This window comes from Lepisma saccharinum, chromosome 20, assembly GCF_977018435.1.
Source record: "Lepisma saccharinum chromosome 20, izLepSacc3.1, whole genome shotgun sequence".
Classification (NCBI taxonomy): Eukaryota; Metazoa; Arthropoda; class Insecta; order Zygentoma; family Lepismatidae; genus Lepisma; species Lepisma saccharinum.
In genome coordinates, this window is record NC_139248.1 from 24,952,287 (window position 1) to 25,074,182 (window position 121,896).

General features: G+C 38.1%; 1 protein-coding gene across 1 annotated transcript; it reads left to right on the forward strand.

Annotated features, from left to right (window-relative positions):
* Positions 1–6,025: 6,025 nt before the first annotated feature.
* ndl (serine protease nudel) lies at positions 6,026–120,869 on the forward strand. The gene is made up of 23 exons (XM_083142257.1): positions 6,026–6,046; positions 37,026–37,150; positions 46,283–46,441; positions 52,512–54,371; positions 57,139–57,333; positions 62,163–62,326; positions 62,976–63,106; positions 64,902–65,276; positions 68,764–69,038; positions 70,124–70,268; positions 71,267–71,397; positions 73,161–74,667; positions 77,778–77,947; positions 79,316–79,429; positions 79,710–79,881; positions 83,690–84,010; positions 85,211–85,396; positions 87,083–87,230; positions 106,786–106,951; positions 110,200–110,382; positions 112,799–113,036; positions 118,016–118,123; positions 120,535–120,869. Exons 1-23 carry the CDS (start codon positions 6,042–6,044, stop codon positions 120,806–120,808), a joined length of 7,152 nt encoding a protein of 2,383 aa, XP_082998383.1. The 5' UTR covers positions 6,026–6,041; the 3' UTR covers positions 120,809–120,869.
* The last annotated feature ends 1,027 nt before the right edge of the window (positions 120,870–121,896 follow it).

Genomic DNA, 121,896 nt, shown 5'->3' on the forward strand with positions numbered 1-121,896 from the left:
GTTAGCCAATGGGGTTAGCCCATAAGACACCAGCCGTGCCCGTTTTCGCTTTGGCACAGCGAGGGAACTTTCGCAGTGTTGATACAGTTGCCATCTTCAGAGATAAGTCGCTAAATATGACGGATTTGTAAGACCCGTTGGGGAAGTAATTCTTGAAAAAGGTACTATCTACTTTTCTGCCAACTTTTGGAGAAACGAACCTAGTATTTTTCCAAAGTTAAATGAACATTTTGATAATAGATAGATGCTCCTAGAGGGCCATCCAGACTTTTTAAAAATATAAAAGTAAAAAATCGTATGGTGATGCGAGTTTTCTTTGGCATTTCGACAATTTCTTTTTACATCAAATGCCTAGAATATTTTCAACATCCAGTTGGAATACGTGTGCATGGAGGAGGAGAAGGTGAGAAGATTTGTTTTCTCTTTCTCTTGTAATTGTGTTTTTAGTGAAGTGTCCTGTAGTGTATAAAGATAGGTTAGTGAGTGAATCGTATTAGTGTCTTATCACTGTTTTGCACGTTACCAAACGAGGATAAACATTTTGGCCAGTGGGGCAACCTGAAGGAGGGAGCGGGGGCATTGGGATGTTTATTTTTCGATTTCTTAATCACGTTGGCACTACCCATCATACTTGCCGCCGGCCGCCACTGCTTTAATGCACACACGCGCGGGGGAGAGAGAGGGAAGAAATAATAATTTACACAACACCCAACTGCTACATAAGTACCAAGATCACTGCACGGTCCTGGGAACACTGACAAAACATGACATACAATAGTGCAACTATGAATGGTTTTAGTGGTATTTTCGCCTTTAAAGTTCTAATTGCTGTGAAATTGGAAAACAAGACTGCAGAAATCTTGCAATTTGTCTAATTTGCATTATTTCGCGTTTTCATAAACAACAAAAGGTAACAGGTTCGTATATCGGAGACACATTTCTTCATTTTTACAGAAGAAACTACTTACGGAAATGAGTTTCTCTAAGGTTTCCTACGTTCGTCGAGGTATTTTCTTTCATCGTGGAATGTATTTGACAGCGAAATCATGTATTTTTCAAGAGAAATGTCTCACCAACGCACAATTGCCATTGCTTTCATTTGCTTCCCCTACGTGAAACGGATGCTGCGTATGTTTGATGACGTAACCCCCTGTCAGTGTTTCCAACCCCCCTTTTTTTAACTATGCTTGCCAAACCTAACCTAACCTTATCGGAAATTGGTTCGTGGGGCTATCCGTCAGCTACCCGTGCATAATGTACAATTTGCACACGTGACGAACACGATAGTAGGTATTTTTCGGTGAAGAAGGTTGGAATCACTGCATACCCACAACGGTAGTTAAGTGGCTGCCATATTGTGTGTTATGGAAGCGAAAATAGGAATAAAAAAAATTACTCTCTATGTGAAAATTTGTGTTTGTTTTCGTGTAAAAAGCATAATGGTACCGCAATACAGAATTGGTAAGTACGAACCATGCGAAACACAAAATATCCGATTTTAATTTGTCTCCGGTGTATGAAACTGGTACCCAACAAAAAAGTAATTAGGATATATTGTTACACATATACGTATGAACACTTTTTTTTTGCAACAAATAAGTTTTTCGCTTTTATCTCGTTTTAAAAAAAAACTGTATGTCCATACATGTAAGTGTTTCCGATTATGCATATGAAAGTTTCCCAGTAGTGGTTCGGATCCAACGATGCCAACCCTAGCATAAAGATGCTAAACCTAGCACAATTTGAGCTTCGTTGACATCAGCGGCGTATACTCTGGGTCATCTAGGTAATCGGAGATGACCCGGCTATAATTTTTAATTATTTTTTTTTCTCCCTCGCAATATTTTTCCGAACCAATCTTTGATTCATACATTTCTTTGCTTCCAGCGCGCGAATGTTTTCAACCGTTTGTTGAATGTCCGAGAGCCTTTCTCCAGCTGGTGGAATCTTCTCCGCAGGGTAAGATTCCACCAGCTCCCTTTAAATCCCCTTGCGAGGAGGGACGGGAGAGGGGAAGGAGACACTGCTTCTCAGGCACGGTGATTCCGGGGTCAGGGTAACCTCCTTCTGGAGAGAGTCCACCGGTCGCACTCTCCACCCCAGAGTCTTTGCAGTTCCCTTGGCTGGCGCAGTGTTGCCAATCTCCGAATGCAGGATTTCCCTTTTACCAGTGTAAAATTTCCCTTTTTCGACCTAAATTTCCCTCGATTTTCAAAACACATCTGAAGCTGTATCTTTGTATTACTATAAATGTTAATCAGGACCGTATATAAGGGGGTTTAGTGGGTTCAAACCCCCATTGAATAAAATAGTAGAAACTGATCATAATTTCATAATATAATTATCCTAAAATAAACATTTGAATTTTAAAATAAAACACTAATGTATTGAAAAAATGCGCAAACCAAAAAAAAAAAATCGTCTGCGGCGCAATGATTGTCGGACTTTGAAACCCACCCATTGTCAAAGCTTAGCTAGGGGCCTGCTGTTAATATTTTTCTTTTCACGCCTGTTTTGCCTGAGGAACAAACTTTATTATTATTATTATTATTAAATATTTATGAAAATCATAAAAGTGTGAAGTAATGGGCAGCTACTCAATACGATTTTTTTTTCACATGTTTCCCAGATATCTTTTCCTCCGCAGATAAATCCCCACGACGTTTTCTAACCTTTTTGTGAGTTGCATGTAGCTTCCTATCAGTCACCTCTTCGTTCGTCACCATTCTCCTTGCAACAACACAGGACACACAAAGTCAGACACACAGCCACTAAGACACGTTCTGAAATGATGGATGGAACAAAAATAATGAAAATCGCGTCCCAAATTATTTCCAGGTGCAGCGTGGCTCGTGCCTTGAGGCCTTTCTAGGAAACGCGACAAATATAAGACTGGCCGGTCAAGGTCATCTATAACAGGGAGAAAGAAAGCTTACTGAAAAGTGTCACTGTTGCTAACTATTCATTTGGAAAAAGTATACGCTGAGAAAAAATATTTTCGAACTTTCTAAAAGAATGACACGAAAATTTGAGTTTAAATTTCCCTGTTTTTTTAGCTATTTTTCATTAAATTTCGCTTTTCCCTTTTCACCCTCAAATTTCCCTGTGCCGAGGGAAATTTCCCTGCTTTTGGCATCACTGGGCTGGCGCCCTCTTCTGCTATTCTTCCCCGATAGCCTTTGTGTCGTAGGATCTGTGTCGTTTGCAACAGGAAAATTTCTCAGGAACGGGAATTCTGGGTTCACAACTTAAGTACTGAAAAGGGACGTTGGGAAAATACATGTGAAAGTGCTCGAATAAGAGGGAAATCTGAACATTTGCGAACCGATTCTATGTTAATTCTCATTTTACATCTGCTTCTGTCTTCCTGAGCTCTTGCTATGTGAACAGAATTTGTCAAAGGTAAATAGCTTAAATATTGAAGATTAAGGTAATTAAATAAATTAAAATTTAAACTCCAGTGTTCGAATACCGGCCCGGGCACGGGTGTTCTTTGTAAATGTTCCTTCATCAATTTCATATCATCATTCGTCGTGATTAGCCAAAAGTGGCAGAAAAGCGACGTCAAATAACAATGTAATCAATTGATCAATGAAGTAATTAAACTATTTATATACTTACTGTTTCCAATTTTGTATTACAAAATGCGTGATTACTTTCTGTTTGTAGCCTTTAAAACCAGTGAGAGTACTTCTTTAACGCAAATGAATCATTTTTGAAAGGGAAATTTATCAGAAATAAATTAAATATATCATTTACGTTGCTTTCCCTCCCCCCCTCTTTAGATTAATAGTGATCATAAAGATGAAAGGTATGAATGTTAAATATACAACAAATGCAATGGCAATGATTCCAACTTATAGAACCTCGCGCATCGCAAGGAATTTAAAGCTGGGAAAGCGAAATTTTCAGCATCCATACGGAATTTCATTCTTGAGTCAAACAGGAACACAAAAGAAGAGGGACGGGAATTGAATGCATGTTGTAGGTGGCTTTGTGTTGGGTTTGGTGTTCCTGTTGGCGATTCGAAAAATGTCTATTTAATTAGGTGTTCGTGGTTTAGTATTCGTGCTAGTGCTGTGTTTAATGAAGTTAAAGGCAATGGATATAATAGAACATTTGCGTGTGAAAATATTTGGAACGAGATCTTTTTCGGAGAAATTGCAAATCCTTAATGCAGGTAGGCCAGTAGCATCTCTTGTTATCACAGGTCTTGAACTTATATTTCCGTACAAAAATCGGGAACGCACGAGCAACTGGGTACTGGACTGGGCTAACTTGAATTTTACACTTCAGTTAATCTTGAGGGTTTTTATTTTGAAAAGCACATAGTGGTCGCAACAATAAGGTAAAATTTTCCACACATATATTCATAAATCCTGTATGGATGTTGAGGTAAATTTGTAGGAAGACTTCAGGAATGGTGGATGAATCAAGGGTCGGAGATCACCCAATCGTTAAAACCAGCATACGCCACTAGTTGACACCCTGTGTTTATGTAATGGGAAAATCTAGCATAATTTGTAAACTTGCTTCTCTGGGAGGGAGAAATTCACCTGAAAAGACGATAATTTGAGACATTGAAAATAAAATTGTATCCAGATCTTATTTTCGGTCTACATGCTTTCCTAACCACGCCTTCTCTTCATCTTTTCTTTCTTTTCCCCAGTTTACCTCGTGACGAACATTTCATGGCAAGAAATCTGTAGAAAATGGTGGGGCACAAATAAAACAAATGTTCCGCTTTGTAGTCGACGAATCACCTCAAACTTTCTCTAGTTCAATGTTGAACTCATCTCGGAAAGTAGATGAATAACTGAAAATTGCAATCATACGAAAAATAATTGTAATTAATTATCAATAATAGTAACAATTCATTATTATTAGGGCCCGAAACTTTATGTTATAACATATTTTTCAATTGGCTTCGGATCTATTATTGGGGTGAGATCTTTACATATCTGATGAAAATCAGCCAAACTTGACAAAGCATATTTTGACATATTTCACCAATTTCGCGTTGTTGTAATAAGACCTATTTCTGTATAATTTCGTAATTCTCTCGCACATAATTGGTTATTTCATAAATTTTTTCTTCGTAGCTTTAGCACAACGGATAGTTCATATTGTCGATGGCAGGATATGGAAATTACGGAGGAAGAAAGGTGCCGTCTTTTCTTAGTACAGAACAATATAATACCCCACTTTTTTATCCCGCCGACAATTGATAGCCATGCAAACATTATTGAGGCAAAATGTTCTCTCTCATTGTTGCACGGGAAGTAAAGAAGTTTCGTTCTCATTTCTTTGTCTTTTTCGCTGTTGTGCATATTTTTGGCTTTACTGGGAATATTTCTGCATTTTTCTGACATATTTGTAATTTTTCGACATATTTTACAATTTATATGACATAATTACATACATATTTTACAGTTTTATAGGACATAAAATCCCAGGCCCTTATTATTATGTAGATCCTAGCACAATTTATCAGCATTTAACATAATTTCACAGATTAAACGTAACTTTTTTCTGATCGGGAGGTTGGCAACGCTGTTCGGATCCCACTTTAAACTGTAGGTCCAGCCCTGATTAGCCCTTCTGTGCATAAATTGGACTTAAAAAGGAACTCAAGCAAACTGCATATGAAAGCTTGCTCACGGACGCACGTGTCTTTAGTGGGGAGAAGGGGGTGGCATGGGGACGCATATGCATATCAAGGGGTGGGCGAAGTGGAGACCGCTCGGTGTCTCGCACCATGTTCTAGACGCTGTACTGCGAAGTCTGCGGTCAGCTAGTTACGCCATTGGTTTTCATGTCGAAATTCTTGCGGTGGAAAAGCTGTTTGGGCTGTGTGGAAGGGAATTGTACAATCGACTCGGAACGCAAACGCAGCAAATTATGGAGCGTTCGGTGATCGCTTGTGTACGGAAGTTATTCCGTCGAAGAATTCTGCTGAATCGAGCTTTCCGTCTGAGTAAACGTTGCTGCGCGAAGCAGACCACAGGGTGTAGTGGCTATTGGTATAGCAGCGTGGCAGCATGCGGTGAGTTCGTTTTCTTTTGCATAAGGTAGACAATTAAAAGTGGGGCTACTTCGTATAAGCAACGGGGGAAAGTATCTATTGTTACAGGCATGTTCTCAGATAAAGCGCCGAATTGTTGGTTCCAGCTAGAGTTCTGCATGCAGGGGTGGCATGTTTAAAACACCCTGTTTTAACCTTTTGAGTCCCAACTATCTCGATCGAGAAACCCTGTGTCAGGTCGTAGTTTATACGTTATAACTTTTCTATTTTTGGCTAGAATTTCGATTTTTTTTATATTGTTCCTAACACATGCATTTAACAGAAATGTTGCTATAGTCATTTCAAGGTACCGCTGCATTTTGAAGCTTGAATCAGTGGCGTGCCCACCATTCCTTTTGGTGGTACAACTCAAGTTACATTGGTCATACGACAATGATGCAAATATTTTTCTGTTTATTACATGCCAGCGATAATTTCTATGAGCATTTTGAACTTTTTATATCCTTTTTTTCGGGGGGCAGGGGGGCGAAACCCCATTTTTTTTAAAAAAAGGTATTTTCAGGGGATTTCCCCCCTTTCCCCCTCCATATATACGCAATGTGCATAAATTATATCTCGTCTGAATCTGTGATTCATTCTGCGTACAACGGTATATAGTTCATATCTCCAGGGCAAATAGTCTCTGAGCTAAAGTCATTTCAAGGTATACCGCTGCATTTTGAAGCTTGAATCAATGGCGTACCCACCATTCCTTTTGGAGGTACAACTAAAGTTACATTGGTCATACGACAATGATGCAAATATTTTTCTGTTTATTACATGCTAGCGATAATTTCTATGTGCATTTTGAACTTTTCATATCCTTTTTTTCGGGGGGGGCGAAGGGGGCGAAACCCCTTTTTTTTTAAAAAAAAAAGTATTTTCAGGGGATTTCCCCTTCCCCCTCCATATGTACGCCGAATGTGCATATATTATATATCGTCTGAATCTCTGGTTCATTCCACGTACAACGGTATATCACTCATCTCTCTAGGGCAATTAGTCTCCGATCTACACTCATTTAATTGAAACTCTGCATTTTGCTCAAAATCGGCTCGGGACCGAGAGGCTTACATGTGAAAATGGCCTTGGGACTCAAAAGGTTAAACAACTTGGCACAAAACATGAACCTCGAGTTCCAGAAGGTTTAAAAAATTACACATAACGTGTATATTTTTAAGAACCTGGAAAATTTTTGAGGAGCGAGTGCCCCCTTTGCCCCCTCCAAGTTACGCCTATGTGCGGGTTGTACAGCCAACGGCAAATATAATAGTAGGCAAAATGTCCATGACTATTGTCAGTATTTTTTTATTCCATATTCTGTGTTGTTTTAAGGAATGGAAGTCTATTGATGCCAAGCAGATGTTGTCCTCTCCATATTGACGTTTTTATTTCAATTCCTGATCACCACTCTGTTGAAATCAGACTGGAGGAAAATGGTGGTGGACAATTCGCCTACCCTTTATTTTGCCGTTGAGTGTAGTACCTTATACTTTTTATTGATTACCGTCAGTAGCGGCGATTGGGTTACAATACTGTGGGGATGGGGCAGGACACCTTACTTTTTTTGGTAGACAAGGCTTAGCTTTAAAAGTGTGGAGACAAAAGTGAGCAACTCTCCCCCTCCCCTAAACGCCACCACTGATTGCAACTATACATACCAAGAAAATAAGTAGCTGTTGTATATGAGTCCAATTACTAATCATCTCATGGGTCTCTCCGATGACATAGTGGGAACTCTGTCACATTGTAATCAAAGTATTCCGGGTTCGATACTCATGGGTGATCCAATATCTCGGTGCTACATCACGCAACTACTTGAAAGGAAGCGACCCCACCCCAAAACCAAAATGACATCTACAGAGCATTCCCTGACATTCGCTACGAGACTCGGAGGCAAGCTGCCCGGCATCAGCGCTTGTCTTTCCCGGTGAACGGGTCAGCGACAGTCGCTGGAGTCGGCTATTAAAATTACAGTTCTCATATTGTGTACTAACCTTGACTACAGAAGGTGTTGAAAATGATGTCCCTCTGCTGCAACACATTCATGGCATCTCCGAAGGAAATTGGCATTTACACGTGCAAGTTCGTCTACTGTAATTCTCCCGATTTTTCGTACAATACTATCTTTTAACTAACGGATGGTGTGCGGATTGTCTTTGCATACTTTATTTCCTCATTTTGGTAAAAATCTGATATTCCCCGGACACCTATAACTTCTTCGTTTTGTCCATTTTTGACATTTGTACTTACCTATCTGCTTCGCGGAACATTCTTTAAGGTGTATTCACGTTTTTCGTCCCTGAATCTGTGGGAAATTTAAACCAAAAAAATATTTTTGTTTGAAATTTTTGAGTCCAAATTTCCCACCGATTCCGGGCTCCGCCCCTGGGGTAATTGTCCTACCGCCCCCAACCGCTAATGTGGCCCCGCCTCCGCTCCACTCCGGCTCCCCGGCTTTATCTATAGAGTCCCTGTTAAGGGCATGTTAGAAATTGGCCGGAGTCACCTGCCCCCAAATGAGCCCCAAACTTTTAAATTTGAAGAAATCCGTTACATCACACAAAACACCTTCCAGATGTTAGACAACACTACAGGAACTTATTACCGTTAAGTAGTTTCTTCTGTAAAAATGAAAAAATCTGTCCGGGGAATATCAGATTAGTACCCTCATTTTTCTTTCCACTTTTATTCAGAACTGACCCTGTTACTCTAAACTTTTTTACGATGTTTAATATATGCGACTGTCGCGGACCCGTTCACCGGGAAAGACAAGCGCTGATGCCGGGCCGCTTGCCGCCGAGTCTCGTAGCGAATGTCAGGGAATGTTCTGTACAATTAGTGGATGACTGCTGAAAGAAGAAGTTTCCGACTACGCGAGAACCGCCAATGGGTGCTAGTAATTGTTATCTTGAAATCTAGTCCCATTTTAAAGCTTTATTCTGGAAACTTAACTACGCTATTTGTCATCTGGCAGATTGCACGTTAGGCATAGGCTGGGGTCGAAGCTTCACGCTGTTAAGCTCACCGTTGGTGCATGGCGTTCCTCGTTCCGTCCTCGTCAAGAAGTTCTTCTTGCTCGACTGCGTCTAACACAGAGGTTTTCAATAATTCACAGAGCAATTGGGACCAGTTTCATACATCAGAGACAAATTAAAATCGGATATTTTGTGTTTCGCATGGTTCGTACTTACCAATTCTGTATTGCGGAACATAGTTCAAGGTGCATTTTACACGAACACAAACACAATTTTTCACATAGAGAGTAATCCCCCCCCCCCTATTTTCGCTTGCGTAACGCACAATATGGCAGCCACAACTTGACTACTGTTGTGGGTATGCAGTATTTCCAACCTTCTTCACCGAACCGAAAAACCTACTATCGTGTTGGTCACGTGTGCAAATTGTACATTATGCACGGGTAGCTGACGGATAGCCCCACGAACCATTCACGGATAGCCCCACGAACCATTTCCGATAAGGTTAGGTTAGGCAAGCATAATTAAAAAAAGGGGGGTTGTAAACACTGACAGGGGGTTACGTCATCAAACATACGCAGCATATGTTTCACGCAGGGGAAGCAAATGAAAGCAATGGCAATTGTGCGTCGGTGAGATATTTCTCTTGAAAAATACATGACTTCGCGGTCAAGTACATTCCACGATGAAAGAAAATACCTCGACGAACGTTGGAAACCTTAGAGAAACTCATTTCCGTAAGTAGTTTCTTCTGTAAAAATGAAGAAATGTGTCTCCGATATACGAAACTGTTACCAGCAATTGAGCTACTTCGTACATTTGAAAATACATGACGAGCTACCAAGTAGGGATTGAATTTTTTACGATTCGTTGTTGGTTTATACAAAACGAAGATATATATATATATAATCACGTTTTTACCGTACTAAGACGCCAGGGTCCTCGGGTTCGAATCTCGGCATGAGCATAAATAACAAAAATTAAATCACATCAGATTATTTTTAATTTTTCTGCAATATACAGAGGCTGTCATTTCTTAAAAAGAGTTCAAATCATGTAGATACCTTTCTTACGAACACAGTAAAATTTAAAGACTTGCCCCTAATCAAAATATTGCCGCTCTCATCTACAGTCTATTCTAGCCAAACCTCTCGAGATACTGGTAATGACCGAGCTACCGATAGCTCGCGATCTACGGTTTGGCGATCCCTCGTCCAGCGCATGGTCACTTACTGCAACGGATGGATGCTTCAATGTGCCGCTTTTGCTTTCCTCGGGCAGATTTTTAATCTTCCCGACTGTTTGTCGTCCCGGAAATGGAAACAGTGTTTTATCACATGTTTTTAGCTTTTTTGCGAAGACTTGTCTCTTCCACTGCCTGTGAAGAAGTTTTTACCTTGTGCTTGTCTGTGCATGTCCCTTTTCAACCTTGCACTTTTAACTTTTCCCAAAGGGCTGTTTACACACTTTGTTTTAACATTTTCAGTAAGAATTTTAGATGGCGCATCTCCGTCAAAACCATGTCATGCGTTCCCCCAAATCATATCATGCGTCTCCCCCAAATAACATCATTCGCACCCTCAAACCGTATCGTAATTTCCACAAAGTATTTAATTACGACAGCGTGTCTATCGAAAGTATAACTTTTTTCTTAGCTTTACTGAACACTATACTTGATCTGCCCCTCCTCCCTAAACAGGGGTGCCCATCACTGAATACCGCCCCTAAAACCGTTCATCATAATCCCCCCCAATGCTAAAACTACACCACCCAATAGATGGCGCAGTGTCTCTGGTCCGATCCCAACGCAGTATTAGCAATAATTCATGTCAAAATGACATGTTTAATTGTCCATATTTTTTAATTCCTCGATTTTCTAAAAAACTTAAAGCTAGCGCATTGAGTGGTTAAATGTAGTAAATTAAATTATGTAAATGCATATAAATAGTGTTTGTGAGTGGGTTTATGAAACTCACAATTTGAATATTTAACACAAATCGTTACACAACTTAACATAAAGATAGAAAATTCAACTTGGGCAAACCAAATAACATGCTCCAGCCATATGACCGATTCAATTATTGTTTTACGAGCCATTACGGAACCCTGAGTAGGAATCCTTAAGCTCATGGAGATAATGTAATACGGTTCCTCTTTCAAGGAACTCCCCCGTTTTCTTGTGGTAAATATAATTATTTATTTTAGTAACCCATGACAATATTTACGTGGATTTTATCTTCAGTGGAAATTTAATTAGTTAAGTAAACTTTTTCTGTGACAAGAAGTTAGAAATGCGGATTCGATATATTCTTGTTCCAAATGATGCAATGCAACTGCTTTAAGTCCCATGATTTCTGCCGTAATATTGGTGAAGACAATGAATTTACGCTTTAGAGATCGTAAAGGTTATCCTGCCCTTTCCTAGATCGCATCACGAGAACACGTTAATTCAATAGTCCCCAAAAAACTCGACTTACTTGCATAGACGCGTTAGGAAAGACATATTAAACCTTAAAATAAATAATTAGGTGTAGCTTTTTATTGATTTCTTTGTGAGCATTCGCAGCAATAGTTTAATGTGACACAAGCGACAATTTTACATGAATTTATGTAAATGTAAAAACCAGTGGCGTAGTGCAGTTCTCTGGGGCCCCCCTGCAAGTAAAATATTGGGGAGGCCCAGAGTGGGACGGACACACAAGAGTTAGCAATCCCCACCCCCTAGTTATAAAATAGATTAATTTTAACCCTGCTTTCCCATTTTTTTGTCATCGACTTAGGCTGTACGTATATCAGTTTAGTAGTTTGTCGAAACTAAATCAGGGTGGTCTGAATCTCTGATAAATAACTGGATGAAGAAATTATAAATATTTCCTCTTACTTCAACGCGGTGGCAATGCCAGGATTCCTGTCTTAAGTAGGGTAACTATTTTGGGTCCTTTGTATATTTCTTTTGTTCTGATTTTTTTAAAAGATGTACGTTACATATAATACACACATATATATATAAAAATACTGTTCGGGAAAATTGTTTATAGGATAGTAAACACTCCTTCATTGGACTTAAAGGTGGATGTGCCTTCAGCCCAAAAAGCCATCTTCTGGCTATGCCAGGCCAAGATTTACAAAAGATCCGCTCACATTATGCTTCTAATACTAATAGTGAGTTATACACTCAAGAAAACTTATAATTTCAGTTATGGGAGTTGAACTGGACCTGGATTGTCGATGGTGGCCTGACATCAAAAGATCAATTGCAATCTGCTGCGAAGAAATAGCAGCGGACTCAAGTCTTGAGAGATAGAAAATTAAGCGACTAGACTTTATTCACTGAAAATTTGTCACTCAATGAAATGCCGATTGAAGGGATTGGAGCACTTCCAGCACTGTATACGTTGTATATCCTGCGTGGTGGAATTGGGTCTACTGGACCTAAGGGTAAAGGGATAATTGCCCCTGGGCTCCACATCCTGAGTTTTTGGGCCCCTTTGAAGTACAACGTAACAGGTGTGAACAATGTGGGAAATTTATCTCGGAACTTATTTCAATTTCATACTGAGGCTTGGGCAGGCCCGTAGCCAGGAATTCTTCGTAGGGGGGGGGGGGGCGAAGTCAATCCTAGAGGGGGCAATTTTTAATATACGGTATCGCATTGGCAGATATAGCAGGGTACACAAAGGCAGTTGCCCCCTCCTCCAAAAGAGAGAAGTAATAGAAAAGGGATGATATCTTGAAACTCCAACGAACAAAAAAAAACTTCGAGCAACATCAAATAGCAATATTTCGATAATAACTTTTCCAGATTGTCAAAGAATATAAAGTTTAACATAAATAGGCTGATAGGGACTGTATCTACTTGATATTTACAGGTCGATAATGTTAATGGACGATTAATATGTACCAACAGCTTTGGGCCTCTCTGCAGAACTGATTAAGGGAGCCCTTTATAAATCATGCTTCATAATGAATCGTGTGCAATGGCATGCAAACTTCTCTCCCTAGACATCACTTTGATCTCGATGCATTACCGATGTGCTAAATAAATTTTAAGTCATTTTTCTAACACCTCGAAAAGGAGCAAATTGGTACAAGAATTCAGTCATAACTTTTTACTGGTTAAAGATACGTCGAAAAAACCTTCACCATTGCATTTCTCGTGAAATTCTAGCTTGATTTGATATATCATATCACCACCTTCCCATTTAAAATCCTGAAGTTGAATTCAAGATGGCGGACATCAAGATGGCCGCCGACCGCGCGGGTGGCGTCAATGTGGTTCCCCCTTGGCCTGATAACGATTGATCATCACCATTTCCATGTTGCACGCTGCAGTGGCCTTGTACCGAGGGTGTTAAGTGACTTTTTGAGCCACCCTGTACATTACTATTATGAAAACTACGTAGCTATAAAGGTATGATATGAGAGAAGTTTCCTATCGATTGTCATCTGTGAGCAAGTAACTTAATTCTGAATTTCAGAGGAGACCCATAATGTCAAGTTGCCCGAGCCCCTCTCGCTGTGACAACACGCCACTGCTCATTATCGCAAAAGTCGTCATATGATATTTTACTGGGAACCAAATTTCGGTTTCGTAAATTCATTTTTTTTAATAAGGGACACTATCTGCTGAATTTCTGGGATTATATAAAATTTTAGGAGCACAGAGAGAGAACATAACGGGGCCCCTACAGCCGGTACGCCACTGGTAAAAACCCACTCTGCTAGCAAAAACTTGTTTTTGATGGAGCTCGCTTTTAAAATTTACACGTTGAGGTTCGTGAACGTAGGCAAATCTGCTTTTCATTACCGAACGAGTGACCGTACTGGCGATTGATCAAATTGTATCTTTATTGAATGTCACTTCCCTCAATACTGCGGATTCTCGTGTCGCGACTAACCTAACGGTGCTAGTGACGTTAATTAAATAAACCAACCATTCTGCCCCTGATCAGTGATTGAGTTATTTTATTCAGTAAGTTGTCAGATATTTTTATTTTGGACTCAAATAATTATAATTATTACGCTGAAACAAAGTTACAGATATTTTGGGTTGCTATTGAAGCTTTCTAATTCGCCCCTCCCAAGTGATGACTTCTTTTACAAACAGCAACGTTTCCCCCCCTGTTTCGCGATAAATACACAGGAATTAGCAGAGGGAGCCACTGCAACCGGCGCTGCTATTCTCTTGTTTCCACCTTCCAACAGATGTAGTGAGTCGCGTTGCTTGAACAACATGTAAGTAGAATTGTACTGCAATTGAAAAAACTGTTGAACATAAGTTAAACTTACTTTTGCCGGAAATTATATTACTTTAGTCAAACTGTGTTTGTTTAGAATGTGCTCAATATCTGTCACGATAATCGTATTATTCGCGTGCAACTTATAACAGTTCGAACTTTTAACTTCAACAGTGATGCAAAATGTAAACCAACTTGCTAGTTGGGACTATGTTATGAACTTTCCATTATTTCCTTAAGTAGAATATTTACGAATGGAATTCACTTGAAATATATAATTCATGTAAGATATCGATTACATATCTTCGAGACTTTTCTTCATGTTGGTAATTTGCCGATGAACTGTGGGGCAAGCTATTGCTACGGAAACCCTACATTTGACCATATAATCTGCGAGTGAACGGGACAATAAGTCAGTTGGGTCCGGTCTGCTTTGTTGGCACACATTTTACTCGGTGGCAGTAAAGCAGGAATGTTTTTCATTTATATATGTATGTTCGTGTGCGTGTGTTGGGGTACAAAATCCGATTTATATATACGTACTCGTGCTTTCCACTCTATTAATAGAAAATTTGCGTAAATATTATTTATTTTTAAAAATAATGGTATAATTTAACAATACAGGGAATTTATCCAATTTGTTTGAAATTTGGGATACTTACTAATTTGGGCCTCGTAATCACGAATCTGCACTTAAAATTTTGCGCTCACGTATAGAAATTCCTGAATTATGTGGAATTCACATCGGTATGATTGTCAATACACTACTGTGGTAGCCATATTTGATGTGGACAAGTGAGGTTCGGTATTCGTTGCATACTTGTTGCTGTGTCTACAGCGTTGCCGCATTGTTACTTTTTCATTTGTGGATCATTGATCGTGGAAGAATGGAGGAGGGAAGGAGTGAAAAGATCGTCAATGTGGTGCAATTATTGAAATGGAGTACGGAAGATGATGGATTAAGAAAGAAATTAATGGGTTTTGGTGTTCTTCCGAAAGAAGGGAGTTACAAGTGTGTAAGGGGCCACATTCTACAATTATACAGGGTGTACCAAAAGTCCCATTACCCCCCCCCCCCTTTTGAATTGTAGACAAACCTCCAAAATGTTATTTTAACAGCATGCGTGTGATGAGACGATGGTATAGCATTAAATCAGACAAAGTACCACCATTTACTCCAGAGAATCTGTGTGAACACCGCCATTTTCATTGCACAGTATTATTCGCCTCCAGGTGTGATGTGAAATCCTCCGTGACATGGCTGGTGTGAGGGAAGCAAATGCACTGCGAACAGCTTCTTGAAGTTCCTCAGTTGTCTGAAAACGATTATGAGCGACTTTCTGTTTGATGTGCCCCATAGCGCATTATCACAAGATGTCAGATCTGGACTTCGGGGTGGTCATTTTAATACCTCAATTTTGTGTTCAGAGACAAATTGATTGGACGAGAATCGCCAAATTTACCAGCACCTCTAAAATGACCACCCCGAAGTCCAGATCTGACATCTTGTGATAATGCGCTATGGGGCACATCAAACAGAAAGTCGCCCATAATCGTTTTCAGACAACTGAGGAACTTCAAGAAGCTGTTCGCAGTGCATTTTCTTCCCTCACGCCATCCATGTCACGGAGGATTTCACATCACACCTGGAGGCGAATAATACTGTGCCATGAAAATGGCGGTGTGCACACAGATCCTTTGGAGTAAATGGTGGTCATTGGTCTGATTTAATGGTATACCATTCTCTCATCATACGCATGCTGTTAAAATAACATTTTGCAGGTTTGTCTACAATTTGAAGGGGCGGGGGGGGGGGGTAATGGGACTTTTGGTACACCCTGTACAAAGACAATACCACAATTGATAATTATAATTGGAAGTGCATCACGAAGGTTATAAGCGCAGGAAGAAGAAATCCAAGCCGTGCAATTACTCTGTTTCGATACGAAAAGGAAGTTTTTCAAGTTGCAAATATACATTTTTGTAAGGCTATGGGTTGCAAATTGTGCCTTGAATATAATATGTGAGGAGGCAGAAATATGAGAAAACAGGTGTTGATTGGGCATCGTTCTGTAGGGAGGTGGTAGAGCATTACTTTTATAAGGAACGTCAAAAGATTGGAGGTGTGGGGAAGATTGTAGAAATTGATGAATCAAAGTTCGGAAGAAGAAAATACCATCGTGGACATTGAGTGGAAGGACAATGGGTATTCGGATGCGTGGAAAGAGGAAGTGGACGATGTTTTTTGCTGCCTGTAGGAAAAGAGAGACGCTGAAACTTTAATATCAGTTATTAAGGACTGGATTTTGCCCGGAAGAACCATAATTTCGGACTGCTGGAAAGCTTACGACCTACTATAGAATGAGGGTTACCAACACCTAAAGCATCAACTTCGTCGATGAAGCGACTGGAGCGCACACGAATACTATCGAGTCCACATGGAGGAAAGCGAAAGTAACATTGAATGCATTTGGAACAAAGAAATTTTTTTACGCTGGTTATCTTGCGAAATACATGTTTATGAAAAGTTGCCTTGAATTACGAACGGACCGGACTTTGGATTTTTTTAAACTTGCTGGAATTTTGTATAATCCAACAAGCTCGGAGGAGAATGGCGATAGTGACGATGACAGTGTGGAGGGAGAAGATGTTGTGGATTGCGGCTTCGAATAGAGGTAAGTTTGGCAACGTTGCGGTTCCTAGAGTGTTGTACGAATAGTTATACCAATTGCATGGAGCGTTCATTTGCATGTGAGAAAATGTCGTCTTCAATAGTGTGGATTACAGGTTTGTTCCACGATTCATTGACGGTAAGGATAGGTTACGTTAGTTACAATAACGGAAATATCTGCAATTTGTTTGAAATTCGGTGTACTTACTAATTTTGGTCGGGTAATCATGAATGTGCAGTTGAAATTTGGCGCTTATTTGGGGGCAGGTGAATCCGGTCAATTTCTAACATGCCTTTAACAGGGACTCTATAGAGAAAGCCGGGGAGCCGGAGCGGAGGCGGGGCCGCGGTAGCGGTAGGTCAATTACCCCAGGGGTGGAGCCCGGAATCGGTGGGAAATTCGGACTCAAAAATTTCAAACTGCAATATCTGACCTTCAGTCGGCTATAAATTGGTAAATAGTTCTTTCCGCGCTCCAGATGTATGTTCTTCACAATTAGCATCACATAATGTTCACCAAAACAAAACAAAACAAAAAAAAAAAAAAAAAAAGTCTGAAATCGAGGGTGTAGAAATAAGAACTTAATTTAGATTATTTTGCTATTTCCACGTGTGAGCGCCAAATTTTAACTGCAGATTCGTGATTAGGGGGCCAAAATTAGTGAGTATGCCGAATTTCAAACAAAATGGAGAAATTCCCGATATTGTAAAATCGCTCCAAAAAGGTTCTTTACGGTCCAGAACCCATTTACGCTTGCTGATTTTCTCTCCTGGACCGGAATTGAATTTAATTAAAATTCCTGGACCTTGAACAACACTGATACAAACCCCCTCCCCACATACATACATATAAATTATACGATATACATATTTGTACTGTTATTAAAAGTAAAAATAAAATAAATTAAAAATATATTACTCCCACTGTCCCATAATTGTAGTCCGGTATGCCAAAATGGTGACTTTTTGTTTGTTATTTTGGATACTTGATCGGCAAATTTGTACTGATCCTTGAGTAATAATGTTGTATGGTTTATTCCCGTGTTACCAATGTCACAGTTTGCCTATCGGACAATTATTATGGGACAACAAACAAAAGTGTACCGGACAATTATTATGGGACAGAGGGAGTATTAATTACCCCCAAATAAATAAATTTGTAGCTTTTAAATATATCAAATAATATTATAAAGTAGCAAACTACGTCCTTTACTAACTGGTTAAAGATGTTAATAAATTATGAAATAGTTGAAGGGATTTTATTATGTGTAAGTTTTTATTATGTTTTTGCTTTATGTTAATATAAATCAATTATATTTCATAGTTATTATTGTTTTGCATTCTTGTGCGTAATGATGTAGATTTGTTAATGATCTATTGAGAGAAAAAAAAGCATTGAACACTCACAACTATACTAATTGTGTATGTATTCGATATTATTCTTAGTACAGTATATTTGAAATTAAAAGTAATTGTTTATCTTTTGTTTGTTATAACAAAAAACTCTCTCCCCTAAAATTTTTGGTGGGGGGGATTTTTGAGGCCAAGATTGTTTGGGGGAAATCCCCCCCGTCCGCCCAGGATTTCGCACCCTGTCCCCCCTCTTCCAAACTGATTCTAAAGGCCGCCCCCATTGCCGCGATTAGCCACAGGTAGGTAGAGAAACTGTCGTAATAACCATACTAAAAATCAATAACAAGTCAATCAAATCAAACGATCCCCCATTTTTGTGTGAAAATATGTAGAAGTGGCAGCTAAACTATAAAATTTTGTCCCCCCTAAAAATTCCCATGACGCGCTGCGTCATGAATCCCCCCTGTGGGTACCCCTGCCACTACCAACGGAAATTGACAGTGTTCCAATTGAAGAAAATGAAGGGGGGGGACCTTCAGAGCTACTAATCAGTGGTGTGACTAGAGTTGTAGATGCCCTTCCCTTTTTTTGCCCTAACATTATGGCATCTTATTGATAAGCCTTGTTTACAAAGAAAAATGAAACTGTCCTTGCGCCCCTCAGTTTTGGCACCAAATCGTCGTTAACGATTTCAACGTATAAGTGATGTGTTGCAGCATGGTGTCCTTCCTACTTCCTGTAGCCTCATTTCAGTAAATTTTGGCGCAGTAAAATCGTCCCTGTATGTATAGTTGAAAATTAACAGAAAAAGGCTTTTTTGAGGATCATGGGAAACCGTTTATCCGTGGCTTTTTTTGTTGCTTGGGCTTCTTTCGACTTTTTCTTTTGCAAAATTTGGCATTACATCAGTGGCGTATGCTGGGTTTAAAACCTGGGCTATCGTTTTATCATAATGTTCAAATGGGAGGCTCTTTTTCGTTCAATTTCTTCGATTTTAAGGTGGTGTGACATTGTGATTACAATTTACTAATAATTATAAAAATAACACTGTTTCATTAATATAAAAACAATAAGGAAAACATTTCAAATATTTCATGGTTATTTATAAAATATAGAGGCCCATATTGTGAAATATTTATGCAGGCCTACGTGCGAGAATAAAATATACGCGTATCATAAACTTCTTACCATGAATATTTAATTTGGACAGGAACTCCATTTCTCTCTTGACAACCTCTGTGGTAAAATGTTTTTTTAGCACAGCGCACTACAACGCCAGGGGACCCGAGTTCAAATCCAGGCATGGACATGGGTATTCTTTGTGAATGACCCTTCATGAATTTCATCGTATCGTCACTCATTCTCATCGTCGCGATTAACTAAAGTGGCAGAAGAGCAACGCAAAATAACAAATCAAATTCATTCTTCTCTTCTTTGCGATGCCAGAGGCCTGCATATCTTCACGATTTGAAGTTTATCCTCATGCAAAAGCAGAGTAAATTGTTTCGGAAATAGTTCGTTAATTATGTCATTCATTTTCATTCACTACACGACGCAGCACAGATCATTCAAAACATATATACGTAATTCACGCACTCAATACACTTAAGAAAATCCACACATTAAGAAAACTAATTTTCTTAAACTTCCTTCAACACGATTTCCACTCGCAAAATGTCCTTTGTCATCTCCGGCCAGTCAGTCTACCCCAGCCAGTCATAAACAAAGCAGCAGAGGGGTTGAAAACATCGTAGAGCGTGGTTTGTTGGTTGAAGGTCAGCGGCCTGTGAGTTTTGCATGTGTTCGATGGGACAGTGCTGTTTTGGCCTAGAGGACAAATTCCCTATCACATGCCAGCCACTCTTTTCCCGTTCCTGTAATAGTAGTTTAGTTTCAAAATTTCCCTTACCTGGAAAAAATCCCATTCTGGTTAGCGCATTGGCATCGCTGTAAGGTTTTACCGCCGTTGTAAAACGAAGAGTTCCCTGTCTAAGAAGCCACTACAAATACGTCACCGACCGCCTCCAGGCGCTGGTCGGGGAAGAACTTAACCGCTGAAGTCTGGTGGTAGTTTTAAATTAAAAAAGGAGTCCATCCCCATGACTTATAGAGCGAGCACAAGGAAAACAAACCTTGGACGAAAAATCCCCGCGCACCCTTTTCTTCTGTTCAGCTCGGGCCATAAGGAAGCATGGTCCACTCTCCCCCTCCTCTCCTCGCGGGAGTACGGTGCACAGGAGTCGCAGGTTTTATACTATCATTTTTTCCCGTGGTCGTTGTTTGAGAGTGAAGCATCAGTCACATTTGATAGTCGATTATTTCCTGTATTTAATCTGGGCTTCGGCGATAGCCTATGTAGCCTAGAATATACGCGCCTGCATTACATATCTCAAAACTCACAACTGAAACTGTAGGTTAGCCGAAGTTGACAAAAAAGCCAAAATATTAATTTTTTAAAAACATTTTTTCAGAAAAAAAAACACATTCTAAAAGTTTTGCACCTCTTGACTTTAGAGCCATTCACAGCGATAAATGAAAATGCTCGTACCGTTTCATCCTTCGTTCAGTTTCATTCTTCAGTAACAGTCACGTTCATTTTTGAAACCTCTTTCACACTCAGTCGTTGATATTGGAAGTCTGTAGTTTGCAGAAAGTTCAGCAAAGCACCTAGAGCTCATCTTAATGTTTTTGCATTCGTTGCGAACTGAGCAGTCCCTTTATATTTTAACCTTACCACATAACAAAAACAAAGTGATTTCTTTGTTAACATACACGTCCTGTTTCATTTTCTGGTTACTTTCCGTGGTTCAAAACCATGCTGCTTTCAATATTCCATGATCTTCAAATCTGGAATTGATGTTTATCAGTAAGTCCCTGAAGGAAATGCTTCCGAAAATATGATTTTTTCCTCATCGGCTTCAGATATTTCAGTTAGTGGTACATTCATAAATGCTCTGTTTTGAAGAAAAAAAAAGAAGAAAAAACATCCTACATATTTTATACTTTGTCGGGGGTTCTCTTTCATTGAAGTTAGTGGTTTTATTGCCACAGCCCGTTCCTGCCATGCAGTAGTTACACTAGCACTTCTCTGTAGAAGCAATGAATGTTTGAGGAAATCTAATACAACATGGAGAAGACAAAGTTCTACTACAAATATCTACAGTCCAGCAGAATTAACTTGAGAGAAATGGCCGCTCGGTGAGTAATGCAACTGCGCTCGAATTGGCTAGAGCGGGGGACTTCCCGCTGTAACGGGCCAACGGAAACTCAACCCTACTCTAGTTTCCATTGGCCCGTTACAGCGGGAAGTCCCCCGCTCTAGCCAATTCGAGCGCAGTTGCATCACTCACTGAGCGGCCATTTCTCTCAAGTTAATTCTGCTGGACTGTAAGTTGGTACCGTCTTTAGCATTTCTTTGCACTTCTCTTTCTTTTCAACTGATAGCTGCGGTGAGCTCATGACTCAAATAAATGTACAAGGGCTGGATAATTATGTATTACTGCCGACATAGATTGATAACATGCCACCCAACACATGCCAAACATTTTGTTAATTTCTATCATTGTTGTTGCCACTGCTTGACCAGTCTCGAACAGATCCTTTGATTTTTGGTATTTTGACTGAACTTCAAATAAAGTGCATCATTCATAAAAGATTTAAAGTGAAATGACTATCTTTCTTTTCACAACAACGTGAACAGCAAGTTCGAATATATGACTCAAACAGTGTGACTGAAATGCCATCCCAAAAAATAAGAGTACACAATCAGAGGGGGTGGGGGGGGGGTTCTTTCCCTGGTTGGGAATGAAAATATAAATGTAGAGCCGGGGATGAAAAGCGTAGAAGGGGGACATTCCCTGGCTTCTCCCCTTCAATTGGCATTGTTCCTTTTATGCTACAAAAAAGCAATAAAGCCTCTTTCTTGTTGTGTTTCTTGTTAATAACTTAAATAGGGTTCAGTTAGTTCATATTTCAACAGAATAACCAGTGGCGGCGATTGGGTTCCAAAACAGTTTACTTTCCATTGGTAAGTAACATTTGGCATAGTTCTGGGGCAAAAGGGGGGGAGCAACCCCCTCCCCCTAATCGCCATCACTGAGAATAACCAAAGTAAAGCATGTGTTATATGAAAAAAAGAGTGTAACATGCAAGAACCAGGTTGTTTTTTTCATATTTTACCATTTAATCTGAAGAAAAACTGAAATGGTTCCACAGTTTTCAAAATTCGTGTGAAAGGTCACACACGTATACCTAACGACTAAATTTTCCCCAAACTTTCAAAGCTTTTTCTTGAATGATGCGTGTGTAAAAGTTAATAACAAAATAGAATTATAACACCATTAAGCCTTGTTTCCATGATTTATGAAAAACTAAATATGCTGACCAAGGCAGTAATTTATTTTATTAAAAACATAAACTAAACGTAACGTTTCAACCTTCTAGCAAGGTCTTCTTCAGACTCTGTATCAAGTACAAAAGTAACAAGATACAAAAACAGGGCATTATATATACACAAATATTACTCCCTCCAGACTATTTTAGAAAGTTGTTTGGAACTTTCTAGCAGGTGACTTTCACTTTCCAACTTTACTTTCACCTAAAAGGTTAAACACAATTACTTCAATATAGAATGTGGTTGGACTTTTAATCTCACGCTCTTTTCCCTTCATTTTTCTTCCTTCTCCTCTCCTCTTTCTCTCTTGTCCTTTCCACTCTTTCTAACATCATCTTCCATTCTTTGTTTAACTTCAATCCCTCATTCCAGTTCATTGTGTCTTCTTCACCTTTCTTCTCTATTTCCTTGGCTTCTTTCCATTTTCTCACTAGCATTCTCTTCTCCCTTCCTATCTGCTTAGCCTCATCCCACTCTATGTCATGTCCTGTTTCTCTCGTGTGTTTAAATATTGCATTTCTTTCTCTCTTAAGTCGTACATCATCCCTATGTTGTTTCAACCTGTCTTTCAGCCTCTTTTTCGTTTCTCCTATGTACACACTCTGACATTCTTTACATTTCACTTCGTAGATAATCCCTTCCTCTTCCTCTTCTCTGTTTTCCTTTTTCTTGTTTGCATTCCTCGCTATTCCTAAGATGCTTCTCCCTCCCTTCCTGTAAGTTTTAATTCCCGCTTTCTTAAGCACTTTGCATATCTTTTCTGTGGTCTTCCCCATACTCCTTATTCCAAACCTTCTCTTTTTCTTTCTCTTCCTCTTTTTCTTTCTCTTCCAATTCTTCCCTGCCCGTTTTCTTCCTTCTTCTGTTTATGTCCAGTCTATCCTGCTTCTCATAGCCATTCTTTTCCAGCTGTTTCCATAGGCTATTCATTTTGCCTTCTTTTTCACATTCTTTCATGCATATTTTCTTGATTCTGTCCTCCATATTCTTTATAAAATTTATTTTTGTCACCTCACTTACATCACTTCTTTTATGGCAGAATACCCCTGCTGCACACTTCTTCTGATGCCAAGCGGTTTCAATTCCTTGTCCTCTCTTCCTTTTCATCAATATATCTAGAAAGCTTAACTTGTCTTCTTCTTCTATTTCAAGTTCCAATAATATCCCTCTTTCTTCATCTTGTATTTCTTTGGCAAAAATATCAAGCTGCCTCTTCGTTCCCTTCCATATGCCAAAACAATCGTCTACATATCTGCAAAACAGAATTATTTTGTCACCTCCTTTTTCTATCACTTTCTTTTCCCATTAATTCATAACCAATTCAGCCAATGCTGGGCTTAGACTGGAACCTATATTTAGTCCTTCACTCATTAACATTATTTTATCTCCCATTATACTGTAACCGTTATTCCAAATGGTTTCCAGCGCCTTCACTACCCTTTCACTATCCCATTCTCCTATAATTTCTTGTCCCATTCTCTTTTTAATAATGTCCAAAACGTGTCCCCTCTTGATGCTCGGGAACATACTTTTCACGTCTAAGCTAAACATTGTCGTCTTCATCTCATTTAACTTAAGTCCTTTTATGAGGTCTACTACTTGTTCACTGTTCTTAACTGCTCTGCTTTCTTGCTGTGTTACTAACACGTCAATAACTTTCTTTAATTTCTTTTCTAAGGGTTCCAAAATATTGTTTCTGCAGTTCATTACTGGTCTTAACTTTATCTCCTCTTTGTGTATCTTTGGAAAGCCTTTCAAACTTGGTAGTCTTCCTGTCTCCTTTATGCATTTCTTGAATCCTCTCCTCCTACAGTCTTTTATGATTCTTTCTTTTATAGTTTGTTCTTCTCCTTTTCCACAAATCTCCTCATATCCATTTTCTTTTAGGTCTTCAAACTTCCTCTCGTACCATTCTCTTTCCATCACCACAATTGCTCCTCCTTTATCTGCCTGCTCTATCACCACATCATTTCTTTTCTTGATTTTCTTCATCCCTTCCCTTTCTTTTTGACTCAAATTATCTACTTTTCCTTGTTTTCCCACTTCTTTCTTCAGTATGGCTGCTGTTCTTCTTCTAATCTTGTCTCTTTCTGGTTCTTCTTTTATATGGAGCACTGCTTCTTCAATGTCATATATAACTTCCTCATAATCTACATTTCTTTCTTTAACTTTAAAACCTCTTCCTAGTTTTAAAAAAGCTTCCTCTTCTTTTGTTAGGTCTACATTCCCTATTACCACAACTCTTCTTCTTCCTCTTCTCCTCTTTCTTCTTTCCATCCTAGTCCCTCTCCTTTCTTCTTCAATTTTATTTTCATTTTCTCTCTAAATTTCTCCTGCCAGATTTTCATTTCATGAAATGTATATTCTCTCGTAAAAATGGTGAGACCATCTTCAATAGCTTTTTCAATTCTTGTCAGGTTCTCCTTTATTATCTTTATCTCCTTTCTTCTTGCCCTTATTTCATTCCATATCAGTTCTTTTTCCATTTTCTGAACCAATATCCTCCATCTTCTGGTGTTGCAAACCACTCCCTTCTTACTTATTTTTAATCCTTTAGGCGCTGTGCCTCTCTCCAAACATTTTCTCAGAAACTTCTCTTGTTCGTCTTTGTGTATTTCTTTCCTCTTCAAGTCCTTCCAGTTGTTAATTTTCCTCATCAGCCTTGGAAAATGTCCAATTATAACACCATTAAGCCTTGTTTCCATGATTTATGAAAAACTAAATATGCTGACCAAGGCAGTAATTTATTTTATTAAAAACATAAACTAAACGTAACGTTTATATATATGCATTTCAGTACTCTAACTGTATGAAATGTAAAAAAAAAAAGACAGTTGTGCTATTCACTCGCATGGTGGATTGAGTAATAGTCTCTCTCCAATGATGACATTCTTTACTACTACCAGTGGCGTGCGGTGATAAATCAGGCAGGAGAACAGGTCACCTGCACTTGCCCTCCCCCACCCCCACATGGGTGTCTTAATAATGCAGTAGATCAAGTAAAATTCAACCCTTAATGAAATGAACCAAATACATATACGATACATATACTATATTACAAATTGTCAGAAGTGACAAACATGAAGCACGTTAAAATTATGACAATAATAATTATAAAGCAAATGTGATATAAATAAAACATTAGAAATAAAATTGTTGATGCGCAACAAAGAAAAATTTGATAATATAAATTTATGCGTGATCAGAGGGGGAAAAATAATGTTTTGTCGGAACCTGTTTCATCTCTTTATTCGTAGATTAAGTTGATGTTTTTTCATAGAGTTGAGTATTCTTGTAATTCAAACGTCCTCAATGCAATAATGGCACACAGATGGCAGAGTTTTTTTCATGACATTCGCTAGATTGGTACAAGTTGTTAATGTGACAAAACCCGACCTGTTCCACACTCCCTTCTCAGGATCAAACAAGGACAACAATATTATTTGCTGGGGGTGTGCGGGATCCCTAAAAGTCGGGAAATACCGAATGGTCATTTTAAAAAGTCGTTAATTCTCGACGTTTTCTGCATTGTAAATTTCTGGAACTTACCGGAAATTTAGTTTTTATTCCAGAAATGCAAAAACAATCACTTAATGTGAAAATAACGTGTAGAATTCGAGATTTCCAAAGTTTCGGGAAATTTGGAACATTTTCCGTCCCGAAAGTTTCCCGACATTGTCGGGAAATTGCGAATTTTTCCCGTCCCGAATGTCTGGATTTAAAAAGATTCCCGTCCCGACCCAGAAAATTCTGTCCCGCTCACCCCTATTATTTGCCACTGGAAGAATATCCAGTTAATCATTTTACAGAGTTGTAGTAACTCGTTTGAAAATGCCTTGTGTACGATTTCGTTTTAGTTTCTAATTCAGTTAGGATGTGTGTTGGTTTGTTTGTATTTTCTGCAAAGTTCAATGAACTAAAGGCTTTCGCCCTCAGCCGATCGACCATACAGCACTCGCAACATTCGCTTTCTTGTCCTTGTTGGTGGAACAAGTGGATGTGAGCTGTTCCCTCAGAAGCTATTTCCCAGCGTTTAGCCAAGGCATTTAGCAGACGCTTAGTCTGTAGAACATTTTTCAATTCGTTATGAATGTCAGACGCAAGTTCTCAACGAGATTAGGAAGTTATAAGACTTTCGACACTCAAAAGTATCACTTATGACGCGATTAAACTTCAGCACATAGCAAAAACTGGAAGAAAAGCGAATCCGCAATACCTCTCTGAGGGGACAGCTAGTGTGTTCAGGTGCCGTGGGGATCGTTTACCTTCGTGCGTGGTCGGAAATACTCGGCGTCAGACAGTAGAGGGTGAGAACCATGATGCGTTGGAAGGTGAGGTGACTTAAACAAACGTCAAGCCACGGTGAAATATTTTCTTCAGCGTTACTTTTGGAAACGTTAATTTCGGGAGAAGTGTTCTTATGTTAATATAAATAATTTAAATAGCTCAAAAGCGTGATAAGTAGGAGGGAACAGCCTGTTCCCTCTGTTCCATGCAGGGACCGCCACTGACTACTACCACCACCATTATAATAATCATGATGGTTATTATCAATGTTGGATCTACAACAAGACCGTACTTGAAGCGAGCATTCTCCGAGTATGGTCTTCGAGTGCGGTCTTCAAGTCGTGGACTGGAAGTGTTGTCTTTCGAATTGCACTTGGACTGCAGCGCCAAATACGATCAGTAGATAAAACTGAGTACTCGTTGTTTTCCTCGCGTTTTAAACTTTTTTTTCATCATAGAAATCACATAGCAATTTAGCATTTTCAAATGTTCGTACACATACATTTCCACACATTCGAAGAACTATAACCAACAACATGCTGGCCATAACGTATATCTACCTGTGTCACTGGCTTTCTACTTCCGCGATTTTAAACAAATGAACAACGAGTGCGGAAACCACGTGACCTAGTCACCAATCATCTGTACTGCAAGCTGTGCATTTGCGTACTTCTGTTCTTGGCGCTTTCGAACTGTACTAGGTGACGTCACTTCCGCTAAGACCATACTTCAAGTCTGTACTTTGTACCTTTCGGACAGACCCTACGCCTTTAGGGGGCCCTTAGCCATTGACATAGTAGAGGGTTCGTATATGCGTATGTAAAAAATAAACGTAGTTACTCAGGGGTACAGATACAAATACAATATATACAGGTAAAGTTCTCTGTGCATATAACGGCGTGCCATGAAGGCGCATTTAGTGTATGTATATGGGGTTAGGGCCCCACATATTTTCGATGTCTGACATCTTGGAGGTGATGTGATCAGCACCAGGCTCTGGCCGCCTTTACCCCCCTTCCCACCGCGTACCATTTGATTTCAGGCTGGGTGGGCCCTGGAGCTGCTTTAAACGGGGACAAAGGTGGAACAATTCCGACCTTAGAATCTCCCACCCCGGTCTCCCAGGCTAGAATTTCACGAGAAATGCAGTGATGAAGGTTTCTTCAACTTATTAATCAGGAAAAGTTAGGATTGCCTGATTGTAACAAATGTATCATTTTCCAGTTGTGAGAAAATAAAACAGTGTCGCACATATACAGGGTGTTTCGTAAGTTCGTTTACAACGCTTGGAAGGTGATTGTACGAGTGAAAATAAGGTGGAAAGTTCATGTAACGAAATTCCGGAAACGGCTTTGTTGCCGAGTTATTGACGTTTGAAAACGTGGGAAAATGATTTTCCGAAGTGAATAATGACAAAACGGCTTTGTTGCCGTCGTCGGTGTTGGGCGGTCCACTAAGAAATTGGGTACGCTCTTGTCAAAAAATCACGCGCCAATGTTGTGCAATCCCTTATTCCCCAAAGGACGCGAACGAAGATGTTGACGGGAGTGGGGTGGGTGTGCGTTCTGCGTGACCTGGTATCGACGAAAATTGGCATATGTTGAATGGCACCAAAAAACAAAGAAAATTTCCTGAACGAAGGGCACCATGACGTAAAAACGAAAAAAATGAACTGTCATAGGTTGCATACCCTGAAGGGCACACAGTATGCTTAATGGAGATGTGAAGGGAACCTCATCACAGACGGTTTTCAAAGTGTCCACCATGTACTTCCAAGCAGAGGCGACAACGGCGAATCAAGGATTGTCTAGTGCGACCCAACAACCCCGGCGTTTCTGCTATCGATGCTGCAGCTACATTGATACGGGCAACAAGGTCCTCGGCTGACACGACAGGTGTTTCGTAAACGAGGCGTTTCATCTCTCCCCAGAGGAAGAAATCCAGTGGCGTAATATCAGGCGATCGAGGTGGCCATGGCACAGGCCCTCCTCTGCCAATGCACTGGTTGTGGAATACGGTATTGAGGAAATGGCGCACATTCCGATCGAAATGTGCGGGTGCACCGTCATGTTGAAACCACAGTCTTTGTCTCAGTGCCAAGGGCACGTCCTCTACTAGTTCAGGCAAAACCTCACTGAGAAATGCTTGATAAGTGGGTCCAGATAGGCGAACAGGGAGAATGTATGGTCCAATCAAATGGTCATGCAGTATCCCGCACCACACATTCACTGCAAATCTGTGCTGATGATGTGCTACTAGCAGTGCATGTGGATTTTCATGTTCCCACACATGACTGTTTTTACTATTGAACTCACCAGTTTTCGTGAAGATAGCCTCATCAGTCCATAGTACCGTATTCTGGAAATTGGGGATAGTTTCAATTTGATGAACAAACCATTGGCCAAAGTCCCGAGGTAAAAGGTCTTGCACTTTCTTCAATTTGTACGGGTGCATCCCCTCTTCTGCCAGGACTCGCCACACATTCACATGGGAGGTGTTTCGTTCGTGGGTTAGTGCGCGAGTACTGGTGCCTGGATGATCCATCACTGCAGTTAGCACATCTTCCACAAACCGTCGTGTTCGCACACTTCGCGGTCGTCCTACTTCTCGACGAGGTGGCAACACTGATCCTGTTTCCCGAAGTCGAGTGTCTACAGTTTGAAATAAGATGTGCGATGTAACACCCTATTTGGAAAACGTGCCCCATACAGACGCCTTGCAGCACGGCTATTACCTCCAGCCTCCCCATAAATCAGATGCATGTCCGCCAGCTCTTAGGACGTGTATGCAGCCATCCCTTACACCGGGCTACAAGTGTTTATGGCCGTTAACACTAGTACACTTCACAGAACACGATGGGTTGTGGCTAAGAATTAACACGTAACACAAATAGGTCAAATGTTTGCCCAACACTACTGTCCAAGGACCTCACGTCTTTCCATTCAACCGTGAATGTTTAACAACCTGCTGCTGGCACAGCACCTGAAGCACGAATGGCACAGACACGTGCGCTCCTTCATGAGGAAACCTACACTGCTGGCGCCCCTAGCGGGAAATGTGGTACACCCATCTGCCCTTCAGGGTATGCAACCTATGACAGTTCCATTTTTTTCGTTTTTACGTCATGGTACCCTTCGCTCAGGAAATGTTCTTTGTTTTTTGGTGCCATTCAACACATGCCAATTTTCGTCGATACCAGTTCACGCAGAACGCACACCCACCCCACTCACGTCAACATCTTCGTTCGCGTCCTTTGGGGAATCCCTTGCGCCGACATTGCACAACATTGCCGCGTGATTTTTTGACAAGAGCGTACCCAATTTCTTAGTGGACAGCCCAACACCGACGACGGCAACAAAGCAGTTTCCGGAATTTCGTTACATGAACTTTCCACCTTATTTTCACTTATACAATCACCTCCCAAGCGTTGTAAACGAACTTACAAAACACCCTGTATATTGCGTCACAACGGGCGAAACCGCAGGGGCCATGGGGGCCACGGCCCCTCCAGTTCTCGTTTGCCCCCTCCCTATATGGGGCAAGCAAGGTAATTTTTCCAGGGGGGCAAAGGAGGCATATTTTCCCCCATATAATAGTGATGCCCCTCAAAAAACACTATTTCTGTCTGAAATGATCATGTTTCTTCAATGAATTTATAATATCTAACATAAATTACTGTGACTGACATCCATGGACCCAATATATAACTTTCAACATATTATATAACTTTTGCACACAGATACATCGCACACAAGTGGGAAATTACGCAGGATGATTCTGCTCTGAAATGGGCAGAATCAATAATGTTGAACTATCACTTAGTCTGAGTGTGTTTCTTGTGCTTGTGCGTTTACTATTTCAGTATTTCCTTTTTCAAATCGACAATGAATTAAGGAAAACTGTTGGTAGATTATGAATGGTGTATTATGACTGGGTGGACAGTTGCGATGCCAAAAATCGACCTCGTCTGGATGAAAATTTTATCTTGGACCTTCCATTTTTTTTATTTATTATTATTTTTTTTTGTAAATATGTGTAACGAACGATATTAAACTCCTATGAAGGATGTAAGAATGAGTATTATAAACCGAATATGGTAACCAAATTCTCAGTAAAAAGTTAAATGTAAAGTATTAAGTTGTATAATTACATAATCACAGGAGTACATTGATTATTTTGTCCAGCTAATAAAGTTCGATGTACCCTGATATATATGTTTTGTTACAAAAGCTGGTTATTATAATTACAATTCCTCAGAGGTTAACTCAAGTGTATTACGTCCCAACAAAAATAAATATATAAATAAATAAATAAATAAAGCAACTTTGCCCCCTCCCCCCGCAAACATAATGAAATCAGTATTTATGCTTTACTTAGATTTGTCCCCCCATCTCTAAAGAAATCGGCGCCTATGCACATCACCAAGCACGTCCGGAAGGGGGAGGAGCCACGCCCCCACTCCCCGGAAAATGAATGTCCGCCTAAAAATTACATATTTCACACAATTTAATTTTGGTCACAGTAATTTATGTTAATTATTATAAGTACGTTGAAGGAGGATAATAATTTCAGACTTAAGCAGTGTTTTTTTTACAGGGGGCATAACTATTATGGGGGAAAATATGCTTCCTTGACCCTCCTGGAAAAAAATCCTGCGGACGTCCATGCACATCAACCCCATCCCATTTAAAAATTTTGAGTTCAATTCAATATGGCAGACGTTCATGACTAATTCTACCCAACCTAACTCATTTACTTTTTATAGGGGTGTTAAGGGACTTTTGATCACCCAGTAGGCCCTTGTTGTATATGACTTTGTCAACACGAGATTCAAGAATTACACACACACATGCATCATATAATATAATTTATGTGCATGGAGGTAGGTGGGCCTTTGGTAATATTTTCAGTGGTCAGAAGTAGCGAGCTACTTGTAGCGTCGCTACTGTAGCTAGCTAGAAAATTTGTAGCGGTAGCTGTAGCGATGCTACATTTTGAAAATTGTAGTTGTAGCGGTAGCGAAGCTACAAAATTCCTGTAGTTGTAGCGAAAATTTCGCTACAGCTACATTTTTTCTCAGCATTTTGAGGTGAATTTTGAATGTGGCAACAGCGTCAGAAAAAATCGACAGTAACCCTTAATTTTGCAGGAGGTTCATAAAGACAGTCTATTACATGGAGATACAGATTATCTAGATTGTAGATTTTAGATATCTGCGTAATTTATTTAATTGGTATCTGAATAATTCAGATATCCACATAACTAACCGACATATATGAATATGTTCCTGCTAACAGCTACGTTTTTTTAGCTGCATCGTTATTTTGGGGAGAAACATGCCTCGTTTGCTGCACCACTGGAAAAAAGTGCCTCGTTTGCGTCACCCCCGGAACAAACACTGTGGATATTCATGGTGTAAGAGACACCAAAATGTCATTAATTGCTGTGAAAGACACAACTTGCAGTGCAAGAACGAGCGATGGATTCTCCACTGCAATGACAAGGGAATAGTGCTAGCAATAAATGGCTCAGTACGTTAACAGCATCGATCATCGTCAGTATATAGGATCTCACCAGCAAGAAATTATTGTTACATGAATGATAGTCTCTGGAATTACAATTAATTTTGCGATAGTATTTGTTCACAAATTTTAAAATTACAATACGTTTAGAACACTCAGGTTTACACGACAGTTTCCTCAATAATTTTATCATATTGCAAAAAAGTATGTACGAGTTATTGACTTTCCTGCAGAAACGACAATTTTCTTTAGTTAATATACATAGTTTTCAAATTTATGAATTTCTCCTACTTTTGCGTCACTTTTCTGTAAATTTGCTAATCATGACATCATCATCATCCTTTGCCGTTTTCTGCCTCTGGCTGGGTCGGCATAGAAGTCAAACTTCTCCATTTTTTCTTGGTCTTTCACCACTCCTCTCTTTCCAAGGTGTTCCAATCTTGTCCTCTTCTCCTAACACTCTCCACTATCTGCTCTTTCCACCGACATCTTGGTATCCCCCTTGGCCTTATTCCCACTCCTTGTGCATTGTAAGCTCTTACTGGTAGTCTTTCTGCATCCATCCTCTTCATGTGTCCGAACCATCTCATCTGTGCCTGATCTATTCTGTCCTGAAGCTTCGCCACACCCATTGTCTGTCGGATCTCCTCATTCCTTATTCTATTCCTTCTAGTCTTCCTCAAAAGACTCCTTAAAAATTTAATCTCCACTGAATGCACCTTTTCTTTGTCTCTCTATGTCATTGTCCAAGTCTCTGCTCCATTCATAATTATTGGCTCATAGTATGTGTTATACAGATGGGGGACAAAATAATACGAACACCTGTGAAAAAGTATGCCACATTTCACACCACCTGGCACTGAAGTCTGCCACCTAGTGGCTGTGAAGGGGAAGGTATTAGTTTGCCAACAGCAGTCATTGGTGGTGCATTCGTCTATCATACGCTCTCAAGAGACACTGCAATGTCAGACCTGACAGAGTTCCAGAGCATGATTGTTGGAGCACGTTCAGCTGGAGCCACGGTGACTGAAACCTCGAAGCTTGTTGGGTGTGCAAGGAGCACAGTATCAGCTGTTATGACAGCGTACACAACACAAGGTAAGATGGCGTCTTCAAAGCACAACAGTGGACAAAAGACAAAGCTTGCTGCTCGGGATGGGAGGGTGTTGAAGCGCATAGTGGCCCGAAAGCACAAGCAATCGTTATCCGAGATAACATTTGAAATGAACAGGCATCTCCAGGATCCCATTTCAACCAAAACTGTCAAAAGGGAACTCCCATGCTGCAAACATTCATGGCCGAGTGGCAATTCGTAAGCCATTGGTGACATCACGTAATGCTGTCAAGCGACGCCAATGGTGCAGAGCTCACAGAAGTTGGTCCCCACAGCAGTGGCAACAAGTCATCTGGTCTGATGAATCAACATTCACGTTATTTCAGACCACGGGGCGCGTTTATGTGTGGAGAACGCCTCGAGATGCATTTCATCCTGACTGCCTCTTGCCGACTGTGAAGCATGGAGATGGGTCCATTATGGTATGGGGCGTGATATCTTGGCATGGTGTGGGACCACTTGTTTTTCTGCATGGGAAGATCAATGCCAGTCACTATCGCAGCATTCTGGGGGATCATCTCCATCCTTTTGCCAGACTTTATTTCCTGGGGACCGACCGCTTTTTCAAGACGACAACGCTCCTATCCACACTGCTGGGTCTGTCCAAACATGGTTTGAAGAACATGACGATGAAGTAGGACATCTTGAATGGCCCCCACAGTCTCCTGACCTGAACATTATAGAACATTTGTGGGGATATTTGGAGTCCAAACTTCGTGCTCGAAGTCCGCCTCCAGCCACACTTTTGGAATTGGAGACTGTTCAGGAGGAAGAATGGCTCCATATTCCCTTAAACATTGTGCATGACCTCTATGCGTCCATCCCACGTCGCATACAAGGTGTACTTCAGTCACAGGGGGGGTCCAACCCCCTATTAATAAAGATTTTCTCTACATTCACAGGTGTTCGTATTATTTTGTCCCCCATCATGTGTATTACCTTCTTGCATTTCATAGGTACATCCCTGTCCCATATTAATCTTCGAATGCTTTGATATAGTCCACCACCCATTTGTCCTCTTCTGTTTACCTCCTCATCTATTCTTCCACTTCTCTCAATCATGACAATGAGGATGAATGCTTTATTTAATTATTCTCTTATCTATAGTCGCTTTCTGCCACTTTCGGCTAATTGTGAGAACGAGGAAGAATGATGAGTGATGTACAGTGTGGGGAATGGAGGGGCAGGAGGATCCCATCCTCCCAACTTGGCATCTTTCCTAGTTTTTGTTTTGGGTCCATTTTATGCATAGATAAGCTGATCGAGACTGGATCCTAACCACTATGTGCCTCCGCTGGGTATCGAACCTGGGGCCCTTTTGTAGTTGAAGGGCTCCAGGTACTTTTCATTTAAAATGCTGACTTCATATCAGTCTATAAAAAATGAAATATTTATTCTCAAGAAAAATATGTTGATGTGAACATAAATATGTAATCCTACCAAATTTTATTTGTGTATAGTTGTAATAATTAATTTGGGTAACACCCTAATTGCAATATTCATATATGAAATTTGAATTGATATGGCACTTGCATAGGTATGTTATTCTCAAAAACTATAGTAAAAATAAGTAACTGAAGAAACACTGCTATCAAAATTATCGAATGACTGGAATCATGATAACAAATAACAGAATCTATTTACCAGTAGTAGGGGATTTTTTAATACCAATATGGTTGTTTTCATTTTTTTATGCAGAAGTAGCGCAAAAAGTAGCGAGTAGCGAACAGGAGTAGTGTAGCGAGCTACTTTTTGGTAAATGTAGCTGTAGCGAAGCTACATTTTGGAAGAGTAGCTGTAGCTGTAGCGAAGCTACTTTTAAAATGTAGCGTTCTGATCACTGAATATTTTGCAGCTTCAGCTGAATGAAAGAAAAACAAAGTTTCTTCAGAAGCTCTCGAAGCGTAGTTTGTTTGTAAGGGAAGTCTGATATTAGTTTTAGTTGTGTTAATAAATAATTCACAGACACTTGGTGCGCATCCTTTAGAAAAAAAATTGTAAATCTCTCTCCTAACAAAATTGCAAACAAACTCGTCCACTTTGATTTTTTTTCTTTTTATTACCGGGCTTCTTTGGTGTAACTCGGCCTCTTTGTGTATGATCTTTCTAATTTCAAAATATTAGCTGTCTCCGATATTGGTCCTCTTCCTGAATTATTCCTGGAGACATATTCGTGCATACAAATTCTTGAGCTTGCTTGTTCAGAATTTTCTTTCTTTTCCTCAGCACTCTGGAACTGCTGCTGCTAGTACTTGGCTGGGGGTCACTTTCGTCAGTTAAATTCTCCTGCGCAACAACGTTTGCTAAATCAACCTGGTTTGCAACCCACAGTCTCCACATGCTAATAACAAAACCAAAATCTAATATAAAAACTAAAAGCACACTATAACAAAGCAACAACACAGCACCATAACACAACAAAGAAATAACACAACACAACACAACTAGTTAAGAAAATCAACCCCGCACGTGGTTATGGTGCAAAAATAACGAGGCGCTCACGCACCTGCCTGCTCCGCCTTGCAACTACAAGAAATGTAAAGAAAATGTGGCAACAACGTCTGAGTGCACATGCTTATCGGGAGCATTTGGCTATTGTTTCCAGTGTTAAGTGTCATGAAAGGGTTGCCGATGGGGATATAATGAACGCGCGGACTTTACATGGTGATGTGTGGTCAGCTCGACAAACTCCCGGACTTTACATGGTGATGTGTGGTCAGCTCGACAAACTCCCAGTTGTTGTAGGTTTTCCATGAACAGGTTATGCTACTCATTTGTAGTTCTCCAATTTCCTCATGATGGTGGGAGGTCATCAGTCCCATACACTGGTCAAAATCTCCAGAGAAGAGTTGTTACTCTTCCTTCCCCCAGGAAACTCGAACCAAATGACAACCCGTATCCCGAGCACAAAGCCTGATGCCTTAATTTGCATAGCCATGATGTGGGATGCCAGTTTCAATAATAAATTTTTCCTGGATATTTTACCAAAATACTGGTATTTATAAACCTTAACGAAATTTTCTTATGGTTATCAAAATTTTATTATGGTAGTATTGTTAATGGTAAATAATTGTGCAAAATTGTCATGTGTGTCGAAGCACCCCAAAGTTTTAACCCATTCATTCGGAGCAACAATGTAAATGTAATACTATACAGTATTGTTGTAATAAAATACCAGTATTACTGTTATGTGTGCACCTTAAATTGGAAATATTTTTTTCTCAAAAGCTGAAGAAATAATTTAGGTGCATCTTATGTTTTATAGTGTCTTGAATTCAAAGAAATATGGTAGTTGCCGATTCTTTCTGTGTAAGAGATCAAGCATTGGTTTATTTTTAGTACTTTTACTTCCTCCCTACAGAATTAATGTTACATTTCTGCTAATTTTCTCTTTTGTTCTTTATAGTATGAATAGTGGTGTAACTGCAAAGCAAAAAGAGCAGTCAAGTCCCTCATGTAATGAAAATGAACAGGTGGAGACTTTGCACACTTTACCAAATTTGGAGCTAGAGCTGGATGAAAGTCCTTATGGTAAGTTTATGAAGATGAACTTGTTTAACCTGATCCTTGCATGATATCAGAACTTGTACGAGGGTCGTTCAAGTCAATCGGGGACTTTTTTTTTTTAAGAAATAGAAGAACAAATTTCAAAGTGTGGTAACTGCATTTATTTTTCCACATAACCTGCTGCTACAGTTATACACTTATCCCAGTGTTTAACTAACGCCTGGAATGCTTCAGCATAGAAAGATTTATCATTACGGCGGAACCATTGTAGGACAGCATTCTTCACTTCATCATCAGTGTTGAAATGTTTCCTCCAAGGAATTCCTTCAGGGGTCCAAACAGGTGAAAACCAATTAGCAATAAGTCAGGACTATAGGGGGGTGTGGTAATAACTCCCAGCCAATTTCCTGGATGTTTGGAATGTGCGTTGAGCGGTATGCGGTCGTGCATTGTCTTGCAAAAAGAGAACACCCTTTGTGATGAAACCCGGACGTTTCTTCCGTAAACACTTATGCACATCACACAGAACATGGCAGTAATACTCACTGTTGATAGTGACACCATGGGGTAAAAAATCAACGTGAATAATCCCCTGTTTATCCCAAAAGGCACATTCCACGCGTTGAATGTTCCCAGGAATGACTGCCGTGGGCCGTGATCCACCACGACCGGCATCGTCAGTAATAGAGATATGGCCATCTTTGAAGCGCTTACACCATTCAAATGTCTTACTGCGACAGAGTGTCTCATCACCGTACTGAGCCTGAAGTCTTCTGTAAATTTCTGCAGGTTTTCTGTCCTCGTTCACTAAAAACTTCATCACAACACGCTGTTCCACGTAGACGTTCACACTGTTGTCCGCCATCTTGAATAACGGTCTATGCAGAAGCGTGGGATATGAGCGCCACCTACCAGTAACAGCACACAGATGCCATTTACTACTGCATACAAAACCTCCAGCCTAGGCGTCTATTTAAACCTGGAAAAAAAAAAAAGTCCCCGATTTACTTGAACGCCCCTCGTATAATTTGTTTCTTGAATGTGTCAAGTCAGATCTTGTTTCATCTGATTCTTGAACATTATAAGAATTTGTTTTGAGAAATAATTTATGTAATAAATTATTTTAAAAACTACTGAACATGTTCAATATAGTTTGGGGGAAAACTGTTGTTAGCTATTCTCACCTGGTATTGAGTAGGGGAGTATGTATGAATTTAATAATAGTGATAATTGACTTCCCATTGTAGTATATAATATGTTGTCCCACATATTGTGGATATTGTTGATACAAAAAGAATAGTGAGTGCCAAAATGCCACAAGTGCGAATATGTGAACATTTTAACAACTTAGTTGTTCAGAATATATCTAAATGCTAATAATATAAGTATTTATTCCCTTGCAATTATACTTGAGCCTTGCTTTAAAAATGTATATTAGATTCATATAAATGATTATTCAGCATGTCATTTAATCTTGAAATCTAGTTTTGATACATGATGATGGTTATTGAAAATTACCATTCTACATAATTCCCCCAGATACTCAGGCTCTGGAAAGGTATTGGCTCATGTCAGTCATACTTTTTTAAACCAGTACCACTAGTATCAGTTGCTCCTACCTTCAAATTCTGCTACCTTGTATATGGTAATAAGCTAAGAATGATGTTGGGGTGAATTACCATTTACATGTTGTAAATAGTAACAGATGATGTATTTATAGATCTCTTACATGGTGTGGAGATTGATGATCAGGGAACGGATTTATATGTAAATACATATTTATGTATGAAGCTGAAATCAGTTATATTTTAGCTTATCTTTGCCCATCATGGCATGTAGACTTGAAAAATTTGGTTTTCATTTTCCATATTTGTACATATATTAGGGCTTGGCTCATATTTTACATATTATTTCCATATTTCAGAATATTTCTCAACATTCACACAATTCACACTTTAAATTCCCATTTATTTACAATTGTTGCCAACAATAGAGAATGAGGGCTCAAGCATCATCTCCTGGCTGTTACAAACTTTATTTTGGCAACATTAACTCCACACATTACTACATATAATAAACAATTCCATTGAACAGGGTATTTTCCCAGACAGGCTAAAGATAGCTGTTGTTAAACCATTACTGAAGAAAAATGACCCAAAGGATTTATCAAATTACAGGCCCATTTCGCAACTCTCAGTCTTCTCAAAAATTATTGAACATGCAATAATGATGAGAGTAGAAAATTTCTGTAGTAAACACTCAATCTTAAGCTTGTCGCAGCATGGTTTTAGGTCTGAACGAAGCACGAAAACAGCATTAGCAGACTTAGTAGAATGTGTCACACAATCGCTGAATAATTGTAATCACACGGTAGGAGTCTTTTGTGACCTATCAAAAGCTTTCGATTCTGTAAATCACGAGAGATTGCTGTGGAAACTTCAAAAACTTGGTATTCGTGGACTACCACAAAAGTGGTTTCAATCTTACCTTACCAATAGAAAGCAAATTATAGAAATCGCTCACACCACAGCAAAAGGATATGTAACACATCAGCACTCCACCATGAAAAGTGTAACATGTGGGGTGCCTCAGGGAAGTATTCTTGGCCCTCTTTTGTTCCTTATGTACATAAATGATTTACCAAATGTTATACCCGAGGCAAATGCAATATTATATGCTGATGATACAAATATTATTGTAACAGACACTTCCAAAGATGCTCTACAATCTAAGGCTAATAACGTATTAAACAAATTAGATGACTGGTTTTTAAATAATAATCTACTCCTCAACAGCAAAAAAACAAATTACATTACATTTTCTACAATCCAAACCAGAAACCAAATAAGCCTCAATCTAATATCTGGGAATACACAACTAGAGCCTAAAAAAAATTCAAAATTTCTGGGTATCATTCTGGATGAACACCTTAGCTATACAGAACACATAAACACGCTACAATCAAAATTAAGTAGTGTGTGCTATGCCCTTCGAGAAATGGTAGACATCTCAAGCACCCAAACTGTCAAGTGCCTTTATATGGCAAACTTTGATGCTTTACTAAGATACGGGATTATGGTTTGGGGTAACAAGGGCCACTCCAATGTCCTTTTTATGCTTCAAAAAAGAGCTATAAGAATCATAGCTGGAGTAAAGAAAACTTATTCATGTAGAACTCTTTTCCGTAAACTTAATGTGTTAACTCTTCCCTGCATATACATTTATGAATGCTTAATTTATGTAAAGCAAAATATTTCCAACTTTGCCACAAATGAGGAAATACATGGCCTAAACACAAGAAATAAAGACAAACTTCACATAAAACACTGCCGCCTTAACTTATGTAAGAAAGGTCCCTTAAACTCTTCCATAGAACTCTACAATAAACTACCACAAGATGTGAGGAAAGAACCAAAATTGATGATATTCAAGCACAAGATAAAATCAATGCTTCTGAAGCATGTTTTTTATTCTATAGCTGAATACATGGAAGCAACTTTTACATAAGACAAATGTACATAATGCAGTATAATCACATATTTTTCTTGTAAAATTAAATGTCAAATGAAAGTGGATAATTAGTATCTCCTAGAAGTAGGCTGCAATGTTCTATATCTTCTCATGTTATATTTTTTTTGTGATTTTTGACATAATACGAGAGTAAAACCTAATTTTTTACAATTTTTGGCTATATATTTTGTATTTGTAAAATCTATTAATGTAGTATTGTATTGTAATGTAAGTATTGACATGTCCTATATTACCATGTACTGTAATTTGTACACACCGGTAGTCCTTGGACGCAAATAAACTAAACTAAACTAATAGTAGACATTGCAAATTTGAAATACACTCCCATCACTTCTTGCGATATTGAACACAATTTAAGTCAATACAAATCCATCTTAAGAAACAATAGAAGGAAATTCACAGTTGAACTTACAACAACAACAAAATATTGTTTTGGAAACATAGAAAAAAACACATTTTGTGTTGGTTTACAATTAATGTCAATGTAAGTGTTTGCATTTTATGCATATCGTGTAGTGTCTTATATTATTAAAACGGTGAAAATAAATTAATATGTATCAGTGGCGTAGCGCAGTTCCCTGCCCCTCCCCCCCCCCCTGGCAAGTAAAATATTGGGACCCCTTTAATGAAAAAATAATTATCGAGAAATAATTAGCTAGTGCCACTCCCCCCCCCTCCCAAGTTGTAAAAGAAATTAACTTTTATCTGAAATACTTTTCCTTCCCATTTTTTGTTATCGTCTTTATATATATTGTAGCGTGACGTCGGGTAAGGTACGGGATCGAGTCACGCCGGGACGTAGCTCAGATAAATACAGTAGGTCTTAAGTTTGACTTGGCTAACCACCTCTACCCTTAAGGAGGCTGATGAAGGATTGTTGGGAGCCTGTGTTGTTGAACGCTACTCACCCCTTGCTGTTGGTCTGGCCCTCGGCTTCTGGCGTCGGCGACGGTGACAGGTGTCCGCTGGAGAGATCGAAGATGACGATAAGAGACGGCAGGCAATTCGGCGACTTGTTTTATTCTTGCAGATTCTTCGGTTGGCTTAATCCGGACTGCTATGGACTTCTCGCTTGTTGCCGCCTCGTACTGTCGCGATCTCTCAGCAGGCCGTCGTCCTCTCACTTCGCTCCAATATCACCACCAAACTGATCGACGAGAAGAGGACGACGGCCCTGCTGAGAGATCGCGACAGTACGAGGCGGCAACAAGCGAGAAGTCCATAGCAGTCCGGATTAAGCCAACCGAAGAATCTGCAAGAATAAAACAAGTCGCCGAATTGCCTGCCGTCTCTTATCGTCATCTTCGATCTCTCCAGCGGACACCTGTCACCGTCGCCGACGCCAGAAGCCGAGGGCCAGACCAACAGCAAGGGGTGAGTAGCGTTCAACAACACAGGCTCCCAACAATCCTTCATCAGCCTCCTTAAGGGTAGAGGTGGTTAGCCAAGTCAAACTTAAGACCTACTGTATTTATCTGAGCTACGTCCCGGCGTGACTCGATCCCGTACCTTACCCGACGTCACGCTACAATATAGACCTTCTTGAAACTAAATCAGGATGGTCTGAATCTCGAATAAATAAATGGAAGAAGAAATTAGAAATATTTTCTCTTCAATGCAGCGACACACAGGCAGGATTCTTTTTTTTTAAGGAGGGGGAGGCTTCCTTCACACTGCCAAATAATTTGTTCGTGATACTTTGTATTTTTTGCTTGAAACATTTTTTTTAAATTAGGTTACATGTAATGCACAGATAGTAAAAAAAAAAAAATACTCTTTGGGAGAAGTGTTTAATGGATAGTAAACACTCCTTTTTTGGACTCTGATGTGGATGCACCTTCAGCCCCAAAAACCATCGAAAGACTGCATCAGGCCAAGGTTCAATGTAAGAGCCGCTCATATTGGTCTCCTAATACTAATACTGAATCAAACTTAACCATTTCAGTTATGGGGGTTGAACTGAACCTGTAGAGTGTCTGCTACGACGAAATAGCAGCGAGGGATATATAATCAAGCGGCGATGGGACTCTATTCACAGAAAATTTGTCCCTCAATGAAATGCCGATTGGAAAGACTGGACTTCCCAAAAGGTTGTTACCACACGGGCATGGTGTTAGTGGACCTTAATATTATTATTCATAATTCATATTCTTAATTTTAGATAGACCACTGATATTTCTTAAAGACTTTTTCATGAAACAAGACCAGTTTCAGTGCTGGCAATGTATGAGTGAGGGGGGAAAAGGGACACAAGGGGATGGTATCCCCCCCCAAGCTAGGGTAATTTGCACAAACGTCTCCTCCACTTACTGCATTGTCTTGAAGTTGACCCATACAAGGATCCTTCCCAGTTCCTTCTATCACCAAACTCCAACAAGCAAATACACAGCTAGGAATTTTCACTTCGAGTACTGTAGATCACAAAATTCTGACACACTGGAAAAGAACTGGTTCGACAGAAATGTCACAGGAATTTCAATATGTAAGAAAAATGAACTTCACAAAATCCTCCAAAATAACGGTGACATTTAACTCAAACGCTGTATAACCTGCGTGGCAGGAGACGAGCTACTGGCTACTCCACCTCCTACTGAGTTTTTGGTCCCCTTTGAAGTAAAACATAATAGGTGTGGGCAATGTGGGAAATTTATCTCAGATCTAATTTCATATTGAGGCTTGGAGCCTTTTATAAATTCTTGGTGGAAAGTTACATTTTAAATATCACGTGTACAACTAATATTACTAGTAGAAGGTTGTGCATTATCAAGTTTGGTTGTTTATTGTGTAGCAATAAGGCATCGACTGGTTGAGCCTGGGCCCCTCTGACTGACAATATGCTACTGCTCATTATCGCAGACGTCGTCATATGGTATGTTATTGGGAACCAGATTTCTGTTTCATAAATTCATTTTTTTAAAATAAGCAACACTATCTGTTGAATTTCTGGGATTATGTGAAATTTCTGAATCAGAGAGATTGAACATTACGCGGCCCCTACACCTCGGGGCCCCCTGTATTGCAGAGTTTGCGGGGGCGGCCGCTATGTCACTGATATGTACAGGGGGGTCCAAAAAAATGTACTCACTGTTTGATAGTCCATATCTTCTGACAAAATTGACTTGTGGGTACAATTTTTGGCACTGAGAGAGAGTTATGTTAGATATTCAAAATGACCACCAGCAACTTGTAAACAACTCCGATGGCGCCGAACTGCAGACCGTACTACGGCCGTCATTGTATCTGGTATAATGGCAGCACATGATGCTATTATTTTTTCACGTAGCTCATTGAGTGTAGTTGGTTTTTGTCGATACACATCATCCTTGACGGTCCCCCACAGGTAGAAGTCCAGTGGTGTCAAATCAGGGGACCGAGGTGGGTACTCAATAGCACCGCGTCGACCTATCCACCGTCTGGGGAGAGTGTCATCCAGGTACGACCTGACATTGCGATTGTAGTGAGGCGGGGCTCCATCTTGCTGCAGGTAAAACATTTCATCGCCAAATAGGGTTCGGATGGCAGGCAAAATCCTTGACTGAAGCATTTCGAGATACACCTCACCGGTTACGGTACCCTCGAAAAAGAAGGGACCAATCAAACCACGCGATGACAGACCACACCGGACGTTAAGCCCCGGTAGATTCACCGCCTTCTCCACATAAACGTGAGGATTGACGGGCGACCAGTAGACACAATTGTGGCGGTTCACAGTACCGTTAAGTTTGAATTGCGCCTCGTCAGACCACACAACTGTCCCTGCAAATTCCCCATCTGCGCGAACCATGTGCTCAAACCATTCGCAGTATTCGACCCTACGATCCGGATCGTCCTCGTTGATCGCGTGTAGCAGTCTTGGAATGTACACTTTCCACTGTGCACCCTTCATAATGCATCTTACGCTAGACTGGCTCACCCCACTTTTGCGCACTCCCTGGTTCACTGATTTTTGCGGTGATCGGGTGAAATGTTGCAGCACTGGACTCTGGACTTGTAGCTGTTCGTGGTCGACCGGATCTTGCCTTGTGCACATCATGAACAGTTCTGTCGGATTCGAACTTATCATGAATACGGGCTATTGTTCGTCGTGTTGGAGGCCGTGTTCCAAACTCATTCTGCCACTGCCGTTGAACCTCTTGAATGTTCTCGTACTTCCAGAACCATTTCAATACAGTCTTGCGTTCCACAAATGATAACCATACTGCAGCCATTGTTGCTACTCGACTGTCTTCCGCTGTACTGGCGTGATCGCTCCAACACTCGCGCATGCACGGCGCAAATTGCCAGCGCCACCTACCCGCGACAAATTAAACAGTTACACCACACGTCCACATGAGATTAGTACGTGTAAGTCTGTTTGTTTCGAAATTATTGCATTACAAACAGTGAGTACATTTTTTTGGACCCCTCTATTTACTTGCTTAGCACATTTTTACTACCGTGCGTCCATTTCGATCTGCAGCCGAGAGATCGGGAGAACCGTGGCGGGCGGCGCTGACGGAGATGCCGACATTTGCGGCCTGAAATGCCCGCTTATTTTTATGGACATATGCAGACATTTATATAAATATTGCAAAACGAGCACTAACCTGTGTTATAAGAGTATGGTTTTAATTTTAGTAGCTTAGTGACTGTATGTGCCGATGATTTTGACACGCCCACCTCTTGTGAAACACGGCGTAGAGGTTTGTTTGGAGAACGTTCTAACGCTGCACCAATATCATCGAGTTTTGCTTCGGTTAGAATCCGTCGTTTTTGCTTAGGTGTTTTAAAATTTAACGATACAGTTTCTCGTAATTTAAGGACAAGATGTCTAACCGTATCTCTATGTGGAGTTGAAACGCCTGTGAATTTCTGTACAAATTGCCTACACACGTCTCGATACGAGTCTGTTTTCACGTAAGTGTCATACATAAGAATTCTTTGTTCTAACGTGAACCTTGCGGCTGGCATTCCAAAAAAAATCACTGACACAACACACATACACACTGCAATAACACAAACAAGTAACTGCAAGTAACCAAGAATAACACTCTTGCGCACAGTACGAAATTAACACACTCTTGGTTTACATTGCTCGCCACTATATTTACAACTCTGTCTTCATCTAGTCGCGAAGGAACAAAAAACTCTAGCTCGGATATTTCGGATTGCAAGGAAGCTCACGAAAACCATTCACTTTTATCGGTTTCGTCTGCAGTGTAATCTTGATACAGTGTTGCACATTCGAAACCTCCAAACGATTCCCATGGCCACAAAACTCTTTCAAGGATATATACTTAAACAGGACGTTACTGGTCAAAACTATGATTAAAATGCTTTATTATCTGTGGCTCTTAACATCGTTTCTATAGCGTATTTATTTGTGTATATAAGAGCAGAACTTGGATGAATTACAGAAGAACTTTTGCGTGTTATAACACAGGTTAGTGCTCGTTTTGCAATATTTATATAAATGTCTGCATATGTCTATAAAAATAAGCGGGCATTACAGGCCGCAAATGTCGGCATCTCCATCAGCGCCGCCCGCCACGCTTCTCCCGATCTCTCGGCTGCAGATCGAAATGGATGCACGGTACATATAAATCTATTTCCTGGTGATGGTCATCAGATGTGATATTGTTACAGGTGGAGGATGCAGTGAAGCATGTGACGAAATAGTTGGTTGCTGGCGTCAAATGAAGACTTGCATCCAGATTTACAGAAGGCCTATTATTCTTACTCTCATGTTGTTTTCGGGTGTTGCAATCCTTGCTGCTCTTACTGCAGCCATCGCCTCGAATTCCGGTAAGTCTGGTTTCACAAACTTTTATTTTTGTAGTATTTGAAGATAAGTGTTCAACTAGCATTATTTTATACACACATATTCTCAGATTAAGTGTGAATTGTGTTTTTAGTATGACTGAGCTGGTATCACCTTATCTGATGCCCATGCAGATGACGAAATTTTGATTGCAATGAATACCAATGCTTGAAAATTGTAAGAAAAGTTGTTCAAAATATTGATATAAGCATTCAACTCCAGTTATATGCATCAATTCACCTAGGATTATTCTTTAACATATTGAAGAATTACATCAGAATATTTCAAGGTGCATTGATTAAAATCAGGTTGATTTAAATCTCGATTTAATTCACTTTAAATAAATAATTTGCAGAATAATGTACACAAGGATTTTGTAGATATGAGAATCACTTTTGGTGAAAGTACATTAATTTCATAATCATTTAATAGTGTTTATTAGGCTCTAAAAAAAGAAAAGGGAGAAAATATATGTATTGATGAGGTGAAGCTCATACGAAAAGAAATGTAATATGTAAACTGTAAAAAACACTTAAATTCTCTTGATTTAAAATTCAATAATTTTTATAGGCAAAAATAGCAAACATTTTGTGTAGAATATTATACAAAATAATAATAATCATCTTAAACCATAAATAGTGTCATTGTCGTTTAACTGCAAACTATCATTAAAGCATTGCCAAAATTCAGCTACAAAGACTTAAAAAATATTTTAAGTTACGAGGGTGAATCAAACATAAACGGGAATGTATTTTTCATAATTTATTGAAACAAAATACAAATAACAAATGCATTACTTTTCTACATAGTTCCCTGCAACTGAAATACACTTTTGCAGTGGATAGGGAGTTTGGCAATCCCATTATCCCAGAAAGTTGACGGACGTGTGCGCAGCTATTTGAACACAAACTCCTCCACTCCTGCATCATGCTCAAAATGCTTAAACCCCAGTGCTTCTTTCAGTGACCCAAACAGATGGTAGTCACAGGAGGATAAGTCTGGACTCATCCCATTTTCTCTCATAACGAGCCAGGAACCTTTTGAAGATTTCAAGTCTAACATTTTTCTTTCCTCAGTGAGGAGGTGTGGAAGCCATCTTGAAGAGATTTTTCGGTAGCCCAAGTTGTCAAAAATGATCGCATGAGCACTGCCATAGCTTATGCCCACTGCAAAAGAAATTTCACTCACTCTCAAGCGACGGTCACCTTCAGTAAGGTCCTGAACAGCCTGAATGTTTTCCTGAGTGACGCTTGTCCTTGGCCACCATTGATGTCTTTCATTTTCCACAGTTTCTTGTCCTCCCAAAAAATGCTGTGCCATTTATAAGCACGGGTCTTTGAAAGGATGGACTCCCCAAACTGAGTTCGAAGTCTTCGATAAGTCTTATCAAAATTTCAGCCTCTTTTACCCCTTCTTTTGTAAGTAATGTGATAATGATGCGTTGCGCAACGGACGGGCGTATCTCTTGCTCAGTCGTCATGCTACTGACTGATGTGTAGAGTTGGCAAGACTCCAGGGAGGGAACACACGCTATACACCCCTGCCATCAGCACCTCAATGCCACAAGGCTGCACTACACTTTCCCTGGCCATGTGAAAGAAATTTGTTTATATTTGATTCACCCTCGTACAATTATAGAGTACATCCAGAATGTTTTATTTTCACTGGAAGAAAAGTTAGTGAAATTATGTATTATAGTGTCATAACACACTCAAGAAACATTTCCATAGTAGGTTCATATCAGTGGCATAGGGCATAGGGCAGGCCCTGCAATCACAATATTGGGGGCCGCCTTAGTTACAAAAAAATTGATGCCAGAGTGCGACGGACATACAATAGTTAGCTGGTCCCTCCTCCCTCCCCCGTTGTTGTACAATAAATTAACTTTTACCCAAAATACTCTACCTTCCCATTTTTTGTTATCGACTTATGTATCTGTGTAGTACCTTCTTGAAACTAAATCAGGGTGATCTGAATCTCTGATAAATAACTGAAAGAAGAATCTGAAAATATTTTCTCAATTCAGCACAGCGGCACAGCCAGGAATTTTTTTTTGTAAGAGAGGGAAGCTTCCCGCAGCCAAATATTTTGTTCATGATCTTTTATATTTTTTTGCTTGAAATATATTTTTCATGAGGTTACATGTAATACACAGATATTATAATACTCCTCTTTTGGACTTTGAAGTGCTCAAGCCATCGCCTGGCTCTGCCAGACCAAGCTTTAACGTAAGAGTCGCTCGCATTAGCCTTCTGTTACTAATAGTGAGCAATATACTCAAGCAACCCCCATACTCTTCAGTTAAGGGGGTTGAACAGGACCTCTAGATTGTCCATGGTGACCTAACATCACAAGGTCAATTGAATTCTGCTACGAAGAAATAGCTGAGGATTCTAGTCTTGAGAGAGATATAAAGCTGCAATGGGACTCTATTCACTGAAATTTTGTCAGTTAGTGAAATGGAAGGACTGAACCCTCCTCCTCCCTCCCCCCCCCCAAAAGTTAACACAGACACTGTGTTTAATTTTGGTGTTAATGGACCTCAATATTATTATTCATAATTCTAACGCTGCCACATCTTTTTGATAGACTATTGATCACATACTTCTTATAAAAACTATTTCATGAAACAAGAACCGTTTATTATTAATAGATCATCAATGCTTGAATGTGCATAAGCTTCCTCCTCCACCTGCTTCATAGTCTTCAAGTTGATCCACACAAGGATCCTTCATTTTATCCCCAATCTTGAACAAGAAAAGCCTGCCACATGGCAGAGTGGTAGCACATCACGCTGTGACACCAGGGTTCAATTCACGGACTGGGCATAGATGTTTGTGAGTGTCCAATAATCAATTTCATCATGTCATCACTCATCTCCATCTTCGCAAATTAGCCAAAAGTGGCACAAAAAGTGAAGTAAAATAAAGCAAATCAATCGAACAAGGAAATTCACAGCTAGGAATTTTCACTTCTAACACTGCAGATCACAAAATCATGACACATTGGGGGAAAAAACTAGTTCCACAGAAATGTCTACAAAATTTCAATATGTAAGAAAAATTAACTTTATAAAATGACACAAAATAATGATCACATTTAACTTGTACGCTGTATACACTGTGTGGCAGAGGTGGAGACAATGGCCCTTAAAGTGATAATTGCCCCTGGGCTCCACCTCCTACTGAGTTTTTGGGCCCCTTTGAAGTAAAACGTAACAGGTGTGGATAATGTGGGAAATTCATTTAACTTTTTTTTTGTTTTCAAAATGAAAAGACTTGGGACCCCCTTGAAGTTACATTTTAAATGTCACATGTTCATTGTGTAGCAATAAGGAATCGAATGGTTGAGCAACTGAATCTTTCTACTGGATTCATAACTGCAGACAATTAACACACTACACTACATTTACGACAAACTATGTAGCTATATAGGTATGAGATGTGGAATATTTTCCTATCGATGGCCATCTGTGGTAATTCTGAATTTCGGAGGAGACCCATATGACAAGTTACCTGGACCCCTCTGGCTGAGACAATACGTCACTGCTTATTATTGCAGACATCGTCATTTGTTGTTACTGGGAACCATGTTTCTCTATCGTAAATACTTTTTTTTTGTAAGTGACACTAGAATTTCTGCGATTATATAAAATTTCATAAGCACATTGCAGGGCCCTTGCACCTCTGCCCCCCCTCCCCCACATTGCAGGGGCGGCCTCTATGCCACAGGTTCATATACATATATAGTATCAGAGACAGAAAAATGTATATTTACATGTATTTCTTTATTTGCTTTAATCAAACTATTCAAATATTTTACAGAGCTGTTTACTCGAAAAAGCCCTTCTGTAAAAAAAAAAAAAAATAATTATATGTATGGTGCCAAAAACCATACCAGCAATTTTTAGCTTGTTTTTTTAAAAAAAAATCAAAAATATCGATTTGTTGCTTGTTGCTTTTTCCTGAGCATTGAGTCTTTTGTTATTTGCAACATGACTCTGCCATTTACTATTGTACTGATATTGTTCGAGGAGCTGGCCAGCAAAAATTCATCGCCATACACACAATTGGAAAAACTTGAAAACAGTTTGAGGGAAAATGTTTTTTTGTTTACTTGTCAGATTTAAGTGAAATTAAAGGGCAAAAATAAATAGGAAAGAAGTTAATGTACATTTATTAATTTGATTCACACTTTCTAAATTGTTCATATTAATTGTAACAATAACATCATCACTAAATAAGATTTTCACGAACTATTTGCAAAATTTTGTCCACAGGGTCACTCTTGGCATAACATGTATGGTATAGCATGATAGCGCGAGTTGCCTGTGAACCATGAGGCTCTCAAGATAAAGAAATGTATGAATCAAATACGCTTCAAGAGGCTCCAGCCTTAAAACTAGCATGTGTTAAGTACAACTCATATGGCAGTTAACGTGTTAAATCAATTCAAGAAGTATTGTTGCCATTTGCAAACAGTTTCTTAATCAATATATAACCATAATATATTTTCATCTCAAATAGTGAATAAACATTCAGTATGTGCTTAAAGGAACAAATGTTACCAAATAATCAAAATTTAATTCTTAAAAATGAAAGTTAATAAGCACACAGGGGGAAGAAGTGAATTGAATGGGTCACAAGGACAATGTTGTATCGAACAGAAACCAAATGCCGCAAAAACAGCAAAACAATCAGCCATGTTGCTTTCTCTATGAAATGTCATTGAAGCCAAAAACAATTTTTCTCCAACTTTACGTCTCTGTCATCAAAACTTTTGATTACAACGTTGTTCATGTGACTGATTCAATTGAGAAGAAAGGCTTGTTAGGGTACAAAATTAAGATAAAATAGTTCCCCCCCCCCAAAAAAACTTCATTTTCAGTTTTGTCAAAATATTTGCGAGAGTTTGCTTTAAGTCCTCAGGATTGAACTCAGTTAAAATGGGATTGAAACAATTGTGCAATGAACCTTCATTGGGAGGTGAAGTGTGGAACACCTTGATTACCCATAATCTACCATATCATATTTAAAAGCAATTAAAATAAAGCATTTTCTTGCTAAATTTAAATTTAGATTTAGTACCATACCTGATTTTTTTTCTTTTTGTGTTCTTTGAGGGATGCTAGAAATAAAATGATCAAAGCAACCTTTAGAAAAGATAACATGAGGGAAGATTCAGTGATATGTGCATCGTCGGTGATTTTAAGGCTTGGCGGGACCTTTGCCCAACACAAGAGCAGCTGTTTTTGAATTTCCCTCTCTTTTCGAAAAAAACACTATGATATTCTGAAGTGTGAAAAATTACATATCCTTAGTGTTCCTTCTAGAACATTCACGTGAATCTCTGTGTTTTACTTTCACTATTACCTAGATATTTTCAATAGTTTTGTGACTACATAAGTCTATTAAACTATTGATAATATCTAGACAAGAGTCAAAGCAAACCACACGAAGATTCACGTGAATGTACAAGAATAAATTCTAAGCATACGTAATTTTTCAGATTACGGAATATCATAGTGTTTTTTTTTAAAGGAGAGGGAAATTAAGAAACAACTGTCCAGCCATCAGCCAAAGGTCCAACTGAGCCTTAACTCATTTGTGTTTTAAAATGTACTTTCAGATTAATATTCCACCTAATAGAGAAAAATGGCATAATTATGTATTTACTATAGAATTGCATGAATTAATTTGTCAAAATTGATTGAATTATAACCTAAACAATATTTCAAATAAATGAGGTGAATTTTGTTTTGTATTATCAATAATTTTCTTTGATAAATATGGAAATGTAATGCGTATTCACTATTGAAGTAGTAGTTTGCTAATTGCGCATATCAGTCATCTCTTTGTGTACTTCTTTTTTCTTGCAAATAACTAAATCCTCAATTTTTCTCTCTTCATATCTGCAGTTCTGAAACTTCAATCACACTATCCAAATGCATTTTTTTAAAAGAACATTCCATTGACCATTACTTGAAAAATTTGTCTGCATTTAATTTTCCTTGCAGTCCATCTTGATTTTCACTAAAAAGGCATTTTATTTCAGGGGACCATACTTATAGCTGGAAAAAGTCAGACATTGAAATTGATGTTGTCACCACTGCTGAAACTCACAATGATTTGGAATCGCCAGTTGCATCACGAGTGGAACCTTTGTTTGAGAACATTGCCACATCTCCTGAAACCAAGCTTGAAATATTCCGCATTCCTGTCACCAAACCTCGCGACAAGCGACACATCATCAAAGCAAACTCCATAGGTGCATTGAGTAAATTTGAGAAGGTCCTTGGGTTTTATGACTCAAAGGGGAGACAGAGGATGTGCAGATCGTGTGGAGAAGACAGCGAAGGAAAGAAGAATTGCGTCGAAATAGCATGCAGCTTGCAACAACGGATGGAACGGATTGAGCAGAAGCTTGAGGATTTGAAGCAAGTTATTGTTTCAAGCTCAGAAGCTGGTGACTTTCCAAGGATGGAAAGTAAAGCTAATACGCCTTCCCCTTCGACAGCCAAATTGCTTTTGGAGGCTTTGTCGGGGGTAACAGCTCGTCCGAATCACACAAAATCTGAAGCACGTGCTGCTGATGATGTCAGTGTAAATAAAACGTCCACCTCACCTGCAACAAACAGCTCTGATAAAGTAGAAAAAATAGTTTCTGCTGATCCCGAACATAAGAATTCCACTAAAACTCCATTGGCTCATGATAAACCAAGTTCTCCTCCCAACGTAACACAGAAAAAAGTAAAAGATATGGGAATGTCTACATTTTTTAAGAAGCCAGAGGAAACAAATCGAAAAGGGAAAGAATCCGATGTACCAAAACCTGATGAGAAACCTACAAACCATTCTACAAACTCAAAAGATCTTTCCGTTCCAAGAAGTGAACAACTTCCACCTAATGCTGTAGTCATTACCGCCAAGGACCCTGGAAAAGTGTATGATCTACTGGGTGTATATCAGTATCAACCTGCTAAAGAAGTTGCCACGGCAACCACTGACCATGTACAGCAGGATGAAAAGCCAATCGTAAAGGATCAACTTCACATACCTGCTGCACCTTCATTTCAAGCATACGTTGAAGATCCTGTTGCAGAGGGTGATGAGTATCAAAAGACAGTTGTAGTACTAACCTTATCTCCTGAATCAGGAAGTGCAGTGAACTATCAGCAAATTCCAACTGCATATGACCCAACATTCCAGCAGTACCCTGTAGCTTACCTTTCACCTGTGAAAGAACAGACACATTTTGAGGAAGCTGTTATGCTTCCTGACGGCAACATAAAACTATTCCCAGAGGATCAGATTGCTTACGAGGATCATCCAGCAGTCGTTGTGATACAGCAGCCGCAGACACACGCTGAAAGCATTGGGACGACAGACGAGACGAAACCACATGGGGACAATCTACCATCACCGTGGCTTGTGTACCCAATCTGCTTCCTGAGCCCGGTCCCACCAGTACCGACACATGCTGGAAATGGTCCATTGCCTTCCGATGCTGCTTCAGGTATCCAGGCATTTCCTCAACTACTTCATCTTCTTTCGCAATTCTCCTTAGGGCAAGATCTGCAACAGAAAAGAGCATCGACAGACGAGCAACCCGTAGACTCGACAACAGATAAAAATCATCCTCTTGTAAAGAACTGCTTCTTTTATCCTTCACCAGTCCCATTCCAGCTTGACCCAGGGCAGCTGCCGTTAACTCTTCCTCCATTGTCGGCAACAGGAAAGTCAGCAAAGAGTTTACGTTTAGAAGCATTGACACAGTCTCCACTTGAAAAGTCACTTAACACCTCTCATGGTAAACACAGTGATCATAAACATGAAGAAAAGCCACACAATCACTTAACTGAAGGTCACCACGGAACTTCAGGGTCAAAAGCCAGATCTGATTCTTCAGGGCAAGGTAAGAATCACTGATAATCATCTATGAACATCAGCTGCTTAGTGACATATTTATTTATCCATAAACTTAACAATCATTTTACTGAAAATATTATTCTGTAACTTACTAACTACAAAATATACACGATTTTGTCATTTGAGTTTATTTTATGATTTAGAAATGTTAGATTTATATAATAATGACAATTACTGTGCATAAAATTTGTGTTTGTAAGGACAGTTCATGTATAAAATTGAAGAATTGTGTACAGTAGTTTACAAGCAATCCAGAACTTGCTTAATCTGATTCTTCAATGTTATCAGATCTTGTTTAATCTGATTCTTGAATGTTATCAGAGCTTGTTTAATCTGACTCTTGAATGTTATCAGAACTTGTTTAATCTGACTCTTGAATGTTATCAGAACTTGTTTAATCTGATTATTGAATATTATCAGATCTTGTTTAATCTGATTATTGAATGTTATCAGAATTTATTTAATGTGAATCTTGAATGTTATCAAAAACTTGTTTTATCTGATTATTGAACATTACCAGAACATGTTTGAGTTATAATTTATCTGTCTAAATTATTTTTAAAAACTACTGAATTTCATTTTCCAGTTTTGGAACATGTATTTTGCCTCCATAACAAAGAAATAAAAAAAATAGTAATCAATTCAACTTTTTATTATTTTTTCAATAACAGTCAACTTACAAAGGTATTTACTACCAGAAATTCTGAGATTGCCATGTGGAATACAAATATACACACTGTCAGATTAATCAAATTGCAAGTAAAATTAAGATTGAATTATTTGAAGCTTTAGCAACTAATAACCATGCTTCTCCTGACAATTCATACAATAGGTGTATCCAGTGGATGGAACAAAAAAAAGTGCATTTGTCTGTGGACATTGTCTAAAAAGTACTAAGTCAGGTGTCATTGAGTAAGCAGTACTTTATACAGAGAATGATGCTGGTAGAGCATCTACTGCAGGCAAAGATATAGGTGAATATATAGTATGCGTTACAAAATATGTTCTAAACCAGGAACACACAAATGTGCTAGTTTTTTAGGCTTATATTTTGATCTACAAAATTCAGTCTTTTTTCTCATGTTTCTGTTTTCTTTCACTACAATATTAATATATTCCACTTGTACATTTTTCTCCACATCATATTTCATAACAGTTCCATATGGCATGGTGAAATAAAACTATAAAAAAGACTAAAAAATACATGTGGATGGACAGTAATGATACTTTTAATGCAAGTTTATCAGCACATATCTACATTCACCCTTTTCCAAGATGTAAACATCAACTAAGATAAGCAAGCATTAGCATTGAATTAGCTACACTAAACATATATTCTGATTGGCCAAAAGTAAAATATTTTCTCCAATTAGCAATTAGATTTTTCTTTTCTAGTGATACCTGATATACAGCATGTAACGAAAGTCCGGGAACACTTTAAAAAAATAATTGTAGCCAAACGAGTAGCATTACAAAGTACATCATTTTAAAGAGTAAAGTTGTAAGTTTTTTCTCATTGCAGGTGTTACGTGTAGTTCCATATATCGTCGCTAGGTGATGTCATAATCAAGATGGCGCTTTCTGGAACTGAGAAGGCTTTCTGCGTGCTAGAATTTGTCAAAACAGAGTGTGCAACGGATGTCCAACGAAAATTTAGGATGAAGTATGGGAAAGCAGCACCAACCAGGAAGGCAATCTACAATTGGCATGTAAAGTTTGTTGAAACTGGGTGTTTGTGTGTCAAGAAGAGAAGTGGTCTGCTCTATAAGCAGAGCTTCACGAGAGTTGGAAATGTCAACAATGACTGTGTGGCGTTTTTTTGCATAAAAAAATTAAACATGAAACCATACAGACTACAGTTAGTGCAAAAGTTATATCCTCAAGACAAAGACCAGCTCCAGAAAGTGCCATCTTGATTATGACACCACCTAGTGACGATATATGGAACTACACGTATCACCTGCAATGAGAAAAAAACTTGCAACTTTACTCTTTGAAATGATGTACTTTTGTTACTTTGTAATGCTACTCGTTTGGCTACAATAAATTTTTTAAAGTGTTCCCGGACTTTTGTTGCATGCTGTATTTATATCAGAGATAGGAGAGAAAATGTTTGTTTTCTATTTGAAACTGGTTAATTCTGTTTGACATAATAGGTACAACTTTTCTTTTCTCATTTCATAACAAAATATGCATTGCTTTACATTATATCAACATGCACTGTTATTTTTAACATCATCATCATCATCATCCTTCACCATTTCCTGCCTCTGGCTGATTTGGCATAGAAGTCAAGCCTCTCCATTTTCTTCTGGTCTTCCACCACTCCTCTTTCCACAGTGTTCCAATCTTGTCCTCTTCTCCTAACACTCCCCACTTTCTGCTCTTTCCACCGACATCTTGGTCTCCCCTCCTTGTGCATTGTTAACTCCTACAGGCAGTCTCTCTGCACCCATCCATTTCATGTGCTCTGAACCATCTCATCTGTACCTGATCTATTCTGTCCTGAAGCTTCACTAAAGGTGTTATTTTAAACACCTTTCAAGAATTGGTTGTCACTTATACTTTTCATGCGCTTGTATCGCTGAGATTTCACTACAATTCAGTGAATACTCCTCAAGATCCCTGTATTTTGTTTATTTATAATAGCTATCGAAACATTGTACCAAAAAGTTTCTTCAGTAAACAAGAAATTGTGCTAATTGCAAACAAGACAACAAGTATACATTATATGGTTCTTCCGCCTACTTTAGCATGCCCTGTGGGACAGAAAGTTTGTGCAGATGGTTCATGGTGCTTGAAACATTCCCAATGGTGCAATGGTGAGGTTGACTGCCCAGACGTGAGTGACGAACACCACTGCACCTGTAAGGAGAGGGTGGAGAAAGGAAAGCTCTGTGACGGCTACTTCGATTGCCCTACTGGAGACGACGAGCTGGGTTGCTTTGGTAAGTTAATGCATTCACAAGAATATTGTTTTAGGGGAGAATATGTGGTGTAGTGGTACATTTTTACGTTTCCAAGCTAAATAAACGTATACAGTGGAACCCCTATTTTACATTCCCCATTGTTTTATATTTTCCCACATTATACATTCAACCTCCATGGTCCCAATATAGGAAATACTATAACATTTTCCTGCAATATAAATTTTCAACTTGATTCCCTGAAAAATGTAAAGTCAAGGTTTCAGTATAAAACTTCTCTAACAATAATAATGTAATGAATAAGGCTGATCCGATATTGATACCAATGTATTGGCTGATTGATTTGGTTTATTTTACTTCACTTTTCTGCCCCTTTTTGGCTAATTGTGAAGATGATGATGAGTGATGATATGATTAAATTGATGAAGAGAGACTCGCAAATGACACCCATGCTCAGGCTGGGATACGAAACCTGGGTTCCCTGGCATCTTTGCATGATGTGCTAACCACTTGACCATGGAGCTTGGCACCAATGTATTGGTATCGGAAAGTATTGGTAAGAATTAATCACTGATACTGACTGATTACTTTCCAAAAGCATTGTGGGGATAAATGGGTTTTGTGATTAAACAATGTGCGGTTGTGAATATTTTATAATTCCAATGGAAATATTACGCTAAACTAAATTTATAAATATTCTGAACTACTACGAATTGTTACAGTTTTCAAGTACTGATATCTGCACCAGTAGAAATTGTATGAGTATCGTCATCAGTACGTATAAAACAATAAATACATCAGATACCATCATTACTAGTGGTATCTGAAACTATGGGTTTTTCAAATCTACTTGTTGATACCTTCCGAAATCTGCTTTCATAAAATCAACTCTGATAATGAACCTGATCTACGGGGAGGCTGATGGCCATCACCCCTCCCAACTGCCAGTTTCTTTTTTTGGATATACAGGGTGTCCGGGCCTCAGATAAACAAAAAGAACATGCTATAACTTTCGAACGAATTGATAGAAATGTGCAAGCAAATACTCATTCAATAGGAAGTATCTTCAAGATTTTATAGCCAACATGGCAACACTGCAACTGCTACGCTGCATGATGGGAAATTGCAAAATCGTTAGGTATACAAATGAAAAGAGCAGAATTTCTTAAGCAGCCATGTTACAAGTTACAAATAATGAAAGGAAACTATGTATGAACTGTTCATAATCGTAGAAGAATAGCTGAAAGTGTTCATGTGTCAATAAATCTCAATATGAGCACCATTTGTAGCTGTACAGAAATCAAAATGATAATCTACCTCTTGCCACACATTGACAAGCATTTGGGGCATTATAAGCTGAACTGCATTATTGATAAGTTCTCTCAAATCTGCCACATTTCGAATTTTTGTTTGGTACATAATGTCCTTAATTAATCCCCAAGCAAAAAAGTCTAATGGCGTCAAATCTGGGGATCTTGGGGGCCAAGGAATCGGCCCACCTCATCCAATCCACTGTTCCCGAAATGTCCGATTGAGCAACGCTGTGACATCTCTGTGATAGTGAGGAGGGGCCCCATCCTGCTGGAAAAGAAAATCAGGAGGTGTCTGAGGAAGTACAAAGTTCTCAAACATGTCTAGGTAGACCTGTCCAGTCACTGTAGGCTTTATGAAAAAAGAAAAGGTCCTACCACGCCCTTCTTATGCAGTCCTAACCAGACATTAATTTTCAGTGTATCCCTTTCATATTCCATCAGCTGGTGAGGATTCTCACTACCCCACACACGACAATTATACCGATTTACCTTACCACAAACATGGAAGGTGGACTCACTAAAAAACACCAGGAAAATTTTCATCTTCTTCAATCCGGGTCAGCATTGACAGCGAAGTCTTTTCTCTTCTGTGGTTCATCTGGCTTAAGGTGTTGCAGCAGTTGCACTTTGTACGCATGCAAACGGAGACGTTTGTGGACAATATCGTCTACTGTTGAACGAGGAATCCCTAGTTACTTGCCTGTCTTACCGACTTCCGTGGACTCCTGCAGAATGAGTCCCGCACACGTTTGACTCTTCAGTTACGTGCTTCTTCGGATACTTCCCTGCACGAGACAGCAAACTGCCGGTTTCCTTTAGAGTCTTGTCCCACTCGTAAATGCTTTTGCATGTGGGAAGATCCACATTCCATTCCATTCTGACATGCCGCTGAACACTTGTAACGGATCATGAATAACAAAGTAAGCAAGCGCGCTCCGATACCTAACCATTTTGCAATTTCCCATATGCAGCATGCAGCGTGGCAGTTGCAGTGTTGCCATGTTGGCTATTAAATCTTGAAGATATTTCCTATCGAATGAGTATTTGCTTGCACATTTCTATCAATTCGTTCGAAAGTTATAGCATGTTCTTTTTGTTTACCTGAAGCCCGGACACCCTGTATTATTGTGCCTATTGTATATTTGAAGACTCAAATGTTCTGTCTTTTATCACCAAGTTTAATAGGTTCGAGAATATTTTTTAAAGTTTGATTTAAATCAACTTTATGCTCAGATAGGCTAATCAGAACTGGACCTACAGTTTAAATTTGCATCTGAACCTCTGTGCAGTGTACACTCACCTCAATTAGTACTTCGATAGTTTGTTTCTTTATACAGCATATTTTCAGAAAATACAATTCAATCTACAGGTGTATCAATATACGCTGTATAAAAACACAACTTATTACTAACTTTGTTCACCCTGTACCTTGAAAGGGGATCGAACCCGAGATTCCTTGAGACAATTGGTTGCCATGGCAATGAAGTAAGATAACAACATACAATAGTAACCATCTATTCCGGACCTGGACTCCTATTTTTGCAAAGAAACAATAATCTCTAGAACATGGAAGTCAACTTGGTTCCTTTTCACAGTGTGATATATTGTTTACATAAAACTGGGTTAGTGTAGGTTAGAAATGATTCTTGGTGAGGTGAGGAACCTGATTGAAATTCACCCCTTCCAACTGTAAGTTCTGGATCCGCCACTGCTCTGAGAAGGGAATGAAAGCTTGGACCTTTGTGTTTAGTCCAGTTTATTTTATTATTCTGGTACAGCTGAGTCCGATTTTAATATGTTTGTCCATCTTTACCTGTTATTTTGGTTATTTGCCCCTCTGTTCTGCCACTTTTGGCTAATCCTACCTAACAATAAGGTTGAGTATTAAAGATAACATGCAAAATACTAATCATGTTAAATCGTAAATAGTGTCATTATTGTTAAACTGTAAATAAACATGGCAGCTGATATTTTGCAAACTATTATTAAAAAATCGCCCAAATTAAGCTACAAAGAATATAAAAAATATTTTAAGTTACAATTATATAATACGTCCAGAATGTTTTATTTTCACTGGAATAAAATTTACTGAAATTATTATAGTTTCATTAACACACTCAACAAACATTTCCATAGTAGGTTCAGTATATAGTATCAGAAACAGAAAAACATATATTTTCATGTAATTTTTTATTTGCTTTAAGCAAACTGTTCAAATATTTTACCAGAAGAAGCTTTTCTATATAAAAACATATAACTATACGCATGGTGCAAAAAATCATACAAGCAATTCTAAGCATTTTTTTTAAAAAAAATAAAAAACTATTTAAATCAAAAAAATCTGATTTAAATATAAAATATAATAAAAAATGATTTCTTAAATAAAAATCATGGTTTTCATCCACCCTGGGATCAAGTCGCTTGATTAAAAACTGCCTCATGGCCGTCAGCTGTCTCATTTTAACAATGCACGTTACTACCCACAGCCTGCAGCCCTGGCCTTGCTCTGGATTATAGCTAAGAGAAATACCATATCAAAGAGATAGAAGCATGGGAGTTGATGAGATGAGCTGATGCTTGTAGTGCACATAATGTATTTTGCTTTGATGGAGGAGTTTACAGTCAAAGGGAAGGATTATCAATGGGAAACCCTCTGTCTTCAATTCTAGCCATCATATGTATTCACTACTAGCTGATTGCCCAGCGTTGCCCAAGTATTTATTTATCCCAATCTTCTATTAGACAGGAAAATAATGAATTCTAACTATAGTGGAAAATGTAACTAATTTTATTTCATCCTGAATGTCGCCAATTAGCTTAACGACTCTGAAAACTATGGATTCGACGCTAATATATGTCATTTCTGACATTTTATTTTTCACCCCCTCTCACCCCCCATGCCGATAGGTGATGAACTTGGAGTTGAACGGCATTCATAGTGTCACTATTCATCTTAGAGATCCCGAAAACTATGGATTCCACAATAATATCGGTCGTTTTAAATTATTTTTGCATGTCACCCCCTACCCACCCCCACCCCTAGGGGTGCCAGTGGTGTCTTACCCCCACAGTATTTCTTTCCAGATTCCAAGTGATATGTGTACCAAGTTTGGTTGAAATTGCTCCAGGCTTTCGAGAGTTATGCCATAACAAACATACATACATATACACATACATCCATTTTTATATATTAGATATTGAAAAGGCATAGATCTTGTATCTGTAATAATTAGGAACTGTGGTTATGCAAACATTTAAGAAATTACTTGAATGAGGTTGAGTGATGAAATTGATGAAGGGAGCTCACAAATAGCACCCATGCACATACTAGGATTCGAACATGGGAACTTTGGTGGTGAGCATGACTACATAAAAAGCCACTTCCCAAGCTTGAATTTTAGCTGCAAAAGGGTACAATATGTAAGAGTGTTGCAATATCAGGCACTAGGAAAGGGGGACAGTGCACATAAGTAAATTCATTTCCCTCTCATTCTTTACAGGAAGTTATAACTGTCTCTGTAAATATTGTTGTTGCAGGCTGCCAACCCAATGAATTCAGTTGCGATGACTTCACATTGAGGGATGTCACGCCTTCTTGCATGCCTCTGAATAAGCGTTGTGATGGGATACCTGACTGCCCCAATGCGAAGGATGAAAAGGACTGCTCCCTGCTCTCAGAATCACTCTTTGACAATCATCAGGTGAACACACAAATCTTTTTAAATCTTGTTCTCATTGTTCTTAGATGTAATAAGTAGATAGTAGAGAAGTGACTGAAATCTGAACCTACAGACAGTATAATCCTCTGTAGGGTTGTGTGAATATGTGCTGAGTGCCACTTTCTCTCAATATGAAGCCAAGTTTCTTTTGTTTCTTTTTGAGAGGGGGGGGGGGTCTTCTTTCAAAATGACATGGCAAATTCAAATTGAGTGTCGGGCCTCCTCGATGGTGCAGTAGTAGCATCGTCACCTTGTAATCAAGGGGTCCCAGGTTCGATACCCGGTGCAGGCAGGTTTGGATCCCACTTTAAGCTGTAGGTTCAGTCTCGATTAGCCTTAACTGTGCACAAAGTAGACTTAAAACACCAACTCAGACAACTCAAATTGAGTGTAGCTATACTTAAAATTACATTTTATGTATTTAAGGTAATAACGTGCAATGAGAAATTTACATCTCAAACTTATGTAAGATTTTATTTCTGGGCCAGGTGCCTATGTTCTCTCTTTGAATCCTGGCCAAGGTATCAACACACTACATTTCATTTCTTCCTTTCATCCACATCATTGCAATTAACCTGGAAAGGTAGAAGAAAACAATATACGGTAACAAGAAATACACATTCTCTTTCAGGATTTCATGGTTTCCTATACACAAGGCTATTTGTATGAAAACTGGATGGGCGTTTGGTATCCTTCATGTTTAATTGGAGCCGAAGACTGGGCTCGTGAAGCGTGCCAATCAGAAGGATGCGATATGTCACAGTAAGCTTTCTCTTTCTTTGTTATATAAATTTCATGTATGCCAGAAATATTAGGGATGGGACAGTTATTTGATACTCTATCGATATCAGCCGATATAGGCATATTGGTATATTGGTTTGTTGTTAAAATTACCGATTATTTTACTGATCCGATGTACCTATAAATATCTTAAAATAATTTAGTGCAAAATTCTGCCATCTTGTTATAATTTTTATGGATAATCTTCATGCCCTACTTTTTAAAAAGTTAATGTCTAAATATGCAACTTCTTTTGTGTTGCAGTCACGTCAAAACATGGATTTATTAATTAGGTCAATGATCCATTCAGGTTCCTCAAGGACCATTTGGAATTTTCTATCGGAATATCGGTTATCGGTATTGGTAAATTATATATTGGTCCATCCCTAATTAAATATTTTACAAATACATTCAAATAATAGCATAAAATATATTGAATCTAATAATATTCTCATAAAATATATGGAAAATATTTAACAAAGATCTTCAGTATATGCATTTGTAATATAAGAAATAAATTACGAAGTTTGAGGCTTTCTGTTGTGAAGAGTAAATATGTGAAAATGTTTTGTTTAAGTAGTATATTTATTTTTCAATTTCCTCCTCACTGTAAATCTAACAAGAAACATGCATAGAGATGGCACATTAAGTTTCTTGCTCTTAGCCATTTTGTTACTAGGAATTTGGACAATTTGCCTCCTTGGCACTGCTCAGTCTCCCTTACAAAGTTCCTAGGATCGAACCCCAGCCTGCCTGACCCTGTGGCCGAGTGGTTAGCACATCGCGCTGCGACGCCAAGGGTCCCGGGTTCGAATCCCGGTCGGGCTTGGTTGTTTGTGAATGTCCATTCATCAATTTCATCACTCATCCCATCTTCGCAAATTAGCCCAGAGGCACAAAAAGCGAAGTAAAATAAACTAAATCAATCAATCAATCGAACCCCAGCCTGGGTATGGGTGGTCTCTCTTGAGTGTCTCTTCATCAATTTCATCTAATCATCACTCATCCTCATAGTCACAATTAGCCAGAGCAGAAAATAGACAGATTTGGACAGATTATATTGTTCTTTACTATAATTTCCCAATATACAGATGGATATCAAGTGTATCTGTTCATCTTCAAATTTACTGATAAAATACAAATCTTTTGATTTCATTTTGATTTGGTTTATTTTACCTCGCATTTCTGCCACTTTTGGCTAATCGAAACGATGAGGATGAGAGATGATATGATTAAATTGATGAAGGGACACACACAAATAACACCCATGCTCAGGCTGGGATTTGAATCCGGGACCCCTGGCATTGTGGTGTGCTGTGCTAACCACTTCGCCATGGAGGCCAACAAAAATACCAATCTGATATTTCTATAAATAGCCTAAAATTGAGTGTACAATTGTGCCATTTTGTAGTATTTCATTCCCTGTACTGGCAAAGGAGTGATGTTGCAATGAAACAAACATTCCATTAAATTATGACTTCAAAATATTTCAAAGATGGCTACTGGTTGGACTCTCCTCTTTGTGTTTATTATGCATGACTGAGATGATGTCATATAAAAGAAAAAAGACTTCGTCCAAATGACAACCAAGTGACAAGTGGCATATGCAAAACTTGCCTTGCCACTCCAGAGTGTGAAGAGAATGAAATTTCACTTGGATGTGACAAGCCACTTATCACTTTAGTGTAAAATCTCCCTTAAGTTGATAAGTGCTAAGATTTTACTCTTTTAACATCAAGATTCAGTTTAACAATAATTTCTCTTCTTTCCTTTGCAGACAAATGGACATAAGAAGCATTTCTCCAAAAGATTACGCAGGCCAGTTTCTGCAGTCACCTTTAATACTGGGAAGCCGTCCTGTAGCATTCCCTTCCTGCCCTGGTAACGGAACGATAGCATTTGTGGTGTGTCCAAGGATTGAGTGCGGAAAGAAAGCAATAAATGTAGAGGAGGACCATTTGATAGTTGATGGTTCCGCACTGGCCAAAGGAAGACTTCAGCCAGTGGTGTCAACCCGTGTGGTTGGAGGAAGGCAAAGCTTGCCTGGTGCATGGCCGTGGGTGGTTGCAATCTACAGGAATGGAATCTTTAGATGCGGAGGGGTGGTGCTTAATGATAAATGGATTCTCACTGCTGCACACTGCATGGAGAGGTTGGTTAAAAATATTATTTTACGAGGGACGTTCCGAAAGTAAGTTTCGTCAATTTTTTCTTCACAGGGAAGCTTTACTACAAGCAGAAGACTACAATGTCATAACAAAATACAATGTTTTGGCTATTTTTTCACATAGTCACAACCGACATTGATACATTTTTCGTACCGTGAAATCAATTTGAAGAAACCCTCCTGGTAAAAATTGGTGGCCAACGATTTAAGGAAGTTCTTCACAGCCTGTTGCACTTCTACGTTGCTTCTGAAGTGACGTCTCGATTGTGCTGACTTTAACGCAGAAAAAAGGTGGAAGTCTGATGGGGCAAGATCGGGGATGTAGGCTGGGTGATTCAATCTCTCCCATCCCAAACGACAAATGTGTTCTGCAGTGACCCTTGCTGTGTGGGGCCTTGCATTGACGTCCAAGAACAAAACTCCTTGACTCAAGAGCCCTGGTCTCTTGCGTCCAATGGCGAACTTCAGGTTGCTTAGTGTGTGGCAATAGCGTGCCGCACTTTCATTTGTGACCACATTTCCAGCACACGTCTTTCTGCCATTCTGGTTTGCACTCGAATGAGCTCGGGCACATCGGTCTGCTGCTTATCTCTATTCTTCGGAACTCTGCTCTTGCGCCATCGCTCCTCTGCTCTCGCTCCTCCTGTTGTGAATTCAGGAAAGATTGTCTTTTGTTATGGCAATGTGTTTTTTCACTTTGAAATACAGCTTCCCTGTGAAAAAAAAAATACGAAACTTACTTTCGGAATGTCCTCATACTATCAATCAGTGTTCTTGAAAACAATAATGGCACACATAGTACACAAACTGGCACTATACAGTCAACCTACATTAGTCACAACATCAACAATGCATTGAAAATTACACGAATTTTATGAATTTTATGCATGTGCCTTTTTACAAAAGTATTCACCCCTTAACTGTAGTAAAGTTTGCTTACTAAGACAGAATTATTCTGCAACACAAAGTTATAATTTCGCATTTGACATTTGCCTGTTTTGTGGACTAATATACAGTGTGTTCCTATGCAGTACATTGAGTACAAGCATATTATTAATACAACAATATTTATAATAGAACAGTGTGAAAATGATGCTTGTGCTTTGAATATTTAAAACATAATACCACATCGAAGTATTATTTAGACATTATTAACGACTTAATTCTGATCCTCTTTCTACGGATTGGTGACAAGGTTTTACAGAGAACTTGCCATCTGTCACGATCTTCTGCCGATCTTCTGCCAACTTCCTTCCTTCACTCCATGAGATGTTTCTCCTGCTCAGGATATCCTTCACTCCCGACATTATTAATACTGAGAATATTATTTGTCTCAAAATGCAATTATAATACTTATACCTTCAGTCACTTTATCAAAATGGAAACCCATATTTCCCAATTTTGACAATTTCTGATTTTCAAAATGCCTTGCACATATTATTAGTCATTTCATGCAGATCACATTGGCATGAACAACTTGTATACAGTAATTATGTGACTCTTACAGAAATGATAGTATTGTGAATAAACTGAATATTTTTTTTAGATATTTCTTTGCATACTAACAACAATTTTACTTTAATACTTTCACAGAGTAGCTCACTTGGCCTCCTTTTGCCATGTCACCTTGGGTGATGTGCCCCTCACTCCCTCAGCTATGGATCTGGTACTGATATGTGCATCTTGTATCTAAATAGGAGAGATTATGCTTAACTAGCTATGTTTATAAATTTAATTGATGGAAGATACATGACTAGCATGCTATTCATTGCCAGTGTGTTTTTCTACGTATTTCAAATGTATTCTAAGTAAGACTGAACTTGGGGTTTTATCGAGGATTTTTGAGTTGGGTGGGTGTAAGTTTGTCTTTAATATATTTAGAGCCAAAATTATGATAAATTAGGCCTGTGTGAAAAATTTAAGGGGTGTGGAGGAAATTTGGGGGTGGGTTGGGGGCATGAGGATTAATTACTGACTGAACTGATTGATCACTATCAGAGAATATTGATTTATTTCTAACCCAGTGGCATATTCTCCATGTTGCCTGGTATACAGCCTATAAACAAACTTTTTTCATGTTTATAGAAATTGCCTGACTTCTGTATTTGTTTTTCTTGTATACCTGCAATGGTATATTATTTCTAATTAATATATAATAAATAAAGGGTGTCCCACTAAGAAGGACACATTTAAGATGTGTAAAATACCACTATATAATTACAAAATGGCAAATATTTTTACATCCTTACAATGGGTAAATGTTCCGATTTAACTATGAAATACAACATCCGGCATATGTCCCCCATGGCTTGCTCCGCAGGACTTCTCTCTCGATGAAATTTCCAATCACCTTTTCACACACTTGCACATCGATGTGTAAGTTTGTTGCACTGTTCGGGGTTTGTTTACATAGACTTTTGATTTCAGAAACCCCCAAAGGAAGTAGTCACAAGGAGTAAGGTCACATGACCTAGCTGGCCAGTCCTGGTCACAATTGCGAGAGAGGACTCAGCTCGGAAATTTCTCACGCAGCAAGGAAATTGTCTCATGGGAGGTGTGGCAGGTAGCGCTGTCTTGTTGAAACCACATGCATTCAGTGTCAATTCTGTTCAAATGCGGCCACAAGAAACTGCGAACCATATTGCGGTACGGTTCTCCATTAACTGTCGCAGCATTTTCATCATAGTCTTAAAAAAAGGTACGGTCCTATCACTCCACCAGCCCAAAATCCACACCACACAGTCACTCGTTGTGGATGCAATTGTGTCTCATGGATTTCTCATGGATTTTCTGTTGCCTAAATGCGACAGTTTTGTTTCTTGACGAAACAGTTTAAATGAAAATGTGCTTCATCACTAAACAATATTTTCTGTACAAAATCTTCATCCACCAGTTTCATCCCCAAAACACATTCAACAAACTGTCTCAGTTTCACGTGATCATTTGGTTTCAGTTCCTGAGTTAAATGAATTTTAAACGCATGCATGTGCAGATCTTTTGTGAGAATGCGATGCATGGAACTTTTCGAAATATTCACCTGTTGTGAACGACGCCGAATGGATTTTTTAGGACTCACCATAATACTGTCACGCACAATAGCGATGTTCTCAACAGACCGGTTAGTGCTGCCAACCCACACACAAGACATGTTGCGTAAATCAAACTTGACATTCTTAAATTGGAACATTTACTCGTTATACTGATGTAAAAATATTTGCCATTTCGTAATTATATAGTGTTATTTTACAAATATTAAATGTGTCCTTCTTATTAGGACACCCTTGTTATATACAATAAATAAGAATTGTTGCTGTTAACGAGGTCAAATTTCATAATACGCCACTGTTCTAATCGTCAATAGATTCAGAGTCTGGAGTTAAGTATGTACTCTTTACATGCTATTAATTTTATGCATAGCACAATTTTATGTTGTGGCTGATCTGTATTTTTAATTAGATTTCTCCTTTTCTAGGTACAAACATAATTATTATGAAGTACAAGCAGGAATGCTTCGTCGTCTGTCATTTTCTCCAATGGAACAGACTCGTACTGTGAGCCACGTGATTCTGCAGGAACACTTTGACCCAGTGGACATGACCAACGACCTAGCTCTCCTGAGGCTGAATTCTTCCCTGAAGCTGAACCGATGGGTGCGACCTATCTGTCTTCCGGAAGGGGATCTACCTCTGTCGGGAACCACCTGCACCGCTGTGGGGTGGGGAGCCATGAGGGAGCATGGGCCAGATCGTGAGTATTCAACCAGCTAAGTGGAATTTACATCTGTAACTTTTTTCAGGTCTTGACACAACTCATGTAGTTGTTTGAAGACGGGCTACTTAATCGTACAATATAAGTGGAGTTAGGGCATAAAAATGGAGCTGCGGTGGTCTAATTGGCAGGGCAATTGACTGCCACATGGGAGAAGCAGGTTCAATTCCCTGGCTGTGTGATCTAAGGTTGGAATTTTTCTGTCCTTGTCCCCACATAAAGCTTTTCCAGGGCTCACCCAGCTTGAAATCAATGGTGGGGGTGGGGCAACTCTGGAGAGTAAAGGCAGCTAGAGTGTTGTGCTGATCACATCACCTCCAAAATGGCCAAGATCGAGAATGTGTGAGCCCTACCCCCACATCACCTAAATGTGCCTTCATGCCACGGTGCTGTATGGATGGGGAATTTCACCTTTACCTAAAGACACAAAATTACTTTGTGAACAAATCTGTGATGTGTATTTGTAAGAAAGAAATTGAAGTGAGATTAAAAGTGATCAGTTCATCTAATATATATTTTTTAATCAGTATTCTTGCCTAAAAAGTGATTAACCTTGAAAATATAAACAGATACATTTTTGTTTCAATACTACAGTACTACAAAACATCTGAACATAAGCTAAATGACACTGAATTTGTATTTTAGAAAAAAAACAACATAAAATTAAGACTTTGAAATGATAGTAGAAAGTCAAGTTCGCAATAATTTAACAGCTTACATAGTCATGAAACTATTGGGAATATGTAGACAACAGAGAGAGCAAACCACACATAGCACATGCATGCGCTAGAAGGAATTTAAAGCAGAGGACATTTTGAAAACTGTTTTGCTGGCACCAGATAATGGCCCAGCCGAATCTTAATGATGAAAGAGCACAAGTCTAATGGAATGTTAAAAACTAAATGGAAATATTTAATTTGTTAGATGGCAACACTAAGCTCTCTGCATGTCTAAAAAAGACATATCAACCTGCAGATTGAGTAACACCTGTCCAATTGATTACTATTACATGACTCATAATGTAGTGTAAATTGTCATGCTTGAATGCTTTATGTTCTTTGCAGCTGATCACATGAGGGAGGTGGAAGTTCCCATACTGAAAAAATGCAAACACTCGGAAGACATTCTCGGGCACGAATTGTGTGCTGGGCTCCCAGAGGGAGGCAAAGATGCTTGTCAAGGTGATAGTGGAGGTCCCCTGTTGTGTAGGTATGTCATGATTTGCTTTGAAATTTCAAGATTGTTGTGGGTTCGAGTCTCTGTAAATATTCTTGTGCACTCAGTCAAGATTAGTATGAAATACAGCACCGTCTATTCAATACATTGTGCAGAACCATACTCACAAGTGTGAAAATTGCAACTGAAGCACATGGTACTCTTGCTAATAATGATGTGTTGCTCCTTCTGTGTAGAAGCTAATATCAGTGTGCTCCCACAGTTATTAACCCTTTCCACTCGAAACAAAAATACCATATATGACTCAGGATTTTTTCTGCATTTTAAAGTTTTAATTCATTACATCCAGTCAGTCATTTTTGTGGTTTACAGATCTTACCAATATTATTGAGTATAGAGTTGGGATAAATAAAATACACTTTAAAGTTTTAATGAATAGAAATATATATTTTGTACAGTTTGGTTGAAGAAACATATATTTACCTTGAGAATATTTTGTGATATTTTAACATGGTATGTTATCTTTCGAAACATTCAGCAGGTGTAGTCTGAGATTTTTTTTTTTAACATATTTTACAAAAATAGTCTCTCTCTTTCCATTCGGTATGCACATTTATATTATTACAAACAGTACAGTCCTAAATTTTCACAAGTACATAAAAAAATTGAAAAACTGGTGTCCATATCTAATGCTGCCAAATGGAATTTAGTTTTCCTGAGTACTAATATAGAGTGCTGAGTGTCCTGGAAGTTGAATTCAATCCGACAAACTAGTTTTAGAGACACTGGTTGCTATGTCGATGGACTGAGTCTGACTTATAAGCAGAAAGGGTTAATCCAAGTGCTCTATTTTTGAGGTTGCCTCAAGTGATAAGATTTTCGTGCCTTAGAAAAAAAGAGAAATTATGGTTTGTTATTGTTTCAATTAGTTAATTACATATATTTAACATTATTTTTTTTATCAATGTAATGTTTGGAGTTTTTAAATATGTACACATTGCCATTGCAGACAGGTCTGTTACTTCTTTCAGGAGAGACGATGACCGTGAGCACTGGTACGTAGGTGGAATAGTAAGCCATGGCGAAGGCTGCGCAAGGGCACATGAGCCTGGAGTGTACACAAGAGTCAGTCTCTTCCTTGCTTGGATAAAGATGAGTATGGGTGAGCATAAGTTTATTTTGCATTTGAGCGTGTGTGTTGGGTTTTGTTTTATATTATGAGCAATAGAGGAGATCTTTAGTCAAGTACCTCAGATTATTACTAGCTTGTCTTGAGTTTTTGCCACAGGATATCTTTGTGTAAAGATGATATTCTGCCAAAACATGCAGGAAAAAATTTCCTTGGTGGCTTTTTTGATTTTTAAGCCTCCCCTTTGATTGGTTGATTTGGTTTATTTGACTTCACTGCCACTTTTAGCTAATCGTGAAGGTGAGGATGAGTGATGTGATGAAATTGATGAGTGGACACTCATAAAGAACACCCATGCTGGGATTTGAACCTGTGATCCTTAACAATGTATCATGCTGTGCTAACCACTTCATCATTGAAGTCAGCTAGCCTCCCCTATATAAAGATATATTTAGGAGGGGTAGTGTGTTTTCAGATTTATTGCACACACACGTCTGCAAGTTTTTACTAGTCCATAAACTTCATCTGTGAATCATCTATTTTGGGATCCAGATATTTTTTTTTTTTATTGTACCGGGTGGCCAGAATTAATGTTACGAAACTCAGAGCCCTCTGTAGCCTATTTGAGGCATCGCAGAACTCTGAAATTTGGTGAATCCACTATGCAGACCATGGGGAAGAGGATGACGATAAAAAAGTTCAATTTTCTGCCACCAGGTTGAAATGTGGCACTGTACTTCCATGATGTGTTGTAATAATGATATAAACTGCTCCAATTGGTTATGGATTTGCCTTTACCTTGCAATCTTGCAATAAATGAGAGATTATTTTCTCGCAACTTCCAGCCACTAACAAATGTCTTTCTAATTAATAACTCAGCTAAATCACTTAACGCGAGTGCTGAACAAAAGTTCGAAAGTGATCACCATGCCATTAAATAAGAAAGAACGTTTATTGCTGGTGAAGTTGTTTTATGAGAACGGTAGTAATAGCTGCACTGCAAGGTTATCGTCATGCGAAAGGACTTACAAAGGGACCCATGACGATGCATGGGTTAAGAAAGAGGTGAAGAAATTTGAAGAGACTGGAGATCTGGAAGGGGCCGCCAGCAGATTGCAGAAGAAGTTGTCACCAAAGTGTCTGTTGCAGTGGCGGATAGAGCTCTTGTTCCCGATATTGGAGCACTTTATGTCTTTATTACAACCCATCATGGAAGTACAGCGCCACATTTCAACCCGGTGGCAGAAAATTGAACTATTTTTTTTATCGCCATCCTCTCCCCATGGTCTGCATAGTGGATTCACCAAATTTCAGAGTTCTACGATGCCTCAAACAGGCTACAGAGGGCTCTGAGTTGGGTAACTTTAATTCTGGCCACCCGGTATTTACTCAGCATTATGAGAATCAGACCTGTAATGAAGTGTAATATTCCATTTAAAAAGCTGTATTAGTAATTATAAAAAATTGTGACCTCGCATCATGTTATATAAAAACCACATTGCACACTTGTATCATCAAAAAGGACAGACATGTCAGGGAGTTTAGTTTTGGAAAGATTAAATAACTTTTGAACTGAAAGAACAACATTCATTACATAAGTATTATTTTACATTTCAAATTATGTCAGTTTTATAATTAATAGAAATTCTCTGATAACTTAGAATAGAGTGCCTGGTAATCAATGCATCCTTTCAGTTGTTTGGTGTCACTGAAGTCTTATCTTGGTTAGTTTCTGTGCATAAAACGAGCATTCGAACACTTGTGTTGAAGTACTAATTCACGTGTCTACTCCACAGATGATTCTAAGCTGACTGTAAGCATGCGACCAAGAACTAAATGTCCTGGAATGGAGTGTGATTTGGGTGCCGGGCGCTGCTTAGCAAAGAAAAGATTGTGCGATGGGATAGTGGACTGTTTCCGGGCAGAAGACGAGACAGACTGCTCCCTTCCATCTCGTCATATACACAAAACAGCACACGGGAGATCTTTTGTGGATGATTTTGATGACCGGGACATGTTTTCAGAAAAGGATGTGATCATAACAAAGAAGATCGTGAAACATAAAGAGCATGGAATGGTGCATCATAATTTCCACCACCATCACCACTCTAATTTTAGGAGCAAGGAAGATGTTGAAGACCATGATGACAATTTTCCAACACCATGCAATGCCTCTCTGTTCCATGATTCAAAAGAACACTCTCATGAAACAACTGAAGACTTTCACAAGGTACACCCTCACAAGAGGATAATAGACCTACCTGATCTAAGTAGTGTGTCCCTTAAAAGAAATAAAACAATCATTGAACGAAAGGCTGATGGAAAAACTGTCAAGGATGAGCATCATAAGAAAGTTGAAGTGGTACACGAGACAGAAATGGCATCAAAGAAACCTACTGAACACAAAATTGAGAAGCAAATTGCCATTCAAGCACGTGTTGCAAATGAAACTGATATCACTAAGAAATCGACTGACTCAATAGGCATGCAAGTAGTTGCAAATGGTACCTTACAAACTACCACACTAGCAACAGATGAAATTATGATGGAGAGTACCACTAAAACAGCTGAGGTTACCACAGAAAGTAACAGTCAAAGATTAGCTGCAATTACTGCAGAGAGCACCACTCAAGCACCTGAAAGTACAACACAGAGTACCAGTTCAACAACAGCTGAGGTTACCACTCATAGCAGCAGTCAGGCAACATCTAAAGTTACCATAGCCAGTGACAGTCAAGCAACTGCTGAAGTTACCACAGTCCGTGGCAGTCAAGCAACTGCTGAAGTTACCACAGTCAGTGGCAGTCAAGCAACTACTGAAGTTACCACAGTCAGTAGTAGTAGTAGTACCACACATAGCATTAGTCAAGCACCAGCTGAAGTTACCACACATAATAGTAGTCAAGCACCAGCTAAAGTTAGTCGAGCACCGGCTGAAGTTACCACACATAACAGTAGTCAAGCACCAGCTGAAGTTACCACACATAGCAGTAGTCAAGCACCAGCTGAAGTTACCACACATAGCAGTAGTCAAGCACCAGCTGAAGTTACCACACATAGCAGTAGTCAAGCACCAGCTGAAGTTACCACACATAGCAGTAGTCAAGCACCAGCTGAAGTTACCACACAAAGCAGTAGTCAAGCACCAGCTGAAGTTACCACACATAGCAGTAGTCAAGCACCAGCTGAAGTTACCACACATAGCAGTAGTCAAGCAACAACAGAACAATCACCACAACTGGCCACCAACTCAACTGAACTTGAAATAACTTCACAACTGGAGGGAAAATTTGTGTGCAACTGGTAAGTTTAAGAATTAATTGTTAAATTGAATAAAATTTGCTAGATCCTCTTATTTTAAATATGTGTGGAAGGGAGAAGAAAAGAAGAGAAGAAAAGTAATAGATATTTTTATAGCCTCCCTTCCATTCCTATTTATTAGGGAATAAGGAGTTTCCAAATATCTACTGGTAGGTGGAAAATAATCAATTTGCAGGTGATATTGTGATTGGCGAGCAATATTTTGATTGATGGCCTGGTCCTTGAAATCTATCACAGTCACCAGCAATCTGAAGCAGTCACACACAGATTGTTTAGTGAATGAACATTTGTTCAACTATTAGCTAAGTGACCAGAAATAAATGTAATGGTTAACTTTCCCGTAAGTGCCAAAATGTCAAACTATCTTCCACACAGTACACTCTGGCCTTCCTTTTGCAGAATAATGAGGCTCTAACATCTAGACTCTCAGCCAGCATAATTCTCTGTAAAATTTGTGTTGTGTGGTGTCCATGTGTGTGTGTGTGTGTGATTGTCCTCTTATCAATTTGATCTTATCACCATTCATACTCATCTTCGTGATTAGCCAAAAGTGGTAATCAAAGATATAAATGTAATCTTTCCTATCAAAATGACATGACAAAATGCTGATGTTATTTCGTCACTGGTTTGTCACTTGGACTGGGCTATTTTCTCAAAAGCAAGCATCTTGTCAGCTTGAGCTGTTGGTTGTTCATGCACAGTAAATGCTTTTCTATGGACTGAAAGCACCCGTGATGTGTGTTGCTTCAGTCTAAAAGCTTCTAGAAACTAAAATCTAGAAGTCTAAAAACTTCAGAGAGGAGTTTGAGTCACCACTCAGAGTAAAACATGAGGAGATCCAAGACTTTTGCTGAAGAGAGCCTAGTCACTTGCTCAGGGTTGTCCACATGTTGCTTCACTTGCATCTAACTTGGACTGAGCCATTTTCTCAATAGCATGCATGGTGTTCCCTCAGTCTTGTGGTCATGCATACACACACGAATGCTTGTCACTTTGGTGTGAAATCCCATGTTGTGTGTCACTCATCGCTTAAGGGAGCTCTCAGACTGAAACAATGCATGACAAGGGTTGGGGGGGGGGGTACACTGAAACGACAAGCAGCACAAGGCCCATCAGTCTATAAGCAAGCACCGTGCATGTGCAAAGAACAGACCAAGACGATACGATGCATGCCATTGAGAAAACAGCTCAGTTTGAAGAGACATGCAAGCAACTATGCAGCTTATCCTATTTCCTTCAATTTGAAAGTTTGTGTTTATTACTGAGGGTTAATTTCCAAGTGACGTGTGGTGCTTGTGTTTCTTTCAGCTTCAGTCTAAGCTTCTTAGATACACAGAGACGTGTACATGAATTGTTTGGTTGCTGTGCCACTGATTGACACTAAATAACTTGTGTTACATCTAGTGAGATTAATCATAAACTGTAAACACTTTTCATTAAGTACAGTGGGATCCATGAGTATTACCCTGCAAATTGTCCATGACTATTTTTATTAATTTTTTTTCTTACATCCTATGTGTTTTTAAGAGATGCATTTTTATGTATGCTGGTGCAGAAGTTGTCAACAGCTTGTTCTGAGATTTCTTTTAATTCTTGAAGCTCTTATTGGGTCAAATAAAGTGCACGAGCATGGTGATGGACAATTTGCACGGTAATACTCATGGATCCGACTGTACACCAATATTTTCATTGCTTTAATTGTTAGGAAAGGTAAGGGCAAAAAAAGAAGAAAAAAAAGACTATTTACATTCTTCTATACTTTTGATGGTGTAACACAAATTAAATTCAAAATATTCTTGCTTAGGAGTTCTGAATATAATTTACTTATCTTGAATTGCACACAAGAAACCGTAATAACTGTTAGTTGGCTCTTGATAAAAAAGGTAAAGTGCTCCCCTGTGCTTAGCACCATGCCATAAAGGCGTATAGGGGGTGTGGGGGTAACGCCCCACACTTTCTTGATCCGATCGTGAGTGCGGTTATGTGATCAGCATCACGCCCCTGACCACCTTTACCCCCCAGGGTTTCCCCCAGGTACCCATGTTATTCGATGCTGGGTTTTTCGCCGGGGCTGCTTCCAACGTTAGAAAAGTTCCCGGATTTGAACCGGCCTAGTGGGCTCTTGATAGCTGTATATTCTTTCCATGGTGTTTTCTTCATTTCACTTACCCTCTTCATTGTCCTGAGAACATAAGCATAAGTTCTAGAGTGCAATAACCTATATTTTCCCCTCTATTTTGAAGTTCGAAATACGAGACAGGGTGGCTCAAATATGACTACCGAGTACTGAATATTGAAATATAGGAGTAAGATAAATGAAATCAAACCTTCATTGTTCGGAAGAATTACATTACACAAAACAATACATTGTAACATATGTACACATGAAATTAAAATATGTTCCTAATTTTTAGTAGGTTAAACATTTTGTTTATTACTGGTGAAATGTACAGAAAAGTAATTCTAAGAGTAACTTCCAATTTTGTTACACTTTACCTGAAAAAAGTGCTACAATTCCACGGATCCCGGATTCGATTCCCGGTCTGGGCATGGGTGTTCTTTGTGGGTGTCCTTTCATCATATCATCACTCATCCTCATCTTTTCAATTAGCCAAAAGTGGAAGAAAAGCAAAGTAAAATAAACCAAATCAGTGAAAAAATTACTAGTTATAGTTACTTGAAAGAAGTAGCTGTTATTTGTAAGTGCATTTCTTTCAATTCATTTTTTGGTTCCGTGTGACTTACTCACTATCATATATAAGCATAAAATCGAAAATCAACCTGTCCATACATATACCTTGATCCTTTCTAAATGATGAAGCTTTACATAGGCACATAATAGCAGACTTCGTAACCTGAAGAAGGGGGCAGTTGCCACCAAAACGTCGTCTATGACAACTTTATACTCACTTTACGTATGTAAATTAACTAATTTCGATTTTATGCTTACATTTCTTTCAATTAGCTTGTTACTTTATGCACTTGACAAAGTTGATGCAATTCTTTATTTCAACAATTATAAAAGAGGATGAGGGAATTGATGCAGATCATCCTGTGATACTTATTTGGTGCTAAGTACATATATTTTCCAGGTTACACCAAACTATTCCTTCATCTCGCCGCTGTGACCATGTGCTAGATTGCGAAGATGGCTCCGACGAAAGCAACTGCACCTGCCGAGACTTCTTACTGTCATCTGATCCAAGAGCAATTTGTGACGGGCATGTTGACTGCAAAGACGGAACAGATGAAGCACGTTGCAGTAAGTGCTTTGTATTTATGAAGTAAATTTCTCATGATCATTAACATTTTATCATAATTTATCATAATACATCTTGTTCCTAACTGTAGAATTTAATTAGTTCTATCCACAAATTTTACATTTAAAATATAAGGTAAAGCAACAGTATTGTATGTGTTGAATTTTACTTGAAATTTCTTTCTTTCTTTTTTTTAAAAAAATAAGAATTTGTGTCTAGCCTCTATACTCTGTCTTGGGAATCTTTGGAGTGAGCAAACAAAAATAAGTGTGCGCAAGCAGTGACTTGAGAGGGCTTGACCACTGAACTCGTGTAAGGGAAAGTGAGTGCTGCTACTAGCCGTTTGCAGCAGTGCACACTGCTTTGTTCTGCCAACTTGCTTTCTCCCCTTCTCTTCCATTATGTGCAGCCTTGCTCCACATACTCCATAGACAGAGATTAGACTAGACAATAACAAAACTGTTTGGTTCTAAAAATCTTCAAAATTCATACTTATGTTGACATGAAGATTACTTAACAGATGAAAAATTTAATTGATATATTGGCATGTTTTTTAATCTTTTAATACTGTTAATGGCAACTAAACTGTATATAAAGGACTTTTTTTAAAGCCAGTTCAAAGCCATGGTTCAAGGGATTAAATATACTATTCAAAACCTGGATTAAGGTTTAAAATTATATATTGGATCAGTACACAATTTTCGCCTTAGCTATATGTTTTATTATGCACAGGTCAATTAAGGGAGGGAGGCATGTGCATATAAACACATCACGATAATACAGTGCATTCAATTTAAAATTCGACCACACTCCGCACATGAAAAAAAATAGTTTCAAACAAGAAAGTGAACATTTTGCCAGTAAATTGTAGTTAAAGTCGTTAATGAAAAAATGCTCATTTTTATGAAACTATATTACTGAAGTAGGTTAGGAGTCACATTCATCTAAATTTTAAGAAACTGACGTGAAGCTTTTTCGGTGGGTACACTGTGTGTATATATATAATGTAATTATAGCTTATATGGAAGGTGCCCTTTCCGTGGTTTTCATGCCTGTGTTTACAGGTTAGTTTTGTTCTAAAATGTATAATTTTGGAAATAGCTTTTCAATGCTATTGGGTTTGAATAAAGTGGCATACATGAAGGAATTAAAACTCGTTTCTGGTAGCAATGGAGTGTGTTGGTACATCCAAAGTAAGTGTTTCAAATGCAACAGTGAATTGTTGTAATCTAAGTATTTACTTCATTACTGACAAACCTGATCAGCACCATAGTAAACTTTGATTTTTTTCAAAAGTGCTACTTCATCTCAAGAGGCTTGTGCAAATGTTGTACTGCAATACTGTTTCATTTATTATTTTTATTATTTAGGGCTATGTGGATTCGATGAATTTTACTGCAGATTAAGCAAACAATGTATTCCTTCGTGGAAGAAGTGCGATCACCAGATTGACTGTTCGCTGAGAGAAGATGAAAGTGGATGCTGTAAGTACTTGAGAGAATATCTTACTGTCTTTTTTCCTTACTGTTATCAATTGCATAATACAATAAGTAATGTTCAAACTTAAATTAGTTTAATCAATGAAGGTATTATTATTTACACTTTAAAAGAATTTATAATTTGAATTTAAGAAGCAATTTTACTTATGGGTAATATTTACCCAACATGCATCCTGATAAAGAGCATGTGTCCTGTCGGGTTAAGGATTGGCATGATTGTTAGATCCTACAAATATTCAGTGGATAATTTTTCTGTTTGCTTCAGTTGCCCTTACTGATGGGAAGGTGTTGGTGTTGGATGCAGAAGGGAACCCGGCATTCCGAGAAGAAGGGATCGTCACCTTCATCCGAGATGGGGAGTGGAGGCCAATGTGTGGGCTTGGAAGGAGCAAAGGGCCTGGATTGGCTGCTGACGTCTGCAAATATCTTGGCTTCAGGTAGATAAGTTGCTATTACACATTACAGCACTGCAATTCCTTCATATAAGATTTTCTACACTTTTCTATTAAAAGAACTCAAAAGTACAAAATCCATGCCAGAATTAAAATATTGTTTTCAATCATGTGCAAGTCAACATTTACTTTGAGATTTCCATATACTATGCATACCTATATATTTTTCCTATGGCTGAGCTGTACCACTTTGAAATAGGGAAGGAATGGCTGGATAATCTGAATATCCAGACTTGATGAAGGATTTGTAGAAAATTCTTGAAGTGAAATACAAACATGACAAATAAGAGAAAATGTGGATAGCCCGTAAAACAGATAGACAATGGATAATGCACACGTTCAGATATTTGGACAATTCAAATAATCCATATATCCAGATTATTTGGATAATCCAAGTATCCAGATACTTTGGACAATTTGGATATCATGGAAGCTAACTGTGGGGAGGGGCAGAATCAAAAAGTTTTGAAGTCCATAAAAATATCATCCAGGACTGTTTTGAATAAACTGTTACATTTGCAAAATCATAAAAAAAACCCATTACTTTGCTCCTCAGGTTCCAGGAGGTTAATAAAAGTACCATTAGAACCTGAAAATTTGGGGTGGGGCAAGTGCCCCTCTTGATCCCACCAAGTTACGCCTATGTTGGCCAACATTAGTGGTTAAAATGCTTACTAGGTGTTACAGGTGTAGCAGTGGTATATTCTGAAAATTTGACTTGGTTTAACGCAAAAATTCTTATTTATTGTATATATTTATTACACACTCCATACAGATTAATTAGATATTTTTTACTTGCTTATTCTGATTCTCTTCTACCTATTGGTATCGGGGTTTTACAGAGCTCGCCATCTATCACAATCTTCCCTCAACTTCCTTTCTTCACTCCACGAGATGTTCCTCCTGTTCAGGATATCCTTCACACCCCCATTCCATGTCCTATGTAGTCTTCCTTTCAGTCTCTTCATATCCAATCCTCCCATAAGTACCTCCCATACCTGTATTCGATGTTCAGGCATTCTGGTGAGGTGTCCAAACCATCTGAGTTGTGCTTGCCCAACATCCTGATGTATTGGTTTTTTTTATTTAATGTTATTGTAATTGTTAATTTCCGATTTTGTCCCTTCGCGTCAAATATTTCATTTCATATATCATTAATTAGATAAAATACAGTGCCTTTTATGGTTGAGGTGTCCGTGGGCTAGCACAGCGGGAAGTAAGATCGCGTCTGCCGGCAAACTGGATGCAACATCCGCAAAACTGGAGCTGCTAGCTTTGTAATGAAATCATCTTGTACAATTACACTGACAGTTACAATTAAAATGAGCACGTACCTTGTTACAAGAGGTGTTGGAAATGATGTTCTCCTGCATCCACACATTTACAGCATTTTTAAAGGAAATTTTCACTAACCCGTATCAGTTCCTCTTCCGAAATTGCTTCAATTTCTCTCCTGATATTTTATTTCAATTCTTCTAATGTATGGCTTCAGGTTTAAATGCTTGGTAGCTCACCATGCAGACATCATGAAAATGTCTGTTTCTTGTGCAAGGCACCGGAGGGATTTTTGATCGTACTTCAACATCGTCTAGTTTCTCCTCATTAACATGCCATTTTAGCCTTTGCTTCTTATCAAGAACAGACCTGGATTACCTAACTTTTGTTCACAAGTATCCGAACACTGTCTGTGTGAAACTGGAACATCTGGGAATTCTGCTGCGAAACGTATTCTAACTTCCTTACAAGAATTCATAATGAAGTAAGAGTCGTACATAAAAGAGCCCGACCCTGTGGCCGAGTGGTTAGCACATCGCGCTGCGACGCCAAGGGTCCCGGGTTCGAATCCCGGTCGGGCTTGGTTGTTTGTGAATGCCCATTCATCAATTTCATCATTTCATCACTCATCCCCATCTTCGCAAATTAGCCAAGAGGCACAAAACGCGAAGTAAAATAAACTAAATCAAATCAAATCGTACATAAAAGTGCTTTGTTTCAAATTGTACGGATAGCATGGCATTATTAGACTGCAGAATACCACCAGTAATACGTAAACTAAAACAAAACAATCTAAAACGCTTGTTAATATGTTAACACTTCACAAACACGTGCAAACTGGACACCAGTTATGTGAATACTGAAGCACTGATGCGTACAGTGCCAAGGTCAGTGTATAGCTGTGGGTCTAAATGCCAGCACACGTGATCCCACTTACTGACATGCCAGCCACCACTCCATGGAAATAAAATACCAATGCAGGCAGGCATGCAAGTAAAACAAAAACAGAACTCCAACCACTTCAATTTTCTGGCAATTTCTATATTTTTCATAAAATTTCCCTTTTTACCTAAAATTGGACCTAGATTTCCCTGAAGCAATGGAAATTTCCCTTCATGTAGTACTGCCTCTGCCAAGCATGGCACAGAAAGCAGGAAGAAGCTCGTTTTAATAGCTTGCATAATATATAATATATATATATATATATATATATATTAAAGCTAAATGCATGAAAACATTAAAAAAGTTGTAGAACACTCCACTGGTGTGTAGATAAATTATTATGTTTTATGTTACAGAGTTAAATTTTACCCTTGAACACTGTTATTTTGTCTGAGCTGTGAAAAATTAGTCAAGTAGTACTAGGGATGGGACCAATTAATCGGTATTCTATCGGTATCGGCCGATATAGGCATATCGATGTATCGGTAAAATTACAGATTATTTTACCGATCTGATATATCAATAAATATCTGATAATTTAGTGCAAAATTCTGCCATTTTGTTGTAATTTTTATGGATAATCTCCATGCCCTAGTTTCAAAAAAGTAAATGTCTAAATATGCAAATTCTTTTGCTCTGCAATCACCTCGAAACACACATTCATTAAGGAGATCAATGAACCACTCAGGTTCTTCAAGGACCATTTCTAATTTTATATCGGATCGGTAGAATATTGGTTATCAGTATTGGTAAATTTTATATCTGTACTTTATCAGTAGGGCTAGGATAATTATGCATTTTCCATATTGCATATGCAAATGCATATTTAAGGATTTTTTACTAAAATGCATATTTGTATAAAAATAAGTTGATATTGTGCATATTTTTGTATCCACAACCAACACCAAGCATATACTGGATTTATTTTTCTTCTCCTCGCTTTTCTTCTTTTGTTTATCTTTTCTCTGTCTTTCTTCTTTCAACAAGCATCAAAATTATAGAAGACGTTAAAGAGGCCCTCACCCAGGTTGAAAATCCTGTGTATGTACAGAAATTGGATGCAGTATTGAAAAAGAACAGTGGGTATGCAACAATGGTGAAAGTTTGCAAAATTCTGCATACAAATTGACAACGTGTGGATGATCTGGAACTTGATGTGTCTGACTTTGTTGTCCTAAAATACAGTCCACTTGTATCTTGCAAAAAGGAATATGTAACTATTCTAGCTGAAAACAGAAAGAGTTTCAAGTTATAAAATTTGAGACATCATGTTGTTAGATGCAATCATGATCTTGATCTGTTTAATGCAGAACCATATTAATTGAAAAAAAATCTGTGTAGCGAATGAGCATTCAGAATAATGCGTACTCATTGCCAGGCATATAATCTTTCATAGTTTGTAATATAAATTAAACGGGTGTTTAAAATGCATATTTAAGTGCATATTACACTTTTTTAGTTCATATTTTGCATTTTTTTAAGTGCATAACTATCCGAGCCCTATTTATCAGTATCGGCCAAAATTTCATATCGGCCCATCCCTAAGTAGTACAGAACATGCTTTTATTTTTTCTAGTGGGTACGACTCCTTCAGAAAGATAAGACTTTCAGATACAAACCTTCATGTGGTAGAGAGTCTCCTGGAAGCCTTCAACCTACTGGACACATCGTCCAGCGAAGAGAGAGCATGCACTGGAATGAAATTGCGATGCTCTCCTTCGCAGCTGAGCACGCGAGTGGCCCAGTATTTTGATTTCGGAGGACAGGACGTGGATGTCGATCATTCACTGTGGCCTTGGCATGGCTCAGTTTATGGGAACGGAACCTTCATGTGCGATGCTGCATTATTGACGCAGGAATGGAGTTTGGCACCTGCGGCCTGTTTTCACAATGTCAGGTGAGCTATTTCTGATTTCTTGTTTTAACACCCGATAACATGATTCAATTAATCTCTGCTACGAGTATTGCTTTCTTGATAAGATATCTAATCCCTTTTGCTGGAAAATAATGTTTTCTTAGTATTAAAACTAGGGCTAAGCTGACTCGACTTTGAACCCTCCCCCCAGTTTTGGAGACAATCGCCCTGTGTCCCTGTCACTTTACAAGGTTGTAAGTGTGTAAAACTTTATTTCGAAAAGTTACAGAACTGCTTGTGGTGTCATTTTGTAAGGAAATACATAAAGTTCAACTAGTGTTGTGGAATAGTACTGAATTCTGCCACCATAAGCACCAGCAGAAGTTTCATTAAAAATGGCTTCTTTCACAGGTCAAGAACTGCTTGTGGTGTCATTTTGTAAGGAAATACATAAAGTTCAACTATCGTTGTGGAATAGTACTGAATTCCACCACCATAAGCACCAGCAGAAGTTTCATTAAAAATGGCTTCTTTCACAGGTCAAGAGTGAGCTCGCCGAGTGTTTTGTTTGAAGGTCGCATCCACTTCCAACAAGATGGCGCATCACCTTACTACCTCACCAAAGTCTGGGATATCCTCAATAACCGATTTCCAGGTTGATGAATGAAACCCCAAAAGTAAGAATCGAAGGGTGTCATATCAGGTGAACAAGGTGGTCATGCAATTGGCCCACCTCGACTTATTCTTCGACCTGCAAATTGGTTATTGAGGATATCTCTGACTTCGGTGAAGGAGTATAATTTTTTCTGACACTACGGAATTGAACAATGTATGAACAAGCAGATCATGTGTACCAGAGGTTGGTAGGGAAGTGCCAAAAAAATCATAAACAAATGTATCGTTCTTCATGCGATACTTTGTGATACAGATACCACGAGTATTGACTGATACCGATAAATCACCATTGGCTCAGCCAAGCGGTGTGGGAGCTTTCACACCAAGTAACCAATCAGTTACATTTCACACCATAGCAGCATGATATGCTGCACAAACCTATAGTTGATTGTGTCACTTGTCACTTTGGTGTGAAATCTCACTAAGTGACCAGATCTTGAAATTTTTGTAACAAAGTTTCCTTAAAATAAAAACAATATTTAGATACAGCCTAAAATTTTGTTGAAATTTTCTCATGGAAAACTAGAGTATTCTCTTTGTAATGTCACATGATAACTTTTCTTACAGTTTGCATAATACGTACGTGGCCATATTACTGGGAAGCACAAAGGAGAAAATGATTGGCTCTGCTATTGAACAGTATGTCAGGGTTGACTCACTGTTGCCTATGTCCAACTCCTCTGCAGTTCTTCTCCATATGGATCCAGCTGTGAACGTCTCTCATCATGTGAGACCCCTTGGTGTCCCAAGAGGGTAAGCCTATTGCAAAACTTTTATTTTCTTGGTATTGTTTAGATTTCAGAATGTTGAATGGCATCTTCTTTGTATGTAACACCAGACTGTAGCTCTCTTGTTTGAGTGCGCTAAATTCATGGCAGGGTGGTTAGCATTGTGTGGTAAATTTCAAATCTAAGTGAGGCATGACTTTCTCATTGTTTGTCACCTAATCTGTCTTTATCAATTCATCATTCATGTTCATCAGTGCAAAGAACTTAGATGTAGAAAAGTGATTAAAATAACAAAAATACATGGTGTTTCTTTTGCTCATAAATATCAAATTATTGGTCATAATGCAATGAAACTTGCTACAGACATACCTTGGTGTACGAGAACCATAGTGACATCATTGAAGATGGCGCCACAGTCTCTCTAGTCCTTGCGCGGGCATGCGTGTGTGTCCTGGCGATTCTGACATTAAATGCCAATCGTATGGATGTGTGCTTTCAGTCTGTACAATATACCATGTGTTTTACTTAGACATATGAAAAATATAAGATAAAAAAGTACTTGTTCGAATTACAGAAGACATGCACTACTGTAAAGAGCAGCTCTGAAATTTATAAGTCAAGCACATAATTTGTGGCGAACCTGGAAAAGTCAGGGAAATCAGCCTGAGAGTCAGCACCTGAAGTGGTAAATGTTAGCTTTGGGGGGGGGGGATGCTCTTATAGTTCAATAATGGTGACAATGAGACAACTGGGGGATACCTTGTCAAAATTTTGCTACCTAAGGGGATACCATCACCCCATCCCCTGCACTTTGAGCACTGCAGTGAGCCATGACATTTCGAAAATACATCCAAACCGCTATAAAATTCTGGGAAAATTAAGTGTTTTTTTTTCTTTCACTTGCCAAAATATGGGAATGATATTCACTTTTTCTTTGACCAGCCTGTTGATGTTCTACATAAAAATGCTTTTTATTGTTTAGTTTCATTCATTTGATTTGAACAATTTTGAATAAACCTTGTTCTCTTGAAGAGCAAGTCCAGTATAACACTTAAAATTAGGTCAAAGCACAACAGAATGATTTTGAAATTTATTTTAAAATTGCTTGGGAAGTCCAGAAAGTTTGTCAAAGTGTGTGACTATGTATATGAAGCAGATGGTAGCACACGATTGTGTAGAACTTTGTGGTTATGTTTTTATGCACTACGGCTACATTTGTGTGTGTGTGTGTGTGTGCGTGTGCGTGCGTGCGTGCTTGCACGTGGGACTATCTGTAGTGGGTGAAAAAGTAAAAAAAAAAAGATGTAAATGTGTTGACTTAAAGCATTAAAGGTCTTCTTCAGGACTGGAAAATTAAAATAGGATAAAAACAGTTAAGCAAAGTTGATGATATTGGCAGTTGATAAGCACATCTTTAACTGACCTATTTTTCCTCTCCTGGAAAAGTGCCTTCATGCTTTACTTTGAAAGTGTCTTCGATTTTTTTTTTCATTTTTAACCAGTATGAATATGTTTTAGTTGTATTGTTATAGCTATATGCATTACTTTGTATTAACTTGTAATTTATACAATATACATTTTGCTTGCTTAAATGCATACATGAAAATGGAAGAGTTAAAATTTTATTTCTTGTTTGACTAGCACTAGAAATTATATACAAATTGTATGAAGGAGGCAACCTGATATGCTAATTTATCTTCTGCTTTCTCAGTTCTGAGTTTTTCAATGAGGACTCTCTGTGTATCACTGTGCAGAGGAACAACCAAGGAAATTACGAGCCTCTGAAGCTTCAGCTGATTGGCATGTGTGCCCCAGAGAAGCTTTTCTTCAAGAGGGTCGACCCTATTGTCAGTTGCAAGGTACAGCTATATGAAAAGAATATTTTTTTTATACATTATAAGAATTCTCTAGAGTTTACCATAATATATTTAAATTGATAGCTAATAGCTAGAGCCACTTTTTTATGGTGAATAAAACATTAAAATTTCGGTACAAGGACTCGACACATTTTGAGATCAAAAGCAAAATGACATTTCAGTTTGAAATGGCGAATATAACCCTAAATTTGATTTAAAAGCTATAATTATTACACAAAATAAAGTTATTCCTGAATGAAGAGTCCATTTTTGCTTCTTGAATATTTACAGCAAAAAAATTAATCAATTTTCTGTGATTTGCATTACTCACAGGATAATTAAGACTTCAGAAAGTGTTGCATTAATAAATAAACTTTAAATTTCGTGAAGAAGAGATTTTCTCAGGATATCAACCAAGTGATTTCCAGATAGACTTCTGAGCTTTAGAGAGCTGACATCACTCATATCTTCAGGGACTGAGAGTGAGTGATGTTACCTCTCGAAAGCTTAGAAGCCTGTCCGGGAATCACCTGGTGGATATCCCAAGGAAACACTCTTCATCATTTTCCACCAGGAAAGTTTCAAGAATTATTTAAATTTCATGTTTAAGATTTTATTTTGCATCATTTCATGTCGAAACATGGTAGGAAAATGCACCTCGCACCTTTTAAAAAAACATGAAGAATGAACATTACAGCATGTTATTTCACATTTCGTGTTTCTGTCAAAAACTAAATATGCATGCCTCTACTAATATCTCATAGAGAATTCATTGAAAAGTTTGTGAAAATTGTTGACCAGGATTTGAACATAGCGTAAATGAAATCAATTTTCGGGCCAAAATATCAATTTTTCTTTTCAATTTTATAATTAGTTACAAATTAAATAGATATGATAAGGATACGATTCATTTTTTTTAATATCTTTGACTGCTGCAGAATTAAAGTGTAAAATATCAAAATAAAAATCAATTCCTGATAGTGTTAATCTTAATGACTCGTGTCTTCCTTAACCAAAATTATTCAGCTATGAATCATGCTGAGAGCTTTTGAATGTAACATTAGAAACTGTAATGAGAATGGAAGAAAATGTGGCAAGATGCCAAGTGATAGATAAACAAATGAAGAAAATAGCATATGCTGTTCATATATTATAAGTGAGAGTCCTGGGTGTCTGCTGCAGAACCATGTGATCTCGACAGTTACATGCCCGAGACATCACCTGCCTTCCTACCTTCCAACTTTGTGTTAATATTTATTGCAAGATAATTATTTAAACTTTGGTTTAATGTTTTCACCTGCATTATGTTCATTTTTAACAGAGTTACTCACTGATTTGTAAAGTCTAGAAAAGACCGGGAAGTCCATCTATTAGGAAAGGAGGGTTGTAAGGGGTGACCTTCCACGTAGTACACCCAAATGTCAACCTCACTTCCACATTAGTACACCCTGGACTGAAGACTAACGAGGCTCTGGCGACTGGCCCCATGGCCAGTATAATTTTGTTTGTATTGTCCTGTTGTCCTTATGTGTGCTGAGTGCCCGTTTACAGCCTCAGCTTTTAACAGAAGTCAGAACATTTTAAGATTTTTAATTATGCAACGTTTGTAATGATAAGGGGCTGGCCCCCGTATAATGCGATGGGAGCAAAATAGCCTAAGTGCTGACGCTCCCACAATTTTAAAATCAAATTCGAATCAAATATTAGGAAAGGAAGTGCTTGAAAAGCATGAAGAATTTTGTAGAAACAGTCAGTCCAGGAAAAGTTGGGGGAATTTGACATACAGTTGTTATATTATGAAGAAATTTTGGTGAAAAATGCATGCTCGACCAGGACTCAAACTCGAGCCTCTGGCATACTGTGCCTTTCCTTTACCACTGTGCTACCAAGCCAGGCATGTTTTCGCCTGATTCGCTGTAGCTGTTTTACCTTATTGCAATTGTCTCTGTCAGTGCTATTGCAATGAGATCATGTGCCTTCAAAACTTGTTTCGGGTTGTCTGCCAATCTGGAAAAATCATGGAAATTTACTGTTTCTGGAAAAAAAATATTTTTTTTTTGTAGTAGTGCACTGAGAGTGTACACAAAGGAAAATAGGACAATAGGACAAGCAAGAAATTTTAAATTGTATGTGGACAAACTATACTTCAGTTTGATATGCTGAGTATCACTGGTAGTCACTGGTAGTAAATACTCTAGGAAATGTGGTCATGTTTTGAACTAATAGAAATCTACTACAGTAAGTGGCTATTGGAATTTACCAGTTTCTTGTTGCAATTTTTGAGTTTGTATACAATATTTTATGTATGAATTGTTTATACCATAATTGTTATGATTTTTTACATAAAAAAATAATCTACCATTAGTCAATATGTGACAAGTAGTACATAAAGCTCACCTCTTATACAAACAGGCAATTCCTGTTCAGTTTCCCTTCTCGTTATTACTTTTAACATGTGAAGTGCATATTCTAATAACTTGGTTAAGTGGGATTCTAAATATGGTATTTAGCTAAAATATAGTGACTTACATACATGTTTAAATACATGAATTGCCACAATGACTTGATATGGAAAATTTTGGTTCTTGGTCTGGAAAACCTGGAAATGTCAGGGAATTTTACTTTTATGAAATGGTAGACATCCTAAGTTTCTCCTGGGAACCATTGATGTCAACAGTATTTCAAAGGCAACAGATCTCATTGCAAATTAAAATGAATTCATTTAATTTGGTTTCAAGTCTGAGGAAGACCTTGATAAAGGCACACTGTTGTTTCCTACTGAAATGTAGACTGCCTTGGTCAGCATATGTACTGATTTTTATCTCCTGCATGTGCCAAACAATAAGGTAGTTGTTAATCATGGGTGCAGGCATGAAAAACATTTTTTTGGGTGGGGGGGGTCAGTCATAATTATTCCTAAGGACGTCTCAAGAAATTTGAATACTAGATATAATAACAATAATGATTTTTAATTAATAATAATAATTAAAATTTAATAATAAATAACTGATTCCAAACGTATTATTATTATTGCTGTCCTTATATCCTTGAGCAGACTTTTCTACTCTATCCATCAGCACAACTTTTTTTTTCATGCAGTGTGTACTGAAATGCACAGCTACTATATTTTGTTATTAAATTTTAGATACTTCAAGAAAAAGCAATAAAAGTAAGAGAAAGAAATTTTAGTCATAAAGATTATGTTGTTTGACCATTAACTTAATTTTGAAAACTGTGGAAACCAGTTATTCATTGGATTAAATGGTAAAACATAACCTGGTGCCTGTAATGTAACCTCAATTTTTCAACAAACAACTAAAAATTAATTATTACTACAATTAAGCCAACCAACTCTCCATTTATGCCCCCCCCCCCCCCCCCGTGAACACCGTTTTTCTTTGGTTATTCTGTTCGAATACTAACTAAATGGACTTTATTTCCATTATTAAAAATAGAACTAACAAATGTTCTGCTATTTTGTAACTTGCAATAAACTATGTCAATTCGGGGTGAGGGGTTCTATAGGTCAGTTCGATCCCACTTTCCGATGCTCATCTTGTTCCTATACTTACCAAACCGCATTATGTGCAACCACTATGACTACACAAGTATGTGCTTTATAGGACCGCATATTGGTTAAATGTATGTACTATATCGACCGCTGGGTGAAGGGTAGTGAATGTAATGCATAGGGACATTGAATTTTCGCGATGAGCGAAATCGCGAAATGTGAAAAAAATATGCAATTTTGAACATTCTGCACGTAACTACACCCCAATGATGAAATATGCGTGAGTTGTATTCGCGAAGTAATGCAAAATGTGCTTTTCTACGAAATGAAAGATTTTTCACGAAATAACCATGAAATATCATCAAATTAAGTAGAAAACACGCAAAAAACCGGCAATCGAGGTTGTGCCCGCAAACTGTCGATTTGTAATGAAACGTTTGCCTAAAGTATCCTACCACTTGCAGCTGAAGAACGTTTTACCTGCGATCACATCAGGAAGATGCTGCAAATTGGGATTTCCCATGCACATAATCTCAGTTTGAAAACATCGCTCCCTGTCAATCTGCATTCCTTTCTTTCCCCAAATGTCTACTCAACTTCCAGTTTCATTGAACTTGCTAGCTGTAGCAGCGATAAGATTAGTCTGTTCCCGCACATGAAGGGAAACAATGGTGTCATTTGTGTTCAGTCATGAATTAATTTTGTTTATCATCATGTGATTTTCAACATGTGGTTGTGTATGTGCAGCAGTGATTATTTTATTTGTTGGACAGCTAGGATATTCTTTAAGTACATACAATGAATAAATCACTTTAGATATGCAATTTAGAAATAAAGTGATTTTGTGTTGATGTGGCCGCTGTGGCTCAGTCAGTAACGTGTCTGACTACCATGCTAAAGGTCCCGGGTTCGATCCCCGGCCGGTTCAAATCCGGGAACTTTTCTAACGATGGAAGCGGCCCCGGTGTCCACCCAGCGTCGAATAAAATGGGTACCTGGGGGAAACCCTGGGGGGTAAAGGCGGTCAGGGGCATGATGCTGATCACATCACCCCACTCACGACTGGATCAAGAAAGTGTGGGGCGTTTCCCCCACACCCCCTATACGCCTTCATGGCATGGTGCTATGCACAGGGGAGCACTTTACTTTACTTTTTTTGTTTTCTTTTTGGTTGGACAGCTAAGTACTTGTGTATGTGTACAGTATATAAAAATGAAGTAGTTTATCAATTTATAGCTCTTTTAGTAGTGTGTTTGGTACCACAACCAGTGCCACTTACAAGTGTAGAAAAGGAGAGGCTATTTGATTGAACAGCCCGATTTGCCTATACTTAAAACAAAGCCAAGAGGGGCTTATACCCCAATTCTTCTAGTGTGATATGCTCTGAATTTTTAAGAATTTTGAATTCTAGTGTAGAAAAGGAGAGCCTCAATAATCTGATTTGCCTATACTTAAAACAAAGCCAAGAGGGGCTTATACCCCAATTCTTCTAGTGTGATATGCTCTGAATTTTTAAGAATTTTGAATTCTAGTGTAGAAAAGGAGAGCCTCAATAATCTGATTTGCCTATACTTAAAACTATGCCAAGTTCCCATATCATTTTATTGTTTATAGTATGTTTTTCTGTCAAAATCCCGGGAATTTTGAATTCAAGTGTAGCCCCCCTCAGATTGATTCTGCCATGTATATATTAATATAAAACTCATAGCTCCTGGGTTCTGAGACCCAGTAGAGTGTGGTGCATAGCTCCATGGTTTTTATTGTTTTGTAATCAGGAGGCCTCTGGGTTTGAGTCCTGATAAAATGTGAGGCCTCCCCTGATTGCAAAATGTTAATATTGTTGCCTTGTAAACAAAAGGCTCGGGTTTGAGTCCTGATAAAATGTGTAAGATTGAAATACATGTGGCAAAATAATATGTCCACACGTGAGATTTTGAGAATAATTATTGCTAGTTGATATACAACTGATAGCTCCCAGATCTGAAACCTGGTAAAAAGTGTTGTACAACAGCATAAAAGAACAAAATTATTTTATATTGGGGATCACCCGAGCCTAGTTAATAGCTGTTGTCTGGGTATAAAAGTATCAGCTCAGCCATTAACTGCTGTTATATTTTTATGCAGGCAAAACTGCCTGATCAATACAATGGGAGAGAAGTGGGTAAACATAATTAATTGGTTGCATGTTTTTTCTAATCTTTTGATCAGTTCTATGTCCCGGCAGGCAATTTATATGCGTGCATGCATGAGATAAAAACTACATTGTACCCTTTCAGGGAAAATTCCCCCCCCCCCCCCCCGTACATGCCTTCATGTTATTGACTCCAAGGGAAATTCTCAGTAATGAGAATATTGGCCCCTTGCATGTTGTCAGACAAGCCGGAGCACAATTCTGGTCTTGTCTTGTTGTGTTAATATAAACCCGAGCGGGACTTACAGAATATATACATTGCACAATTTCAAAGTCCAACTTTGAATTGTATTTAGCTGATATAGAGCTATGAGCTCTGGATTCTCAATAAAATGTGGACATAGTTCCATGGCTTATTGCCTTGTAAACAGGAGGCTCGGGTTTGAATCCTGATAAAATGTAATGCCTCCCCTGATGGCAAAGTGTTAATATTGGTGCCTTGTAAACAAGAGCTCTGGGTTTGAGTTCTGGTAAAATGTGAGGCCTCCCCTGATGGCAAAGTGTTAATATTGTTGCCTTGATTTTGTTTTGGCTACACTTAAAAACTAAGGCAAAAGCTCTTATGAGCATTTTGCTTACACAATAATATAATGTAATATATGCTTAAATACTTGTTGCTGTTATGTTAATATGTTACCTGGAATATGCTCAATATTTTAATTGGACACCAGCCTCAACTCATATATCTAATACTAAGACAATGTACAATGTAATGTGCAGAAATTTTTCTAGAATTGCTCTGTGACTCTCTCATTTCTTACATCATAAACATATGATTTTTCACCTATGAGAATAACACTACATATAGTGTCATCAGGTAATGCCTCATGGAATTCACAGATAATTTTAATATTTGTCCTGTCATTCACCACAACTTGTTTCCTTTTTGAAGTGTTGATGACAAACATGGGTCTCTGTGCTTTGAATTCATCTGGTGTGTAATACATGTCAGTATTGCCAGTAGTGACCCTTTTGTATGATGAAAATGCCTCATATAATTTAAGGAAATCATCCTTGGACATGTCTAAATTATAATTTTCTCTAGGAAATACCTCATTTCTGCCATTTTTAAGATATATGTTCTTGATGTTGCAGTTATCAAATTTACTTGAATTTTATTCCTGATTATTGTGTCTTCCAGTCTGAAACAGTACCACCACAAAATCAGGCATGTCATATTGTATACTGGAGAATGAATTTGTAGCATCAAACTCATAATAAGTACCAGATGCGGGCTTCTGTACACATTGATATGTATAAAATTGTAGAGGAATCTGTGGATTTTTTATTATATCAGCTTTGTATTTAAGAGCATAATTGGCCTCATATTCAACAACTGGGATTCTTAACTCCATAGTCTGAATAATGCATTTGCCCTCATCAGGTAGGGTATTGGGCAAAGCTTCCCCTGTAGAGTTTAATGTGCTGTACCTCATCAAAGCATTATTATCATTGGCAGCTCTTCTAAATGTGATTCTTAAACCACCCTTCCACATAATATCTTTGTAATCTGAGAAGAATCCTGGCAACAGGCGCATAGGGAACAGCACTGTGTGGCTCTTGGATATAATTTTATCACCAGAATCAAATCCACCTATTTTGTAGTAAGAAGCCTCGGTTTTGGATAATTTTAATGTGGCCAAAGCTGTGGAGGTAATGCCGGGATAATCTACTCTGTTTATAACAACGCCATGCTTTCTGATCTCAATTTCAGAGAACAGATGCGGCACAAAATTGTCTACCAATCTTATGTTTGAATTTGCCGGATAATCTGTTCCATCGAGCTTTACAACATCAAATTTGATGTATAGATCTGCTCTGTGGGGGTGTATAAAGCCATCCCCTACATCAAGATCAACCTCAATCTCTGTGTTGGGTTGATTTAAATTTGCAAATGTCCTTCTGTTTGGGGGGAATGATTGTAGCTCATAACTCTCAATATTTTCCATTTTTTTCTTGTATGTATTTTTATTTAAATATTAATCTCTATGATTGCAGTTGTTGTGGCTCCAGCAAAATCAACTAATTCTTCTTTTTCATTAGTGACCATCAATTCAATGTTATCTATTCTATTATGGCACACAGGAAAATATAATGTTGGGGATGGAGTGTAGATGATTGGCTCCATAAATTCAGAATTAGGTTTGAATGTTGCACTGATGCCAGTTTGTTTGTGAGTGCCTATGCCATTTGATTTGGTGATCATACCCTCGGCCACATTACAGTGAATATTCAGAGTCTCTATGGCTAAGAATTTAGGTATATTAATAGCAGTGTGTTTGATGCCTGGTTCAAGTTTTGTGTTGTTCTCAAATCCTAACAGCTCTCCTATAGTACCCAGATCCACTGTTTCTGTAGCAGATACAATCTCTACTCTGTGAGTGACAGAATTTTGACTTAACACTACACCTCTGGATAATTGAGCATTTAGAGTGGATAGATTATATTGCCCTGGAGTGATGACAATTTTTTGATCCCCAACTGCAATTTTGTTGTTGTGGTGTGTAATATTAGGGATCAAGTACATGCCGTAAAATGCTCTGAGAGCTATTGTTTTGGGATACACTATGTCATCATGTAATTTGAGTTTCAATATTGAATTTTGGCTGGTGAGATGGAATACCCCCATGATGTTTCAGATACCACAGGGCTTTTTGAAAATTTTCAATTGATGGTTTATTTATTTGAGACATATATCTGAGAACAGATAAACACAAATGTCCGCAAATAACATCTTTGAAGTTTTGAACACGGGCATTATTGTAATAAAGATTAGGTGATTTTAAATATTTTATTAAATTTTCAGGTGGAACACCTCCAAATGAATCAAACACAAATGCCTCATTGTTTAAATATTTAAGATAACAGATCCAGTGAGTGCCCTGATTTTTGTACTTATCCAAATTAACAATGCCACACTCTTTGTTGAGTGGTTGTTCTGGTAAAGAATCAGACATGTACACACCTCTAAAATGTTTGATGCCCAGTGGCTTGATTAAAGCTTCAATATCTTGGTTTGTAAGCGGCTCTTGTTTTTTTAAAACTTATTCATGGCTCTCTTAACACCTTTGCCTTGTTTCTCCATGGCCAGGTTATGGCGCTTCAATTCATCTAATTCTGCCCTATTCTTTTTGGCATCTATTACTGTTTTGCTATGGCAGCTGATCCCCCAGCCAAGCTCCCAACAGCCCCAAGTGCTGCTAAGATGGCCGGGATAGTAAATATGAAACCCCCCACATGTGATTTTTTCCTGGATTGTTGTAATTTTTTTAATTGGGGGGGTACTAAGCAACAATTTCATACCATGTCCCTTTGCAAGACAAGAATTTTTTTTCTTGCGCTGCTTTTTGGTTAAAAGACTATCAATAGTTTTAAGAGATTTAAGACCTGCATAAGGTATTTGATACATAACACCCTTGGCCTTCATTGTAGGTTTATTATATACATATTCACAGCCCCCACCCCAGTTTTTGTTTGGTGTTCATAGCTATGGTGGTTCCCAATGCTGCTATTTTTTCACTTAAAGAAGCATCTTTGCTTACAAATCTGCCAAATGCAGCCTCTTCTAATTTTTTGTCTGCAACATGTCTCTTGTCAAGATCAGAATGTGTGTTGTATGCTATGTCATGGTCTCTACAAGCAGCATCTAGGGGATTAACACCAGGATCACCTCTGTTTAATCTATGCTCCAATTTTGTGCCTGGACCACAATACTGATAGCCTGGAATGTGTAGTTCAAATGGCAGCTTGTTTATAATGTCATTAACCAAGCCCCGACCCTCAGAAATATTCCAAAATTTAGGTGGTAGAGTATTAATAATTTTTATAAGATATCCAATCCCCTTAGTGTCATTCACTATAAAATTAGACAATTTTGTGCTTATCATGTCCATAATTCCAACCTTTTCATTGTAAAAATTGTCGTTGCCAGCATTTTCCTCCCCAGCTATCACCAATAACCTATCTACAAGTTTCCTGACATCATCAACCCACACAAATTCTTTAGGCAGGGTGTTGTATTGTTTGATTCCACTGCCTGTCTTAATTTGTGACCATATGGGCTTGATTAAATTATTGTATTTTGCTCCACTGCTAGACTTGACTCTTTTTTGTGTGGGATCATTGTTCTGGTATAAAGCATCTGATTTTATTAATATTTCTTTGTAATATTCATAATCTTGATCTGTATAGCTGCCAGGCCTTTTCCTAGTCATCAGCTCCCACAATCCAGGTGTTCCGGGATATTTAACAAAACCACCCTTTTCTCCAAGATGAGATTCTGAATAAACAATTATATCATCTCCCATAAATGTTACTTTGAAATTGCCAATTCTATGTATGATGCTACCATCAAGCTCTGTGTCAGCATATAAGCCAAGCTCTGTGTCTTTAGGTGTAGTTAAATATTTTTGAGCAAGAAGACCCAATTCAATAGGATCCTGAGTAGCTTCAATTCTTCTAGGAGCAACAGGACTAGGTGTATGAATGCTGGAAAGTGGGGTGAATGGATAATCTAATATGTTCCTGGCAGCTACAGGTACAAGCTCTGTGATCAAATTTTGATTTTGCTCTGTAACAGTTTTGATATTTTTACCTAATTCACTAATAGCATCAATTACAGGCTGTTCTGTTTGTTTGTTTTGTTCATAAATTCCTCGATTCTGTGATTTCCATCCCTTAAATCTTTTTACAAGATAATCTCTTAATTTAAGATCATCAATGATTGGCCTTTTCATGGTTATTTATATATGTTTCAATGTCTAGAAAATTGTTGATTTTATTTCTGTATTTGCCACTACTGGGTTTTCTTGTCATATCAATTGTGACAAACCCATAACTGTCCTGGTTCCAACACCTACTGCAAAACTTGGAAAAATCATTGTAGCTCAAGTCCCCACCTACATATTCATCATGTATGTGTTTGAGGTTGGTATGATCTTGATGAAACACACATATAAAATTGCTGTTGTCTCGGATCAGCTGCTTGGGTATTTTTGAAAAAGTCTGTGCCAGGTAGAAGCAATCAATGTTTTTGTGTCGGCCCTGTGTAAAGAAATTTCTAACCTTGTTTTGATTATCCAGTATAATGTCATCAAACACAACAACAGAATTATCGAGACATTCATGAAGTGGCTTAACATCTGGTTCAAAAGTGGCAATATCCAATCCATCATATAGCTTCATCAGCTGCTGATATTTTAATTGTTCCAAGCTCTTAGAAAAGACATACAAGTGCCTGTTTTTCCAGTCTAACCAGTTGGGTGCCAATAAAAAATTATCAACTATTAGTGTAGTTTTACCACAAGCCGATGGCCCAACAATAAGACATCTAATATTTTCAGGCAGCAACTTGCCATTTCTCTTAATCTGCTGTTCAGGTTCTGGCAGCCTTTTTATAACATCCCAGGTGCTCATATTATCACTTTGTCTGCATCGATACAGCTGTGTTCTGGGAGTCCTAGCCATTTGACAAATAACTTGTTGCCTTTTCTGCAGATGATTTTTTCTATGAGATATGTGTCAGGCTGTTTAGTTTTGCTGAGTTCTTCTTCATAGAATCTGCCTTTGAGAATTTCTCCTCGGTGGTCTTTTATTATATATGTGTTAAGGGCCCCAGGTTGAATTTGAACCACTGTAAATAATTCAGTGCTCCAGTTTCTTGTAAAGCCTCTTTTGAATAAATGCTTATATTTGCTGATTCTTACTTGATCACCCACCTTGTATTTGGCCTTTCTTGTTGTTGGCTGGTATCTAGGATAATAAACAGTCCTGATCAATTTTTGCTCATCAGATGAAGTTACTTCAGAGGGTTTCATGTTGATTGTGGAATGGACCGAGTTGTTATATTTATGTAGAAGTTCTGGAAGAATATTAATCCATTTATAATTACCCTGAAGTGTAAATTGTTTATACAGATTTTTTAGGGTTTTGTTGAATCTCTCTACAATTGAGGCCTTGAGATCACTGTAACTCGAATAATGTTTTATTGACTGGCTTTTAATAAATTGTTGGAACACAGAATTATAAAATTCTTTGCCATTATCTGTTTGCAAATAGCGCGGTGATCTTCCACTCTGATTGATGATTGTCCTGATGGCTTCTGTAACACATTTTCCAGTCTTGGATTTGAGTGGCACAGCCCAGGCAAATTTTGAAAATGTGTCTATTGCAGTGAGTAGATACTTGTAGCCCTTGTTGATTTTGTCTAAGTTTTTCAACTGTCCACTTGACATTTCAATCAAGTCGCTCTGCCATAAATCATCTATGCCTTTTGTAACTACTGGGAGTCTCTTAAAATTATGTCTGGCTTGTCTGTGTAATTCATCAACAATAATTTGTCTCGACATAATATGAAAACAAGAATATTGCAACTATGGGGTGTTCAGCAGCTGATACTACAGGATTTTCTAAATATAATTTGTCCCCTATTTGTATTTTAAATTCCAGAGAGCCATCATCTTCAGCATAGGCTGTTTCTAATGTATTGGGATCTGTAAAATCCTCTAACTCTACACTGGTGATTTTTACTTTGTTATCAGCATTTGTTATTGATAAGGTGGGGTAGTGGTGTGCCTGTGGTTGAAGCCAATATTTGATCTTGATTGGTCTCAGTGTGCCCCCAACAAAAAACTGGTAATAAAATTGTGCAGGGGACAGCATATATATTTTGCCACCTGGTGTAAATGGTGAATCATATTCTTTGTTGGGGATGCTGTACAATTCAAGAATTACTGTATGTTTAGGATTTTCAATTATGCCTGTTATTTCCTTTTCTGCTGTAAGCAATCTGCTTGTTACAGATTCAAGGTGCTCATTGATGGTCCTAACAACATCATCATGGCCTGGCTTGATTTTTATGTCCACAACAAGTTTTTTGTATTGTTGCACAATTTCTTGTAGCTGGGTGGCAAAAACAGACAGAGCATTTGCTTGATTGGATTCCATGGTCCCTAGCTGTTGCTTGATATTAGCTACAATTTGTTGCAAATTTTCAATAACTGCCAATTTTGAATTTTGAGCAGTAAGATCATGGACCTGTCTTCTGATATCCTCAAACAGGGCATGCAGTTCATTAATATGTTGATTAGTTGGTAGAGTGGCCACTGTCTGAGTGAGTTGTTTGATCTCTGTCTGGATATTCTTGATATCTTCTGATTTCAATATGCGATTCACTGCCCTCTTAATATTTTTAAGTTCCTGTGATGTAGGCAGATTTGATACTGTATTTTGCAAAAATTCAAGTGCCAATTTCACATTGTTTAATTCAGATGCATCAGCCACATTTTGCATAGCATTTTGGAGCAGGGCTATATCTGCCTGAGTGGGTGTGGATAGTTGTAAAATTTCAAGTTTTGTTTGGATATCATCGATCAAGTGATGAAAATGAGATAGTTCAGATTCAGTGTTGAGGTTTTCAAGCTTTGTGATCTGTTCCTGGACACTAACAAGTGTGTCTACAATACCAGGCAAGCGGGATTCTAGAGATTCTTGTACATTTGTCAAATCACTTTGCACTGCTGCTATTGTACCCTCAAGATGGGTTATGGTACTTTGAATTTTTCCAAAATCTTCATATGTTTCAAGTTGCAGCTTGATATTTGCAACACTCCGAGTTATTGCACTCAAAGCATCAGAAGATGGCAAGTTGTTCATAAAATTTTCAAGTGTCTCAATTTTTTCTTTAACCTCGGCTATGGCATTGTTCAGAGGGTCCAGATTAGGTATTTGGAGTGATTGAATCTGTTCTTTTAGAGTGGAAATCACTAGATCAAAATCTTCTTGTGATTTTATGCTTTTGACAATTGTTTGGAGCTGTGTCTGGACATTATTTATCTGCTCTTCCAATTGTTGTTTCAATTGCTCAGAGTTGTTAGCCTGGGTCTTAAATTTGGCTTGAAGAGCTGCTACAGCTTCTTCTAAACTTTGAAAATTATCTAATGTGGCCAGGTCAGTATATTTCTGAAGCAGCACTTTGAGTTCAGAATCAATTTTAAGAAGAGGGTCCATGCATTGTGATTGTAAATTTGTAATTTCTAATTGAAGACTGGCATTGAGTGTGGTTTGTAAAGCTTGTAAATCACTTCTTAATTTCTTGACTCTGACATCAAGCATAAGAATCTCATCACTGTGATCTTCATGTCTTGTATGGCCATGTCTTGTATCATTAGGCATTTTGTTTTAGTGGTTATTTATTATTGAATATCTGATTCTTAATTCTATAAAAAAGGGTATAAGCTTGTCATATGATCCAGGGACCTCAATATATAAGCAGTCACCAGCAGAAACAGTATATACAGTGCCAGAAATCATGTTTGAGTGCTTAATTCTATAAATATTTCTCCCCACTGAAATCTTGACATCACCCTCAGGGGTTGTAATAAATTGCAATTGACCACCTACAGGTAATTGGTAATGATTTAAATTATTGTTAAATATGTACAATGTTTTACCTGTTTCATCATCAACATCTGTAAGTATGCTGTTCAGATGAATAATTAACAAAGCACTCAGTTTAGATATTATATCAGAAGAGGGTTGTGGTGTTGGCAGATCCATAATAGCCTGTTTTTTGAACCCAAATAAGTTCATAGGCATGTTTATTTATTTCAAATCATGCTCTGTATTTGGGCATTGATTCCCACTTTTCAAATCACAATGCCCCCATGGTAGAGTATGTATGCCACATGATAAAATGCATCTCTTATCATCATGTGGGTCCAGAGCCACTTTTCTTACAATATTGCTAGTCAATAAGTGATCCACACTCTGAATTCTGGATTCTGATGTTCTTATTAAATTCTGGGTCTTGAGGCAATTTTTATAATCTTCAAATTCAAGCTCTTTTTCCACAGTTACTCTGCCAATGCCCTTGGCCTTTTTGGCAACAACGCCACTACATGTTTCAAAACTGTACATCTTGGCTCTTAACCCAGCAAATGCCACAATAACATCACCAAGTGTCTCATCTTTTAACTTGCCAGGCACCTTTTTGTTGTGGGGTTGAATCCTTGTATGTTCACTGGTATCAAAATATTCAAGCAATTCAGGCTGTGTTATATCTTTATAAACATCTTCTGTTTGAATATCAAGAACAAAACTATCTGTGTCCATGTACATCAATTTTACACGATCCTGATAAAAAGGTTTCAACACATCATAATACAATTTTAACATGTGTAATTTGGCCAATTCCAATATCACAGCCCCTACATAAATAGGCTTATCAAATTTAATATTTGTTTTTTTCATGTTGAAAAGTGCCATATTTTCATCATAAATTCTTCTATAATTGAAGTTGGGCTTTGCAATCAATTTTTTGCTCCGGCTGGGGTCAGTAATTATTTTAACATCGATATGTTTTCTGACATTTTCAATTGTTTTGCCATACACTGAATTGACCATCAATTTAAACAAGGTCTTATCAAATTGGGTTATTGCTGATGTTCGAAGCTCTGTGTTTGTATCAATATATGGCTTCAACCATGTTGAGTGCCTGAACCTCAAAACTTTTCCAACTTTGGTCACTTGAACATCAGGAACTGGAGGTTTTTGTAATATATGACATAATCCTGTTTCGGCTCTAGAGTCATCATCAATTTCTTCTGTTTAGAGCCAGGTGAACACTTAACCTCGGGAATTGGGGGCAGATCAGAAAATGTGCTGTGTAAATCATCAGGAATTGTCAGATCAACCTCTAAGAACAGGCCATAATTACTGTCATCATAATTCTTAAGATCTTCAATATTAAAATCTTCAACCCACTCAAGCCCTGCATATGGCAGTTTATCCATCATGGCATAACCATAGAGGCTGTTTGCATCTACATACAGTATATAATTTGATGGCAGTGCTGGATCATAATCAGGAATATATTTGTTATTTGCTCTGGCATATCTCTGAGAACATTGCACCATGCCCCCTCTTATACATTGTTCTATAAACAGATACATATCTTGATCCTGGATCAGATCCAATTGCATTTTAGTGTTTAAAAACATTGCGGACCATGCTAGGCCCGGAGCACTGTAAACATATAATGGATCCAGTTTATAATTTTGCATGGAAGATTTTCTGAATGCCTGCAATATATCAGCTAAGAGGGTTACATCAAGTTTTAAATATGCCTTGTGATAATCACCAAATGTCTTGCATTTTAAATTGTTCCACATCAATTGGGCATGGTGATAATCTTCATCAGTGATTCCAGATCCTCTGATTTTGCTGTAAAACTCTTGTTGTGGTGGCAGAGAACACTCATCAAATTTAGAAAAATCTGTAACATAATCATATGGATATACACCCTTCCGCCTAATTAATTTCAGGTCCTGATTTGGAAACAAAGCACATGTGATTTTGAATTGATCATCAGATAATTGAGTGGCCAGTGTAGCCAGGCTAGCCGATAAAATTCTGTATGAATCAAGAAATCTTAAGTGAATAGAAACACCATTAACTTTAATTTTTTTGTTAATGGCAATATATTTCTCATCATTTTCTGCTACAATATTTAAATTCTGCTTGTTAAACCCCTCGTACCTGATCAAATGATGAAAATCATAATTGGATGGTCCATGGCAAAATATGGGGACAAATTTTGGTCTCTGGATCTCAATATTACAGCTTTTACACAGGGCCATTAAGAATTTACCATCTGTATGAGAATGGTGATGAACCTTGATATTTGCATCTGAAAATTCAGAATCACATACCGGGCATTTTTCTGCTTTGTTGAAATCTTCAATCTGTTTCTCTGTTAAAGGCAACATAGGTTTTGATTTTAATAAAATATTAGATGCTATGTCATGGCACTCATTTTCTATTCTATGTGCAAATTCTTTGATGGCATCTGGTCCCATGTATAAATATTCTTTACAAACAACACCATCCTGTACAACCACATAATAAAAACTGGAAGGTTCATGTAACTGGTATGGTGTAATTGAAGGTTCATCAGGATCTGGGCTACAGAATGCAAGAGGTTTGAGATTTGATTCAAAATCACAGACTATATATGCTGGGTGTTCCAACAGGGCTTCAAATGTTTTGAATTTTGCATTTTCACTTGGCTTTGGCATCACCATATGAACAGGTTTATGGTTGCCACAGTATTTCAGATGCTCAATTAACTTGTTTTTAGCAATTTCTGCATTTTTTTCACGAACCCCATTCACCATTTTTCTACCATCAAATACACTTAAACATCTTCTGCACAACTTGAATATTTTATGAGTTTTGTCTAGTTGTGTTCTGACTAAAGCTTCAAGATTATGTATCAGAGTGTAATGATTTGTGCCATCCCCTTTAATTAAGAGCAGATCAATCGGAATAGCAGATTCATCATCAAGTGTACTGATTCTCAGAGGATCTATCAAGCAATTGTCACGGCCAGTAGAACAAATAAATACATTAATAGATAATTGTTTGCCATTGATGTGCCTGGCCTTTTTTTCAAATTTATCAATATTCTGAACAGACATTGGATATTCTAAACCCTCCATTGCCTCATCGAAATTGTGTTCATGTTGCTTATAATAAGTTATTCTCTCAGGATTCCTTGAAACTGGATACAAAGCAGCTAAAATACACCACAGAAAGCATTTCTGGTCATTATTTTTTATATTAACCACGGCTGTTTTGTTTTTGATATTGGCAGGTAATGGCAGATATGTAGATCCTTGTAATGGGTTGAATTCAGAAATATTAACATATAACTTGTGTGGAGATCCGCATAGGCTCCATCCAGACTCTTTTGCCGCAAATTCAGAGTGTTTAATATTCAATTGATCTATCAAACTGCTTATTATTTTGTCTGAATTTGCATTTGAATATACCGGTACAGTTTCTGTTATGTGGGGCTGTGTAAATTTTGTGCCATTTGGCTTCTTATATTGTGCAAACAATTTGAGAGACAGCTTATAAGAGCCATTTTGTGCATTTAGAATTGCCTGCACATCAGGATTTACACTGTTCAAAAAATTCTCAATACCACATCTTGGCTCTGATACAAACCGATAATCTCTTAATTGGCCATTAAAACTGCTATGGATAGGTGGTGCATAGCGTGGCTGCTTTGCAGGTCCAGCATTAACAGGTGCTTCATGCTTCCTTTTCAGACCAGATGTGGATGGTTGTGAGGGCAATGTTGATGACTGTACATAAGAATTACACTTATGCCATTTGTAATATGCCTTGCTTAATATTTTGTGGCATCTTGGACACATTTTTGTGGCCTTTCTGCATTTCTTACAGTCGCAAATATGCCGGTGCCTGGCCCAATGAGAACTAGATATATTTTTATTACACTGAATGCAATATTTTTGTTTTGGCATTTTTGTTGTTTATTTATATAAAATTTCTTGGTCCAAAAAAACAGAACTATGCCAAAACAATTATAACAGCAATAACTAGGCTCGGGTGATCCCCAATATAAAATAATTTTGTTCTTTTATGCTGTTGTACAACACTTTTTACCAGGTTTCAGATCTGGGAGCTATCAGTTGTATATCAACTAGCAATAATTATTCTCAAAATCTCACGTGTGGACATATTATTTTGCCACATGTATTTCAATCTTACACATTTTATCAGGACTCAAACCCGAGCCTTTTGTTTACAAGGCAACAATATTAACATTTTGCAATCAGGGGAGGCCTCACATTTTATCAGGACTCAAACCCAGAGGCCTCCTGATTACAAAACAATAAAAACCATGGAGCTATGCACCACACTCTACTGGGTCTCAGAACCCAGGAGCTATGAGTTTTATATTAATATATACATGGCAGAATCAATCTGAGGGGGGCTACACTTGAATTCAAAATTCCCGGGATTTTGACAGAAAAACATACTATAAACAATAAAATGATATGGGAACTTGGCATAGTTTTAAGTATAGGCAAATCAGATTATTGAGGCTCTCCTTTTCTACACTAGAATTCAAAATTCTTAAAAATTCAGAGCATATCACACTAGAAGAATTGGGGTATAAGCCCCTCTTGGCTTTGTTTTAAGTATAGGCAAATCAGATTATTGAGGCTCTCCTTTTCTACACTAGAATTCAAAATTCTTAAAAATTCAGAGCATATCACACTAGAAGAATTGGGGTATAAGCCCCTCTTGGCTTTGTTTTAAGTATAGGCAAATCGGGCTGTTCAATCAAATAGCCTCTCCTTTTCTACACTTGTAAGTGGCACTGGTTGTGGTACCAAACACACTACTTCTTTTGTATGTTGTTTCCTCTTGTAATGAAAAAGTGTGTGCCATTTTTTTTCCCCCACCGCTGGTATATACCGCTGGCCTAATATTTTATTTACCGCTGTCCTCAGTTTTTATTTACCATAAATTTGTCTCCCTAGTAATGCGCTGTGAAGCTGGATATCCTAGGTTTGAACTCATATAAAGGGGGATTTAAAACCTTATCGAACAGGGAATTTAAAAGTTGGAATGGAAATTTTGGGACAATCACAAGGTATTTTTCAGTCTGATCCAGGAACAGCACTGGAAAGAGGACAGCAAAAGTGAAAATGAAGGGGTCGCGGGTGGGCTGCGATTCTGAGAATTAGACCAGTTTCGCTCAAAATTCAGAATTCAAAATGTTTGAAAATTCTAGCTCGGTCATTTTAGAATTCTCTCTGTTGTATTTTTGTGAAACTGCGAATATTTTTTTGAAAATGTGTTAGTTTCTGAACTCCTATTAATCCAACATGCCAGAAGTTTCGGGAGGGGGGTTGAACCCTAACCCCCCTCTAAAGATGGCCTTGTTGTTAATTGTACATGTAATACTACTAATTTTAAAACAGAACTTTCCAAGACTGTTAGTAAATATAAAGTAATTTAATCGTCCTATTCATTTACAGAAATCTACTTCCTCAGCATGGCAGGGTGTTGTTGTGTGCGAATGGAAGAGGGCCTGGCATCTAGTGGCAACATTTGAAGAGCCTGATGGCTACGAATGTGGTTTCAGGAAAGCTGTAAAATCATCTTCAATCATTGAAGAATTTAAAAATATTGGGAACGTTTTAGGTAAGTACTGTTGTGGAAAGATATCATTTGATTCCTCTTAATTTTTTCTTAATCACCTGTTTGAAATTAATATAGAGCCTCCCCAATGACCACTGTCACCAGTGGTCTCACATTTCTCAAAACACCTGGAGCAGTGGTGTTCATGGACATGCAGAAGGGAGGAGGGCATGACCTCCACCCTGGAGAATTAAAATCGAACAAAATTATATATTGTTGAATTATTTATTAACGAAATAACGAAAATTTCAAACAGTAGTACAAAATGGTTAGAAGAAGAAAGCTATACATGCATGAAGAACGAAAAACACATGTGTCAGTACTTGCCCGACGTATACATCTGTACATATGTCACAGAATCTTGCAGTAGAAAAAAAAAACAGACTACTGTCTGGTCACAGTTTGCCAGCTCATAGTAAATCTTTACAAACAAAGTTACTAAAACAAATATCTTCTACATATATTTTACACACATAATTTCATTTAAGTCACAATAATATATATTAATTATTGTGAAGGAAGGCATTCCAGGATCATGATAACTTCAAACTGAAGCAGTGTTTTTGAATTAATTATTATGGGAGGAAATGTAGTATTGCTACAATTAGTTGTTTTTAAGAAAGTAAATTCAGTGTCATTAGTCATTGTTATTGAAAGATTTACTACTGCAATTTGATAAACAGATGTTTTCTTTAAATTTTCTGAATTCAGTATTTTTGTAATATTTGTAAAGGGGAACTTTGTTAAGTTTGAGTTTGTTTAAGTCCACTTTATGCACAGATATGCTAATAGGGACTGGACCTACAGTTTAAAGTGTGTCTTGAACCACTAAGGAGGTACACAATACCTCCGGTCTCACAGAAAAAAGTCTATATACTCATATACTGGTATTGTCAATAACTATCAAGAATTCATTCACTTTAAGACGATACTTCTAAATAAAGATATGATGAAGATAATATATTTGATGGACAGATCATTTCCTTTTTCTTGAAAATTCTCTTCTATAAAGGAGTTGAATTGTAATTCTATATATTTATCTAAAAAAAACTATGAAATATGTGTTAGAACATTGAATTACAGCTTGAGAACAAAAATAAAGAAAGAATATTCAAGTAACACCATATTTTGTTCAAAATTGAATTATGAAGTTGGTGCAAGAGTTAACCAACAGATGGTGTTGACATTTGAGTTATTGATGTAAGGGGACTGAGAGAGGGGATATTTAATCCAGTCATTATCAAAAGGATTATAGTGATAACCATAAAATATTACTTCAGTCATTAATCACACAATTGAAGTGCAGAATAAGCCAAATGATTATTCTAAGTTGTTTGAAATGTATCGAGCTTCTGGTAGAAAGGAAGTAGTAAGTTTTTCATTAACCACTCTTTTTTCAGGCTGACTCTTAAGTCAGCACTTTTGCATTTTGCTTGGAAACTTCAAAATTTCGTACCCTTGACCCTAAAAATCCGAAAATTTTCCATAGTTAATGAAGACTATGCTGTTTATGCATGTTTTCTGTTAACTTTAGCTTGCAGAGATGTGTTATAGTGTAGCAATGTGCGATTTTTGGAACAAATATCAACAGATAAAAGAGGAATTATGTTCTTTCATATTTTCACCTCTTTGTAACTTTTATCAATATACATTTCTAACAACCTCATATGTAGCTACAGTGCATAAATTATACAGAAATTTTCTTAGAATTGATTAATGACAATCAATTTGATACTATGCCATTTTAAAGTGTTTGTGCAGCCCGTATACAGCCTCCATTTTATCCCCCCAGGGTACTTAATGCCTTTCTAACAATTAGTGTAATGGTAAGTATGAACTGATATCCCTGCATTGCTTGCATTTTATTTACCGATACAAGCTGATACTTTTCTGGCATTTTTTTTTTTTGGTGGGATCTGTAAAAAAAATACTGCACAACACTTTTGTGGATTTACCCGTACAGCGGACAGATATCCAGGAATATCCATATGAGGCATTGTGGATATTAGGGGTGAACTTGACAAAGGTAGATTTTCTTTTATTGTTGTATCATATACATAGGAACTCGTACAATGTGTGAGTCTACCTCGCCCCTAACACACTGAAAGTTTCTTTCGAATAGAACAGTACCTGAGCAACGAGATAGTTGTGAATTCTTTTAAACTGCTGATCTGTGCAACTTGTATTTTGTGAGTTCGCCCTTAATATCTGTAATATGTCCATCCAGGGCTATCCAGGAAGGGCCTTCATATGATAGGTGATTTTTGATAGTTATTGTTTAAGACTGCATCAGAGTTTTTGAGTCCTAATATTATTAACTGAATGACACTATGAATGGATCTTCCACGGATATCAAAATATTTATGTCAATTTGTGAATAACATGTGGACATGTACTATATAACCTGTGGATATCCTTGATAGGATATTCAGAGGATCTCCTGGATATCCTGGATAGGAGATCCTCTGGATATTCAGAATGGAATATCCCACATGTGTGGATATCCTTGTGAGATTTGTGCTCTATGCTCACGTATCCTGGAAATTATGCAGAATTTGAAGTTTCAATAGGTATCTTATTTGTTCTAATGGTAAAGAAAAAGTTAAAGTGCTCCCCTGTGCATAGCACCACACCATGAATAGGCATATAGGGGGGTGTGGGGTAACGCCCCACACTTTCTTGACCCGGTCGTGAGTGGGGGTGATGTGATCAGCATCACGCCCCTGACCGCCTTTACCACCCAGGGTTTCCCCCAGTTACCCATGTTATTTGACGCTGGGTGGGTGCCGAGGCCGCTTCCAATGTTAGAAAAATTCCCGGATTTGAACCGGCCAGGGATCGAACCCAGGACCTTTAGCATGGTAGTCAGACGTGTTACCGACTGAGCCACAGCGGCCACCTTTGTTCTAATGTAATTCTTGAATATTTTGAAACAAAACTCTAGTTAATTGATACTTATAATTTGAATGGAATACTTTAAAGGGATAATAAGATTCTCCTTATACTATGAAGGCTACACATTGATATCCTTTATATCCAACAAATATTTCTGGTAGGAAATCACAGAGAGAATGAAAGTCCTGGCGAGATTTGCACAATTACATATGCAAAATATGTATGGCGTTGGTGTTATATTGCATGTGATGTAAAGCGCTATGATACATTTTGTAGTGTGTTGTTAATGGAATTGATAATTTTCTTTAGATGATAACTTCTTCACACGTAGTTCACAGACTTCTCTTTTTTTTCAGAATTAGCTGTGAATGCGACTCCCCCTATTCCTTGCACAGGACTCAGGTGTCCTCTAGGTCATTGCTTGGACCACAGTGCTCTGTGTAATGGAGTTCGTGACTGCAGGGATGCGAGTGATGAGCCTTCTGAATGTGCCCATGGAAAAGCTTCTTGCAGTCGGGTGGCTGGGGACGAGTTTTGTGGTAAATATTACATACTTCTACATTTCATTAATAAAAATTTGAACAAAAACTTGAAAAAAGTCCAAGTTTCCTCATTACTGTTCATTAGACAATTTTTTGTTACTGTATCAATGCATAACTTATAATTGTTATCATGATTCAGATTATATGTTACTTTGGTTGCTGAGTGTATTAAGTTGTCAACCGTTGGCTGACTTCTGTGGTGGAATAGTAAGCACCTGATTCCGTGTGTTCTGGGTTTGAATCCCAGCCTGGGCGTGCGTGATCTTTGTGAGTGTCCGCCAATTTCATCATATCATCACCCATATACTCATTGTCATGATTAGTCAAAAGGCACTAAATAACAAAACTCAAATCATTGTCAACTTTTGATTTTTTGATGTTGATTTTAAAATTTTGGGTGTGTCGGCACTGAGGATATTTTGCATTTGTCACATTATACGGGGTCCAGTCTCTTATCGTTACAAATAACAACTCTAGTGTTGCATAAATAAAATCCTAAAATGTTCTGACTTCCGTTAAAAGCTGAGGCTGTAAACGGGCACTCAGCACACAGGACAAAAAACAGGACAACACACACAAAATTATACTGGCCATAGTGCCAGTCGCCAGAGCCTCGTTCGTCTGCAAAATGTAGTCCAGGGTGTACTATGTGGAACTGAGGTTGACTTTTGGGTGCCTACGTGGAAGGTGACCCCTTACACCCTTCAACTTTTGACCTCAGTACTGAAGGTGCTGGGTTCGAGTCACCACCTCAGCATGGAACTCCTTGTAAGTGTCTCTCCAATCATTACTCATCCTAATATTAATAATAACATTTTTTTTAAAAAAAAAACGTTTCATTTAGAAATGTAGGCTGAACCTCGCCCACTTAATAAAGGAATTATTATTTATTATTATTATTATTATTATTATTATTATTTATAAGAGCAATAAAAAATCACAGAATTGTTGTTACTATGTTACTATGTATGTTAATAAAAATATCAGATCAAAAAAATTATTAGCAGTTTTTCTGAGGTAGCATAACGATTTTATCAGCTACACTCTGCACCGTGCATAATGGTAGAGAAAGGAAGAAAGCGAGTGGGAGAAGCAAGGTAGTGCATGCTGGCAGCTGCAGGCCATGTTTTTTGTCTCCATACACTCACTTCCCTCTCACGTGTTCATTGCTTGAGCCAGTGCCGGATCTACAAATCTTGGGCACCCCCGCAAAATATTACCAAAGCCCCCCCCCCACCTCTGTCTACCTAGAGGGTGATTCCAAAGTCCCTTAACACCCCCTATAAAAAGTAAAGGAGTTGGGCTGGGTACAATTGGTCACGATAGAAACAGGTTAGGCATAGGGGGAACCACATTGGTGTGTTCCAAGCGGACGCCCACCATATTGAATTCAACTCAAAAATTTTAAATGGGAAGGGGGTGATGTGATATGACACTGTTTTCTCACACCTGGAAAATGATACATTCATTAAAATCATGCAGTCGTAAATTTTTCCTAATTAAAAATAAGTTGAAGAAACCTCCACCACTGCATTTCTTGTGATATTCTAGCCTGATTTGATTTTAGTCACGCTGCCACGTGGGAAACTCTGAGTGGGTGATCTAATGTAGGATTTTTTTTTGTCTTTGTACCCGCATAGAGCGGCTCTAGGGGAGTAAAGGTAGCTGCAGCATGGTGCTGATCACATCACCTCCAAGATGGCAAACATCGAAATTATGTGGGGCCCACATACCCTAAATGTGCCTTCATAGCACTGTGCTATGCACAGGGAACTTTACCTTTACAATTATATTGTATTTGTTTCTGTGCCCATGAGTACTTAACGTTTATTTTTTACATATGCATATACAAACCCTCTTCTATGTCAATGGCTGAGGGCCCCCTAAAGGCTTACTTGTCTCCGCCCCCCCCCCCCTACACTGCGGGATTTTGCGGCTTGTAGATCCGGCACTGGCTTGAGCCCTCTCGAGCAACTACTTGCACAGAGGACTTGTTTTCGTTCACCTACTCCATAGATTCCCTGGACAGAGTGTAGTTTATAAATTTATTTTAATACTAATTTTGTAAGTTAAGGTAAAAAGGTACTAGAAAAGGAATAATACTACAGTGTTCAATGCCAATCTTTGAAGCTTTCCTCGATTTATTCTGAGTGGGAAAGAATAATTTGATTTTTGTCATTTATTTTGTTAGAATGAAATTACTTTCATAACATGTGTGTCATAACTACTGATGGCTCCAATCAGCAAGTGAACCAATGCCATCATCTCAACTCAGCACCAATCACTAACCATCTTACTAATGCTTTGTGCTCTCGGTAGGCTCATTAGCAAGATTCACGCACAGAGCCGGACGTTGCGAATGATACTAATCGCATTAACTTTTTTCATGTTAATAACTTATTCTTGTCTTCAGTTTGCAGTAAATCCCAATTAACATGTAAAAATGGAAAGTGCATTCCCTTGAGCACTTTTTGCGACGGAAAGGACGACTGTGGCGATGGAACAGATGAGCCCAGCAACTGCACTTGTGTGTCCTACCTATTGCTGGCCTCGCCACATCGCCTTTGTGATGGAAACAGGAATTGCTTTGATAAGTCGGATGAAGCCTATGAACTTTGCGGTTGCAAGGAACAGGATTTCAAATGCAACAAGTAAGTTACGTAGTATGTTTATATCCATAAGTCATATTTTTTAAATTAACTTCCATGAACCGCTACCAAATGTTGCATTAACATGCATGGGCGTAACTTGGCAGGGGCAAGGAGGAGCACTTGCCCCCCCCCCCAAAAAAAATTTTCACATTTATAAAAATTTACAAGTTAGCTGAGCTGAGGATCAAAGTAATAAAGAGTAATATTTGTGATTTCGTAAATGTCACGATTATTTAGCAAATTACCCTGGAAGCTGTTTTTATGGAATGGAAAACTTTTCAAATCTCTTCCCCAAAACTTAAGCCCCAGTTCTGATTCTGCCCCCTCAAAATTAGGCCCCAACCATGATTCTGCACCCTCAAAGTTAGGTCCCAAGCCAAGTTATGCCCATGCTACTATATGAAGTAAAAATAGTGAATGCATCAATCTAAACAAGGCTGCCAACAGAATTTTTTCTCAGGGGGGGGGGGCAGCAGTGCTCAAAGTGGGGGGTATATGGGATGCTATCCCCCAGTTGAGAAAATTCTCATAAAGCATACCCCCTACCTGTTGTATTTTCTCCATGTTGATCCATACAAACAAAGGCCCAGAGTGGGGAAAAACACCCTCCCCTCCAAAGCTAGGAATTTTCACTTCAATCATTTGGGGGGGATATTAAGATTTAATATCATGCCCTTCAGTCATAAAAAACTCATATCTTAGCTTTTGTTATTCTTTTACAAGTTGAAATTGAATAAAAAATAACTTGACTTTGTTCTCTAGTTCAGGCTCAGTCCACTATTTAAATAGAAACTGGATTTGAATGGCTACGTTTCCATAAACATCTGTAACTTTTTTTATGAACAGTTCTCTGCCTTTCATTACTTTAGAACCTCACAATGCACAGACTCCACTTATTCTGCTGTCTTTAATGGCACCCCTTATCCATATTTTCATGCTACAATTTCACCATTCAAATTTCATGGAAGTTTTTCTCTTGTACAGGGGAAGGGGGACAGGGGGGGGGGTGGCAAGTGCAGGCACCCTCAATCTAAAATAGCCAACATTTAGTAATAGTGTTGTGTTAGTTCATTTTCTCAATGTAGGGGCCACTTCGCAAAATAGTGTCATTTACTAAAAACTTGCGTTTTGCGAGTATCTATGTTGCTTCTGCTACGTTTCGGGATGCAACTGCTCCCTTCTTCAGGCTGTTCACTTTTAGGTTATACTCAATTCATAACCGCATCGACCTCTTATTGGGTATAGGATATGGGATTGGTTAAGTGTGTGTGGTTAAAAACAGTAAAACCTAACACCCATAACAGGTGCACGTCATATTACTTCGCTGTTTTCCTGATTAAAAATGGCTCCTTGAAACGTTAAAACTTTAAAACTAAATAGCCATGACCCGCGTGTGCTGCAATTGCAATACCTGGGTGTTAGGTTTTTAATGTTTTTAACCACACACACTTAACCAATCCCATATCCTATACCTAATAAGAGGTCGACGCGGTTATGAATTGTGTATAACCTAAAAGTGAACAGCCTGAAGAAGGGAGCAGTTGTGTCCTGAAACGTAGCAGAAGCAACACAGATACTCGCAAAACGTAAGTTTTTAATATATTTTTATTATCATCATTGTGAGTAATTCGCACAACTCTCATCATGAATTGGTGTCATTTACCTTCTATCTCTCATATGAGATCTGTTAGAAAAGTAACAAGACTGATTTTCTAAAAACCATGAATTTTATTCTTTTTACAAATCAAGATTATCCCCTTCAAAATGGTTTCCTTGGGCAGCTACACAGCGATGGAGGTGTTGTTTCCATTGTTCGTAGCAGCACTGGAAGGCTTCTGCTGGAACACCTTTCAGCTCGTCAGTTACGCTCTTCTGGATATTATCCAAAGTATCAAAATGGCGCCCTTTCAAGTGGTTTTTGATCAAGGGAAATAAAAAAGAAAGTCACAGGGACTGAGATCTGGCGAATAGGGGGGGGGGGCTGATGAACCACAGGAATGCTTTTTTTTGCCAAAAATTCATTTATGGAGACTGCCGTGTGACATGGTGCATTGGAACAATCTTGGCACACACTTTTCTCATGTCCAAATCTTGTGTTAAAATTTGATGGACGATAAACTCGTTCCAATTTAATCACTACTGATCATTCTCACCGTCAATCGATGATCTGACCTCACAAGAGACTTTACTCTTTCCACATTGTCATCCATTTTTGAGGTTAAAAGTCTTCCCACACGAGGTTCGTCTTCCACTTGTCCTCGGCCTTCTAAAAAGGACTTGTGCCATCTGAACATTTGCACCCTGGATAGTGCATGTCCTCCATAAGCGCTTTGTAACTTTTCATAAGTCACAGTAGTGGATTTGCCAAGCTTTACACAAAATTTGATGTCACAACGTTGCTCAAACTTTTGCCAGTCCATTTTCGTTATTCACCTCACAAACACAACTTCACTGCAGACGCTCTCAACAATCGTGTAGCAACTGTAGCAAGTTTAAACTTGTACTGAGTCAACGGCAAGCGTTAACCTAACTGCCGTGTGAAGGTGGAGGCAGCAGCTTGCCGGTTCGTGCACAGTGTTGCCAGTCTCATTACTTTTCTAACAGACCTCGTATATTAGAAAAGCTTCAGTGAAAAGCATTGTACCTTTTTTGAAAGAGCTTTAATAAGTATTATTAGCTGTGAAATTTCATGATCTAAGGATTTGGGAATTTATTTATTTGCCACTTGTGTACTTCCATTGACTTAGTAAAGGCCTTCAGCATCTGTGCATTATTCCTAGTTACGGTAGCATAGTCTGTTGTGGGCCTCCCCAATGGTGCAGTGGTAGCATCGTCACCTTGTAATCAAGGGGTCCCAGGTTCGATACCTGGTGGAGGTACATAGTGGTTTGGATCCCACTTTAAACTGTAGCCTTACTGTGCATAAAGTGGACTTAAAACACCAAAACAATCAATCAATTGACTTAGTAAATATAATATTCAGGATTTTAAAACAATATTTTATATGTGCAAAATCTTGTTAATTAAAAACAATAACAGCATACTTTGCAAGATTTTTATATCAAATTCTATGAATCTATCAAATTTTATCAATTTTTACATTGTTAGGAAGAGGGCATGGGGAAGGAGAAGACATCTCCAATAATCAAACATGTACACTCCTGTTTACATAAAGTGTTACTCTTTATAGGGTTGAATAGTTGTAGTATGTACAACTTTATCTGAAGAGGGGTGTACAGTGGAACCTCAATTGTACATTTTCCCACATTATATATTTAATTTTGATGGTCCCAAGGTAACAATGTTATAAAATGATTATCCTCAATTTTGCATTTACAAAGTTTTTTTGGGCTTGGTCCCCTGAGAAACATAAAATTGAGGTTCCACTGTATAATGTATAAGATAATGTATTATGTAGCACATCTCACAATAATTCAAGGTAATGACCCTTATAAGAATCAGTAATGTGATTGGTCAATTAATGTAAACAATCTTACAACTTTGCAATGATTTCCATATTTTATCTTCCACATCCCCTGTTGCCCGCCATTAGAGTTTATAAGGGTAAATTTCTCGTATCGGACAAACGGCTGAAATTTGCTAGTTGATTTAATTTGAATATTCGTACTTACGTATTGCATTGAGAAACATTGCTGAAGGTGGCATTTTGCTTATTTCACGGAAATAAGCTCTATTTGCGACATATCGAGTAAGTTTTCTTCGTTTCTTTTTGCCTTCGGTAACACGCAAAATGGCGGTCACAGTTTCACTACCGTACTCGACATGCAGTGTTTCCACCCCACCGCACCCAAAAATACCTACTTAGCCCCACAAACCACTGACGCATAGCCCCACGAACCATTCATACATAGCCCCACGAACTATTTCCGGTAAGGTTAGGTTAGGTAGGGTCACGTATAGGTTACAATAGTTAAAAATTGGTTTCGAAAAAAATATGCGTAGCCCACACACAATTCTTGCATAGCCCAACGAACCATTGACACATAGCCCCACGAACCATTGACACATAGCCACACAAACCATTGACACATAGCCCCACAAACCATTTGCGGAAACGTACCTTCTTCAGTTTACAAAAACACGTGTTTGGAAACACTGACCGGGATTACGTCACCACACACAGGCTACATCCACCTGGAAGTAAATGGATGCAAGAGCTTTCGTGCATTGGTCACACATTTATATCGAAAAATAGATGATTTAACTGCAAAATTCAATGAACTATGCGAGAAAACACTTCCCCGAAATTCCAGAAGTATAAAGAAACTGCATTCGGTAAGTAATTTCTCCTGTAAATTTAAAGAAATCCGTTTGTCCGATACGAGAAATTTACCATTTATAAGTTCACTTTATGCACAGACAGACTAATCAGGACTGGACTTACTGAAGTGTGCCTCTAGTACCAAACCCAGAACCCCTTGATTACAAGGTGATAAATTAATAACTATACTATGCCATTAGAAATGCCTCCTGTTGGCTGCAATTCGGTCTTGATAAGAATTGCAGAATAGCAGAGTTGTGTGCAAGTCTCACTCCCTACTGCTCTTAAGTTCCTAGGTGCGTAGTTCCATGTATGTGATTACTTCTATGGTAAAATGAAACGTGTATAAACGATCAATCTGAGAGAGATTTCACACAAGAGCAGCAAGCCACATGTGTTGCTTGGGGATTTCACCAATCAAATGCAGGCTTGTGCAGCCTATGATGCCAGTACAGTGTGAAACATTACTGTTCATTGGCTTGTTCACAAGTAACATGTGTCGCTTTGGTCTGAAACCTCCCTAAGACTTTTGAGAACTTGATGTATACATAATACAATGTAATGGATGCAATGTTCCTGTTTAATTCACAAGTTGTTAAATACGAGCCACACAAGTTTGTTGCATGAATAAGGCTCGCATGGCAACAACATAAGATAAATGACACTTTGTTCTTTAATTTGAGATCTTAATTCACAGATCGGGCCATTGTGTTCCCATGGATTTCATCTGTGATGGTGATGCAGATTGCCCAGATGGAGAGGATGAAGAACGCTGTGTTGCATTGAGCACCCATGGCGATGAAAAGTAAGTACATAGTTATTCTTGCATGTATATATCGCTTGCATTGCATTATTTCTTCTGATTATTAATGCAAGTACATAAGAACTTTCATTGTTAGTTTTGAATATTTTGTGAGGTGATTGCCTAATTAGGCATTGGTTGATATCTACACTTTGGCTAGTTGGCAATTACTTAATTTGAGATACTAAAAGGACAATATCACCCCTGTCTACATGATCTTGGTGGTAACGGAAACATTTCTAAAGTGCATATTTTGCACCTTTTTAGTGCCAAACTATCCAGGCCCTAATAATAACTAATCAAAAAGCAAGGGAACTTCCATAACAAACTGACAATTTTCATTTGGAAACAAACCTTCACATATACTGCTGGACAATGAAAACCGGACACTTTAATATTTGACATCTGAATTGCAATAACAGCTCGCAGGTATATTACAGAATGTTCGGCAGATCATGTAGTACCATATGAACCATTCATAGGCTCGGACTTTGTTTATGCATTCGTACTTAATTCAGTTTCTGCAACATTTAGTTAGCCCTTGTACCAGAACTTTTATCGACCCATTGCGTTATCACAAAAAATGCAAGTGTCCGGTTTTTTTTGTTCAGCAGTATATAAATACAACCTTTCATACCGAAGTGACACATGCCACTTGTGTTGCTCGTTTTGTCACTGAACTGTCTGAATAGTGTACATTGTATCTCCTTGATCTGTTGGTTGCATGTGCACAATGGATGTTTTTTCACAGACTTCTGTCGTTCTTCACTTCGCTCTGAAAGCTCCCCAAGGTCAACTACATTCCGTATCCGACATGACAAAACTAGTCATTTCTTGTCGCAAACTGTCTCGGGGGAAGTTTTACCATAATCCCTTATGGAAGACCGCACACCAGACAAAACATTTGAATCGAGTCACCTGGCGACAGGTTGTGACAAAACGATCTGTGCATGCAGAAATCCATTCTCTTCATGCACAGACCTATAATTACAGATCAGAAACAGGGGCAACTTGAAGCCAGCAATTAAATGTAGTTATTGAATCTTACATTAAATGGTTAATATCGTATTTTTTAACCAATTATTTGCTAGAGTATATAAACTGATACATGAATTCTACATACACATTGATACTGCTGTAAAGTGTCATATTTATAATGCATTGCTACCAGTTTCCCAAATTGTAAAATAAAAGCCTAGACCCACTGCATAATGGACGAATTCGGCCATCGGAAATTAGCCAACAAATTGCCTCATTTTGCCAGGTCTTGTCTTGTCGCGTTTTGTCAGATCCACTGTGCGGCTGGCCTAAGACAGACAATCTAGTATTGCTCACAATTTATGAATAAGGCCTGGATTTTTATGTAGGTGAAATATATATTCATAAATATAGTATAAAAGTATTTAATATGTAAATATGTAATGTGCATATTCTTCTCATTTCTGTGCTGTTTTTTTAGGTTTATGGCAATGAAAATGTAATTTTAATAAATTAATTTCTCAATATTATTATATTTTTAAAACTGATCTTGAAATAATGAAATTGCAATGTGCTAAATTATATTGAAAAATTCATAAATTGATAATGTGAATGACAACAGTTTTGAGTATAGTGTGGCCAGATAGTTTTCACTATAACAGATGTATTAAAATCTACAATGTACAAGACTATTCTCATTGAATTAACAAAATGGTTTGTCAGGCAAAAATTAAAATGTACATCTAATGTAGCAATACATTATTTCTTTAAGAAATAAAAAGTGCTTCTATTTTAGTACGTATCATATCACAGTGAACCACTAAATACATTGAATTTTTTTTTATTTTTGGAGAAATCCAAGTTTGTCCCACAATTATAGCTACTTATTCAATAAAAAACCAGAAATATGGCCCATTTTATTCGCTGACATTTGTAAGTTTTGCTTGGCTTTAGGGCTGAGCCCGATACCGATACGTGAAAATTGTAATAATTAAAAGTTATTCAAAATATTCATTAACAATAGTGTGAAAGTATTCCACTCTAATTATATGCATCAATAGACCAAGAGTTTTGATTTAAAATGTACCAAAATTACATTACAATATTAAATCACATGTCATCACAAAATTAATTTTTTCACACAAAATTAGTGTAAAGTAAAAGAGAAAATTTGAATTTTGCATAATTTCCAGGATAATTAGACTCTGCGAAAGTGTTGAGAGGCATTTTTGCAGAACCCATGAAAGACCAAAAGGCCAGAAAGGTATATGTCGGTATCAGTAAATAAATTGCAACTAATATTTTCCAATATTGGTATAGCCCTTAAAGAAATATGTATTCCAGGCCCTATTTATCAATGTCATTTTTGGTCAGTCAATTAATAGAACCATTAAAAAAATAATAATAATAATTCACACACTTGTCTGTATTTGTAGGGGTGGGCAAATGTGGATCAGGGTTGCCGGTCACTGGCAAATGTACTGCCATGGTGATTCTCTGAACAAGACAGTTGCTCACGACATCTGCCGCCTTCTTGGATTTTCGGATGCTTCTACAATCAACTTGCAGCAGGTTTCCAACGTTGAACAATTCCAAATGGAAGAGTTCAGCTCTATTCATATTGGAAAGAATATAAGCGTGAGGGGGGAGAGGCCATTGGGGCATATTGTTCACTCCAATTGCACGGCTGTTGATATCAGGTGTGCATAAGTTATTGAATATTTTCTCACTGTACATACACAATTAAGTTATTATGTATCAATAAGATTACAGAATAAAGTATTTTTTTAAAGAAAGGAACATGTATAGTTATTTCAATAAATATAATATGCTGTGATAAGATTGAATTAATTTTCTCTGCAGTTTAACTTGGTTACTTTCTCATTGTTTCTATTTGTGTCAAAGTTACTTGGTTTAAAAAAGTAAAACTTGTACCAGAAAAGTAATAACCAACTTCCTGCTACAGTAACTTTCTGCTGGAAACAAATTGCATATAAATCTTCATGTATTTACGTATATTACAACAAAAGGCTAAGATTAACAAAAACACAATCTAAATGGCAATTTGCAGTAAAGAAAGTATGTTCTAAATTTACCTTGAAACTAAGCTGTTTCTCCGTGCCTTAAATTTAATGAAAAGCCTTTCACGTTAGCAGCCACAGAAGACTCAGTTGCCAAATTCAGCTTTTCCCCCATATCACACATTTTCAAGTTAACAATTTAAGTGTCGATAACATTACTTCTACTGTAAAACTTAACTGGTACACTTACTTAACTTACTTTTAAAAGTAACTAAGTAACTAGTTACTTCCAAACTTGGTCAAGTGGCTACTATACCTGGGTCCCGGGTTTGGATCTCGGCTTGGGAATGGGTGTACCTTGATTTGGTTTATTTGACTTTTTTTATGCCACTTTTGGCTAATCACAAAGATGAGGATGAATTTGAAATCGATTAAGGGACATTCACAAAGAATAAAAGAAAATTAAATAAAAAGCCTGTAACCATCAAAGATCACTGAATGCACCCTGTTACCAAGGGATTAAGTAAATAATATATTTGTAATGGAATAATAATAACATATCTTGTCTGCCATTGCTTAGACTTAACATAGGTGAAATAAAAGTCATTGGGTAAAACACTGAATGTGTCAATGCCAGTTTAATAGTGGTTTATACGTAAGTTACACCCGAGCAGTGTTCCTGTCCTAAGAGAAAATAATTACGCTTGGTGGCAACACTGTCTGGAATGTATTCTCCCCATACCCAAAGCAGCCATGCTGCATCTGGTTTAGTATGCG

Coding starts and splice junctions, on each gene's coding strand:
- ndl (XM_083142257.1), top strand. Junction 63,107..64,901: donor GAAGGATGCGATATGTCACA/GTAAGCTTTCTC, acceptor TTTCCTTTGCAG/ACAAATGGACATAAGAAGCA. Junction 74,668..77,777: donor GGAAAATTTGTGTGCAACTG/GTAAGTTTAAGA, acceptor TATATTTTCCAG/GTTACACCAAACTATTCCTT.